This window comes from Marmota flaviventris, chromosome 13 (genome assembly GCF_047511675.1).
Source record: "Marmota flaviventris isolate mMarFla1 chromosome 13, mMarFla1.hap1, whole genome shotgun sequence".
Taxonomy (NCBI): Eukaryota; Metazoa; Chordata; class Mammalia; order Rodentia; family Sciuridae; genus Marmota; species Marmota flaviventris.
Window position 1 is genome coordinate 75,074,512 of NC_092510.1, and position 144,179 is coordinate 75,218,690.

Sequence of the window (144,179 nt, forward strand, 5' to 3'; positions counted from 1 at the left end):
GAATAAAGTCCTCTACCCCTTCAAGAAGGGAGCAGGATTTGGATTTTTAATCATAGGAAGCCTCCTATTACCAAGGGAGGTAGTAGGAAAGACCACCCAGGGTGTGTAGTGAAGAGTTGGCTATAGAGAGACAGGGGAGGGGAGGGGGATGATAGAACCCTTCTGTAAGCTGATTGTGGTTGTGGCTACATGTTTGCTTGTGTTTGTCAAAAACTATAGAAAATACGAGAACATTGTGTGGATAAAATGGGTGAATTTTATTATGTGTAAATTATAATCCAGTTTTATTTTCCAAATAGCCACTAATGTTTCAAATTCATTTAAAGTGTGCCTTTTATCCTAAAATATGTTTAAAAATAAAGGCAGGTATAATAGTATTGTACAACTACAACACTGCAAAAAAAGTCCTTCCGATTTCTTTCAAACTAAAAACAGATTACCATTGTACATGGGTAACAGAGAATATATAAATTAAATTTATTGGTGCAATTACATAGAATTTAAGAAAAAAATTAGTCTGACATACATTAATGATGCAGATAATAGCAAGTGCATATAGTAATATCTTATAAATGGAAGATGAATCTCATAAAGTTTGTAATTGTATTTCCTTTATATGAAGGAAATTGTATTTCCTTTATATGAAGGAAATTGTATTTCCTTTATATGAAGGAAATTGTATTTCCTTTATATAGTTTTCTTTTCTATATATACATATAGAGTTTCTGCCTATAAATTCGTATACACATTGATAGGGTTTTCTGACGTTATATGCAATTAAATCTTTATTTCTGTCCCTCTCCACATATATAATTACAAACAATTCATGTGCAACTAAATTGTAAAACAACAGATTTTACAAGGACAGAGTAGTAATCGTGAAAATATAAGATTTTTTTGATATTAGAAAACTGAAATCAATGATAATACAAGCCTTCAGTGAATTAAAATTTTCACAAATATGGAGCTCTTACAATGTGTACAGAAATTCTCAACTCCAGTGGTACATCAGATTCAGGATGCTGGCTGCTGAAACTTACAAGGCATAAATTGGATCTTCAGGCAGAGGCACTCAGACCTTGAGTTGGAAGTAATGAAAGCTCTAAAACAACTCCTTAATTAATTGACCATGAGATTAAAAAAATGCACAGTGAAATCTGATAAAATGATCCAGGTAGGTCCTAGGCACCACAATTACTTAAAATTCTCCAGAGACTTATATTTCCAAGAAGATGAAATAAAACAATTTTTCCTATTTTTTCTTGCTGATTAAATCTGAATACTCTTAAAATTAAGTAAAATTTTTATAAGAAAATTCTATAAACTAGAAGGTAAAAAGAAGACCAGCTAGAGACAACTAGGAACAACACAGGCTGCATTTCCTGTTTTATTTTTTCCATTATTTATTTTTCTTTTTGTTCATGCTTTAACTTTTGTCCTTTGATTTCTATATTTATTGCTGGAGAAACTAGAAACCCAGAAATACCATTGAATGTGAACAAAAAGCTACAATAAAAGGCTGCTGTCTGGAGCTAAGGGTAAAGATAATGGAGCAACTTAGAAGGACTAAAACTTCAGGCAATAACCACTCTACCACAGAAAAAAATGCTTCTACCCCTGTCCTTGTCTGTAAATGGAAATGGAAACCAAGATTTTCTCCTCAGCAGGCTGTAACTTGCTGCCAGCCCATTTCCTGAACAGTGTAGCTATTATCAAAAAGAAGAAAGATAACAAGTATTGATAAGGATGCAAAGAACAGGTAGCCCTTGTATACTAGTGATGGGAATATAAGTTAATACTTTTATGGAAAACAGAATGGTGAGTCTTTAGAAAACAATAAAGAGAATTATCATGTGATCCAATTGTCTACATGCACATGTTTACTTCGGAACTTCACAATAACCAACATGTGAATGCAAAATTTGAGGTATTTATCACTGGATGAATGGATAAAGAAATGATGAACTAAATACAAAATGGAATACTATGTGGTCTTTAAAAAGAAGGAAACTCTGTCATTTACAAAACATGGATGAATCTGGAGGAAAATATGCTAAGTGAAATAAAGCAGACACCAAAAGACAAATATGTCTTGGTCTTACTTGTGTGGAATCTAAAAATGTTGATTTCATAGGAATAGAGAGTTGAATGCTGTTTAAAACAGGCTAGAGCAGAAGAATAGATAGGAAAAGAGGAGATGTATATCAAAGGGTCCAACTTCTCAGTGAGTCAGTAGGAATCCTTACTCTCTACTGACTTACTGCACAGAAAAGTGACTGTTTTAAAAAGTAATACATTGCATATTTCAAAATTACTAAAAGTAGACAATAAGTGTATTCATTACAAAAATTTACTAAATATTAGTTTGATGAAATCAGTCCAGAATGTAAACATAAAGCATCACAATATGTTCTATAAATATGATATATACAATTACTATTTGTCAGTTAAAAATAAAATAGAAAATAATAAAATAAAAAAGAAGACTTAATAGGAACATGGCACTTTAATTACACCTTGTAGTAATGAAGCCTACCCATCTGTGGTGTCAGGGGAGACCAACGGAAGAGCTGATTTTCTATTTCTCTGTGGTAGTCAAGACTCTATTCCCACAATATATGATGTAGCTGTATTAGTATCAAATGATGTGGACTTCAGAGCAAAGGAAATTATCAGAGATAAAGAGGGACAATGCATAATGACAAAAATATCCATCCACCAAGAAGAGTTGGCAATCCTAAATTCGCCAAATGACAGAGCTGCAAAATATGCAATAAAACTGATAGAATGGAAAGGAAAAAAATACACAAATCCATGATAATTGGAGACTTCAATGCTTCTCTCTTAAATATTGATAAAACAAATAGATAGAGTATTAGCAACAATATATAAGTCAACACCATCAGCTAGCAGGATATAATCAACACTTACTGGGCACACCACCTAACAACAGAACACAGATTCTTTTCAAGTACCCAGTGAAACATATATCAAAATAAACCACAGCCAGGGCCATTGATAAAATAACTATTTGAGCGTTAGAATAATTTTGCATGTGTTCTTGGACTTCAGTGTAATCAAATTAGAAATCAATAATACAACATAACAGAAAAATTCATAAACAATATATTTCTAATGGTTAATGAATCAAAAAGGACACACATTTCAAGGGAAGCTAAAATGTGCACTGAACTAAATAAGAAAAAAATACAAGATTCCATAATCTCTAGAACATTGCTGAAGCAGCAAGGAGAAGGGAAACTTACAACATACATATTTGAAAAGAAGAAAATTATAAAATCTATTATTTAAGTTCCTATCTCAATAACTAAGAGAAGCAATAGTATTGAACACAAAGAAGGTATTAAAAACACAAAACAAAATTAATAAAATTGAAAACAGAAAGGCAATTGGAGAAAAATAAATTTTAAAAAGCTGATTCTTTGTAACGATAAGTAAAATTCACCAATCTCTGGCAAGAATGATGAATGATGAGAGAAAATAGAGAAATTATTAGTATCAACGAGAAATCAGGTTGTATTACAACTGACCCTGCAGAGGTCAAAAGGAAAATAAAGGTATTCTGTAAAAACTTCAACAACTATACATTTGAAAAATTAGGTAAAATAGATCAATTCCTTAAAGTAAACACATTATCTCAAATTACCTAATATGTAAAAGATCATTTAAATACTCTTATAGGTGTTGTAAGGCCGGGAGCACTAGGGAAGAATAGCATTACCTTATATTAGGTAGAGGGAAGTGATTGGGGTGGGGGAGGAAAGATAGTAGAATGAAACAGACATTATTACTGTGTCCACATGACCAATATGATTCTGCAACATGTACTCTCAGAAAAATGAGAAATTATATACCATCTATGTATGATATATCAAAGTGCATAAATTCATTCTATTGTCATGTATAACTAATTAAAACAAATAAAAAAAATTTAAAATAATCTCATAGTTGTCAAGAAAATTGAATTCATAGTTTTAACCACCTCCCCCTTTAAAAAAAAATAGGAGAAATTACCAGGTCCAGATGGTTTCGCTAGAGAATTCTATCAAACTTTTCAAGGATTAACACTAATTCTGCACACATCTGTTCCAGAAAAGAGGAGAGGAAGGAACACTTCCCAAACCTCTTTATGAAGCCAATGTTGTTCAGATGCCAAACTAGACAAAGATAGCATGAGCAAAAATAAATCTAGGAACCCTCTCCCTGATGAATTTCGCTGCAGAACTTCCAAGGTAATTCTGAGAAGCAGTTGTGGTTGAGTACCAGTGAGAGTACCTGGATGAAGCCAGAGGGGGATATGAGCTGTCAATATCATGTGCAGTACTGCTTCTTCCTGTCTATCATTGTTCAAGTCACAATATCTTGGAGGCATAAATAGCAGAGCTAAGGAATTAATTTGTAATAGTTATCCCACTTTCTTAAAATTTTCCACCCAACCAAAGCAAGGAAGAAAAGATAGAAAGCAAGTTGACTGTGAAACTTGAACTTACAGAGTGCTAACCAAAGCTCAGGAAAGTTTGGAAATGTGGCTCTAGGATTGCTGATATTCAGTCAAGGATTTGAAACATCTGATCAATATTAATAATAATGGCAACAACAGTAATGATATTTGCTACATATTTACCATATATTGGACATTTAAAATACATCTTGCAAAAACCCTATGATGAAGGATTGTGATCCTTGATTCATAGATGAGGAAAATGAAGGTCTGCTAAGTATAAACCAGTGCTTCAGGCTACATGGAGAAGGGGACCTGGGGTCTGTGTTGTCTGCACATTATACTGCCTTTAGGATTCTACTAACGCATAAAAATTCTACTAATGCACAAAGGACCAATACATATCAGAATATGTAAAATACATATCAGAATTTGATTGTAAGGTTGGGAGTTGATGAAGGAAGGGAGAAAATGGAACAAGAATGAATGTAACTGAGAGACTTTCTTCTTAGAGCAAGATTTTCAGATCCCTTTCCCTAACCTTTTCTCTCTCATAGGAGAAAAAATAATATTAATAATAATTGTGTGATTTTTGTAAAATATATTTTGAAGTTTATAAGAAAGGGAGAAATGATGAACAAAAAGCCGTCCAGAGGTTGTTGCAATTTCAGGCCTCAATGGTAGTGAAGGCATTTAAAATAAACCTCCATTTATGTGTAACAGGTACCATGCTGAACATTTCACAGATATGATTTAGTTTTGTTATTAAAAGCAACATCTGGAGCTGAATATTCTCATCTTATAAGTAATATTGATAAGTATATCAATCATTCATCAACCATAAGTCAAGAACAGAAACAGATATATGCTAAGAAACACATCATCAGTAATTGGGTTATGCCATTGTAGGTCCTGGCTGGCCAAGTCTGAAATTTATAGGGCAGACCAGCAGGAACAGGAGGCTACAATGCTTAGAAAGAGGCTGAACTTCTGTTCACAGGCAGATTTTCTTCTCTATCAGGGAAACCTCAGCTCTGCTCTTAAGTCCTTCCAACTATATGAAAAAGGCCATGGCAGGTGAGTTAGGACCATCTCTCTTATTTAGTCCAGTGGTTAACACATCTAAATAATACTTAATACATTTATTAGATTTGATTGAATAACTAGGGATAGTCTAGTTGAGAAGACACAACAAAGGACCATCACCAGTCTCTGAGAGGTGTCATAATTTATCTAAGCCTTCATAGTTGGTCTTAAATATTTTGTTAAATCTTCTAGTAGAGCACTGTACACCATGACAGTGTAGGGGAAAATATTTTGAGGCACATACTGACCTGAGGGACTTCAGAGCTATAATACTGTTTTTTATTTTCAAATATTTAGAAGAGAGTGTACAACATTCTTATAGAATGGGACATAACCTCATATGAAAAAAAAATGCATTTTTTTCTGCACTTGCCTGGTCACTTTTATATGAAGTAGGCTAATGACAATGTTTTCCTTAACATTTTTCCCTGGGATGCTGCTCTTTCCATCTTTGGTTTACAAACATAGAACTCAATTGTCAATATTTCAGTCTTAATTCTGTGTACATTCACATTTTGTGTGGAAGTTTAACTAGGACTCTAAACAGTGAACTAAAGTAAAAATAATGAAGCCTAAGCCACCTTTTACTTTTTTCCCCAGGGAACAAGATTTTATTTTACTTATAACCAACTAAACCTATGTTTTTAACCAAGTGTCCTTGTTTTAGGAAAGAGCTTAATGGAGATTCAAAAAGTTTTTATTATGTAATATATTTGGTTCTAAGGCTACATAAGAAAACAAGGTGATGAGTGTCAGGTATTTGTAGAGATGCTATGCTACTTAATCCTGACAATGGGCTAATATTGTAGATATTGTTGTTATTTCTAGAGAGCAAAACTCTCCTCCAGGATCTCAAAACTGGAATGTGTAAAACTGGGATTATAACTCGTATTCATCAAAACCACAGCAAATTTTTACTTAGTGAGGGGATTATTATTAATAATGATAATAATTTTGTCCTCTATGAGTCTGCATTAATTATCTTGTTGTCTATAAGAGTCCAACTTATATATTGCCTCAAACTTAGTTTAGAACCCCATTTCTGGTTGAAGACACAGAATTATAATTGTAAATATTACAAATAAAATTTTTTTATTAAAAACTGTGAACATGAAAATAGTTTGCTATCTTTACATGGCAGTTGAATAATTTAAAAAAATAAAGGTTAGACAGCAGGAAGAAAGTGTTAGTTAGGAATCAAGCTCCAGTAGGCAGCATTTAAAGCCTACATTCTTAATATTTATATGATAGTGCCTAGCCATTAAATTGGAATTATGTTATATGAAATGCTTTGTTTTCTCCTTTCCCAGCAAGTAATAAATTCTTGCATTCTTTTCTGTGTATTTCTGTCATTTACTTGATGATACTTATTAAGCATGTGTCATTTACTTGATGATACTTATTAAGCATGTAAGTTAGTCCTCCAAGAAGCAAACACTAAAGGCAAACTACATTTGTGTCAGGGAAGTGGGATAAGTTTCCAAAGGATCAAAGAAGATACCTGGGGAAGGAACTTAAGACACATGTTTATTGAAAAATGGTCACAGTAATGAAAAAATAACCAACTACACTCTTCTTTGGAAAAGAAAAACATTAGCAAAACAATATCAACAACAAATAAGTGTACATTTGCAAACACATTAAGTGTAGTAAAATATATAACTATGAATATTACAATAACATTTGCTTTAAGCATTGGCGAATATTGATCTCAGGGTAATTTTGTCTGAGGAAATAAAAACTAGATGAAGATGGGAAGATGACTTTTTAAGCTGAAATGAATAACACTGGAAAGATCTATTGCAAAAGGGAGGAATGTTTATGTAAAAATTGACAGAAGTCTATTTTTTCACTAGAGCAAGAGTAAAGTAGAATAGAAAATAAGTGGTTTAGTAAGCTATATTAGGGGTCTTTAGAAATTTTTTTAGAAATCATATTATAAGTATCTCCCCAAATGATTAGCCATTCCTTCACAAGGAAAGCTACAGCCTATTTATTTTCAGTATGTATAATGATGTAACTAACCCATTCAACTGTTGTTGGACAATTAAGTTGTATTTTGCTAACTTATTTAAATGGTGCCTCAGGGAATATCATTGTATTTTTATTGTATCATGAATTAAATCTATAAGATAAATATCCTAAAATAAAATTACTCATCAAAGTATGACATATTTCTGGATTTGTGGCATATTTCATAGTCAAAGCCATGAATGAGGACATTAATATAAAAGAAAAATCTATTTCTGTGTTGCCTTTCAGTCATCTGAAAAATAATTTAAAAAAAAAACATGGTCACCTAGTCCTTATTCTACATGAGTGGGTAGAGTCTTGCCTTTTTAATATTGAGTTGTAGAATCATTGACCATGGATACCTCTACTAACCATGGTCACTGTTTGTCTTGGAACACATTTCAGAGAGTTGCCCATGTGAGAAAATAAGTTTGATATTAAATCAATATTTGAAATTCAAAGCATGTGTTCTTTTGATTTAATTTGTGCTCATTGTTGAAAGCACTATTTCTCTCTCAGTGGCCTTTAGCAGAGGGTTAGGCTGGCTGCACTTCAGGATGAGCTTCTTGGAAGAATGAATGAATTTTTCTTTGAGCAGTTCTCTTTTGAGTGTGTCACATAGCCTACATTATGTGGTAAACCATCTCAAAAACCTTCAATCAATTTAGGAAAGCCCAGCCAGCTATTTTTGAGGATTATAGCAACAGACACTGAACTGGAGATATGTAATGTTTTACAAAAAAATTTACTGTATATATTTAAGGTGTAAATATTTTGATATACATATAAATTAAATGATTACTACAATTAAGCAAATTTATGTATTCACCGCACATATTTTCTTTTTAGTTTGACTTTGTGTGAGAATTTTCCTCATTGGATTAATTTTACATTATTAATAGTTTAATCTATTGGCAATATCTCAATTAGTGTATGTATAATTAACAGGCCCTTCTGAAATATAAGTAATTCATAAAGCATAGAATTTGCTTCCCATTGATCATTCTTTTTTAAAATATTTTTTTAGTTGTAGTTGGACACAATACTTTTATTTTATTTATTTATTTTTATGTAGTGCTGAGGATCGAACTCATTGCCTCACACGAGCTAGGCAAGTGCACTATTGCTGAGCCACAACCCCAGCCCCCCCCCATTGATGATCATTCTTAAAAATAATTTTTCAATACATATCTTCTAATGGTTTGTTTTGGGAGGATTTTAAGTTTAGATATATATTTATAGTCTTGATACATTTTACTAATTTTTGCCAGTTATAAAGACCACTTAAGACATTATCACAAAGTAACATAATAAAAGCATGAATTTCTTCCTTAAGAATGGGAGCATATCTCTTTGGTTAAAAAAGAGAGAGAAAAAATTTATTCATGTAAAGTAGATTCCCACGTATCTTTTTCAAATGAACTTGTTTTATATGAATACATTTTCATTGTAATATAACAAATATAAAAACTGAATTGATCTAATTAAAGTATGTATGTCAAATTGGAATTGAAGTTTATAGAGTATATTGTGGGACATTTTAAGATAATACAAATTTGTATTTTGGACATGCTCTGTCGTTGGTTTTCAACAGTTCACTATTTCTTTACACCTTACTATATGATGTCACTCTGCCCATGTCTTTTCAATTAGTGTCCTCTCTCTCTCTCTCTCTCTCTCTCTCTCTCTCTCTCTCTCTCTCTCTTTATTTCTTTCTGTCTTTACATGACATGGCCTTTAAACAGAAAATGTTTCCATTTCATTTGAATGTTTTCCTATATCTTAAGGTAAAATTCTTCCAATCAACAGACATGTTTAGGTATGAGAGTTACTGGATATTTTTAAGAGCACCTTTCTTATTTCTACAATAAAGACTAACAGGAGTTCATGACACAACATATGCTAGATTCTTAACACTATGTAGGTATTAAAAATGTTAATTACTCTCACCTTTTCACTATTAATTGGACATTTAATAACTATCATATTTCTGTAGTGCTTTCTAGTTTACAACAATTAAACACATCATTCCACTTGATAACAATAACAATCCTGTGATTTTTCAGAACAGAAACAAATTAAAACCCACAATAGCTAATGAGGGAACATTTTGTGACTCAAATTCATGTTGTTTCTCTTCAAACACAGTATTCTTCCTTCTATATGATGTTGCTCCCTATGAATACATCTTAGCTAATTTCAAATTGTGTTTGTCCTGAATTAATTTTAAGTCTCTTTGGAATTCTTTTATATATAAAAACAAGTCACTGATCTCATTCTTAGAATGTTAAAGAGTTACAAGTGATTCTAGGGACCAACCACGTACTTTTCTTCTTTCTTCTAAAAATTGTGTTTAAAGTTAGTATAAATGTAATAACAACAGCTATGATGTTTATATTCTCTAAGAGAACAAACTATTACCACACTTTTCATTGGGATTTTGTGTTAGAATTCTAAAAGGCCCATCAGCTATATGATGTCTGGTTACTTAAAAATGTCATGAATTCAATTCTGTCTGAAATCAATGATACAACTCATCTTATACTGTATCTCCATGTATCATGAAGATGATACCATATTTCATAAAGATTTTGATAACTACTTTTTAAAACATCACATAATCTTCAAAGATGAGGGCTAGAAAAATACCATCCTTCAGGGCTGGGGTGTGACTCAGTGGTAGAGTTCTTGTCTAACACACGTGATGCACTGGGTTCAATCCTCAGTACCACATAAAAACAAATAAATAAAATAAAGGCATTGTTTCCATATGTTGCCCATGTCCCACGGGGGCGACAGTATCAGGGTCACTTGCCTCGCCGTGAATTGGGGTGGCAACGAAAAGACCACACAAACACAAAATACCTTTTTCAGGGGTCAGGGACGGCTCTGCGACCTCAGGAATCAGATCCACACTGGGCAGTTCTGGGGAAAGCAAGAGAGCAAGCACACTGGAAACCTCCCTATTTATTGGGGAGAAGACATTCCATAGAATATTCCACCCAAATAAGGCAAGGGGTAGGATTTTGAAGGATGGAGTCTTGTTTGGTGATGTCTTGTGGTCAGCAGATTGGTTGACATCTTGATAGTCACACCCATCTCAGGTGCTGGGTGGGATTACAGGCAGAGAGGGAGGAAAGGCACCCTTGTGTCACACAGCCCAATCAGTGCAATGCCAGACCTGCCCCCTCATAAGCTCAAATGTGCATAGCTTACACACACAGCCCATGGATGGCTCGCGACATCCATCTTCAACTAAAAAAATATATAATTTTTTAAAGAAAAATATTGTCATTCTACTCCATTTATAACCTATTACAAGGTGGAGCTTTTTTGTTGTTGTTGTTTGGTCTTTGTTCCCTTTTCTTTTTCATCTGGATGGAAATGTACTGTACTTTGATACTTCATCAAAGGAGATTCTCTCCAAATTTCCCCACTAGTTATAAAATTGTTTTACTCTGGCTTTTCTTGAAGAATAATATCTTAATACTGTTGTCAAAGAAGTCCTTCTTGAAATAAGGAAGACCCTCTTTTCCCTCCCTTCAGAAATTTTGCTGTGAAATTGTTGCCCTGGTTCTCCATGAGTAGGTCTGGTGGGTTTCCTCCCACACTATCTCACTGCCCATTTTGTTTATCCTAAGTGGACATGAATATGAAACTATAGTTCCAAGTTTATGTCTTATTTTCTTACTTTTAAAACATTCATTACAGTCTTATTTTCATATTAGAAAACAGTATCAACTGCATTTGAAAATGCTTATGTAGTATTGTGAAATTTTTAATGCTTACAGTATCAATCAATTTCTGAAGATGTTACTTTTAGCACCTGATATTTTTACCATTAAAATCTAGTGAAGCATGCAGATGTCCTCCTGCACATGATTTGTTTAAAAACAGTGCAATTAACCATACACAACTATTACAATTACCTACGAGTTGGAATATTTATGTTTAAACTAATTATTCTCTTGGAGACTATCTAGAAACATTGACTAGGACATGCCTCGTAGGGAATTGTTTATGGTATCAAAATAGTTCAATTGCAAACATATAAACAATATTTTGTCTAAATGGTGTGTAAAGGATTAATTTAGAAAATTTATTCAAGGTAATCCCTATGAAGCAATTACTAGATTTCTTAAGGAAACTAGATTTCTCTGTGCTTGGATATTGCTGATTTATTTTATAATTTTGTTGTTACATTATATCAAACCTAGTAGTTATACCATGAGGAGCATAGTAATAGTGTAATGTACTTCATGTTTGGGATCAAAAATTATTTTCCTTTCTTAACTCTTTCCACTTTCCTCTTATGATTTTGTGAAATCTCACTGCCCATTCCTGTTTCTATCCCACATGGATGATTTTCTTGTTACTTGTTTTGTAGACTTCCCATTTACCAGAATGGTTGGAGAGCTATACAGGATTGATGTATTCTGGCTGAAGTACAAAACGCATGGAGCAAGATCCTTTAGTATACAGCTGACTAATATTTTAATTAAGGGATTTTTAGCATCTTTAATACATATTGAAAGAACTAAGGCAGAAAGAGCCTGAAAATTTGAAAACAAACTGAAGGGGAGAAAGTTGTGAGGAAGGTATAATGAGCCTGAAGAATATTTTTGCTAGACTGAAAAGGAAAACTGGAAGGATTAGAAAGAGGATAAAATTATTTTCATTAACAATTTATAAAAAAATGGAATGTTTCTGGAAGATAACAAAGTACTTGCTGATGAGGGCAAGAATGATTGAAATCAAATAAGGTGATCATTTATTGGAAGAATATAAATCTTGAATTTATTTCATATTGGGTAGACTATGTAGACAATTATGGAAGTCACCGGAAAAATTGTAAGAGAGGTGGAGAGGAAAATCATAAGAAGGTGCCGTCACCAATAAAAAGTGGTGGGTGGTGGTGAGGAGAGTGTCCCAGAACTCAGGAGAGCAATGATGAAGCAGCTGGACTGGTGTTTAGCTTTGTTATATGACATTGATAGAAAAGGGGGAATGTTTATTAAGATTATACTGGTTTGGAGTGGGATAAGAGAACTCTGCGGATCCTAAAATCCTGACTTTTATTTCTATATCTACCAGGAATGTCCACAATGAGGGGCTTTGGTTATAGAGTATATATGTTTATGAAATTGATTCAGAGCCAAGATTATTTTAATAATAATTAAAATTATTATTTAAAAAAATAATTTATAAAATTCTTGAACAACAAGTTAAGCACCTTACCAGCAGTGTCGGAAGGTAGAAGGCATGTGACTGCATTCCTGGGTGTATATTCAATCCCACAGGCCCATCATGGGGTAGTCAAGGTACTTGGTATTTCTCAGTCTGTAAAATAGAAAAGGTGCAGAATCCTGCAGAGGGGAAGCCATGATTTAGTTAATCATGTAGTGTACCATGGAAATTTTGTTCCAGTAGTGTACCATGGAAATTTTGAAGATGTAGTGGTTGTGGAGGTGACAATGAAAAGTTTTGTAAAAGGATGGAAAGTTTTTCTTTCTTTCTTTTTCTTTTTCTTTTTTTTTTTTTTTTTTTTTGGTAGTGCTGGGGATTAGAACCCAGGGCCTTGTGCATGCCAGGAAAGCACTCTACCATCTGAGCTATATCTCTCACCCTGGATGGAAAGGTTTTCTAAGAGGAGAAGAAAAAGAGTAGTAACAGGGTATATCACAGGGAGAAGAGAAGTAAAGACAAAAACACATTTTTATAATTATAGAAGATGTCTAGGTAATCAGGGAGTATAGAATTGTCTGATTTCAAATATTATTTATCTGAAGAGTAATATTTTAAATGATATTACATACTGATTATTTAGGCTAGAATATTCATTTCTGTGGCTGACCCTTTCCTTTTTGGAAAATATGGCATTCATCCTACTCTATAGGAGAATGCAATTTCTTTCAATAGGAGAGCTGCATTATAAGATAGTATGCTTTTATAACAAATTCTGTTGAAAGTATTATTAACACCAGGAATGATAAGAAAAACAAAGCAACCATCATTGTGTGGGATAATCACCAGATACCTGTTTTGTTACATGCAAAGTGATTCTTTGAGATAATAAAAAATAATTTATAAAATTCTTTTGAGATAATGTCCATGATAGGAAAATTATTCAAAATTGACACCAAGAAAATTTATATGACATATCAAAGCCACACACTCAATAAAACTATGATTTTTATGTGTTGTTCTCCCACCTTTCCTAAAATTTCATTTTCTGGGCCATTTTACTGACTCATAAGCAACAGAAACTTATTTCTCATTGTTCTGGAGGCTGAGGGGTACATGATTGAAACAGACATAGTATCTGGTGAAGTCCACTGTCTTACATCTTCTCACTCTTATCTCATGTGTCAGGAGTGCAGTGGGATGAACCTCATGGGCCTTTTTAATAAGGTATTGATATTATGCATGAGGTTTCTTCCCCCATCATCTATTCACCTTCCCAAGACACCACCACTATGTAATATTATTTAGGGGTGAGAATTTTAACATCCAAATTTTGTGAGGAGCATAAACATTGGGATCCTAACATTCAGTTTGTACTTCTAACTGCCTCTTTGCCTGACCACTGGGTGTACCTGATCTAAGTCATACAAGGTGAAGGAGAAACAATTAGGCAACATAATAGTCACATTGAATAGGGGGAAATTACTTAGCTGCTTTCCCCCACAGAGCTGGCCTGACCAACCTAAACTTGGTATCACTTCTTTTTTTTCCCACATATTATTTCAACTTTTTCAGTGGTGGAAATTAATTGTAACTGAACAAATCACACATATTGTTTTCACGGTCCTTGTGAAAATTAATACTCACAGGAATATGAGCTGATGAAACTATTCTGAGGTTAAGGAATCTAGACAAAACCAAGGAAGATTAACCAAAGTTTATTAGAGCTATGGAAAAATATATTTGACAATTGTATTGTCCTCTTCTATAAACTTCTATTTTACAAAAAATAAGTTTGTGACTTCAGTTATGGGTAAATAATGAAAAATTTTAATGACTTATATTGGAATTTACAAACTGTGTTATGTTAGTAAGCTTTTTGATGCTGGGACTGAAATACCTGGCAAAAACAATTTAGAAGGGGAAAAGTTTATTTTGGGCTGATGGTTTCAAAGTCTCAGTCCATGGCCAACCTACTTCATTGCTCTGGGACAGAAGTGAGGCAGAACATCATGGTGGAAGGATGCAGGTGGCAGAAGAAAGTTGCCCAGCTCATTATAGCCAGAAAGCAGAGAAAGGAGTCAGGGACTCCCCAAAGGCATGCCCCCAGGGACCTATATCCTCTAGCCATACCTTATCTGCCTGCACTTAGGACCCAGTGATCATTATTAATCCAATGAATGGAATAACCTACTGACCTGATTACAGCTCTCAAGTTCCAATCTTTTCACTTCTGGACATTATTGCATTGTCTATCACATGAGCTTTTGGAAGGATAGTCCTAGGTCGAAACCATAATTAAAACTTTCTTTGATTAAAAGAGATAATTAATGATAAGTGGTATTATTGATCCTTTATCTATCTCTGAAAGGAGAGGTAGCGATTTTACTTCCTTGTTTTCCAAGCTTATACAACTGTCAATATTTCATAAATTTAAAAAAGGACATTTCTGAGTTTATTCACATCATATTGAGTATGTTCATGTCAAATTTCCTATCACTTTAATCGATAGCTGTGTTTTCAGTTTTGAAAACACAAGTAGCTTAGGTAAGTTGACAAGTATTTTATATGTTTAATACCTCTTTTCAAATGTCATTTGTTATTGATCATTAGAATTATCTACTTCATACATACTTGTATACTGATTCAAATGAAATTTAAAAGTAAAAGCAAAGAGCCCCAAACTCAAATCATAAAGGAAAGACAAGGAGAAAATTCTGTTAAATAAAATAGCTTTGTAAATGGGGCATTCATATTCATTATTCCTAGAAGGAACTATTTCATGAATGACAGAACAGTAAGTAAAAATTGGCTAGGACAAAATGTCATGAAAGAGCTGCTTGGTATTGTCAGAAGCTGTTATTTTTATTGATGACCTGCCAGCTGTCTGCAACGTCAATGAGCTTGATTACATTTACATTGGTATAATGAATTACTGCCCTTAAACCTTGGTCTTTCTCACATAAGTTAAAAAGTGTTGATAAAAATTTTGTGACATGGATGTAACATTATAGCTACAAATATAAAGTCAACAGAGCACCAGAAACATATTAAATAATCTGAAAAAAAATCAGAAGAAGTGAAATCATTATAGGATATTTTGAGGGCATGAATCCTTGATTGCATTATTAATTGTATAAGGTGGAAAATACATGCTCAAATGTTTGACGCTTCTTAACACAATTTTTTTTCCCCAAAATTAGAGCTGCAGATATCAATTCAGTTCAAGTTTTATTGGAATTTTTCAGAGAATATTGTGAATCAAAATGGACTGCCAAGCAAAAACAAAATTGCTTAAAGGTCTTAGGGATTAAAAAAGTGGCATAAAGGCCATAAAGTAGTAATGAAAATAGATAAAATAACTATATTGTTTTAGCTATAGAATATTACATTTATTGGGGAAAGGAAAATCATCTGTTTTAAGAAAATTTTGTAAATGTGTGCAAAATTCCATTTTAACACATTTAAGCACTTAAAAACTGATGTTGACATGGTAATAGACAACCACTTAGCAAGTTAACATTGATCTATGCTGCAAAAGAGTTATTTTCTTTTTCTCTTAAAAATACTGAGTATGCCAGCATTCTATTTCTCTTCTGAAAACAATGAAACTGCAGTTGTTGATAGGTTTATGTAGGGATGAGAGTCAAAGTGATGAGAAGGGAAGAGAAATGATTCATAAGGAAACATTGTGTTATTTAATTATAAGATTAATTAAATTATTTAATTAATTTATCAATTAATAAGTATATATTTTTAGTTTATTAAAATTATTTTTAATTATTTTATTTAATTAGTCAATAAGTTGTCTATGTTCTTATGGTTTAGATCTGGAATGTCTCCTCAAAGGCTCATGTGTTGAAGGCTTTATCTCAGTGCAACAATATTCAGAGTTTGGACTTTTGGGAAAGGATCAGATCATGAAACCTCTGATCCCATCAGTGAATTAATCCATTGATGGGATCATAAATGAATGGATTATTGAGGAGGTGATCAAAACTGTAGGAAGTGAGGCCTCCTTGAAGGAAGTAGGTCACTGGGAACATGATTTGAAAGGGTGTACATTGTCCCTGCCCTCACCCCCATCTCTGCTTCCTGGAAGGCATATGTTGAACAGCTTTGCTCTGCTGTACCCTCCACACCCCATGATGATCTGCCTCAGCACAAGCTCCCAGCAATGGGGCCAAGAAATGATGGACTGACACTTCTAAAACTGTGAGCTGAAATAACTCTCTTCACCTTTAAATTGATTTTCTAAGATATTTTGTCACAGAAGCACAAATCTGACGAATGTATATATATTTGGGAAGTATAATTTGATTTTTTAAACTTTACTATTTTTAACTTGAAATTTTAAGTGATATGCAAAACCAAAAAAAATTTTAATGGAGTAAGAAGGGGTGTTTTTATATATGTTTATATTGTGAAATTCTTATTTCATTGACTTGTCTCCCTTATACTCTTTGATCATAAAATAGTTGTCTTCCCCTGACAGACACTCTTTGTCTTAGTCTACAAAGATAGAGTAAGATGTGAAGGGAGAAAGGGAAAGGGAAAGGAGAAAGGGAAGGCCAAAGATCATTTATGTAAATTGATGTAATTGATAACAAACCAGGGTTCACTGTTGGATGTATATAGAAGCCAATACTATGACACCAAGTTTTTGTAGAAAGAAAGCATTTTTATTGAAATCTGAAATAAGAAGATGATAGCAGGCACACTCAAATCTGTCTCCCCAGTAGATGGGTAGTAAAGGGATTTAAGAAGCCTAGGGAAAAAGGAGACAGGGCTGACTGGTTTTAACTGGGAGTTTTGGAATATTCTATACCTGGTAACTGGTTCACATAGGATTTGTGGATAATTCTAATCTGTCCTGCAACTGTTAACCATATCTGTCATTTCTAGTTTGTTATGTGGCTAGTCAGCCCTTAATGGGTGAGCAGGGAAAGGACAATGAAAGGTGACTGAAAACTGTAAGGAAACTTTATCTGACATATAAGAACCTACAAGATGGGAAACTGGTGTGTCAAAATCTCCTCCAGGCACAATTATGTTCCCTTAAGAAAAGTTATTATTTCAATATCATGTTACACCCTGCCAGGTAGCTTGGATCCCCACTTAACACTGAAACTATCACAACCCCCAATCACTCTGGCAACTAAAACATCAAGACCGTCACAAGATAACTTGTTGAGGGCTATTTAAAGTGCAATAAACTGATTAAAGGGGCAAGAAATTGAAGCAAAAACAGGAGACTCAATTTCCTTAAAATCTCTAACTCTGTGAGCAACACACCATCTCTTTGAGGTGGTGCATGCAGTTACTATGCTATCCATTAAAAGGTAGACCTGGGAAGGACTCTGTGGAAACTACCCTTGAAACCCCAGTATAACTGGAGGGCAGGAAGGGCCATCCATCTCCTCTCTGAGAGGACCCACTCACTCCAGTGGGAGTGTTACTGTTTTGCTTTTCCTCTCCATTCTAATAAACTCATGCCTTTTTCTCTGAGCAACATGTCTGAAATCTTTCTCATATGATCACAAGAATTGGGGTGGACAGGGGGCCTCCATGGCTGCCTCAGCTTTGTGATAGGTCTTGGCCTATAAAAGTCTATGTCCAAGAGGCCCTGTATCCTTCCTCAGATCCTGTTCATTGGAGTTGTTTGCTTCTGCTGGACTCTCAAGGTTGTTTTAGGTCAGGTCCTAGGGTCCTGTGCCTGTCTCCTGGAAAACATCTTGAACAGGAAGCTGAACTTTGATGGTTCAACCACACATATCATTTTGGATAGTTTATAGTCTCTACTTATTCATGTTGTGTCATAAATGATGATGATGATGATGATGATGATGATGATGATAATAATAATAATGAAAACCTACATGGATTTTATAAGAACTCAAGTGATAACATGCACAATTTTGCAGTTAGTACTATGTAAGCATAATAAATTAAGAAATGAGAAGTGTTGTACATGGTTGAATCTTTTCTTAAATTATTTTTCTCTCCCTGAGAAATTAACAATGTGGTTATATATATATATATATATATATATATATATATATATATATATATATATATATATATATATATAATTTCCCTTATTAATTATATTGAAAAAAACAGTGAAAATGAATTTTTCTTCAAAAGGTAGGTGGTGTTTTAAAAATTCTCTTGTGAAACATATGAGACATCATATGTGGATTATATTATCAGCTGTATAAAATTGATCCTTCTAAAAAACAGCTATTTCTTAGTAACCATTTTATTTTTTCCCTATGATTCCCTCATTAGTGTGAGGTCATTAGTTCATAAATGCTCCAATTTACTAAATTGCTTTAAGCTAAAGTACAAAGCCAAAGTCAGAAGTTGAGCTATTCACTTCCATCTCAGAACTAAATTTGTCTTTAGTTTGATTGTAATTCTCAGAGAAAGAATATTAGCAAAAGCAGATTCAATTAAATGCAAGTTTAAATATTGATTAAACCAGCAGTTTCTGTCCTTATATAAGCCATTTTTTTAACTTACACAGCATGGTGCATGGAGTCAAAATAGTAGTTATAGAGAACAATTTCAGAAACTTCTGAAGATTCAAGTATTCATTCCTCAGATGTCTGTTCTTAACTTCTCCAGTTGAAACTTTGTGATATGATAAAAATAATGAAACTATATTTTGAAACATTGTGATAAACTATACCATTTGCTTTTAAATTCTTGGGGGTGTCATGTAATTATTTCCTACTGTCATATAAAGAAGAAAAAAGATGGAAACCTTAAATTCTAAATGACATATAAAGTCCAAATGGGAGTGTCAGGATACATTCATTTTTATATAGATACATTCATTATCTATATAAAAATCATGTTGTGTCATAAATAATGATGATGATGATGACCACATTTTAAAAAGTGAACTACATAAGACATGTGAAAATATCCTGAACTAACCACAAACCTGACTGAATATTAATCAAAAGCAAAAAACACAAAATTAAAATAGAAGCATTACTGTAATATAGAAAAATGTTTGGAAACTATGAATAGTAGCCCGAATCTAGCTTACCATTTATTTTTTATGGCCCCAGAGTTAAGAATTCCTTTATTTTATTTTTAAATGTATGGAAATATTTTCAAAAATATTTCATGAACTATGAAAATTCTATTAAATTCAAATTTTACTGCCCATATTTAAAATTTATTGGAACTCATGTAGGCTCATTCATTTATAAAACATTATGATCACTTTAATGCTAAAACTGCAGAGTTTGGTTGATGTTACAAAGGCTTTATGACTTGAAATGCTTTGACTATTTATTATCTGTCCCCTTAATTAAAAGTATGCTAACTTTTGTTGGAGTAGATATGTATGTGGACTTTAGAATGTCTCAATTTAAATTCCCAAACACATTTTAACATTATAAAAATCACAAAACCAGTCTGTCCTTTTGTTTTTCTTGTTTGTTTTGTTTTTCTTCTTAAGACAAAGAAAACACAACACTTTCTGGGGGTGAAATCTATCAATCTATCTATCTATCTATTAATTATAGATTGTCTGAAGCAGATGCCAGTTTTGTGTCTTTGCCTGAGAACCATGCAGAAATGCAAAAGACCCCTGAAGAATTGTTGCACAGCAATATCTACCCTTCCTTTCTACAGCATCTTGCAGTTTTCTCATTAGTATATCACTCCTTTACCCACTTTAATTATACTGACTAACAGAGGCTGAAACTGAATACACTCACAATGTCTCATACAGTGTTTAATTAGGACTACTGGCAACAAAATTCCAAGCAACAGGATAAGGTCAACCTGTAGTAATGACCTTATCCTTACTTGCTGTGATCCTCCACCCCATTCCTGAATTCATCCAATTGAACAAATCTTCCTCCATCATCATAAATAATTAGAGTATATTGTAGGAGAGAAAGATCTGCTTGCTTCTATCTTTGCTTTTATTTTGGCTCTTTGTCTGGATCTAGAAAACTGGTTTACACAAGAACAGATTAATAACAAAAAAAACAGTTGTTCAATTAATTTTACATGTATATAAAATCTTCACAAGATAATGTAATTCTAACAAATGAACAAAGCATCATGTTTTATAGTTTTTGGACAAATGAGCAATACATTGTGAAGGATAACAGGAAAAATGAATATCTGGTCATTACTACCATGGTAGTAAATTTTAGGGCTTTTCCTGAGAGATATATCAGTAGGTATGTGTATGTAGAACCTAGTGGAGAATAAGGATTACTTCGTAGTTTGTTTATTCATGTTTATTGTAGCCCCAGTTACCAGGTTCTGGTGATCAAGACTCTTTTCCAGCCTGAGTGGATGAAGGACATCCTTTCTCAAAGTTAAGGAAAGACAGACCAATTGGTTCTTTCTGATGTCACGGTTCAGTGAGTGACTTTAGCTTTAAATAATCAGTATCCAAATATGCTATATCTTGAAATAACCCCTGTAATACCATATAATGTCAAAGGGCTTTCTCTTGAAGATTCTGCTCTGACCTTTCTTCTTGTCTTGAGGCACTAATCCGAGCACATAGCCAGGCATCTTCAGAAATTGCACAGCCTATGCTTCCACTCACACAAAGGAAATCAAGGGATAGTCTCTTTTCCAGACTAAATCTGGCCAGTGAGTTAAGGTTAACCTTGAATGACTTTCAGACCTATATAATATCTTGGAATATTTCAGCTCAAGTCAAGAACAAATTTAATACCAGCTTTCCTAGTTAGATGGCTTCCATTATAAGTGGAACTGCCTACACAGTTTACATAAATAAATCAATAATCCCACTGAAACACTCCAAGCACTGCTTCATTTGAGGAAGTGTTCTCTGATTATCAATGACTACAGATCTACTATTGGTACTTATCAAACATTTGAAAGTCTCTTGTGACCATACTAAAGGTACAATCATTATATTTTTCAATGCTTTGTTCTCCACAGCATCTTGCAGTTTTCTCATTAGTATATGTGAGTGTATATAGTGTGTATATATAGTACATATAGTGTGTGTATATAATAATCCTGGAAAGAAAGCATTCTTTTGACTTACCAGGACCCATAAATGAGGCCTAAGTAAGTTGGAACATCACAGATTGGCAGTGATTCCAACATGGCTTTTTTATTGAGTGGTGGGTTTAAAGTGTGCTTCAGTACAGTTTGAATTCTTGAATCTATTTTTTGTTTCACTGAAGAGCAATCAATCCAAACTCCCTATTTTTATACTCTGCCAGTTGGGCAGCACTTGTCCCTCCCACTAAAATTTACTACAGATGTTGAGAAGTATTTAGAGTAAAAGATTCAGGAAGTAGGACCAAGTCTTGCAGTTGCAAAAAGACTCTTTAATATGACAAAGGGGAGTGACCCTAAATTCATAAGCAGAATTTTCTGGTGGAGGATGGCAGACATGGCAGTCAGTGAGTGAAATGAGTTTTCAATAATTTTGGAAAGCCCCATTATCATGTTTTCTTTCACAAGGAAGTCTCCAGGGGCTATTCTACAAGGTAAAGAAAATGGATATTTTGTTACTTTTATATTCCAGAATCTGAGGATTCCTTTCCTTAAGTTCTGGTGATATTACTCTTTCTCCACTAACCAATGTATTATGTCTCAGCCCATAAGCTGTATCTTCACCTTTTTTTTTTCTTTTTTTGACATTTAGCAATAATTGGGATGGAAATCAGTGATTCTCTACCACTGAACTATATCCCTAGGCCCCCTTTTTTTTGAATTTTTTATTTTGAGATGGGGTCTTGTTAAATTATCCAGGCTGGTTTCCAACTTAAAGCACTCCAATCTCAGCCTCCCAAGTAGCTGGGATTATAGGCCTGGCTAAATTTACTCTTTTTCAACCAATCCTACTTGCACTCAATTCTTTCATCCAGATGAATCAGGTGAAAGTGAGACAAGGTACAGAAGAGACTCACTAGATTTCCCCCCCTCCACTTGGCTCACATTCACTTCTGGAAGGTGACTCAGAGGAACAGCCTACACATCCAAGTGGTCATGATCTTCAATATGAGAAACATGCTTCCCTGCCCATACACAATAAATGGACTAAGAGATGTGAAATACTGAGAAAGAGAGGCCTTTTACTAATAGGTTTTGCAAATTCAGGTGTCTGGTGAGTAGGCACACCCAGAATAGTTATAATCAGTCTTTTTTTTTTTTTTTTTAATTTCCTAGTGCCAAAGGTCTCTCGCCAGATTACTCATTGGCTAGATACTATCCTGTGTACAGTGTACGTTATTCAGAATGCCACCCAAGTTCTACTGTCTCCTATTGGGTTATTTAAAGAAATATACCTTTAGTTGTCCCCACCTCTCTTTGTTCTCTTGTGGCAGGAAGCCCTTCTTGGGGTGAATGCATTTTGGCATGCATGCAGTTTATCTTTGTTGGTCAGAACAACCCTTTCCCCCTTACCTCAAGGGGCTATAAATTGTCACACTCTGGTGTTAACTGCTTGAAACTTTTCACTCTGCTCTCCTCTAGAGCTGCTTTACTTACATCCCAAGTAATTTTACATTTAATGCTAAATATTATAGTCTGAAAATGGACCACTGGACTTTATTTCTCTCATTCAAGATCTAGAGCCATGTTGATCAAGCAAAGGAATCCAAGTGACTGGTAAAGACTTACATTTCAATACTTGAACCCTTTTTTTAATCTCTGCTGCTACCTAGAGAATGTTCTAACCAGACAAGTTTGGGATTGTTATTATGGGTAAGAAAAAAGTAATGCTCAGGACTATGTCCTGGATGGAATTCTAAATTTAAAAAATTTATCTAAAGAAAATTCACCCCTTTTATCCTGGTCATTATCCAAGAAATGACCTAGTAAAAATAATCCTGCCTTGGATGCCCATATTCAGTAACTGAACTCCCTTGCTAAGGTATACTAACCAGAAGGAGAAGAATAATTTTTTGAGAAAATTTTGTGGTCTTCATTCCAATGCTAAGCAATACCAGATGTTGTTAATAAGGAATGGGGAAGGTCCATTGAATAGCTTAACTACTACTCCATTGTTGGCTTTTTCTCACCACCATCAGCATGCAAATGGTCTGGAAAGCCAAACAAAAGGCATAGAGAAGTTTCAAGCACCACAGGGTATGGTTATAATCAGCTGATCAAGCTGGAGTGTGCCACATCTTAACCTGAAAAAGTGTACGCAGTTCTATCAAAGGAAAAATTACAATGGACAAATTTAAAGAGGAAAGAATACTTTATTAAATACTACTGCAATATTAGTGGTAGGAAAGATGTTGTTAATCAACATTACTGAAAGGAAGGACAGGAGAATGTTTGAAACCCAGAATGGAGGGCTATCTAGGCCATTTGTCTTTTCCAGTTGACCTTGCCTGAATGAAATGCAAACTCTGTATGATAGGAAGTAGTTTTACAAGATCAGTGAGATGTCTGCCACAGTCAGGTTCCTAACTTCCCCAAAATATTGGTTTTATTAATGTTTACATTTCAAAGTACCCACTCCCACATTTTTGAGAGGATGTCCCTGGCTTGTAAAACTGGCAAAAGATTTTTACAAAACAATTTTATCTCAAGGGTCATAGAAAAAACTTATGAGTATCTAAGTAAATGATCTACAATAAGGACAGGGAGGGATTTATGTGATTTAAAGCACTGGATTCAATAAGAGTCTGGATGAGAGGGATGGCAAGATAGGAAGAAACCCAGCATAAAGTTTAGTGAAGCCTTGGCTAGTAGAGAGGCCCAGCAATACTTCAGAATGGATTTGGTGCTGTCAATATCCCAGGAGGAATCAGGAGCAATGGCTGAGGCCTTGTGTCCCCTCTAAAGTGGTATTGTTTACCTTCTGACAGGAATCCCCAGTCTGATGATGCAGTGGTATTCTCTTCAGAAGAAGCAGAATTCTGTTCTTTGTGTCTAGTCTATAATGGTGGATAATTTTCTGTTATGATGAATTTATGCTGCAAGATTGGCTATTTGAGTGATATAGGTTCATCAGCAACTTGAGGCTGAGCCTCATCAGGGAGCAAAGTCTTACTGTGGACATCTGATGAGTAGTGAAGATCCTTTGCATCAACACCTTGATTTCTTTTAAATATTTGTGGCTTCAAAAGGATTATTTTATTCTGCCAATGGAAAAGTGGTAGACCAAATAGCTAAGCCATTGCCAATAATCTAAGAAGAAGTAAAAATACACAAAAAAGTTTCATTAAGGTGACTATTGGATTGTGTTATAAGAAAAACCTTGAGTTATTCCCACTGAGCAGGACAAGTATGCCCATTCTCAGTTCAGAACAACTTGCATTAGATTGAATTGCAGAAGCCTAGTAATGCCTTTGGGTTTCAGCTTAGTGAAATATCAGCAAAACCGTCCGGGCATTTAGAGAAACCTCTGTGAATTGAGAGCCTGCTGAGCCACTGTTTCAGTGGTTGGAACAGAGTAATGCTAGTCCCAGAGTGAAAGTTGCTCTTTTCTTTTGTCTTTCTTTTCTTTTTTTCCTTTTCATGTCTTCTTTTTTTTCCTTTTCGTGTGTGTGTGTGTGTGTGTGTGTGTGTGTGTGTGTGTTTTAAATTGCAAAGCCAAGGTCTTGCTAGGGCCAGAATGGTTGCATTCTAATTTATAACTTAAGAATTGAATCTTTTAAATGATTTAATTCAGGTTGGCCCACATCATGGAATATAAGATTAGAGTCACAGGTATTCATGGATCAGGTGTACAGATTCATCTACAGCTTAGTAGCAAGCAAATAGCTGTGTTCAGAAATGGGTTTAGCTGATAGTTGTGTCTGAGAAGCAAATAGTCTAAAACTCTAAGGATCCACTGTGGGTGGATCTTCATTTTATCAAATCATCCACAAGACAGGTAGTTCAAGGGAATCCTTGGTGTTGTAGGGCCCCAAATCTAGTGTTGGAGTAAGCCTATTCTTAGAGCCAAAGCAACTATGGAGGTCCTGGGTCACCAGTTCTTTGTGATCATGCCAGAAGGATTTCAGACTACTCTCTCAGACTCTCAGGCAAGAATTTATGAGCATTGATAGAAAAAGGGGTAAAGGGAATACTACCAAGGGAGAAAGGGAGAGATTGGGTCCTCTCAGAGAGGAGAGGCATGGCATGCTTCTTCCGCCCTCCTCTCTTATTGGGATTACAGGGAAGTTTCAGGTAGTCCCACCTAGGGCTGCGTCTTGATTTTTGACTGACAATAGAATTGCGTCAGACTTTCAAGTCCATGCTGTGCATGATCTTACCTCATGAAGGAGAGATTTTACTATTATAATAATTTGCTAAAGATAGGGCAACTCTGGGTTGCCTTGACCTGAGCTGATTGGTTCTAATTGGTACTTGTTCTTACAAATCTAATGATTGGGGGATTTTGCTTCTAATTATTCTGTCTCCTTGAGTCCTGCGATCTGGTTGGTGTAAAGGTCACAAAAGTACTCCCCATTCCCCAAACTCCCCCACCCCACCCCAGTTAAAGTAACTTGTGTTTGTCTTATCAGCAGGGAGGAGCCTTTGGGGCTTGCATTTCTCTGCAGATAAAGGTTATTTGATGAGGAATGTAACATATCCTATTGACTTATGCCAAGAAGGGCCAGAGTAGCCTCAGACAATTTGTTGTTCCAAAGAAAGCATGTAGGAGTTAGCATAGTAGGTCCAGTTCACAGAACCCTCCCCCAAATACATGTTCTACTACTCATGTTTGTCTGCCACCTATTAGTAGAGTGTGCCAAAGCTGACTAGGCAGCCTCTATGACAGCCTGTTAGCTTGTGCTGGGTAGAAAGAATGCTGGATAGAAGTCTAGCTGGTAAAAAGAACCGAGTGTCCACGTGAGAACTTGACATCTCCAGGACCAAAAGAATCTAATAAAATGCTGGATCTACTTTTAATGGTTATGACTGAAAGGATATGACTGAAAGGATAGCAGTTTTCCCTTGACTATAGGAAATACAAATAGTGTTATGGATCAGACTACATGCTTCCATGAAATTATTTTTGGCTTTTTGTTGGGATTTATCACTCATTCCTGCTGTCAGATATTTGGTAATTCTTTTCCATGATTTGAGATTCACACTTCTGCCTTGTCAGTCAAAAAGATACTATCCTCCTGATGAAAGTTCCTTGGAAAAGGAAAAAAAGAAAAGAAAGACAAAAGAGACACGTATACTAAATTTTTGCCTATCCACTGATCACATCTTGGGGGAGTGTGTTATACTTACATTTCTCTACATTTAATTCTCTTATGAGAATCTCCTCCTTGTGGCATGGGGAAATATGGGCACAAGGCACATTAATTCTTTGGATGCATTTAGATGAGGAGGAATAACTCTAAGGATCTCCACCCATATAACTATTTTAGCTTGTCTTTTCCACTGAAAACTACTCAAAACACATGATTGAAATTGAGAACTTCAGTTTCCTGTGGTAAGGATAGTAACCGAGATGCTTATATAACAGAGCCACAAAAATCTGAGTCCTCGCCCTCCCTGAAGTCACCTAGCATACTTGTATAGGTGTCATGATCCTTGGTCCTTCCCAGGACAGGGAGACCACTTCCTCATCCCTAATCATCTTTTTGAGCTGACATCAAGAAAGAGGGTGAGGGAAACATTGGTGGGGGAAGGCAGGCTGGAAAGAGAGGGGGACTCTGCACCTGCAATGCACCTTTACTTTTAGTTACAGTAACTACTCACTTACCAATCACACTTCTAAGTTTTTTGGTCTACGTGAAGCTTTCTATTGCATAGCAAAGTCCTCATTGCTGACCTCACTTATTTTAGATTAGAGAACTCTTTGGCCCACCAGTCATAATTGCATCATCTTTGACTCTAGCAATACTGCCTGCTGCCACATTGTCATACCAACAGCCCTTTTTCTACCTGCCCAGAGGAAAGTGAAGCAGCAACCGCATCAACATTTTGGCAGTTTGCCTCAATCAGCCTCTCACTGCTTAGTCTGGAGAGGCAGGTAAAACAGTGAGAGACCCTAACTCCCGTTTCTCCCAACCCAGCCTACCACTGAGTGAGTATATACCAGATGTCAGAGATGCCAGGGAGCCTCTATGTAAACATGAAGCCTTGCTTTTTCTCTTCCAGAAAGCCACATTTTTATTCATACCTTATCATCATTGCTATAACTCTAAGATTTGTGAAGCATCTGAAATTTTACCCTATTCACAAACTGAGGGGTTTTCCTTCCACCATTTCATGAATGCTGAAAGAAAACACAAGACTACAGGATAAGAGATAAAGGATTCACAATAGTGATACAAATGAGCCTGAATGGATGCTTATACGTTTAATGGGTTGTGTTGCATAAGAGAAACTCTGATCTGTGGGGACCTGAATATATTATACAGAACAGTAAACAGGGGTCAGCTTTTTTGATGCTGTGACTAAAAGACCTGTCAGGAACAATTTTAGAGGAGGCAAAGTTTTTCTGAGGCTCACATTTCAGAGGTCTCAGTCCATGGATAGCTGGCTCTATTCTTTGGGACTCAAGGTAAGGCTGAACATCATGGCAGAAGGGTATCCTGGAGTGAAGTAGGTCACATGATTACCAGGAAGCAGAGAGACTCCACTAAAGAAATACGACATATATAACCTCAAAACATGCCCCCAATAATCTACCTCTTTTCAGCCACATCCTATGTGCTTCCTGTTAGTACTCAGTGAATCCCTATAAGGGGATTGTGTTAAAGCTCTCATAACCCAATCATCTCACCTTTACGCCTTCTTCATTGTCTCACAAATGAGCTTTTGGGGGACACCTCAAATACAAACCATAATACCTTTACTCAGGAAGAATACACTATTTCCATCTTCCAAGGATGTTCATGACACAGATGTCCTTGAAAAAACAATCTGGAATAAAGGGCAGTTAGTACCTCTGCTTACAGGATGCAGAAATGCAGGAAGCTTATAGGATGGAGAAATGCAGGAAATCTGTAGAGAATTGTTTACCCCAAATATTATAATTTTTACAATGAAAATTATATGGGATTTCAAATTAACATTAAAAATAGGAGATATAAATTTTAATGATTGGCTTCCTTTGAGTCCTTATTTATAGGTTATAAAATACGTGAAAACTTGTCCATTAGACAACTGAGGATTCACCTTTATTTCTTATTATAGCTATTATTTTTATAATCTCAAAAATACACTAAACAATGTTTTAATTTTAATATTCAATTAAATTTTAATGTTTTATTCAAATTATAATTCTGAGTGTTACCATTTAGTATACATTAACACATATTTATTATACATTTACCCATATTTATTATAAATCAATGTAACTTTATTTTCTTTTCTAGATTGGATGATGTTGTGTAATTTACCACATGAGTTCCATAAATATGCTCTGATGACTTTGCATTTCTTAATCTCCGTTTTTTTTTTTTTTTTTTAGGTAACTATTGTTTTTGTCTGAGTCTTTAGCTAGCTCTGATGAGTTTTTTTCTGCTTTCATTAATTTACAGGTTGAGGGTGGTGTGACGACAGCTTAAAAAGGAATAGCTATCTATATTTGAGACTTTGTTATTATCAAGGTGTCTACACTGTCTATAATTGCTTCATGAAAGCCCAGGGAATAGTAACAACGTGCAATAATGTCAATTGTGCTGGCCTCTGATTATTTTGCAAACATGCTGATATCAGTACTGCCTTAGGAAAGCAGGCACTTTCATAATTTTCCAGGCATGGAATGGATTCTTAGTGTTAGTGTAACTTGGTAAAATGCTGTGCTGTTGCAATCTGGATAGCCAAGGTGAGAGCTCCACTTGATAATTATGAAATAGAGCGCAGCACAGAACAAAGCTAGCTGGACTTCTTGAGGAACCATCCACAAAGCATTTTGAATGGGACAGAAGCCTTTTCTGTGATACGTGTCAGTGCTTTCCCAGTGAGAATTTATCATGTTAAAAGATACCTACAAGTTACATGAAAGCTGTTTCTTTCAGATAAGGTGTAAGGGTATGAAATGTGCTTTATTTGTAAAGTTGACCCAAATGCTTTTACAAGTTAACCTTATTCTCTTTGCCATTTTAGTAACTCCATCAATGCCTGGATTATAGGCACATAGACAATTAAAGTCATGAGATTCTGTTAGAAGGAAATAAGACAGTAGCTATTTAATAAAATGTGAATCCTATTATCAGGGGTACATGGAAGAACCTTGTGAACCCTAGTAGCTTAACTAGACAGCAACAGCACTATCAGTTAATATGCTAGTCACAATATATTACAAAAGCAATTTTGTATTGATTTATAATGTTTTCTGTGGTTGATGCTTAAAGATATTCTTTGAAAGATAAGGATAGATGCCAGAAATTGAAGTTGGACTGAAGATGTAGTTGAAGGAGCCAAATAATCAGAAAGATTAGAAAAGAAGATGAGCATCATGCAGACATGAAAACCATTAAGTGCCATTCCCAAAAGGATAGCTTTGGTTAATATCCCTTAGAAGAATAAGAAACTTAATGAGTTTTAGGGAAAACCTGAATGAAGGAAAACCAAATGCGTAATATGGGCTACTGTGAATCAATAGGATCTAATTTTGTTCATCCTGACATAGATCAGAATTACTTTTTTTCTTTTGTACCAGAGATTGAACCCACACAGGGGCACTTAACCACTGAGCCATATCCCTAGTCCTTTTTATTTATTTATTTATTTATTTTTTTGAGACAGGGTCTTGCTAAGTTGCTTAGGGCCTTGCTAAATTGCTGAGACTCATCCCAAACTTGTGATCCTCCTGCCTCAGCCTCCTGAGCCACCAAGATTGCAGGTAGCCACCATTGCACCTGGCTACTGTAATTGCTTTTAATATTTCATTATTAAAGAAAAATACATGGCATGTTCCCTTACACATTTATAGTAAATTATTTTGGACTAAGATTTTTTTTCTTGTAAATTTCATAATGAATTTTTTTGGCCTGGTCTGAAACTATCAAGACTCTTTAATCTAGAAAGACAGATTAAGCAAAATCAAAGAAATCATGAAAAACATTGATTGTTGAAGGCGGATTCACCAAAAGGCTATTTATTATTTTAAGATAGTAGAGATTTATATTTTAGCCAATGTTTTTCCTGTACATGAGTATCATAACTCACTTGACCTCTTTTGTCATGTTGTTTTAAGAACATTTTCTTTACTGAAACTGACAAACACAGCATTTTCTTCAGTTTTTAGTTATATCCTTTAATAAGTGTTCTTTTTCAAATGTAATAGTTTCTTGAATTGCAAATATTCAGTTTTGTCAAATTTAATTCATATAATGTTATCTTAGGGCCCATGGATTGATACCCATTGTTTTTAATTATTGTTACTATTGAAAACAATAATAGCCGTTCATCAAATGTGTTTGCTATGTTAAGTTACTGTTTTAGGAATCTTCTTAGTATTAATTAATTTAATCCTCACTAACATTCTCTTATGTGAGTACTGTTACAATCCTGTCTTAGTCTATTTGGACTGCTATAACAAAATACCAAAATTGAGTTGCTTATAAACAATAGAAATTTATTTTAGTTTTGGAGCCTGAAAAGTCTGAGATCAAGGTATTGACAGATTTATTATGTGAATAGGACCCATTTGCGGGTTCATGGATAGTCTTCTAGTTGTGTCCTCATGTGGTAGAAGGAGCAAGGTAGCTAGCTCTCTGGGGGCTTTTTCAAGGGTGATAATCCAGTCTCCAATACTCCACTCTCATGACCTAGTCACCTCCCAAAGGTACCCCTTCCTGACTTTATCGCCTTGGTTTTAATGTATAAATTCCAGAAGGGATAGAGACAGTCAGATCATAATACATCATTAATAGGAGCAGAAAGTCAAAGTAAAAATTTAAAGTCACATGCTTAGCAAGTGGTAGCAGAAATACTTAAGTCTAGCAATCTGGCTCCAAAGCCTGGTGTCTTCCCTACTATGCTCCTGAGCAAGTGCTAATCATTAGTGCAATTTTATAGATGAGGAAAAGAGCAAAAAATGGTTAACTTGATGACTATACATCTTTTAAATTGTGGCACTCTAAGTTTCAGTATAACTTCATAAAGTATGCACTCTGGATCACATATACACCCCCACACACACACACACAAAAAAAAAACACACAAAACATATTGAAAGCATTCTTTTTTAAGATATACAAGACTTTTCTCTCATTAGCAAAGAATCTCTATTCTGTTTCAAGTGCATATTGGAGAAGCAGGAAGACAAACTCTCTTACCAAAATCAGCACAGACAGCTCTACATTTTTGTTCTCAAAAACTCTTCAGAATAGGTCAGATTATTGAACAATATTTCATCTTTCTTCACTTTTGATGTACTGACTTTAATTAATTAATTAAAATATTTCAATGAGAAATTAGTCTGAATTAGAGGTTGCTAATATTCTAGCTCCAGAATTCTGTATTTTAAAGTAAATTAAAATGCATTTTCTTTGTCTAATTTCAAAATAGCTTTTTAGTAGCCTTTGAGAGTGTTTTTTTCTGATGTCACAAAAAGAGGATTACATATCATTGTACTGGGATAAGATTCCACAAACATATGCCTTAGGTAAGCACAGTTAAGTTTCCAAATGAATGCAGGTTTCCATGGAAACAGCCTTAAGGTGTATATACTCTATACTTTAAACATACATCAAGCCTATTCCCCATTTCTATGTTGACATCTGCTGGGGCAGAGTCACAAGATTTGTTCAAGGTCACTCCTTCTTAGCAATGGGGAATGGGATTTGAAACTCTGGTCCCTAGTTCTCCAGCCTGCTGTTCTGCTTGCTGAGTTGCCCTGTCTTCCAGCTGTTCATCTGTTAGTGTGCCCTCCAAGAACAGTTAGTAGTTCCCCACGGTTCTTATACAGAACAATTAAAGAAAAATTATTTATGAAAGAGAGTGAATTCTCATTCCCAGGAGAATATTGTGTTGATGCCAATTCCTTAGGTCATAGAAGACTGTCTCAACTACAAAGCCTTCTGGTAGTGTTTGCTATTGAATAGAACTGTACATAGAATAGCCATCATTGCCAGATTCAGACCACAAGGTTTGGCTTGAATTTAAATCTGCAATTTAGTGCTGCATGCCCTTAAAGAAATCTCTTGTTCCCTGAGCTCCAGCCTCCCTTATCTATAAAACATAGTGAGAATGATCTGACATTATGCATGTATATTATAAAACTACAATTGATTCCGAAATATATTTTTGTTAAATTACTGTATTTTATATTGTTAACAATGATGAAGTCATTGATTATGTGTTCTTTAGTGTGATTACTTGATATAGTGGCTGATAGCTTTTTAGGCAATCAGTTTGCTTTTAGTGGCAAGAAAAAAAATAATTCAAAGTGGCTTAAAATTTCATAAATTTATATTATAAAATAAGACTTCAAGAAGGAAGGAAGCTCTATAGATGGTTAATTTCATTCCTGAATGAAGTTGTCAAAATCTTGGGTTCTTCATACTTTTCCCTATGCCATCTCTTTGTGTATATCTTTCCTATGGATGCAAGTTTGCTTTAGCAGTAACACTGTCACATTCACACCTGGTGCTATCCTTTTTATCTATTATAGTTTTGAGGAAACCTAAATGTCTTACATTGATTTTTTCTCTCATCAATTTAGTTATAAGCATGTGCCTAAAATAATAATTGACAAAGGAAAGAACAACTATGACAGAAATATCTATTGGCTGACTTCATCCATATATCCTCATTCCCCTCAAGGGTACGAGCAGTTTGGTGGACAACATGAAGAAGAGGGAAAATACCTGAACCAATCAGCGTTCTTTTCTGAAGATGAATTGGGAGAGTCCAATATTGGAATATAATAGAGAAGTTTTATTAAAGTTAAAAACAAGACAACAAAACTTCAGATGCAATTGATTAAAATAGGACGTGAACTTATGGCATTTGTCCCAGAGAATTGAAGACTATTTATAGTTATTCATAAAACATTTTGAATAGCCTAAAACTAGAAACTACCTAGCCAGGCCTATTTTAACAGGAAAATGGTAAAGCAAAATGTGGTACCTCCACACTTTAGACAGTATTCACTGATAAAATGAAGGAGCTATTGGTATATGCAACAACTAAATGAGTCTCCATGTAACTATACTGATTGCAAAAAAAATCCAAAAAGTTATATACTGTATAATTTTATTTGTGTAACATTCTTTACTGGCAAAATACTAAAACTGGAGAACAGTTTGGTGGTTGTTTGCTTTGAAGGGACTATAGATAGGGGAATTTATCTCAGGAATGTCACAAAACCCAGTAGGAGATATTATAAGATATTGATGTGGTAGCTAATGAGAAGGAATTTATTAGACCTATAGTACTTTAAAATCTAAAACTGAGATCAATGATCTGTGAGATTAAAGAAAAATCAATCAATTTAAGAAATTTTAGGAAGAAACATATCAGATATTTAGCCATATGTTCTTGCTAACAATAATTGGTGCTGTCTCTATCCATTTCTCTTTAGACAATCTGATGTGGAGAAGAGTGAAATCTTACCACACAGTAAAATTGAGACTAATTACTAGGGCATATTGTTTGTATTTGTATTAAATCTCCTAACAATAAAAGGTTGACAGAATGCTTCAGGAATACCCAACCAAGAAATTGCAAATTACCACCATTAAGAATTCAAGTATGTAGGAATCAAATCATGGAATAATCCCTGATAGGAAAAAAAGACATGTCCTCCTTCCTCCTTCTCTTCCTTTCCTCCTCCCTTCCTTCCTGGCCCTCTTCTTTGACTTAACTTTATGTCTTTGACTTAACTTTATGTTTGTAACTAGACATTCATGTCTCAAAGTTTATCTCAGCATCTATCTATTTATTGATCCACCTTTTTGTTTCATTAATATTTATTTGTGGTTGATTTATTTCCTACTTTTTCTGGATGAGTACCTTCATGGAAAAAAGACAACAGAAATTATCATCCATGTGTATATGTTTGTTTATCAAATGTGAAAAAGCTGGCAGTCACAAACAAAGAGAATACTGAGACTGAGGAGCCTTGCTAGTAATAGTGAGTGAGAAAATGTTTACCACCATTTTTCTTTTTTTGAACCAGGGATTGAATTCAGGAGGGCTTAACCACTGATCAACATCTCCAGCTCTTTTTAATTTTTATTTTGACAGAGGGTCTTGCTAAATGACTTAGGGTCTCAATAAGTTGCAGAGGCTGGCTTTGAACTTGCAATGCCCCGCCCCAGTCTCCTGATTTGCTAGGATTAATGTTTATCTTTTTTAAAGCATAGTTGCACCATAACAATGAATATCAAAAACTAAATGTGTCTAAATATTATTTGTTCACTTCTAACTTGAAATAAAAATTAGGTATCATTTTTTTACTCCATGGAAAGCCAAAAGAAGACAATATGCCTATGTATTTCTATTGTCAAATGTCTATATACAAATTGTTTATCAGTTCCAAAATCCATTTGATGGAGTCTTTAGGATTTTTCTATTTATAGGATAATATTACTGTCTACATATATGTGTTTTATTTCTTTCTCTTGCCTGATACCTCTGGCTAGAATTTCTACTAGAAATTCTACCATATTGAATGACAGTAGTGAGAGTGGACACCAGTTTCTTATTCTCAACTGTAGAGGAAAGGCTCTCAGTTTTTCCCCATTCAGTTATGTTGGCTGTTTTCATCATACAAAGCTCTGATGTTTAGATATGATCTGTACCTAATTTATTCAGAAAATTTATCTTTAAGGAATGTTGAACTTTTTCAAAGGCATTTGTTGTATTACTGAGATGATACTGTGTATTCAGAATTGCTTTGACTATTGAGAGTCCTTTATGATTCCACATGGATTTTACTTCTTCAGTTCCATGAAGAATGTCATAGGTATTTTCATGGTGACTGCATTGAATCTACAAATCAGTTCGGGGAGTATGATCATTTTAACAATATTATTTCTCCCAATCCATGAATTAGAAGGTAGAAGAACTTTCTACTTTTCTACCTTCTATTGTCTTCTTTAATTTCTTCTGTGTTCTGTAAATTTCGTTACAAAGGTCTTTCACATCCTTAGTTTTGTTACTAGTTATCTTTTGTGTGTGTGTGTGTGTGTGTGGTGTTGTGAATAAGATTGCTTTCCTGCTTTTTCTCAGTGAGTTCATTATTCTTATATAAGAAAGGCTATGATTTTATTGTTTTCTGTCCTGTTACTTTGCACTTATTGATTTGCATATATTGAATCATTTTTACATCCCTGAAATGAAACAACTTGCTCATGGTGCATGATATTTTTCATACACTGCTAAATTCCATTTGCGAATATTTTGTTGAGGATTTTTGCATCGATTTTTTTTTTTACTATCTTTCTTATCTTTTATTTATTTTTTTAAGTAACTATGACTTTATTTTACATAGCACATAGATAAAACCAGGTTAATTACAGCTTCAATATAATTTAGTGGATTTTTTTTAAAATTTTTTATTGTTGGTTGTTCAAAACATTACAAATTTCTTGATATATCATATTTCACACTTTGATTCAAGTGGGTTATGGACTCCCATTTTTACCCCATATACAGATTGCAGAATTACATCAGTTACACATCCATTGGTGCATCCATGTTTGAAAGGAATGTTGAGGAATATTGATCTGTAGTTTTCTTTTTGTCATTGTTGTTGTTTCTTTGGCAGGTTTTTGTATTAGGGTAATACTGGCTTTATGGAATGTTTGGAAGGGAAGTTCCTTCCCTTTCTATTTCATGGAATAGTTTGAGTAGCATGGTGTTGATTCTGTAAAAGTCTGGTAAAATTCAGTAGTAAGTTCTTTTAGTCCAGGTGTATTTTTTTTTGTGGGGGGACTTTAATAACATTACTTGTTTTTTTAGGTGTTTTATATCTTCTTGATTTAGTTTTAGAAGATCATTTGATATAGAGTTTTTCAAAATATTCTTGAATGATCCTTTGAACTCCAGTGGTATGTGTTGTAATGTCTCTTCTTTCATTTCTTCTGGTTAATTTAGCTGAAGAAATAAAGAGGGACAAGATAAAAAATATAAGAAAGAAGAAAAATATCAAATAAAATTAAAAGTAAAATAAAAACAATAATGAAAAATTAAGAATAGATGGAGAAAAATGAGTCAAAAATTCCTCCTAGCAGAGGTGGTGGGAAATTCACGAGTACTTGAAACTACACATACCTGGTATTGCTTCAAGACACAGAGGGTTGGTTCACCAAATGCTGATTCCAGAGGTCATTTCTCTTCACTCTCTTCCCTTTGTAGCCTGTCTCCCAAGCAGCATAAAACTCAGTGGGTGGGTGGCAGGACTGTCTCATGTGGCTATTGCACACTTGCTGAATCATTGTCTGCAGTGTCAGTGAGGACCCTCAGATATGATTATGCTGGATTTTCTGATCCCCAGAGCAATATAATCTGAGACTATAGGACCCTTCTCAGGATGGCTCCTGGCTATAGTACTCTGAGAATTTGCTGAGAGATGCAGTGACTTTCTTCTCTAAATAGTTCTTTGTGGAAATTCAGATCACTTATTTGTTTGTTTGTCTGCTGGATGCATCCTTTTGGGCAAACTCTTTCTCTTACCTTTACCCACTCAGAGGGGAAAGTTCTCTTTCCTTTGATGTGCTGGGCACCAGGTACTGGGGAATTCCTCTGCTCTTGTTTTGTTATTCTCCCTAGTCTCTGAACTTTATCATATTTCATTTTCTCTGCTGTCAATATCCACAGCCACTCACATACACAGGCAGTTACACACCTGTTGCTTTGGTCCTGTTCCATATGATAAGTGCTTCATCTTGCAAACTTCTTATTTTATATTTTCTAATGAATATACAATTCTTAGACACTATGTAATATTCTAAATTTACTGTATATTTAAAATGCCTTCTTTATCATACTGTCATTCAAATGCATTTTTTTCATATATATATTTCCCAGCTTCTTGCTCTCTGAACACCTGTCCATCACAGACATCAGACCTCTGAGACCACTTCTAGATTCTTGCTTCTCAGAATTTATGTGAAATGAGAAATATCTATTTATTTAAGATGTTGGACTTGTGGGCGAATCGCTATGCAGTGGTAGACATAAATACACCTCCCACTTGTTTCTATAAATGTAGCACAACCCTAAAATAAAAATGTAATAGACTTTTTAAAATGACTAAGCTCAATTAATTATGTAAATGGAAAATAATCTAATATTATACAAATATATTAAAATCAAAATACAACATTGCCAAATAGAATAAACAAAGGGCCTTCATGATTACAGTTTACTAATGTTAATAATGTAGTTGTTTTAAGAAAAGATTTTCTTGACCCAAATCAAAAGGTACATTGCTAAATATGATGAACATGTGATTTCAGAGAGTTTTAGTATAACTTGGAGAAACTATAATAAAATGTTATGTTTATTTTGAAGCAACATTTGTATCATATTTTCTCATAATTTAATGGAGGCATTTCCACAAGAGTGAAGAAAAAGCAAAGAGCATCTTTATCATTATCATTTAAAAAAAGTATCCCAGACATTCTGTTTAATGTAATGAAAATAAAATGTTATTTTAAAATGTATTTAATAAACCTCATATGAAAAATATTACTAGGTGCTGCATAGTCTTATAAGTACATTACAAATCTTAATCAAGCTTAATTCTCATTACACACTTATGAAATAGGTACTTTTAGAAACTAGAAATACAATTTTACAAATAAAAAACTTGGAGATAATTCTTCAACATCAAAGAGATAACAGGTGGTGTAGCCTTCCTCCAGAGTATGTGTTTTCAATTATTATGACATAATCAATAATGGAAGTAAATTTAAAATAATTGAGCATAAGAGATTTTTTTAAATGAGAAAGATAATTTAGGAAAGAATGGACACAGGTCAGGAGAGCAATTGAAGAAAAATCTTACAATGCAGCACTGTAACAAGCCTAAAGAGTAATCAGTTTGGATTGAAGCAAAGAATGAAAGGCTATCCCAGAGAGGTCATTTAGAATGAACTGATTGTACACAGCAGATGCTGTGGATGAGAAGATAAGTATAACACATAAGTTATTACAAAACCATGCAATTATTTAACTTAGAAAAACAAAATATTAGAAATATTAGGAAATTTTAAAAATTCTACAAAAAAATTGATGATAACATGTAGGCAATCTACACAGTATCATGGCTTTAAGGTGGTAAAATCATGACCCTGATGTTAAAACTTTCTGCTTCTGGTTTACCAGAGGTAGTTAACATATCACAATGTGGTAATTAACTTACCTCAATGCTTAGACAGTATAGATGATCTATCTATGCCTAGGTAAAATGAAATAGACAAGGCTTATTGATTTTAATGGTCGCATGAAAGACATAATTATGTTTGTAAAATGAAAGATTAAAGAACATGTGTACAGGCCAACATCTTTGATAAATTTGTAACAGTAAGAATATAGCTGGCAGAAAATAGGAGATAAAAAAGGGAGTGGACATAGAGCAAAGCATAGAATTCCTTATATTTTCATTTTCCCTGGAGGGGAGTTGAGATATCAAATAAAGATAATGGAAAAATAAACAGAGGAAGAAAGGTTATTATTTAAAGGAACAAAGGTCAACAATAAGGAAGAAAAAAATAATAGTATAACTATCAATTTTTAAGAAAAGGAAAGAGGGTCAATCACAGTGGTACACACCTATAAGCCCAGCAATTTGGGAGGCTGAATCAGGAAGAGAGAAAATTCAAAGCTAAGAGCATCACAAGTTCAGTCAGCCTCAGTAATTTAGTGAGGCCTTAAGCTTCTTCTTGAGACTCTGTCTCAAAAGTAAAATTGGGCTGGGGATGTGGCTTAATGGTTGAACGCCCCTGGGTGCAATTCATGATTCAATCAATCAATAAAAGAAAAAAAAAAGAGGAAGAAAAGAATAATATGTGGCTTAAACTGTTACCCAGCATGGTGGGACTGGTAGTCATTTCCTAAAGTTGATAAGTAAAGAAATAGAGGAGTTACTGGTTTACATAGAGCGAGAGTGGTACAATCAGAATCAAATATATGAAAATATTAACAAGTGACCCTTCAGGGGGAATGTTTTTGATTCTTAGTTTCTATAGAATTATTTGACTTATTACTATTTGTGTGAATTAATTTGATAAAAATTAAATTGTAGTATAAATAAAAATACCATAAATAAAACTAGCATGCACATAATAAATTAGAATATAATATCTACCTCATGAGAAAAAGCATTAATATTTTTAACATGTAAAAAAATTGTATTAACCAATAAGAAACATATGAAAGGTCTACTTACGTAATTGTGAAAAATAAAATACAAATTACATGTGAACGTGAAAATGTTCAAACTCACAAATAAACAAACATGGGAATTCTAAATAATAGTATTTTACCCTAATAAAACATCAAAATGAAAAGTTAAAAATAAGTTTTTCAGGTAATGGGGATAAATTAATACCCTTATTTTAAATTAAGAATTTAAATTGGTAAAAATCTTTTGGAAATCAATATGGAATATGAATCAAAAAGTTTAGATTGTGCATGCCCATAGATAGAGCTATCGAATATCTTTGGGTTGGTACTAATGATAAAATTCCATACCTGAAAAAGGCCTACCTACAAGAATTTTTAGTTAATTTCATGAATTTGGAAATTCTGAATATCATGCAGTGAGAAACTTAATAAATAAATTAAGTTCATCCACAAAGTGAGAGTTAACCGTTAAGAAGTATATTATGAAAAACATTTATGCATCTAGAATTATAATTGCAACACCAGGCTCTAAAATGATATGTACTTTATAATCATCCCATTTATTTTTTTTCTAAAATGTAGACAGAATAAATTACAAAGTATAAAATTTAATTTTAGAGTAAAAGTTAAATTACAAAGTTAAAAATAACTTTATCTGGAAGTTGTCAATGTGTTTTTCCCCCTTCCAAACTGTAAATGAACAAAAGAACAGATATATCTAGCCAAAATTGAGAAATACCAAATGAAATTTTCTGAATAAGTTGATTTAAGAATCTCTTTTTAATAATGATGATGAAAAAAAACACTCAAAGAAATTTCAGATAAAGTAATTTTGGGGATGCTGATATTTCCCTCAGTTATAAAATGAGAATGAATTTACCTTTCTCAGAAAATGGGGAAATACATATTTTCACACATAAGGGAAATGTATATCAATCATGAAGCACATCTTAGCCTTTTTTTTTCAAGAAATTATTTGGGAAATTTGAAACTTAAAGACAAATATGTTTATTCTTCCTTCAATAAGATTATAACCCCGGTTGTATTAGATTAAAATGTATAGAAACGAATACATACAGGATAAAGCATTAGATGCTGGAAAAATAAAGCACACCATTCTTGTTTGTTGGGAGAAAACATATCTTTTGTTTTTCCGTTCCTTTGAGTTTAATCTGTAATAAGAATTGAGCCTACATCAGGCAAGATTCTGAAGTAAAATATGTAACCACCTACGTGGCTTTAGCAGTTTTGGGTATAGAACTCTCCTTTAGCTCTTTTATGTATGGAAGCATGTTAAACTACAATTTCCACTCACCACAATTTTGAAAGACCACTGTCATTTGGCAGATAATATGTCCATGAAATGATTGAATCTAGTAATTATTGAGTATGATTCTGAGAGGTAATTATGTGCTATATTTTTTAAAAGATTTGCAAAATTTTGATTAAAGCTTAAATTCTACTCTCACTAGGGGTATGTTGTTTACTTTGCAAGTGAAAGGAAATAATTTGTTGTGGGTGAAAGGAAAAAAAAAGTCAACTCTATTAAATGGGGAACAATTAGTAGAGGACACATTACTCCATGTTTACAGGAAGATCTTTGCTTCCCAATTATTTGCAAAGCAATTAGACCAGATCACATCTTAATATTCTTTTAGTGTCAGGAACACAAAATAATATGAATGAGGGGGGTCAGATACTGCCATTTGTCTCATATGCTTGCTAGAAATCAGGAGGCTTTGGACTTGCTATTAATAATTCAGAGCATTAAATTTGAACAAATTTGGTATTTCTAATTGCTTTTCTTGGCTGAGCCAGTTTTTTCTATTTATTTGACAGATATTTGAGCTGAACTTGATTAAGTTTCTTATTTGGTGAACTCATTCTCTTTATCTGGAGTTGCTGCTGTTGTTGCCAATATTTGTTTTAAATCCATTTTCCATGCCCAGAAAGCCTACATGACTCTCAGTGATTTTTTTCAATATCCTTTGTCACTTACAGATTAGAAATATCATTTCTTCCATTTTCAAAGCCATTATTTACACTGAAATGGAAACCCATAGGCGCCTTCTAAGAAGGCATAGAACTTTCCATTTTACCTATTTAATAGAAAACTTTAAATTCTACTTTATGAAGGCAAACAGAGACTATCTAAATTTGTAAGAAAAGTTATCAGCTATACCAGAAAACCTTAGTAATTCATATAGCACCCTCTGATGGAATAATGTTTTGTGTTTGGTCGAGATAGATTATAAAGTGTAAAAGCAAATTATCCTAAACATAAATAGTTTAACGCAACACCTGTATTTTGTATGAAATCTACATATTTGGGGATGAGGCTGAGTGGGAGTACAGTAGTCAGATTATAAGAAAAGAACTATAGTTAAGTTTCAATTTCAGATAAACCATGGATATACTTTTACTACAGATGTGCCCTACATATTACAGGAACTTTCTCATACTATAACATTACTTTGTTTATCCCAAACTCAAATATAACTTGGCGTTCTGTATTTTTGCTAAATGTGGTCACAGAGGGGTAGAAGTGGATAGAGGCTCCTTTTTGACTTAACATTGCCAGGGTCAAAGCAGAAAAACTATGAGCCAAGCATTGGTGAACTGGTGATAGTCATGAGGAATTCAATGCACATTTGATTGACCAAACAAGTCACATGGTCACATTTAATTTTAAGAAGGCAGTGCTATACAATCCTACTCTGTCTACAGGCCTAGCAACTAAAGAGTAGGATTGATGGTGTACTAATTTACTCTTCTTTCCCCATCTCAGCATGGAGTTCCTCTTCCTGGGACTAGAAATTTTTGAAGGAACTTTAAAATATGGACTTTAAGATTTGTTAGTTTCAATAAAAGAAGAGAGGGAGCAGGGAAATGAAGAGGAAAGATACTGGGAAATGAGATTGATCAAATTCTGTCATGTGCATATGTGAATATGGCATAATGATTCCCACTCTTATGGATAATTATAATGTTTCCATAAAAAAGTCAATAAGCACCAAATTTAATAAAAATCTGTTAGTTTAAATCTAGGATTTCATTGAATTTTAGCCTGAATATTTTGGCCTTTTTGTTTTTAAACTTTTGCTCCATGCTGAGATGGGGAAAGAAGAGTAAATTAGTACAGGATCAATCATACTCTTTAGTTGCTAGGCCTGTAGACAGAGAAGGATTGTACAGCACTGCCTTCTTTGTATTCTCAAAAGTGAGAACTGTTTTACAGGAAGAGGAATTTTTCAGTATCTTTTTGTTACATAGTATTTCTAGTTTTCAAGAAAAAAAGAACACACATAAAAGACCCTTTGATCATTCATATATAAAGAGGAAATCACAATTAGAATTAAAATTTTGAGAAATTTATTTTTAAGAAATAAAAGACATTATATTTAAGATTTTTTCAACCAAAAATGTTGCTAACTAAAGTTCTTATTCATATTAAATTTATTAGCTAATAATTATTGATTTACATAATGAATTTTGATTTGTTGATATTTTGTCTTGAAACCTGTGAATTATTTGATTTTCCCCTTGAGTTTTCCAGCTCATTCTCTCTCTCTCTCTCTCTCTCTCTCTCTCTCTCTCTCTCTCTCATTATCTCTCTCTCTCACTACTTTCTTTCTTTCTTAATTTTCTCTGTGCCATGGGTAAGGTGATGCACCAGTTTTCTATAAAAAAAATCATAGACATTTTATCAGTGACCTACATACTTGTTGAATTGTTATTGTCTATAAAAGGGAGTCATACTAATTTTTCAGCATGTTCCTACTTATGTTAGACCAGTGCCCAGAGAACAGTGTATATAATACATGGATGTAACCAAGAAAGAGGATCATAGGGTACTTCAATAATTCATTCTCTCCTGAGAGAGAAACATTAGGTACTGGAAAAAATATATATACACATATATATACATGTGTATATATATGCAAGTATATATGTGTGTGTATAATTATTCATTTTTTGTCTCAAAAATCACAATAGATGTAACTGAAAAGGTTACATTGAAAAAAACATGATATTTGGATTGTAATATTCTTAAACAGCATGATATATCTCAACAAACATTTATTCTCACTGATTTGCTCTAAACTATATTCAGCCTTGCCACATGTCCCTTCTATAGTGCTTTCATTTCAATACCAAGGCCTTGGTCCCTCAGTTACTGGATTTTAATGTGTAGGATAGCTAACACTCTTGGCTTGAGGGATATGTTAGTCTGGGTTGTCCAGAGAAACTAACCAATAGAATATGAAAGACTTATAAGAAATTGGCTCATATGGTAGTATAGGATGAGAGAACCTAACATCCACATCAGCAACTTGAAGATGCAGAAGAGCCAAAGATATAGCTACAGTCAATTAGGACAGCAGTGGTCTGAGTTTGAGTTTGAATCTGAAGGCAGGAGAAGACTGATGTCTCAACTGGAAGACACCCAGGGAGAGAAAATGCATTCTTCCTTATTCAGATATCTTGTTCTATTTAGTTCTTCCATATATTCTTTGAAGCCCATCAATACTGGGAAGGGCCATCCCGTTTACTCAGTCACTTAAAATACTACACTCATCCAGAAATAGCCTTACAGTCATGAAGAGAGTAATGTTAAATCAAATATCTAGGTACCCCACAGCAAGTCAAGTTGACATGTAAAATTAACCAATAGGGATGGGAGTCACAAAGTATTGAAGGAAAGGTATTTTTAGAACTTGAGACCTATAGAACTGAGTCATAAATCATATATACATATATATGTGTATATATACACATATATATGTGTGTATGTATGTATTTTTTGATTGTTGAGAATACCATCCTCTTTCTTATTGACTATTTCTAAGAGCAAATGGGAGAAACAGCCCTATCTTTCTTATGATTGTGCAAAGGCAGACTGGATTTTCTTTTTTGTTGGTGCTAAGTTTTCAGCTAATAGCTCAATAACTGTGATACTATCTTTTCCCTAATAATGCTATGTTGTCTTGGGGGTTTTGAATGTGCACTCTAAATGTACACTTAAGGGACAGAGAGGTATGAGGGTTAAGAGCATAGATTCTGAAACCAAACACCAGAGATGTGTGGATTAATTAGAGTGAGTTAATTAATGTTGAATGAACAAAACAGTGTTTATTTTGGGTTATCAAACCGTAATATACTGTTATCTATTAGTATGTTAAGTATTAACTATTAAAATAAATGAGCAATGAACATTTTTACATATCTATCTTTAAACTTTGCTAGAATTCCCTTAAAACAAATTCCCAGAGATAGGTTAAAGATAGGTACCTTTTAAATATTAAGAGAGAGAGAGAGAGAGAGAGAGCCAATTTCTTTCTAGATTTTTTTTTCCTTCATCTAAACAGAGCTTAATCACTCAAAGTCTAGTTTGATTAAAGTCGAGTTATGAATGGTGGAAAAGTCTTGGCTGATTTAATGTGAATATTTTCTGGTGTGAATTGATTTATAAAACTCCCTGGATTTGCTATCTGAGTAAGTTTGAAAATGCTCAGGGCTAGCTTGTCCAAACCATTTTTTAATGAAAGATGTTTCTCCTATTTCTCTGAAAGTTTTGAGTGGATTGAGGTAGTGAGAAAAGTCTCATTCCCTTTTCCTCCTCCTTTTTTGTAACTCTTGAGAAATAGAATGAAAAATTTAGGGCAAATTTGCATAAATTACAAAACACTTGCATAAAATGCTGTTTTTTCTCAAGGAAATGAACATATAAAGTTGAAATGCTAAAATAAAATATGCAAAACCTCTATTACTTAGAGATTGGAAGTCTGATCAGGGAAAAGACACTGAAGCCCACTTTGTTCTCTTCCCACTCCAGGAATGTAAAAGAATCATCTAACCTTTTTTTTTTTAAACTTGAAGTAAAAAGTAGGCATTTATTTGTTTGTTTGTTTATTTTTAATTCCTGAGGTATATGTGCTATTCTCTGCACTGAAGGGAATGCCTCTTGTTCTTTGGGCTCCCATCTAAAATACATTTTGTGTGTGACCAGGAGGCTGGGCAGCAATCCAATAAGCAGTTACATTTCATAAAGGAATATTTAGATTCCTTCATGAGAGCATGCATTTCACAGTCTAGAAAGTCAACAGTAATGGAAAGATTCTGCTCCTGACTACATCATAAGTCAATCCCCAATCATCATGTGGAAGACCAGAAAGGCATCAGAAACCAATGACTGGTCACCACCATTGTCAAAACAATGATTCAGTGTCCTAACAGTATTCTGACAATGATATTTTGGCACTCTAAGGAGGGTTGATGCACCCTAGGGAACATATGGTAAAGTTGAACTTTGGATCTTAAGTCTTCTGAGGGTTGGGAAGAAAAGCACTAGAGAAAGCAGCTTCCATCTGATTAACAGTGAGAAGTAAACTGTTGTGGTGGGCAATGCCACAGTTTGCTTAATCAGAAACAAAGAGATATAGTTAGTGATCTCTTTCAGCTGAGTATTCAGGTATTCAATGCATATAGGTATTTAGGGTGGAAAGGTTACTTTTAATAGGACTAGGATAATTTTTTATGGTATAATTTTGAAACACAAGAATATGTGTCATGTTGCTCACCTAAAGAAATTTAATATGTCAAGTTTTCTTTAGAATTTTGAATCAGGCCACAGACACAGTATTTATTTTCCATTTCTGGTGGGCATTGGGCATTCTAATAGTTCCTATTTTTGTGTATTTCAACTGAACCTGAGGTATATACTGTATATTAAAAAAATATATAAAATGAAAAAAATTCAGAGAATAATCCTTAATATCACAACCTTAGAAACACATATGTGCCTGTCTCCAAAATTACCAACATCTCTAGATGTGTTAGATCATTCTTTATTTTATTGTATTTTAATTTTTCACTCCATAATTTTAGAAGGCTTCAGAAGAATAATAGTGACTTCAGAGGATTACCTGGCAGAACACATACCCACCCAAATTCTATTGGCAGAGATGGTTTCCTTTAAATGTAACTAACAGGTAATATATGTAGTTTTCCAGTAGAGAACTCAGGGTGGGAACTCAGACCTATTGCTAAAGGCACTAAACCTCCCTAAGACTGAATAATATATTGTGCTGATTTAGATCGGCTGCTTCTTCTATTTCAGTCCTTGATTCCTTAGCAAGATGCAGCATAATCTATCATTTACTAAACAATTCTCGGGCATAGGTTTGCACACTTTCATAAGCATAGACAAAACTAACAAGTTCTTAATAAGTCTTTAGCATCTAAATTAGCCTATGAATGCCCTCCCCCTTGCTAGGGTTTATGGAGTTAAGAGTGAAAATTAAAGTATGATTTTACTGTTAAGCAGGAATTTGTTAAAGGAAGTACACTAAAATTTGATTAAAACTGTCCAGAAAGGGTTTGTGATGTTGGTACAGGACTTGACAAAGCTGATTCCAGGGTTTCCTCTGCCATGATGACTGAGGTACTTATATGGATTGTTTTTCAGGGGTGGGTCTGTTCCCCTGAGGCATTCTATATAAGCATACTACAGGGAAGTCACCAGATGATAGCAGAAAGGTTTTGTGTTGGTGGTACCCACTGATGTCCACCTAGAACATCCAGTTCTCTTCCAGACCAATATTAGGAATGCAGCTTTCTGACTTGACCAAGATATTCTCAGCTAGACTAAATTTCAGATAGGCTTTTTTCTTTCTGCCCCTATGCTCCTGGCCTCTTTTTCCCAAAGACTTTAAAAAACTCTACTTTAAAAAACTTGTTACAGTTAATTATCTCTTTCCCCCTTTGTCATGTAAGTCTTTCAAAACCTTCTTGCAGTTTGACAAACTATGAATGTCTTTTTAAGATTCTCATGCCAATTTCCTAGTTTCTATGGAAGGTTAAGAGCCCACTGCAAAGATTGCTAATTTAGGTGCCCTGTTGCAAGTTGTAAAATTATCTCCTGACCTGAGAAGCAAGAAAAGTTTACTTTTCCTTTTTTAGGTAAATTCAGTTAGCATACAGATGGCCTATGTTCCCTACTCTTAAAAAAAATATTCTCCAGTGCTTGGTTTCAATGAAGATGAGCACAGACTGAGTTCTGGATCTTTCCCCTATTGCATTAGTCTTACATAAAGTTCTCTTTGCCTGTTTAACTTGTCCAGTGCAACTTGTGCTCTGACAGACCCCCTGACGTTAGTAAGGTCTTGTGAATGTTCAATGCAAATGAACAGAGTTGATATGAATTTCTTCTGGGCAAAAATTTCCCAGGAGATCTTTCATTCTTTGCCTCTGGAGATCAACATCATTCTAGTTGATGACAATCTCATCATCTTGGGTTGCACAATGAGGATGATGTACAACAGAATCACGAGGGGACCAGAAAGGGCATAAGATTTAATCAAGGCTTAAAATTTTACATTCAACCATGACAATTTAGGGAGTGTGATAGTTCACTGTGTACCCTAGCATATTCTAATTAACATAGGTTTGAATAACCCTTGAAATGGAAAACTGAAAACAGAAAATTGAGCCCTATGGATCCCATATTGATTGTAGAGTAATTGGCCAGTAAGTGTTTTAAAGTCCTTTGAGAAGGTTGATTAGAAAGCAAGAAAGAAAACCAGATATATATTTAGAGACATGTTCAAGCTATTTATCAATCCCAAAGGACTCAAAAATTAAATGGGGTGGCCTTCAGTGAGAGGAAATAGCCTCAGTCCATTACTCTTCAGTATAATGCTATTTTACTTTTCCCGAGCTTTCAGAAAGGTCTTGTCAAATGTGTCATTATATTAAGTCTCCTAGAAGTCATTTGAGGAAAAGTCCTGTGTTTTTGACAAGTGATGTCATGATGGTAGCATGATATTCTTATCACTGTGGGAATAAAAGGGAGTGGTCTGGGCAGTGGTCTATGGACAAAGCAGGATGACCTACAGTTAGATAAGACTAAGTTGAAAACCATTATGCAGACTTATATATTAGTTTAAATGAAACAAGAAACTCCTCTTCTTTACTCGCCTTGAAAACTTGTAATTGTTAATTGGTTCTCTTCCCCTTTGACATGTAAATCTTTTAAAATGCATAGGGATGAAAATTTTGTAAAGGGAGCTGAATTCTGTTATGCTATAGGAGAAAGGAAGACCATAGATTTGAAGTTTAAATGATAATGAGACTTTACTACATTTGTGATAATGTGTTCTGGTTGTAAGTTTGGTTACTGACATAATTGATATTGATTCCCTCCCCCTCTGTGCTGAATTAAGAAAAATATCTATTTTGACCAACATTATCCAGATTAGCTTTTGCTACTTTCACAAATTTATAGCCTCTCTCTTTTTATGCTTATGTTGATAAGGCCTAACAAAGTTTGATTTTATTCAAGTCTTTATACTTCAGTAAAAAGGTGATGGCTAAAACATCTACCATTTTGTACTGCAAAACCTCTCTTCCCTCATACGACTCTATCATTCTTTGACATGTAACTCTGATAAGACTGCCTGCTCTCTCAGTTTCCTAATTTCCCTACTTCTAACAGGTCCCAGGTTTCTTCCTTTTCCTTGAGGTGTTCTCCACTACTGAAGGTTCTCCCCATTGCAAGAACCTGAATAAAAATATCTTGTTAATTGTTTGTTTTTACTTGCCTTTGACAGTCTTTTTACTTGCAAAATACAAATTATTTTTTAAAATGCTCAATCTCCCCAAAGTGATATTGATTCTTAACCATATCTAAAATTTATTCTGTCTAGTTGAACCTGAGTATGGGAATTTTCCCACTGGGAGTCAGATTCTCAAGAAACATGTTTAAATTCTACGTATTTTTAAATAATCATCAGTCATTTGAAAAAAATGTTAATGATGTGTTTACATAGTTGAACAGAAGAGAGCTGAATGTGCTCTATAATTCAAAATGTACACACATTTACACAGATAGATGTATGCAATGTGTAAATTACACATACATACATAACACAAAGATAAAGTAAATATAGAATGGTATATACTTAAATGAAAATAGTAATGAGTCCTTAATTTATATTTCCACAAGTTTCCTAACTTTATGCAAATGAGAGAAGGAATAAATTATATGAAAATGTATTTGAAAATGAGTTATCTGTACTATCATATTATGGGTCCATGTAAATTATTGTACTTTCTTGTTCTCTCTCTCTCTCTCTCTCTCTCTCTCTCTCTATATATATATATATATATATATATATATATATATATATATATATTATATTATTTCTATGCCTAATTGTTCAGTCATAGATAAAACTTGAAAAAAATTGATTCAAACTGTAATATTTCTGAGAATGACTAAACTAGGAAACAATTTCGATGAAATTGTGTGGCAAAATATATAATTTGAAGACACCAGATAATTATAAAGATTTGGAGTAAAACTGCATTATTTAAATAATTGATGAATCTAGACACCGTGAAATCTTTCACATCAATATCTACTTAACATTCACCATAATTCTAGTTTTTTTTTTGTTTGTTTTTACAAATAATGATACTGAGGCTTTGAACAAAAACTAATATTTGTTGTTGGAATTCTCATCAGAACTATTTGATTAATGAGTCTATACTCCTACTATATCATGCTTCTCATATTATATACTGTGGAGATGATCAAAATAATTATGTTAATAAAAGTTACCAGATTATCCATAGTTCTATATTAAAAATTGATAAAACAGGATCTTTCATTTCTCCCTTTATTACCCTTCTAAGATTTACAATTGAATACTAGAAAAATGTTTCTGATTATATGAAGCATTATATCTTAGATGCTTCTCTGAGGCTTCTTTGTTCTAATTGTTCTCAAGTAGATTAAGTGGTTTAATAATGTTGAACTAGTCTAAAGGGGATTCACTTTGAGCAATATGTATAGTGCTTAAATAACAAATGTTTTAACTAGATGCCACATAATTGTATAACAATTAGCATAGAGGATATGTTGTAATGTACAACATTGGTTCATGTTGAACTTTATATTAAAAACATAGTGAACAACAGAAAACAATCAATTTTATTTTTTCATCTACTCTTCATTTCATTAGGGCAAAGAGTAGTTTTAAACAACTACAGAGTCAATATCTGTTTACTGACACTAATTTTTTATAGAATAAATAAAACATACATACATAACATAAAATCTTTATTATATATGTGTAAATCTTTCTATTTTAGAGAATATTTGGGGTAAAGTTGGTTAAATCATCTGAAAGCATTATTTTTCATTTTGATAATTAATTTTAAAAATTAGAGGTTGACTAAAATTAATTTTGAAATAACTTGATAATCGTTAAGAGATAACTTTGAAAATGAAAACTACATCAGAAATATTGGTGAAGGCGCCATGTTCTTTTTCAGGTTGGTTATGTTCAGAATGATGCTCCTAGATTTAATCAGTTAAGCGTTAGTACCATGTATAATGTATAAATGGAGTCAGTGAGGTGTGGACTGGTAAAAGCTCCATAGCAGTAATGTATGCACCATGCAATGTATATTAGGCTATCATTTCCTTTGACTGAATGTCTTTTCTTCAATTCCTAAAATGCAATTTCCTGGCCTTTCACATTTAAGACAAAATTGTCAGCACTTGAAAAGTAGGCAGAAGAAAATTCTGTTATTTGTCTGTGGCCAGATGAATTAGCCTAGCTGAGGATCATTTCTGGGTGCTAACTAGGTGATGGCTCATCTTCATTTGTCATTCTCTGACTATGTTGTGACCTATTCAAAGGCATCATGTAAACGTTATTTACTGCTTTGCTATAGATCACTCATGGGCCTAAGAGCTACATCAGGGGTTGTAAAACATGCCTGTGTCAGTGCCATCTGCTAATGGCATCATTTAACCCTAGCTTAACATTTGCACACCCCATCAATTGAGGGGAATGATTAAATAAATTCATTCAGATACAAAGAGATTACAAGTTCCTGGGCCAACAGCTCTCATTAATAAATAACCTCCTACCATTCCCCTCAGAATAAGTGAAGGAAAGTGAAGGCCAGGGACAGAAGTTACTTTGAAGGACATGTTTTTACATCATACAACTGGAACTATGGCTTGTTGGGGGATCTATTAATGTGGACTTGGATGAAAGGGCAAAAGAGAGGTTAGGACAGTATAACATGCTGCAAGGGAAAGTCCTCATGCTGCTTGCTGACTTGAAGGCAGGAACTGTTGGTTATTTTTCTAAAGAGAATTTTGTTATTGACTGCTTTTCTCTTCTTTGGTGCTTTAGAATGGTAAGCATTATTTGCATATCAAAGAGAAGAAGAAAATGTCTAGGAACTTTGTTTTTTTCCTGTCCAACCTACCTATTGCTCTTAACTGGGTGGAAAGTTGGGCTAGGGTGCCCTCTAATGTCTTTTCCACTTGTTACTAAATTGCCATCTATCTTTTAACTCAAAGGTATGAAAAGGCTGCCTTCTGCATTGAAAAGATTTCCAACAAAATAATAAAGACTAAGCTGCAATTGCCACTTATTTATTTCTCCTTTCTAAAAAGAAAATTTTCGCATTTTCTATGGGGATAGCAAGCACTGGATAGAAGGAACACAGAAATAAAGATAGGGAAATCATATTGTCTTCTTGAATTTATAGGTGATGTCACTGTGCAGAGATAATGTGCATGTAGCTTTTGCATCTTGGTGCAGTGCTAAGTGAATTTCTACTGGTAATTAATGAGAAACTGAGCCAGGCTTGCAGGGTTGAATTTAAGATTTTTCTTTGTCATATGGCTTTTCAGAGAAAAACAAACAAAAACAAAAACAAAACAAAACAAAAAATCAGTGCCTCTATAGTCCTCTGATCTAAAATAAAAATCTATGGAAATTCAAGCTAGGCAATTTCATATTCCAACTCATTTCCTTTCCTATTTTCTAAATTGATTTGAATTAAATTTCTCTTTCTTTATTGTTTTAGCCTTACTGATATTCTCTGCCTAGCATTCCAGTGTTGTTCCACCATAACTTTATATATTTAGGATGATCCAGGAACTAGACAAAAGATTTGAGAGGCTCAGATTTAAGAATGATAATTGTCATGTCTCCTATAAAAAACACCCAGTTTCTTGAGGCATCAACTGAAGATCAAGAGAAAAAAAATCACATGCAACATGAGGTAATCATATGGTTAAACCCTTTCATTTTTCTAGATGAGTGGTCTTAAGAGGAATGGAATGGGCAATGGGAGGTACCTCCATCTTGCAGAACTTTTAGCTCCAAGTAGCCTAATATACACTTAATATTCTTTGCAGGGGTAAAAAAAAGATATTTTTTTTTAGAACCATAGAGACAGTGTTTGAGTTCTAACTTGTCAGAATTATGTGAGATACAGGTTGTGAAACTCACTGTATACTGTATGTATTCATAAATTATAGGCTCTATTGCCATTTTTATTTCTTTTGATGTGGACATCTTCCACATTGTTTGCTCCCACATTATAGATCAGTAGATTGAATAACAGTGTGATTGCTCAAGCACGTGTATGCATTTGAGTTTTTCCAATTCCCACAATCTTGACACTACCAACTAGGAGTTCATTAACCCAAATACATTAAATGACTACATATCTTGTCATATGATATCAGTAGATTTATGAGGAAATACAACTCATAAATAACTTCTCTTTGAAATGCCCACTTTCATCATTCACGTCCATGAACAGATGGACAGAAATTTGATTTTGCTACCTGTCTAAGGTTTTTCTTTATAGCTTATGTTCCCACTATCTGATGAAGGAAAGGTCATTCAATACAAAGTACTGTATTCTAAAATCAACACTGAGATGCAGTCTGAACTCTTAATCTGGAAGTTGGCGTATCATCCATATAACAGCTATGGGTTCCAGCAGTATTTTCTGCATCACTAACATACATGTTTTTAAAGTTTTATTTTTTGTTTTCCTCCAACCAAAACCAAAGTCATACCCTAGAAAATCTTCATTTTTATAGGCTTTACTGAGATATTGTTGATATATAAAAAAGAAAATAATTTCTTCTTGTTCTCTTCCATTAATTAAAAACTAGATGGACAAAACCAAAAAACAAAACAAAAAAAAAAAAGCAAAACAAAAACCCTCTGCTATCATTATTAGAAGTTGATAGCAAGCTCTGTTTCCTAGAGTCATTAACAAAAATGTAAAGCATGATATATTACCCACATTTATTATGAATTCATTACCTTCATGTGAATGTTATAATGGACTGGAAGCTACTTTTTATTTTTATCTTTGTTCTACGATCATTTGTTTTTTCTTGTGCCACAGACACAAAAGAATGACTCATCTTAGTTTCTTAAACTTGGACACAAAGAAAATACACAAGTAATGTATCTTTGGCATTCTAACTCACCATTCCTTCATGTCATCCTATATCACTGTCCTTCTTAACACAAATAGGTATTGTATTACACACTGGTTTTCATTGTCATATTATTTTTTCCTGAAGACTTAAAACTTTGATGAACTTAGTAACTTATATTCACAGATCCTTATTTCCATGAGAAAAACTCATCCTTTTGTAACCTTAGCCATTGCTTTATTTTTTTATTCATTCAATATTTATTGTATCTGTTGTAATCTGAATCATGTTTAACTTCCTGCAGCAAATTCAATGTGTTTGGTAAATTAGGTCCTTAGGGGAATGTACAATAGTTTGCAAAATAAAGTTGACTAATGTGACCTTCTTTGAGCCTCCTAGGTCTCTGATTTTCAGCCTTATCAGACACAGTAACCCCTCTTTTAATATTTCACTTCTTGAAATGAAATCCATGCATAATATATATAGCTCACTTGCCTTATAAGAAGTCAATATAACTCCTTACCTTTAATGCTGAAAAGAAAGAGGATAAAATGAAGTTGTAATAAAATAATTTGTATTTCAACATGTGTATACCAAGTGTTCCTATTCTAGAAAATTCTGTGAAGCAATTAGATGTTCACATATAAGCAGGTCCACTAGGAATACACAATTACAAATGAAGGTTAATATTGGTGTGTTGTATTAAACTGGCAAGAGTAATGCCCAAGTAGTTAATTCCTAAGTACACAGATATACTTCCCATCAATAATATGATTTCTAAAAAGATGAACAACTCTTGAAAAGACCCTAAAGAGCATTGTCATGAATAATACAATAGACGTTTTGTTTAGCATTTGCTTTATTTGGAAAGCTCAGTAGATCAAAATTGTGCTACTGTGTTTATGGTGATTGAAAGGCTAGAGAATATTAAAAAAATATAAATTCTTCTGATCAGCCACCTCTAAGTCTCTAAAAACAAAAATGTATTCAACAGCCTTGCTGAAGTTCTAATGGTTCTGAGAGATGATCTTAAATAGAACCCATTCTGGAACTTTTAAACTGAATAATATTCACCAAAATATTATATTTCCTTTTTAAATACAGAAAACAGAATATTAAAAAAGAGATTTCAAGTGGTTGATTAACAAACATATTTGCTATATTCAAAATGAAAATTCAATATATATCATCACTTAAAATATTCAATCATATAATGTGTACTTTTTGGGTATCTATTTTAGACTGATGTGAAGTGCTTTTAGACAGCTGAGTCCTATAAATACATTTTTGGACCAAAAGTAGATATATCACAAGGGATACAAAATTAGTGGTTTCCTGGGAAGATAATGCAAATTTGCTTATTTTTCTGTTGATAACAGAATCTATTAAACATTGTATAGTATAGGTAATACCTTCAAGTCTTTCCTTTTAGCACCACAAGTTAGTTTCATTATTTTAATTTACCTACTTGTTGGTATTAAAATGCATTTAAATGACAAAGTCATAATTTATGAGGCAATGGCCATAGGCACATACAGTTACAAAGCCACAGCATTTATGCCAAATGATTTGATAATGGAATGTAGCCTGAAAAGCTCCTATTAAATTCCTCTACCCATTCTCCTAATAGACTCAATGCTATTATATGTAAAGGAACCTCTTGTAATATAAATCCAAGGAAACATTTTTTAAATGTACATTTAAAAAAATATTCAGCTTGCCAAGTTGCATTGGTTCTTTGTGTTATAAATAGAGATTTCTTTCAATGTACATTTGATAAACATTTTCAAGATTATTCATAATGAAATTGACAATCTTTTGTGAAATGGAGGTCAGCAGCTTTGCTGAACTTTACAGTCAAACTCCTCAAGAAAAAAGTGAACTACATAAATTAGGACTGCATATTTAATTACGGATTTATAATTACTAAAATTAATGATGATTAAAATAACATTTCTTATGCCACGTATGCTAGTACAGTCTTAGATTCCAGGAGGCCACATCTTGAAAGTCAATGTCATTCCTTTGATAGTCCAGTCAGATTGCCATTCTCATTAGGCCCACCATGGAGACTGCTCTTCAATACTTCACAACTGTTCATCAGGCTGCTGGCATTTACAAGCAACTCTGAGTCACAGGACCCAGATTTACCCATCTACTGTAGTTGACATACCAGCCTGGTTTTCTCATAGCCCTATCCAAGAAGATTTGTTTCCACAAATGACTTTAGTATGCCCTCTCCTCAGCCATATGACCCCAAAGCATTCATTTGGTGATAGAAGCTATGAGAACTCATTCTGGATGAGGACTTTTCTCTAAAGAGTTTGTTCATTAAACCTTCAAGCAATAAACATTGAAAAATAATTCAGGAGTTTGAATCCAGAAAGCACTTAAGGTTTTGAAGAGAAGTGTAAAATATGAGCAGTATTTGTAGAAATTGATAGGAGGAGAATAAATTGAAAGGAGAAGAATAAATGCACATGAAAATACAGGACATGTGCACATGAAATAACACAGCTAGCTGGCTGCTATATTTTGGAGGAGACTCAATTTGTAGAAATTGATAGGAGAAGAAAGTTGTGACAGGTCAAATTCCATAATTAGTTAATTGAAAATAGAAAGATGAACATCTGAGTCATGGAACCAAAAAGTGACAGAAAAATTTAGAGAAAAGCAATAAAGAAATCACCAATTTGGCAACAGTTTGTTAGAATATATTGTATTACACCAGACTACTTTGTCAACACTAAAAATGCCCAAAACCCCAAATAGTTTTGGTAGAATGAGCAGGCATTTTTTATACAAAGTAAAAATCTGCCTTAGAGGTTTTATTTTCTTTTGTTTTTGTTTTTACCACCTCCAAATAAAAGGTATTTGTAATCAGTTAAAGGTTTTAAAAACCTACCTCTAAGTCAATACATTGTTGACATTTTTGAGAGACGTCTGGCATTGTGCAGTATAATATGGGAGTCAATTTACCTTCATAAGTAAGAGAATGAAGTTGTCACCATTGTTTTGTATACTTCACATACTTATTAAGAAGGGTGTAGAAAGGAACTGAATAGCCTGGGTAATATGTAATGGGGTAATAGAGAGGGAAACTTTACCTTGAATCTATCAATAAATACTTACTACAATCATTCATTTGTTTCTAACTCTGCTAAATTGTGTGTAAGAAGTATACATGTAACCTAGCAAGGGAGTTTAAAAGGTTCAGAAGGAAGTGAGCAAGAGTTATCATACCTAGCAAAGTAGATGAAAATACAGGACATGTGCACATGAAATAACATTGCTAGCGGGCTGCTATATTTTGGAGGAGACTCAAGTATTATGTGTTTATACTAAACTTCTCAAGTTCCTGTTAAACCTGAAAGTCTATAGATCCCTTCTGCCAAGACTAATATTTGTATTTTAATACACCAACGAAGTGTTGAATTTTCTTTGGTCTAAATAGTGACTTGTATCTAAAGATGGGTGAATGCAACTGAAAGTATCCATTTGTTTCCCTTTTGCATCATGATGTTGGCCTAATTAGGATCTTGATCTAGTGGTAAGTGAGAAACCTTTACTCAATGGATTATAACTGGACTTAGATTAGTTTTGGTTAGTATTTGTCTCATAAGGCATAGGTAGCTTCTTCATAAACTCAATTGATGGTGCTGTTGGGGCAGTGGATTTAAGTACCGTATTGATCTTTGCACTAATGTACTCCAAAAAGGGAAACTTATGTGTGTTCAATAATGGACAGGAAAGCAAACTCCTACTCATCTATCATTTCCTGGCGAACAAGGTGATGCAGGTATTCTCATTGGAGTAGAGAAAAAGGAGTAGAGAAACATAGCAAATTCATAGCAAAGGGAACTAAAAAGAATTAAAGACATAACACTGATTTTTCTCACTAAGAATTACATATCTGTTATCAAATTTTCAGACAAAAACATAGAATAAAAATATTAATATACTTAAATAAATTAATTGACTTTTCTTAGCACGCTATAGCAAATGACCAAAATTTGAATTATTCACACAAGTTTACCAGGTTATACATGAATTTCTAGTTTTTTAACTAAAATTAATAGATAAAGCCTTAAAATCACCACGTTATTATCTACACATATGTGTGTTGCTTTCATACAATAACAGATATGTCATCATATCCATTGATTTTTTTTTAAATTAAATACTTGCTATTTTATTACCCCTTTGAATCTCTTCATTCTCTCCTTTGTCACCCTCTGGCATCAAAGAATAAATCAGAGTGAGAAAAATTATGAAGTATTCGCTTACACAATCCTGGAGTGAAGGCTGAGAAGGCCCACAATGTCCTCTGCAAGCTGGGGAACCAGGAAAGTCTGTGATGTAGTTCAAAGCCTCAGAACACTTATGATGCAGATTCCAGTAAGGGGCTGAAGTCCTGAGAACAAAGTTCAAAAAGGGAGAGAGAAAGTTGATGTCCCAGCTCAGGCAGTCAGGACAGAGAGGGTAAATTCTTTCTTTCTCCATCTTTTTTGTTATGTTCAGACCCTCAATAACTTGGATTATGCCTCCTTACATATTGGGAAAAGTAATGCAATTTACTCAGTCTGTGATTGCAAAAGCTAACATCTTCCAGAAACATCTTTACAGACACATCCATACATAATGCTTGACCAGACATTTCAGCATCCCATTATCTAGTCAAACTGACACAAAAATTTGTGGACACAATTAATTAGTTGGGGGTAAATGTTGGTTTAGTACTGGGTGGTAGATCAAAAATTATTGAGTACCTCATCCGTGGCAGATAAAGTCCTTTGTGATTTATGTATTTATTATTTAAAGTTCATCACAACAATTATCTCATTTAATATTCACATTTTTCAGGTTGAAATGAGAAATTGTATATATAAGCAACATGATCTAATGACACAGTTAATAAGTGTTATTAGGTTTGGGATTGGGTTTGGGATTGAAACTCAGGCCTAGGTAACATTTTCCTTTATACCATACTGCTTTTTGGAGGAGAAGAAAGCCACTGCAACAAAGTCCCAAAGATTAATCTTTCTATGAGTAGAATATGAATCTCCAACCAAAGAAACTGATTGCTAAGGTACTCAAAGTTAACAGTATAACAGGACAGTATCTTCAACTGAATCAAAATCTACTTAATAACACTAAGATCAGATGTATAATAAAATAAGATTTCTTAAATAGCACCATACATTTTCTTAAAAATAATAACAAAGTGAGAAAAAATGAATATTAAATTAGATCCCTGTAAAGCAGCTACTTAAGTAAAACAGTAAATTTGGATGAGATTGATAAACAATAGTTAATTCTAAGCAAGCTTGAATGCAAATATTGGAATACTTTTGTCTATGGTTCCTTCTTCCCTGAATATTCCATCTCAATTATCTACTGCTTTGCAAGCCTCTAATTCTTTCCTCTATCACATGATATTAATAATGTAGATACTTTCTAATTGAATTCCAGCATCCCAAATCCCAGTGACATATAGACTGGAACATTCCCTAAGAGGAAAACTATCAAATTGAAGGTCAGCAAATGTTGCTACTTTTTCCCCCATTGAAACACCTGTGGCTTCTAATTGTTTTCACTTCTCTCTTATGTATTTAAATATTTCATAAAGATTGTATAATTTATTTATCAGAAGGTTAGTCTAAGGTAATGTGGTCTGCCAATATGTGAACAAGGTCTTCCTTGCATATAGTATTTTGCAACAGTTGTCATCAAAATCATAACAAATATGCCACTTTTATCACCGTAAGATCATAGTTTACATTAAGGTTCATTCTTGGTATTTTATATTCCATGGGCTTGGACAAATGTGTGATCTACCATCACAGATTCATTCAGAGTAGTTTCACTCCCCTAAAACTCCTACATGCTCCACCTGTTCATTTGTCCCTCAAGCTAACCCCCAGAAACCATTTTTTTTTTTATCTCCAGAGTCAACCTATATCCTATACAGTATGTAGTCTTTACAGATTGGCTCCTTTCACTTATGAATATACACTAGTCCTTTGTGATTTATGTATTTTATTTAAGGTCCATCACAACCATTATCTCACTTAATATTAAGTTTCCTCCATTTCATTCAGCAGTAAATAATATTCCATTGTCCAGGTATTTCAGTTTATTATCCATTCATTTACAGAAAGAAATATTGGTTACTTCCTAGTTTTGGCAATTATGAATAAAGGTGCTATAAATATGTGTGCACATTTTTGTGTGGGCAGTGCCTTTTGGAAAATACTGAGAAGCACATTGTTGAATTGTACAGAAAGAATGTGTTTAGTTTTGTAAAAACTGACAAACTAACTTCCAGTGTAACTGTAGCATTTCACATTCCTACCACCAATGGATCAAAGTTCCTGTTTTTCCACACCCTAGCCAGCATTGGTGCTATCAGTCTTGTAGATTTTGCCTACTCTAATAGGTATATAATACTATCTCATTGTTTTAGTGTATAGTTCTAGGTGTACATTTTTCATGTTTGATATTGAATTTACTTTATGCCGTGTACAGGAACAAAACATCATTTTGCCAGAGACAGTAAATAAATGCCTGGCATTTGGCATTATAGGAATGCAAGGAATTGATAACAAAAACTACCTTTTGAACATCCTGTGTTGACTTTCATTGTTATCCAGCAAAATGCCAATTTGTCCTTGTCCGTGGTTGTATAGTGAACTTCACCTCTCTCATATGAAGGCTATGTTAATTTTCAAAACTTTACATGATTATAATTGAAAACATTAAGAAAACTTTCATCATAATTGAAAATAGCTGCATGACATTTTGGGGAAAAAAACTTAAGCAACGAGGAATAGAACTTTATTCAATCGAAAGACTGAATACATCTTGTAAAAGTACAAACTTTTGTACAGATTTCATCAAAAGTATGGTTTCCAACCTCACAGAAGAGAAATTCCAGTGAAATATATTGCACAGTGGGATTTACCCTCTAGTCATCATTCTCTCAATGATTCAATAATCATTCATGGGGCACATGCTGTGAAAAGCACCGTGCTAAATGGTGGGAATAGATAATTAAAAAGCTGTGGTTCTTGCCCTCAAAGATCTCACAGTCTAGTAGACCATGCAAGCTACATGCAGCATAGTATGGAGAAGGCTATCGTAGACTTCTTCACATATAGATTGCACATAAAGCAAATTTTCAGACGTTACCTAATAAATCAGAGGCTTTGAGGCTGGAGTCCTCCTTAGTTATTTCTTGCAGAAATACTGATAATGAAGGTACATTAAAATATGTAATTACAAGTACGCATTTTCAATAAAAGGGAAAGTGAACTCAAATTATATATATAAGAAAAATTAGAGATTTCAAATCATCTATTTAAAGCTTTATTTTATTGTGAGCTCTGTATGTTGCTTAAAATAAAAAGCCACACTTACTGTAATGTTTTTCTTGTTTCTATTGAATTCAAAACATTATCTATTCCAACTTTTTTCTCTGAGGATGAACATTAGAAAATAGCATTGTTCTATAAGGTGTGGTAGACTGAATATGCTTATTTCTACAAATAGATAAGCTGCTTTGTTTTACAAGCTTGGCAGTACACAAACACATCTGCAGAAAAAAGAAATTTTCCATGAAAATAAAACTGAAGTGATATCTGCTTTCAGATATGTGAATACATGAATTATTCTCTGGAATAACCTAAAATTTATATTGTTAAAAGTTTTTTCCCAGGTTATTCTTCTTACTTATTTACTGTAGTTTTGAAACAACATTAGCTTTTCTCTTTATATGACAATATGAAGTTTGATGAAATCAACATTGTTTATAGTTTAATGAAGAACACATAGAAAAATGATGTAATTTATTAGAAAATCAGCTAAACAAGTTTTATGGGATTATTTTATTCTTTGATTATAAACACAATACATATTCCTTGTATATAAGTACATAAATGAACATAAAATAAAGGGAATAATATTTGTATCATCCAAGCACTTAAAAATAATGAATTTATATCATTTTTTCCAGTATGGCTTTTAATTAAATTTAAAAAGAAAGTATTATATTTTTAAATCAGCAAGTATTAGAATAATTAGCAACAAATATGAAGAGACTTGAATAAACTTAACAATCATAAACTACAGGTAGTATTGTGGTTCTCAAAAAACATTTTTGGAAAGGCATATAGAAATAGTAGTAAGTAAACAAATATTCATACCAATTATTTTCCTCTAAGAATTTAACATAAGGAAAGAGGTTGAATTGTTTTCCTACATTAACTTTGGAGAAATAAAACTGTGTCAATAGATATGAATATTTGTACATCACTATGACTAGTTAATAACTGTATATTGTATATAACAAATCTGCTAAGAAAGTGGATTGTGTTATCACTCTCCTCAAATAATAAGTATGCGAAGTGATATGTATATGTTAAATACCTTTATTTAGCTGTTTCAAAATGTATTTATATATTACAACATCATGTTGTACAACATAAATATATACAATTTTTACTTATCATTTGAAATAAATATATTTTAAAATATAGGAAAATAATTCAATTTAGGAAAAAAGTTACTTTCATGGATATTCATTTTAGAATTAAATATAAGAAACACAACTTGATAATTCCAGTATTAGTGAATATAATATGCTATGGATACAGAGAAGTGAAATCATGAAGGTGGTATCAAAGCACTTTTATAAAGTTCTAAATATAAAAAGTGAAAACTATAAAATTAAAATTTCATAATTTTCAGCTCTAAAATCCTTGTATGCATATGTAAGCCCTTTGAAGATAATGTTTCTAAATTAAAATTTTTAGCTATAAGTCATATTAGAACTCTTCTGTTCTTTGGTAATAGTATTAGATGTAGTAAGGATAGTGGCTATTCACCAGCGCGATCCCACTACTGATCAGCACAGGAGTTTTGACCTGCTCCGTTTCCGACCAGGGCTGGTTCACCCCTCCTTAGATGTAGTAAGGATAGTAGCACCAATAATATATTTGTAGGAGATATATCAATCATTAATGTTCTTTGTATTAAATGTTCTTTCTTTTGAATCAGCTCATAAGAAAGTTTAGGTGAGAAAAGTTGATATCATAGACTAGTTTTTGTACTGTTTGCATAGTCAATGGAAAAATATCCTTTGCCCTTTATTGATGAATGCACCTTCCCAGATCCTTATTAATTGCTCTAACACCTACATCAAGGCCATGGGAGCTCACTATGGAAGATTCTGAGATAAGGGTACTGCCTTCAATTGCATCCCCAGTCAATGGTGGCTTCTCTTCTAAGAGTTATATTTTGAAATTTTTTTTAAATGAGTTCTTTCTAGATACACATGACAGTAGAGTATATTTTGAAGTATTATACATACATAGAATATGTATAAGTTGTTCCAATTAGAATCCCATTATTATGATTGTATATGATATGGAGTTACATTGGTTGTGTATTCACATACAAGGATAGGAAAGAAATGTCCAATTCACTCTACTGTCTTTTCTATTCCCATTCCTCTTCCCTTCTCTTTGTTGTACTTTGTCTAATACAATGAACTTCTAATCTTCCCTTCCTTTGTTATGTGATAGCACTCACATTTCAGAGAGAACAGTCTGGCTTTGGTATTTTGGGACTGGCTTATTTCATTAGTATGATATTCTCCAGTTCCATCAATTTATAGGCAAATGCCATAATTTCATTCTTATTCAAGGCTGAGTAATATTCCATTGTGTATATATACCACATTTTCTTTATCCATTCTTCTGTTTTGGGGTACTTACTTTGGTTCCATAGCTTGGTTATTGTGAACTGACCTTCTATAAACATTAAAGTGGTTGTGTCACTGTAGTATGCTGATTTTAACCCCTTTGGGTATACACCAAGAAGTGGGTTAACTGGATTAGAGTCATACCAACATCAGTACAGTTATCTCATACTAGACAAGGGTGCCATAAATATATATTGGATAAAAGATAGCCTCTTCAAAAAGTAGGGATGGGAAAGCTGGAAATCCATATGCAGTAGAATTAAATTGAAATTCTCTCTCCCACTGTACAAAACTCAACTCCAAGTGGATCAAGGACCTAGGAATTAGACTAGATACTCCGTGCCTACTAGAAGGAAAAGTAGACCCAACTCTTCATTATGTCAACTTAGGAACCAACTTCCTTAATAAGACTCCTAAAGCACAAGAAGTAAAATCAAGGATCAATAAATGGGATGGTATCAAACTCAAATGCTTCTTCACTGTAAAAGAAACAACTAAGAATGTGAACAGAGAACCTATAGAATAGGAGAAAATCTTTACCACTAGCACCTCAGACAGAGCATTAATCTCCAAAATATATAAAGAACTCAAAAAACTTAACATCAAAAAAATTTTTACTCCATGTTATTTATGAAAAAGGCACAAATAGCTATTTTTTTGCAAATGCATAGGTATAGGCTTGTCTATGAACACATGACAGAATTATTCACATAATAGCTTAAAATCAAAACAATTCAAATATTGATCAACAAGCGAATAGGCAAACAGTTGTAATGGATCTACATCTAGGCCCATTATATTAAAAATACAATCTCAAAAACAAAGAAAAACATCTTGAAAGAAGGTAGAGAAATAAAACAGCTAACTATAGAGAAACACAGACAAGTATTAAATGGGACTTCCCTTTTGAACTGAATGAGCAAGAACAAGCAAGAACAGAGGGTTGAAACAAGGAGAGAGAGAGAAAAAAAACCCCTAGATTTTATTTATTTACTAGACAAATATAGAATTGTAGTTGGAAACTTCCATATTCTTCTATCAGTAGTTTTCAGATGCAGACATAAACCCCAGAAGGCTTAAACTACCCTTTTGATCAACTTGTTCTAATAGACAGTTAGACTTCATCCAAGCCAGGCACAGTGGTGCAGGCCTACAATCCCAGTGGGTCAGGAGGCTGAGGTAGGAGGATCAAAAGTTCAAAGCTAACCTCAGCAACTTAGTGAGGCCCTGAGCAACTTAGCAAGACCCTGTCTCATCATTAAAAATAGAAAGTCAAAAAAGGGTGTGGATATTGTTCAATGGATAAGTGCCCCTGTGCTAAGAGCCATAGCTAAGTAGTATGATGCATGGCATTTTTGGTTGAAAGGTGACGCCAGCAAGCCATTGAGATGATATGATTATGTTAAGATCTGCATTCTTCAATTTCCCTTTTCCATGCAAGGGGATAGTAGAGGATAGGAAAGGTAGCAGAATACAACAGTTACTAATATAGCATTATGTAAAAATGTGGATGTGTAACCGATGTGATTCTGCAATCTGTATTTGGGGTAAAAATGGGAGTTCATAACCCACTTGAATCTAATGTATGAAATATGATATGTCAAGAGCTTTGTAATGTTTTGAACAATCAATCAAAAAAAATTAAAAAAAAAAAAGATCTGCATTCTTATGGATATTAGACCCCTGCTGTCCACCTTGGCCTGCTAAGGGACTCCTGGAGAGTTCCCATTGGTTGGGGAAGTGCGGTAGGAGGGAATTCTTCCGGAGGAGGGACTTCCTGTTGGGGTCCAGGAGAATGCCGCGTGTGTCGGTGGGCAGTTTTTTCCCCCGGGAGCATTCGGGACATTGGCGGCAGTTTCAAAAATAAAGTTTGTTCCTGCTTGAGTGGCTCGTGATTTTGTGCCCAGCCAGACTGCCGCACCCCTGGGTTCAATCCCTGGTAGGAAAAAAAAAAAGAAAAAAAAGACTTCATTCAATAATATCAAAATAGATATTCTCAAGTACATTGGAATATTTGTAAAGATAAGTCTTAAACAGATCTCATTGTGATCCCAATGATATACCTTATATATATTGACAAAATGATTCTCCAGTTTATATGAAAAGGTAAAAGAAAAGCCAGCAAAATATTAATAGATAAAGATGAATGATTGACCCTTCCCAACTTCAATTCTTAGTATAAATCTACAGTAATTTTGCCAGCATGGTATTGGTGAGAGAACAGAAAAATAGTTTAATGAGTCAGAATGAAGAGTCCAGAAATACATTCCACATAAATACAAGTAGTTTATCTTTGACAAAAGATTATTAATTTAGAAAGCATGTGGAAAGGAAAAGAAAGAATACTGCAAAGACCATTGATGAAGTCTGCCAATCTGAGAATCTTATTGAGTTCCCTTTTCAGTGTCCTCCGGGAAGATATGATATGTATATCTGGAACTGAAGCATTTACTATCACTGAAGCAATAATAACAAACCCAGCATAAATCACACATTTTGAGATTTAAAAAGTGTTTCACTTAAGCTAGTGATGATATATACCATTTCTAAAAATCCAATAGGGAATATAGAGTAGGCTGTATGTTATAGAAAAACCCATGACAACAGTCTTATTAGCTTGTCCCAAATGCAGGGTTGCATTTGGGACAAGCTAATAAGACTGTTCCAGGAGCAGAGCCACCTTCTGACACATCCTGTGCACATTCTTTCACACCTCATTGTGAAATCACACCTTCCTTTTAAAATTTTTCTTACTGAAAATATACTTGAGTTTCTTGACCCCAGAATCATTTACCTAAATTTAGTGAAGAATATCTCAAAATATATATATATAATGAACAAGTTGTAGACCACTGGCATATATATATATATATATATATATATATATATATATATATATATATATATATATATATAGAACAAGTTGTAGACCACTGGCACAGTGCTGGCTATTTTTACGTTTGCTCTGGATTCAATTATATCAAAGAAATGGAATATAAAAATATTCTTATGATGCTGCAAGAAATTGGTTTATATAGCACTGGTTAAAGCTGAGCATTGATACAGTACTTTCTGGTCTAATGTAGTAAAAGGCAGCCAGCACACATTTCTAAGCTTCCTTGACCTGACCTATGAAAGTATCAACATGAAAGGACTACAATGACCATCAAGTGTACAACTTAATTCCATGAGGAAAGAGACAGTGAGTAGCCAGTTATGTACACTCTCTTGTGTCTTTAAATATTCTTCACACTAACTTCTTTGTTTATTTGATAGTGAACCCATGAGAAAGCAGCTTTGAAATTAGTCCAAATTCTCATGTTTACTAGTTTTTTTTTAAATGCTTGGTCATTTGGTATTGCTCAGTCAATTTTAAGTCAAGTCAGAAATCACTAGTATTTTGTCCAACTCCAATTTCAGAGCTTCAATTCGACTAAATAGATGTTCAGGTGAGATTGATTATGAATTGAAACTGCACTATTTGCATGTTGTCTGCAGTGAACTTAGGTACAAATGGGAAGGGGAAGAAACCGTTTTTCCTTTGTGTTCATGACAGTAGGGAATGTCAATAACTAAATTGAAAACACTATTTGACCTCAAATTCTAGTTTGTGGAAATCTGATAATGAATATTTGTTGAAAACAGAAATTGAGCTGTTTGTCCAGATTCAAGATAAATATAAATTCTGGAATCTAAAGTGAAAATATTAACATTGTTTTAACTTTTTCTGAACAAAAACAGTAGCAAAAAAGGGATCCATATAGATCTTGGAAAGATCAATGTGATAAGTGCATGATGTGATCCCCTTTATGTCTAAGTGGCATGCACTGAACATTATTTTCTGTCTGTGTCTCTTAGAGGCTTAGGATATTCCTGCTCTGAATACTGATTTCTGATAAGTTGGAAATCTGGGACCTGTCAGTGCCTAATGCTCACAAAGTTTGAAAGTGTGCTCAGACATATATTCTGTTAATCATCTTAATTGAACCCATAAAAAAGAGAGAATAGATAAAACTCATCACCCTTGCTTTCTTGGCTCTAAAATAATAAAAAGTTCCCAAATCAGCTGCCATTATTGGAAAACCCATGTTTATATAAAGAAAATTGAAGCTTTTATATTAAGCAATAACTCATGTGCTTACTATTGGTTAAAAGTCATAGTTGTATAAAATTTTGATAAATATTAACACCATATTTTCTTCCAAAGAAGGCGAGTGATGTTGAATGATTTGCTCGAGTATTGAAGAATGGGAGTATTTTACTGCACCTGGATACAAATGGCAGATCTGGAAATTAGATGGGTAATCACAGGGGCAGGAGAGGTAAATTTGTTGCAATATTTCTTTTATTACATTTTTACCATTTTCCCAATCCTCTTGCTAGTCTCAGTCTATAATGCTTAATCACATCCTTTTGACAGATGGTTTGATTTTGTTGTTGCTGCTATTGTTTATGATAGTGATCCTCACAACTATTAAAAAGGAATTAACTGAATGTATGAATTTTAAACAGACACTCATTTATTCAATAGTTCATTAGTCTTAACCACGTACCAGGCAGAGAGCTTTGCAAAAGGATACTTTATTAATGAAAGTAGGCACTTTCTTCAATGTATTTCTTCATAAATATATCAATACTTTTTGTTGTTTTTTTATAGAAAAATTTTAATTCTTAGAAGCTATGGGAGGAAATGAGGAAAGGGATTCATTTGTTCTTCCATCTGCAGAGGCAATAAATGGCATAATTCTAATCTTCGCTCTTCCAGTAACAGGCAATGCAAATGTTGGGCAAATTACACAATCAATCTTTGTCTCACTTTTCTCATACACATCACTGGTATAAAACATAGAAATGGGATGGATATGTAGCTCAGCAGTAAAGTGCTTGCCTAATATGCATGAGGCCTGGGTTCAATACCCAGCACTGCAATAAAAACAAAAGTGATGTCTACACTTTCTGTAAGGATTAAATTAGTTCATGCATATGAAGTGCATAGGTATGTATTGGGCATTTGGTTGTACCTGCAAATATACTTAGATGTTAATGTACATTATTTTACTTCATCTACAACATATGTGGAGCATTGTTATCCTCATTTAAAATTGGACAAGATATTTGAAATTTAATCAGTGAGCAAATATTCAAACCATGGTTGTGTGATTTCAAAGTTCAGATTAAGGTAAGGATATGCCCCACTGAATGTTAGTGAAATGTTAGTAAAAAAGAGTCATTCTTTTGCTGAGGATAATAGGAAAGTAAATTATTGTGCAGTATGATTTGAACCATAATAAAGCTATAAGCACAAGATATTTGGGGAGTACAGAACATGTAAGGATTAAGCATTCATTAGGATTTGGATGGTCCTTGACTTCAGGGAGTGTATTTGAGCAGAGAATACAAAATAATGTCAAATGAAGCATTAAATATAAGTAAATTATAATAAAGAATAAATAACTTAGGATCTCTGCATCAAGTATTCAGAGTTAATATTTTTATATGATAAAGAGAAAAACTAATCTAATTAGTAGAGCAGTTGAGTTAATGCCACTTGAAAAATGCTGCAGAAAAGCCAAATCCTTTTCCTAAGTGTTGCACTTTCATATTCTAATGTCACCTGGCCTCACTCTGACCGGTCATGCACATCCCTTTGACCAGCACTGCTCTCAACTTATGTCATCTCATACTTGAATTATTTTATCAACTTCCAAATTCTGCCTGTTGCAATTATTTCTCCCTTTTCAATTCACTGCAGCTGGGTTGATCTTTCTAAAATGTGAATAGGTTTATATTAGCTAATTAGTTAAGAATATGGTTTTCCCCTTGTCTTCAGAATGAATCTCAATGCAATGCCAAGACTTTCAAAATTTATGAACCTTTTTCATTCCCTACCTGTTCAAATTCACCTTTTCTCATTGCTGACATACACTCTTTGTCTCACCAATAACAAACTGAATTCAATTCCTGAAAAGTTTAACTTTTTGTCATTGCTTAGGATAGGGTAGGGCTTACAGTATCTGATAAATGACTACTGTTAACAGAAGAAATGGAGACACTAAGAAAAAAGGAATAAGCCTTTAGGGTGAGCAATCTCAATCCATTGCAGAGCTCCAGAAGAACTCTGCCTCCTCTTCCATCTATCCCATGGAAGAGACAGTAAGGTATTCCCATCAAGACTGTGTACTGAAATCAATAGCTAGGGGGGACTTACACTTACTTTTTAAAGTAGAGCATTATTTCTCCTTAACATAAAAAACTTCTATCCAAGTGGAGGTTATTTTAAGGGCCTATCTTCTCATCTCTTTTATTGCAAATGATGAGAGGAAAAAGTAGGTTGCTATGAACCAAGAAAATGACTGACCTCAAATGACTACGGAGAGCACAAATTTATGAAACAAATCTTGAGTTTTAAAAAAGGGGTATATTTCTGAAGCCACCATATCTCAAACAGTGCAACCTCCTATAAATATTAGATAGATTGGATTTTCTTTTCTCTCACACTTTCTTTCTGTTTATTGACTTTATCTGTATTTTTTTCTAGAATATGATATAATATAGTAGTATACTACAGCAGTATCTAAATCAGATTAGCTGGATTATAATGCTACCCTATCATGTGCTGACAATATATTCTCTAGAAATTAGCAACTGAGTCCGAATTTACTCTCCTATTAAATGTGGACAAAAACTTTCATTCTTTATGATTTCCTGAAATACAATTATTTATCATAATGAGTAAGATATTTATCTACCCTTTGCAGTTGTATAAAAGCTGGTGCATAACACACCAGGATTTCTTGCTTATGAGGTTATGTCTGTGGCCTTGCCCTCCAAGAGAATGTTCTGCACTGGAATAAAAATAATCTACATGGTAGTGACCAACGTAAGTGCCTCAGGTATTGTGTTAGACTTTCATCATGGTGACCAAAAACCCTGACAAGAACAGATTAGTACAGAAAATATTTATTTTGGCTCATTGTTTCAGAAGTTTCACTCCATGCTTAGCTGGTGCCACAGCAGAAACATCATGCCAGAAGGGTATAGCAGAGGATGGCTGTTGAGCTTCTAGCAGCAGGAAAACAGAGAGACACAGGGAGGAGGAGTGGAGTAGAAAAACCTGTCTAGGGCATGCCTCCAGTGATCCACTTCCTCCAACTATGTCTCACCTCCTAATTGTTGAGATCCACAGCCAAGTCGGGATGGCATGGCATTTTGCCAGAAGGAGTGGTTGAGAGGTGACGCCAGAGAGCCATTAAGATGATGATAATTAATTTATAATTGCTGTGACTGGATGATGCTGGATTGAAACAGGCTGTGTATTGAGTTGTATATGGACCCTGCTGTCCAGCAATAGGGCGGCTCCAGGGGCGCCTCCAGCGCCTGCTACTTTGAGTTCCCATTGAGTTCGCACGGAGCCCGGTGGAGGGGAGAGAGTTCCCCAAAAGCGCACATGTGGGTGAGAGTTCGGGCAATAAAGTAGTTCCTGTTTTTGAACCTGCAAGTGCCTCATGGTGGCTTGGTTATTTTGTGCCCAGCCAGACTGCGGCATTTGGTGGCCTGTGAGGGGAACGCCTGAAGCTTGGGGGGTAAGTGAAATTGCTCGCCCCTGAGGGAGGGAGAGAGAATGGGTGACCATTTCAAAAAACAATGTGTTCTTGTTTTGATTTGTTTTGTTTTTGTTTCAAGCTGCCTGTCCCTAGAACTTTCTCAGGCAAACTGGGGAAAATGGTTGGCTCAGGGTTTGAAGTTGTTCAGCTCTGAGAAAGAGATAGAGATAAACCATGGATACACATATCAAGAAAATAGAAAAACTGATACAACAAATTTTTGTTCCGTTTTTGTTTCATTCTGTTTTGGTTTTGTTTTGTGTTATCTTGTTGGGTTGAGTTATCCTTGTAGCAGAAATATGGAGTCAGAAATTAGCAAAAAACAAACCAAAAGAATGTTAAGTAAATAGTTAGAGGAAGGAGGCACCCCAGTAAAACCAAGAACAATCAGGGCATACGTTGATACAATACAAAAATGTAGCCCATGGCTTTTTAAGGAGGAGTTGTTGAATATATCACAATGGAACCATAATGGTGAAGACTTAAGGAAGAGGGAAAAGAAAAACCCAGGAACTTTGCCAGTTGGCATATTGCCATGGTGGATGCTGATATGATTTTGTTTGCCTAGTCCAAAGCTTTCAGTTCAGATTATGGGTGGAAGACATATTAGATCAGGAAAAAGAGGAGGCCTCTTGAGATACTCAGAAAGGGGAAGAAAGTTTAGAGCAGAAAAAGCCATCAGGGGAAAAGTTACAACAGGAGGCTGCTACTAACACCTTTCTATCACCAGAGGGCGTAAGTGTCCAACCAACAGCTCCACCTATGGAGACAACATATGGCCCCCAACCCCTGAAGTTCATAGATGGGATCCTGAGACAGGACCTCAAAGATTAGCATGCTCTGTATTTGAGCAGGCAGGAGGGCAGCAAATTCACTATGCTCTAGATTTCAAAACAGTGAAGCAGCTAAAAGAGGCTGTAACAACCTATGGCCCTCAAGCACCCTTCACTGTAAGCATGATCGAATCCATTACCAACTTGGACATGATGCCAGCAGATTGGGCTAGCATGTGCAAAGCTGTGCTAAATGGAGGACAATACCTGTTATGGAAGATTGGCAATCAGGAATTTTGCACGGAGACGGCTAGGTGAAATGCAGCAGCCGGTTATCCTCAGAGAAATCTAGATATGTTGTTAGGAAAGGGACCTTATGAGAGCCAGCAGCAATAAATTGCATATGATCCTGCCATATACTCACAAATTGCTGTAGATGCGGTTAGGGCATGGAAGACTTTACAAGGACATGGAGATTTACAAGGTCAATTATCTAAGTTAATACAAGGAGCTAATGAACTTTACGCTGAATTTGTAGATAGGTTTATTCAAACAGCTACCAGAGTTTTGAGGGATACAGAACAAGCAATGCCATTAATTAAATAGCTAGCCTATGAACAAGCAAATCGATGGTGCAAGGAGGCCATTAGACCATGGAGACATGAAGATTTAAACACATATATTAAATTATGTAGAGACATTAATGAACAGGGGCAAGTCTTGGCAGCTGCAGTACAACAGGCTTTAGATGCCAGGCCAAAAACATGCTACAATTGTGAACAAACAGGACATTTTAAAAGGAGTTGCCCATAGGAGGAGGGTTTAACAAAACTAGGTATCAAAGGGGTAGACTACCGGGTATTTGCACACAGTGCCATAGAGGGAGACATTGGGCTAATGAATGTCATTCTCAAACCACCATAGAGGGTACTCTGTTATCAAAAAACGGACAAGGACCAGGTGTTTACCTACGATGTCGTGGAGAAAATCATCGGGCTCCATTGCCAAAAAACGGACAGGGGGACCAATGCTCTGGGGCCCACGACCACAAATATACGGGGCACTGGAAGAACCCAGCAACACCACCAGGGTAGTGCCCAGGACACATTATCCATTAGATCCCTCATTAGACAAACCAGAGGGAGCGCAGGATTGGACATCTGCGCCTCCGCCAGAGCAGTACTAACTCCAGAGATGGGAGTTCAAATCATTCTCACAGGGGTAAAAGGGCCTCTTCCCCAAGGAACATCAGGCTTATTATTGGGATGCAGTTCTTCTACTCTAAAAGGACTTATGATAAGTCCTGAGGTAATTGATCCCAATTATGAAGGTGAAATAAAAATTATAGCCAATTCTCCAAGGGGTATATCAGTAATTTCACCAGGAGATAGAATAGCACAGTTATTAATAATACCCAGCCTACATGATAAATTTTCCAGCCGTACTATAGAAAGAGGTTCCAGGGGATTAGGCTCCACAGGTGTAGATTGGGCTATGCTTTCTTTAAATTTAGATTCTTGCCCAATGCTAAAACTAAATATTCAAGGACATGAATTTAATGGACTACTGGATACAGGTGCAGACCTTAGCATCATCTCCTGTCAAGAATGGCCAAAACATTGGCTGTTAAAACAAGCCACTCAAATGCTTCGAGGCCTAGGAGTGGCAACTAATCCCCATAGAAGTTCTATGATACTAGATTGGAAGGATCCTGAAGGATGTGAAGGAACTATACAGCCATATGTATTGGATCATCTTCCTATAAATTTATGGGGACGAGATGTCCTAGATCAATTAGGTTTGACGTTAACAAATAACATCAATCCTAATGCGCCCACCATTATGGCTAGACAAGGTTTTAGGAAAGGAAAAAGATTAGGAAAACAAGAACAAGGTATAGCAGCACCAATTCAAATAGATCAAGGAACAGACAGACATGGATTGGATTTTCAGGAGGGGTCACTGAGACAATAAAAATTACTTGGAAATCAGAAAGACCAGTATGGGTTCCTCAATGGCCCCTGACTAAAGAAAAGATAAAAGCAGCCCATGATCTGGTCAAACAACAATTAGCGGAGGGTCATATACAACCTTCCATATCTCCCCATAATACTCCCATTTTTGTCATCAAAAAGAAATCTGGTAAATGGAGATTATTGCAAGATTTAAGAGACATTAATAATGAGATGGTTATTATGGGACCTGCTCAATTGGGGATTCCTCAATTGTCTGCTTTGCCAAAAACCTGGTATGTTTTAGTTATAGATATTAAAGATTGTTTTTTTCTATTCAAATTCATCCTGAGGATAGTCCACGTTTTGCATTAACTATTCCTGCACTAAATCATGAAGGTCCCAATCAGAGATATGAATGGATAGTACTCCCTCAAGGGATGGCTAACAGCCCAACTATGTGTCAAATTTATGTTAACAAAGCAATCCAGCCACATAGAAATCAAAATCCTGAACTACAAATATTTCACTATATGGATGATATATTGTTAGCACACAAAGATAAAAACATATTGCTAGAATGTTATGCCACACTTACAAACTTATTAAAAAATTATAATCTAGATATAGCAATAGATAAAGTACAATTAAATTTTCCAATTAATTATTTAGGAGTTCTATTATCCTCAACCATGGTCCGTCCACCAAAAATTCAAATACGAGTAGATCTACTCAAATCACTTAACGACTTTCAAAAGTTATTAGGAGACATAAATTAGATAAGGCCTTATCTAGGCATACCAACAGGAGAGTTGGGACCTTTATTTGATATCCTAAAAGGTCCATCAGATCCAAATTCACCCCACATGTTAACGCCTGAAGCAAGAAAGACATTAAAAATCATTGAAACATTTATGGAAAATATGCATTTGGATACAATTGATGTAAGTTTGCCTTTATTATTTATTGTACTACCAACAAAAAATATTCCTACAGGAGTATTTTGGCAAGAAGGTCCATTATTGTGGATACATTTATCTTATTCTCCTAACACTATTCTTACTAGGTATCCTGAGGCTGTAGGATAATTAATACTCAAAGGAATAAAAGCAGCAAAGGGAGTGTTTGGAATTTCTCCCAATGAAATTATTACTCCATATACTATGGATCAAATTGATGAGTTAGCTAATGAGTTAAATACATGGGCAGTAATCATGTGTAAATCTAATGTTTCATTTGATAACCACTTACCATCTAATCCTTTATTGTCTTTTTGTTCTTCGCATCCTGCAGTTTTTCCAAAAATGACAAGAAAAACACCTATCATGAATGCTCCAAATATATTCACTGATGGGTCAAATAATGGTACAGCAGCAGTAGTTATCCCTGATCAAACTTTTAAATTTTTAGTACCCAGATAATCAGCTCAAAAGGTAGAGCTTAATGCAGTATTACAAGCTTTTGTGATGTTTAAAGATTCTGTATTTAATTTATTTTCTGATAGTCAGTATATAGTTAATGCTGTAGTATCCCTTGAAGATTCTGGTAGGATTTCCCCTTCCTCTACTGTTTTCTCTTTGTTTTCCACTATACAAAGTCTAATCTGGGACAGAAAAGATCCATTCTTTATAGGACATATCAGGGCACATACCAGATTGCCTGGAGCCCTTAGTTTGGGCAATGATTTAGCAGATAAAACTACACATGACATACATATTTTCTCTACACTAGAAGAAGCTACAAATTTTCATAAATCCTTCCATGTCAATGCAAATACTTTAAAAAAGCATTGTAAAATAACTAAGGAACAAGCTAGACAAATAATAAAACAATGTCAAAATTATGTGACCTTTTTACCACAAGTTAATCTTGGAGTCAATCCTAGAGGACTGATACCTAACCGTATTTGTCAGATGGACATAACACACTTGCCAGAATTTGGAAAATTAAAATATTTGCATGTTACAGTTGATACTTCTTCTGGATTTTTGATGGGCTCCCTTCATGCTGGAGAAAAAACTAAAGATATTATAGCTCATTGCTTACAAAATTTTGCCACTGTGGGTGTTCCAAAACAGTTAAAAACAGATAATGGCCCTGGTTATACTTCTACCTCTTTTAAGCAATTTTGCTCATCATTTGGCATTACTCATATAACAGGAATCCCATACAATCCACAGGGACAAGGCATAGTTGAAAGAGCTCATCAAACTATTAAAATGTACTTATTAAAGCAAAAGAGGGAATTGGGAAGGGGTATATATATCCCCCAAAGATAAACTTAAAATAACCCTTTTTACTCTAAACTTTTTAAATTTGGATTCATCAGGGCTTAGTGCTGCGGAAAGGCATATGTGTCCAAAAAATGTACATAAGTCCAAGGTACTTTGGAAGGATATTCTAACAGGACAATGGAAAGGTCCTGACCCAGTGATTGTCAGGAGTTGGGGGTCTGTTTGTGTGTTTTCACAGAGAGAACAGTAGCCGATTTGGATTCCAGAGAGATTAACTAAAGCGATTTCTACAGACCAAAAAGAAGATGATTCGGCTCAAATCCATAACAGCTGATATCCAGAGCTCCAGCTTGGCTATTCTTACATCTATGACAGTGGTTCTCCCACACCTGGAGGCTAATGAAACCAGGATGCTTTTTTTAAATATCTATTTTATTATTGCCCTTTCCCACATCATGAAATACTATTTTATTTTTTTGAGCTCATACAGATCTAGGTTAATGTTTTTATGATCAGTTCTATTTTTTGACTGTGAAGTTTTTAAACATTGCAATGTGAAAAGCTATAAGGCCTTTACTATTATGTTATGTGTTGTATGTATTGTATTATGTGTGCATACTTGTGTTTTGTGTTGTATGTCTGTATGTGCGTATGTCCATATATCATATATGACGAGCGCTCATGAAAAAATGGGTCCAAATATTTTTTTTTTATTATTCATGTGATTTAAATGGTTTAATTTAAATTGGGTAAACAGCTGTTGAGGATTGTTTTAAAGTGTGAACAAGAAATGAGGTTAACAGATCTGTTTGTTTACTTTCACCTTTGCTTTTCATTATATCTAATTTTATTCAGGATACTAAATTGTTTAGAAAATTGCTTTCTTTTAGTGCCTGCTGGAATGTTACATAATTTTTTTTAGCCATCATTGCCAGAATTCCTATCTTCATCCCAGTTCTGGTGAAGACAAAGATAAAACCAAACTACAGCTTCTGCGATAGCTATCACAACAAACTGTATAAACTGATACATCAATGAGTAATGTAACTCAACAAGTGATGCTCAATCAAGGAGTCAATTTACTTTGGGAGGTAATGGACATATTAATATATTCCTTTTTTTTGAACTGCTTGCAGAACTTGCCTGGACTATGTATCACTTGTATGCATTGTTAACTATCTGTTAGTGCAGCGACTTGTAGTAGTGCCGGGGTATCTTTGCTGATGGTGTCATCGGTGGTACAATTTTTCCAAAAGGAGCCGTCAATTGGCTTGGTGTCGTGGCATTTTTGTATCCTCCTCCCTTCTTGTTGTGATGGTCATTCAGCTAAAATTTGGGGGCCAACAGTTGAGGCAAAGAACTTCACCCCCCCACTGGTGCAAAGGCCTATCCACAAGTATGGCTGTATGCTGGACTGGTAGTCAATGATGGGTAAGATCCAATTGCAATGGTACCAACCTAAGACAGGAGGCTGACGCCTTGAGGTCAGCTCATCCAATGATGGGTAAGGACCATTTGTATTATTGGACAGCCTAAGACAGGCACGATCCCTAAGCCACATGCTTGTTGTTTAATTAAACAGAAGCGGGGAGATGTTGAGAGCCACATCCGAGTCGGGATGGCATGGCATTTTGCCAGAAGGAGTGGTTGAGAGGTGACGCCAGAGAGCCATTAAGATGATGATAATTAAGTTATAATTGCTGTGACTGGATGATGCTGGATTGAAACAGGCTATGTATTGAGTTGTATATGGACCCTGCTGTCAGGCAATAAGGCGGCTCCGCGAATAGGGCGGCTCCTGCTGCCTTGGGCGCCTGCTACTTTTGGTTCCTGTTGAGTTCTCCTGGGGTTCCCCTTGAGTTCTCGCGGAGCCCGGTGGAGTGGAGAGAGTTCCCGGGAAGCGTGCGTGGAGTGCGGGTGAGATTTGGGCAATAAAGTAGTTCCTGTTTGAACCCACAAGTGCCTCGTGGCGGCTCGGTTATTTTGTGCCCAGCCAGACTGCGGCACCTAATAGACCACTCATCTAACATTGATGATGAGGCCAGAGCCCTCTTGATCCATTCATTGCCAGAAGTCCCATCTCTACATGTGATACTTTGGGGTATGTTCTAGGCCAAAACCATAATAGATGTATATATAAATAAAGACATTGGACACCCATGGAAAACAAGCAGGCTCAGGACAGTCCCACCAAGGCCTAAGGAGCCCTCACTGGGTCCTACCTACATATTTGAACACAGTGCCTAACGCCATTGCCTGAACACCCCCCTCCCCCCATACACACACTCGATCTGACACTCCATCACTGAAAGCAGCCTCCTCCATCTTGGGACACTGTAGTGGCCATCTTTAATTGTGGCGACTTACAGCTTGGAACACCAGCTGGACAGGAGAGATATTGGAACCTTGCAGGGGCACAATAAGCCTGAAGCGTAAAAAGCAGTAATGCTGCAGATCCTCTGGGCTAGAAGAAAACACACAAGAATAGCACAGAAAAAGAAGAGGTGGGGATGTGCCCCAAAGGAATCACAATACTACATTATTAGAATCCATGACTAGCACAACAGAAGAAATGACAGATAAGGAGTTCAGGATGTACATATTAAAATGTTCTGTGAATTAAAAGATGATATAACAGAACAAATTCAGGCAGCAAAAGATGATTTCAATAAAGTACTACATAAGCAAATACAGGATACAAAAGATTACTTTAATAAGGAGATGGAGGTTCTGGAAAAAAAAAACAGAACTCCTTCAAATGAAAGAAACAATAAACCCAATTAAAAGCTCAACTGAAAGCATCACCAACAGATTAGACCACTTGGAAGACAGGACTTCAAACAATGAAGACAAAATATATAATCTTGAAAAGAATGTACATCAGATGGTGAAGATGGTAAGAAACCATGAGCAGAACATTCAAGAAATATGGGATAACATAAAAAGACCAAATTTAAGAGATATTGGGATAAAGGAAGGCATAGAGTTCCAAACCAAAGGAATAAGCAATCTATTCAATGAAATAATATCAGAAAATTTTCCAAACATGAAGAATGAATTAAAAAACCAAATACAAGAGGCTTAAAGGATGCCAAATGTACAAAATCACAACAGAGCTACACAGAGGTACATTACAATGAAAATGCCTAGAATACAGAATAAGTAGAGAATCTTAAATGCCATGAGAGAAAAGAATCAGATTACATATAGGGGGAAAACAATTAGGATATCTGCAGATTTTTTGACCTAGACCCTGAAAGTTAGAGGATCCTGGAACAGCATATATCAAGCTCTGAAAGAAAATAGATGTCAACCAAAAACCTTATATCCACCAAAAATAAGCTTTATATTTGATGATGAAATAAAAACCTTCCATGGTAAACAAAATAATTTACAGCTAGAAAGTCAACACTACAGAACATCCTCAGCAAAATATTCCACAAGGAGGAAATGAAAAACAACAATAAAAATCAGCAGAGGGAGCTATTACACTAAAGGGAAGACTAGTCAAAGGAGAAGCCAAGTCAGTTTAATACCAAAAACATAAACAAGAATGCCTGGAAATACAAATCATGTCTCAATAATAACCCTGAATGTTAATGGCCTAACTTCACCAATAAAAAAGACATAGAATGGCAGATTAGATTTTTTTCAAAAAAGAACCAACAATATGCTTCCTCCAAGAGACTCATATCATAGGAAAAGACATCCACAGACTGGAGAGGAAAGGTTGGGGAAAAACATACCACTCACATGGACTGTGGAAGCAAGCAGGGGTTTCCATTTTCATATCAAATAAAGGAGATTCAAGCCAAAGTTAAAAGTGATAAAGGGATAAAGTCAAAAAGGGATAAAGAAGGATATTTTATACTGCTCAAGGGAACCATACATCAACAAGACATAACAATTATAAATATATATGCCCCAAACAATGGAGCATCTACCTTCATCAAACAAACTCTTCTCAAGATCAAGAGTCAAATAGACCACAACACAAAATTATTGGGTGATGTTAACACACCTCTTTCACCACTGGATAGATAGATATTCCAAACAAAAGCTGAACAAAGAAACTACAGAACTCAATAATACAATCAATAGCTTTGACTTAACTGACATATATAGAATATTTTTATTTCATCCTTCAATGAGTGAATATACTCTCTTTTCAGCAGCACATGGGTCTGCCTCGAAAATAGACCATATATTATGCCACAAAGCAACTCTTAGCAAATATACAAAAAGTAGAGATACTATCCTGCATTCTATAAGATCATAATGGAATGAAAATAGAAATCAATGATAAAGTAAGAAATAAAAGCTGCTCCAACACCTGGAGACCAAATAATATGCTACTGAATGAACAGTGGGTTGCAAAAGACATCAAGGAGGAGATTAAAACATTTTTAGAGGTGAATGAGAACACAGATAAAACATCAAAATCTCTGGGACACTATGAAGGCAATACTAAGAGGAAAGGTCATTGCATGGAGTTCATTCCTTAAAAGAAGAAAAATAAACCAATAAATGACCTAATATTACATCTCAAAGCCCTAGAAATAGAAGAGAAATCAACACCAAAAGCAGTAGAAGACAGGAAATAATAAAATCAGAGCTGAAATCAATGAAATTGAAACAAACAAAAATCAATTGAAAAAATTGATAAAACAAAGGTTAGTTTTTGAAAAGATAAATAAAGTTGATAAAACTTTAGCCATTCTAATGAAGAGAAGGAGAGAAAAAACTGAAAATACTAACATCTGTGATGAAAAAGGAAATATAATGACAGACACTACAGGAATAGAGAAGATAATTAGAAATTATTTTGAAAATTTGTACTCCAATGAAGTAGTAAATACCAAATGCATTGACAAATTTCTAAGGTCACATGATTTTCCCAAACTGAACCAGGATGCTATACAAGATTTAAACAGAACAATTTCAAGCAATGAAATAGAAGTCACCATCATAATCTTACCAACCAAGAAAAGTCCAGGACGAGATGGATACACAGCTGAATTCTACAAGACCTTTAAAGAAGAACTAATATCAATGTTCCCCCAATTATTTCATGAAATAGAAAAAGAAGGAACACTTTCAAACTCATTCTGAGGCCAATATCATCCTGATTCCAAAACCAGGCAAAGACACATCAAGAAAGAAAACTTCAGACCAATATCTCCAATGAACATAGATGTAAAAATTCTCAATAAAATTCTGGCAAATCAAATAAAAAACCTATCAAAAAGAGTACACCATGATTAAGTGGGGTTCATCCAAGGAATACAAGGTTGATTTAACATACAGAAATCAATAAATATAATTCATCACATCAATAGACTTAAAGAATGATATGATCATCTCAATAGATGATGCAGAAAAAGCATTCAACAAAATACAGCACCTCCTCATGTTCAAAACACTAGAAAAACTAGAGATAACAAGTATTTATCTCAACATTGTAAAAGCTATCTATGCTAAGCACCAGGCCAACATTATTCTAAATGGAGAAAAATTGAAAGCATTCCATCTAAAAACTGGAACAAGACAGGGATGGCTTCTTTCACCACTTCTATTTAACATAGTTCTTGAAACACTAGCCAGAGCAATTAGACAGATGAAAGAAATTAAAAATATGCAGATAGGAAAAGAAGAACTCAAATTATCATTATTTGCCAATGATATGATTTTATACTTGGAAGACCCAAAAAATTCCACCAGAAAACTTCTAGAACTAGTGAATTAATTTGGCAAGGTAGCAGGATATAAAATCAACACCCATAAATCAAATGCATTTCTGTATATCAGTGACAAATCCTCTGAAATACAAACAAGGAAAACTATCCCATTGATAATAGCCTCCAAAAGAAAATAAAAATAAAATACTTGGGAATCAACTTTATGAAAGAGGTGAAAGACCTCTACAACAAAAAATACAGAATGCTAAAGAATGAAATTAAAGAAGACCTTAGAAGATGGAAGGATCTTCCTTGTTCTTGAATAGGCAGAATTAATATTGTCAAAATGACCATACTTCCAAAAGCACTATACAGATTTAATGCAATTTCAATCAAAATCCCAATGACATTCCTCATAGAAATAGAAAACACAGTCATGAAATTCATCTGGAAAAATAAGAGATCCAGAATAGCTAAATCAATCCTCAGCAAGAAGAGTGAAGCAGGTTGCATCACTATATCAGACCTTAAACTATACTACAGAGCTATAGTAACAAAAGCAGCATAGTATTGGCACCAAAATAGACTTGTAGACCAATGGTACAGAATAGAGGATACAGAGACAAACCCAAATAATTACAGTTTCCTCATAGTAGAAAAAGGAGCCAAAAACATATATTGGAGAAAAGATAGCCTCTTCAACAAGTTGTGCTTGGAGAACTGGAAATCCATATGCAGCAAAATGAAATCGAACTCCTATCTCTCACCATGCACAAAACTCAAAGTGGATTAAGGATCTAGGAATTAAACCAGACACCCTGCACCTAATAGAAGAAAAAATATGCCCAAGTCTCCATTATGTCAGATTAGGCCCCGACTTCCTTAATAAGACTCGTGTAGCGCAAAAATTAAAATCAAGAATCAATAAGTGAGAAGGATTCAAACTCAAAAGCTTCTTCTAAGAAAAAGAAACAATAATTTTTGAAGTGAATAGAAAGCCTACAGAATGGGAACAAATTTTTACCACACGTACATCAGATAGAGCACTAATCTGTAGGATAAAGAACTCAAAAATCTTAACACCAAAAAGACAAATAACCCAAAGACACTTCTCAGAAGATGATATATAATCAATCAACAAATAAGTGAAAAAAATATTCAACATCTCTAGCAATTAGAAAATGCAAATAAAAACTACTCTAAGATTTCATCTCGCTTCCCTCAGAATGGGAGTTATTAAGAATACAAACGATAGTAAGCATTAGCAAAGATGTGGGGAAAAGGGCACACTCTTACATTGCTGGTGGGACTGCAAATTGGTGCAACCAGTCTGGAAAGCAGGATGGAGATTCTTTGGAAAATTGGGAATGGAACCACCATTTGACCCAGCTATCCCTCTCCTTGGCCTATACCCAAAGGACTTAAAAAGAGCATTCTATAGGGACACAGCCACATCAATGTTTATAGCAGCACCATTCACAATATCGAAATTGTGGCTTCAACCTAGACACCCTTCAGTAGGTGAATGGATAAAGAAAACATAGTATATATACACAATAGAATATTACCCATCATTAAAAATAGAATAAAATCATGGCATTTTCAGGTAAATTGATGGAGTTGGAGAATAGCATGCTAAGTGAAGTTAGCCAATCCCCCCCCAAAAAATGGTGAATGTTTTCTCTGATGTAGGATGCTGATTCATAATCAGGATGGGTAGGGAGCATGGGAGGAACAGATGAACTTTAGACAGTGCAAAGGGGAGGGAGGGGGGAAGGGAGATACGGTAATAGGAAAGACGAGTGAGTTGGACATTGTGACTCAAAGTACATGTATGAAAACACAAATGGTGTGAGTCTATTTGTGTTCACAAAGAGACAGGAAAAAATGTTCTCTATTTGTGTAATATGAATTAAATTGCATTCTGTTGTCATATATAACTAATGAGAATAAATAAAATTTTAAAAATTTAAAAATAAAAATAAATAAATAAATACATTATTGGTCCCACAAAGGGTAATATAGTCTTAGTCTGGAAAAATCATGATTGGTACATTTACAATGAATGATAGAATTCCTCAATGATAGAATATAAAGAAGAACAGCATGCAGAGCCCAAAAATGAAGTAACTAAGTACCTGTGTGAATCACTTAAGGATGGAGAGGGATACATTCTGAGAATTGCAGCTTCAGGTAGTGTTACCATTGTGTGAGTGTAACATTCTGTGCATCCTTCCATAAACAAAGATGGCTCCAGTGTCACTAGGTTATATAATCTTGTGAAGCCTCTGTTTCAGCATTCCATCATTGAGCAAACATTTCTAGTATGTTCTAAAACACATGATTACATATTATTCATATCACACAAAGACACAAACATTAGAAATGTCAAGATATACTCTCAAAACAATGATCAAATTTGAACCAAGAAAAAAAGCAGGGACTCTTCAAGGCTTACTTAGAGCTTTTCCTATTTTCTAACTTATTTCTCTAAGATAAATGTGATTAATATTACTTGTGTCATTTTTTAAAGCATCTAACATATTGTGCTTGGCCTACAATTATGAATAATGGTAATAGTCCTTCTTTTACTTTTTCAGAGTTACAGGGCATTTGATCTTTTTGGTTAAAAATTTGAAAAATTTCAGAAAGAAATACACCTAATGACATAAATATATCGGCACCTGCTGGATATCTCCTATTTGCCTCTCAAGATTCGCTCTTTAAGTTTCTACTTCCTGCCCTGTGCCCTGAGAGGCTCAAACTGATGGACTACATCAGGTTTTCCTTGTCCTTGCTTTTCATGATGGATTCAGCCTCTGGGCACGAAGTGGGTGTGCTCAGAGATTTAATTTAATACATTGATTACCCTAGCATCTTCCCTTTGGATCTTCTATAGTATGAAGAAAGATTTTGTCTTTTGTCAGATGACTCTCCTTGCAGCCATTTTTGTCTTTACAATGTAATAATGTATCTTGTTTTAATTTGCCAAATACCTAGTATCCTTAGCTTCATCTCTTCAGAACCAGAGGTATTAATGAAATCCTGCTGTTGGTGACTTTTGGGTACAAAAGTATCCAACATGATTTCTTTGTGATCAGATCTTTGTAAATAGAACTTTATCAAATCTTCCAGAAATTATACTCTACTGTGTCCTCTGGGTATTATGGGAACATAAATAAAATATGTGTACACATAGAAAAATAAGATTTCATGTGTATTGAGAGGAAAATTAGAATGAGAGCCATATAAAAGAAGGACAAGATTTTTTAAAATGAGATGTTTGTAGATATCTCCTTAGTTTCCTGAAATTCCTTACATAGTTCAAGTTTCATTAGTATATAATTGTATAGAAATATTACTATAAAGAATTTATAATAAATTGTACTTAATATATAATCCGAATGCTTTTTTGAATCAAATGTTATTTATATTTTGTTTTGGGGATATAGTTCTGAAATGCATCATGTCTCATTCTGTTTTCTTAAAGAAATTTGCTTTCCCTAAGGGAAGGTTTTAATCTTGAGTTTGGAATAATAGAAGAAAAAATCAGACATGGTTTTCAAATGTAACTAGGCCATCAACTGTGCAGCACTCCTACTACCCATAAGATAAGAGATTATAATTGATGCACTTCTAGAATAACTGAAGGTAAGGAACATTATTGGAAATGAATTCTGTGCACTCAGACTGTTTTAGTCTATGGATTTTATGCAAGTTTTTTCTTTAAATATCTCTATGTGCTTAAAAATAGACACAGTGATTAATCTTAAGAATAATAATCCAGGAAAAATATTAGTCATTGAAATAAAGTGTTTTCCCCACTTTTTAGTGGTTCTAGAGATCATCCTTACACTCTCAAGAGTTGTAACACAAGTAGCACAATTCATTTTCGAAAAGTACTTAACTATCCTCTTTTCTCCTGTCTTGATGAACAAGGATCAAAGCATCTCCAAAGCAATTAAAGTCCAAAACCTACTGTCAACAGATTTAAATTCCACTCTATAAAAAGAGGGAATCCTCAACAAATTTTATTTCTAATGTTTTTAATACTTTATTTTTCTTCATCAAGGTAAAAGTATCTTGTTCCATTTAAAAACATTTATTAGTGCATTATAGTTATACATATAGTGGAATTGACTTTGACATATTCATAAATGCACATAACAGTATACTCTCATAGCACTGATGTGTAAGATATTTAAATGGATTCCATACATGCTGGCTATATCTTACTGTATGCTGGTAGCTAGGTGTCTGCAAACTGCTCATACAGAAAAACAGCAGTTTCTTCACTTTTATCTTGACCAATGATTGGAGTGAATTCATATTTGTAGCTCCATTTGTCTTTACCAATTTTATCTCCTTTATTATGTCTTAAATCATTCTAGAAAAAAAATAAAAATTTAAATAAATATGATAAAATATACTTGTCCTACTGAAGGAGGAGAAGGAAAAAGAGAAGGAAGATAAAAACCTTCATATCATCAAATAAAATATAGTAGAAATGTGGAGACCTTTTTTTTGAAGATATGTAATTTATTCTTGAACATAGAAAAGCAAACTCACTTAAGTAATGTTTCCAATCTATTTTCCCTAATTTTACTTCATGTAGATCCTTTTTCATTTACAGTTAATCCATTTATGTTTTCTCTTGACTCTATAAATATCCCAGCATCAGAAATCATTCTCTTGATGAAAAACAATTTATAAAGCAGTATTTCAGGATAATTCAGAAATATATCCCAAATTTCTTTATCTAGTATTAAGTGAGATTGTTTTGTTTTTCTTAAATCAAACCTATGTTTCATCTGTATTATTTGTAATTCCTGCTCATAGAAGGAATTAAATATGCCATTTGACACAATTTTAGCAGGTGTTGTATGGACATAGGCTTGTTGTTACATTTGAGGTGTATGGGAAATTAGAAATAATGACCTTTTTTCAGACTTCAAAACATTCATGTTAGTATCAACCCCTATTTCCCAGCCACCATACATGTATATTATTCATCTCCAAGTTGGGATAATATGGACAAAAATATGAAGACTGATTAAAAAATTGATATAAAAATCCACAGCACTACTTAAGTTGAAAGATGATAATTTTTGGAATGAGTGTGTGGTGGTCTTGTTGAAACTACAGAGTGGAGATTCCTTTCTCCTTTGCTCTTACAAGTAAAAAGTACCTGAGTTTCTTCAAGTAAATAATTCTTCATATTTTGATTGGGTCAATTTGTATATATTCATTTATTTTTTATTTGTGATAGATAGTTATATGTTGCTTAATGGTGGGGATAAGGTCTGAGAATTGTGTTCTTAGATGATTTTGTCATTGTGTGGATAGCATAGAGTTCATTTACACGAGCTAGGATGACTATGATGTCACCAGGCAGTATAATGGTACATGATCACCCCTGTGTCTGTGGCTTATGGAGTGGTGAATGAATTTGCATTATTATCAATCCCTTAATGGTGTTTTTGTTTTAAGTTAGAAATGTTGAAGACTACATTTCAAAGATGCCAAGTATAAGATTAGTAAGTTTTGATAAAACACTGTATAATCAACACCCCATCGAGATTTGCAGCATAGTCATCACCTGTACCAGTTCTTAGGCTCTCTTCCAGTAAATCCTCATGAGGCTGTAAACAACCATTATCCTAATTTCTATTATCATAGATGAATTTTGTCTGCCTTTGAGCATTGAATAAGGGGAATAATAAAATGTGTAACTGTTTGTGTATAGCTTGTTTCACATAACGTATTTATGAGAAACAGCCATGTTCTTATATCAGTAGTTCATTCCTTGTAGGTTGCTCAGAAGTATATCACTATATGAATATGGCTAAATTTGTTTAATCATGCACCTAAAGATAGAGTTTTTGTGCTTTTTTTTTTTTTTACTAAGAATAAAGCTTCTGTTAACAGTCTTGTATAATGTGTTTGTATGCTTTCATTTTTCTTTTGGTAAATACCTAGGGTTAGCATCAGTAAATTATAGAGTAGGTTTTTATTTAATATTGTAATGGATTTTCAAGATTATTTTCCAAGTTTGTATCATTGGACATTCCCAGTAGTAATGTATGAGAGTTCTAATTGCTCCTCATCCTGATTAATATTTGGTATTGCCTTTTTAAATTTAGCTATACTCAACAGTGTGTATTACTATTTTGATGTGGTTTTAATTAGCATTTCCTTATTGGCTAAAGACACTTGGCAACTATTCCTGAGCTTAATAGTCATCCATGTATCTTCTTTATGAAATATCTATATGATTAACATGTCTGTTTTATTGAATTATTATTATTATTAATTTCTAGGATTTCAACATAAAGAATAAAGAATTTAGGTATCAGAATGTTCTGTGTAGCTCAGAAAGTACTGAACCTGTTGCAACGTAAGAAGGGTTCTAGTGTAGGTGGAAGCCTCTTTGATGATGTGTAAAGAGGAAACTACTACACTGCTTTAGGACAGTTGGACATGCTAACATTGAAAATCTTATTTATTTATTTATTTGTTTGTTTATTTATTTATTTATTTATTTGGTACTGGGGATTGAACTCAGAGGCACTCAACAACTTAGCCACATCCCCAGCCCTATTTTGGTATTTTATTTAGAGACAGAGTTTCACTGAGTTTCTTAGCACCTTGCCATTGCTGAGGCTGGTTTTGAACTCACAATCCTTCTGTCTCAGCCTCCCGGGCCACTGGGATTACAAGTGTGTGCCACTATGCCTGGCAAAAATCTTATTTATTTGAATAATTGTAGGCTCTTCCAAATCATAGATTTAGAAAGATATGCTCTTAATCTTATTGTTCTGATACATAAGAAATTCTAAAGCATTCTTTTTAAATTAAAAAGCCCCATTCTTATTTAAAAGTATAAATGTTTTGAGTGAACTTGTTTTATTTGGAAGTGTAGAACCTAAATTTGAGGATTTTCTATATAATATACAACCTACCATAGATGTGATATTAAGAAAACTATTTAATTTAAAGTAGACAACTAAAATATAATTCCCAGAAAGATTTTAACACATTTAGGAAATACAGTCATCCCCTTGGTCTCTGTAGGGGATTGATTTCAGAATCTTTGGATGGTCAAAGTCCCTTTTATAAAAGGCATAATATTTATATACCCACACCCTCTTGTGTACTTTAATCCATTTCTATATTAATTATAAATAGTCTTTGGAGAACATGATGTGGTTCATTAATGTAAAATAAAATTTAAAATAATTGCATGCATATATAATGAGATAAATATCTATTGCCAAATAAAAACAAAAACAAATAAACATTAAATATCTAAGTCAAAGAAAGATTCCATTAAAAACTGCATATAAGCCTCTCCACAATAAATAATAACAAAATTGTGTCCTATCAGATTCTAAGACATATTGTTGAAACTGTGTTTAAAGAAAATAAATAGTCCTAATTAGTTATATTATTAAAAAAGATGGATGAAAAATAAATTATTAAGAATTGACTAAATAATTTTAAAAATAAACTGAAGTAATATTTACAGTTGCAGTTTCAACACATGCAGAACTTGGAAGACATCAATCATGATCTTTAAAAAGAAAAGAACAGAATAAAATGAAAAAGATGACTTTTCTTATATCTTTTAGATAACTGAATACACATGGCAAATAACCAGTCCAAAAAAACTTAAGAGATGAGTGACCATGAGATTCACAGGCAAAAATCTGCTTCCCTCTAATGGAAGCCACCAGTGACAGACAGAAACTGCTAGGAATACCTAAATGGGAATTAGTAAAATGCCAGAAGCTGAGTATGGACTAGCTCCAGAATTTAAAACTCCTGGCACCTGGATCTTATTGGGGTCCCCAAACCCCATGAGGGTTTTATCTCCAGGACTTTCACCAGGTTCTGAAGATCAAAGAAAAATTCACTCCTACTAAGGCAGAGGCAGAAGAGGAATAATAATACCGAATACACCCAGATTCTTCTCCAGTTTTCTGCAAGAAAGACCTGCATCCAGGGAAACTACTTTACAGTGCTCTACCCAACATGGGGGAAGGACAATTAGAGAACTTGATCTTCCTTTAGTTTTCATGACTTCATTTAAGGAGAAATAGAAAAGACCAAAATATGTTTATATAGGTCACAGCCAAGGGTGTTAAACCAACTAAAGAAACCCTGGAATTCAATCATAAGGTTTTAAATGCCTGGCTATATTATCAATAGGGATTCAAATACTGACAGTGGGTTATAATGGATAAAGAAGAAGACATATACACTATTTTTGTAAAACCCAGAGATCCTAAGAAGGTCTGCTTTCAAGGTATACCTTACCAGAGTCTACTGACTGGTATTTTAGTAAAAATAACATCTAGGATAAGATAAAACACCCAACTACAAACTCCTCTAATGTTGCAGGTAAGAAAAATAAAGGCTTAGGAAAACCTCATAACAGGGGATTATATGTAAAATGCATAATTAACATCAGGAAAAGCAGAAAAAAGAGACTACAATGAAAAAGAAAAAAAAAACAAGTGTAAAGAATATAAAACAGTTAAAATATGACAGACATTAATTCAATAATATCAATAAACATGGTAATATGAATTTTCTAAAAATACCAGTTAATATACAAGACTGTTAAAGTCAACAAGAAACACAATATTAAAATAAAGGCCAAGATTAAAGAAAATTGTTAGTAAAAACATACCATACTAAATCTAATCAAGAAGGTTGGAATAGCTATATTAATTTCAGGCAAAACAGATCTAGAACATGAAAAGTTTGTTAGTGGTATTGTGACACGTTGCACATAGATAAATAAGTCAGTTTTTCAAGAAGATATAAAAATCCTTGATATGCATATTCTTAACAACACAGGTGGTTCAATAGTATAATTCCATAATTTGATAGAAGGACAAATGTTCTGGTGTTCTATGGCACTACAGTGTGACTATAATTAAAAATAATGTAAACTATATATAAAAATAGTTAAAAGAGAGGACTTTGAATAAACTTGCCATAAAGAAATAATAAAACTTTAAGGTAATGGATATCCTAATTACCCTGAGTTGTCCAATATATAGGAATTATATGTGTGTGTGTGTGTGTCTCTGTGTGTGTATAGATAGATAGATAGATGACTCAAAACATCACATTATTCCACAAAAACATGTACAAATTTTATGTCAATCAAAAGTCAAAATTTATATAAAGACATAAGCAAAAATAAAGTTAAAGGGAAAAACGTCTGAAAGTGTATAAATAAAATTTAAAGTATAAAAGTAATATTATTAAATAGATTCTAGATAACTTTCAAGAGAAGTGTGGCAGATGGGGAAAGTAATGAAACAAACAATGTTTGGCTAGACTACTCAAACAAAAAAAAATGAAAATAATAAAATATAACTATGCAAATCTTCAATTAAATTGAGTAAAACCCACAGGTGTACAGATGAACGCAAACACTTTCAGGAAGAAGTTGGTGAAATTAAGAAAAACATTTGTTTTTATAAATATCTTTTCTGGAAAATAGAGCAGATATAAAATAACCAAAAATGTAAACAAAAAATGCACTGGAAAAAAATTTAGTTTCTTAATATCTACACAAATAAAATGAAAAAAAAAGATTCAGTGGCACATGACTTTACAGATAAACATGTTTAAATCTTCAAAAACAGACAATTGAAATATAATTTTACCATTTAAGAAAACAAAATATTTCAGACCATTTTTACAAAATGAAAATTAACCTCAAAGCTTAAAAAGATACTCAAAAAATAAAAAGCTGTAAAAATTAACACACACTTCTGAAAATATTCATGTGAAGATAACAGTAATACAAAACTGTCATAGAACTACATTCTATATGGTTCAAAATAAACATATTTTGAATATAAATTTTAATGTTATAGGTTATATGAATGGGTCATCTGATAAAACAGAATTACATTTGATGCCCAAAATATTCTGATAAACTTCAGAATCTATTCTTGATTGCAAAAGTTCATATTGAGCAAGTTCTTATGGTATACCTTTAACATTCCTAATAAAGAATATGTGTTCAAAATAAAAAATAACTTTGTCCATACCATATGAAGATCTCTTCTAAAGTTCAGATTCAATTAAAACCAGAATGGGGGTTACCAGAGGCTTAGGTAGTTGGGAGGAAGGGTGTTTGGGAAGATGTTATACAGACATAAAATTTAAGTTAGAAGAAATAAGCTCAAAAGATCTATTGTACAACCCAATCATTCTATTTAACAATATACCGTGTTCCTGAAAAATACTGAGAATGAATATACAGGGTCCTCACTATAAAAATAATAGCTATGTGACAGATACAATTTTGTCTGACACTTTCAATATAAGTAAATAAATTCAAAATAAGATGATGAAGAATTCTATAATCACTGTAATATTTTAATACTGCCTTTTCCAAATGCATTGATGATTGCTTCTGTATAGTAGCTGGTGGTGCTACTGGCAGTAAAATTCTAAGGAAGATTAATTGGAAAGAGAGAAAACGAGAGACTTGATGTAGCCAGTTATGTTGGTAGTGGTACCAAACCTCCAACAAAGAGCTATCTGATTGTCAACTTGGTAGCCTGAATTTTTTCAGGACTAGAATTGGGTTAACTTATTTAAGAATTCATCATCTACCAGGTAGAGAAACTTTCTTTGGAAACATACAATGATACTTTCTGGCAAGGCTCAGTTGCTCCATCTGTGAATAAGGAAACTATGCCAAAACAGCAAGCTCTGAGCAGTCAGAGAATTGGAGTATCTCCTTGCAGTCTGCTCCTGTAACTTCTTCCAGACATCCTTTGAGGATGAATGATGCTACCTGGCAGATGCCTGGAATCTGGGAAAAGTCCTCCACATTGAAGTTGAGTCATGCTAACACCTATCCTGGCAAGGAGTTGAGTTTTCTTGCTAAACATTCACTGGGAGAAGCTAGCTAGTTCTCACACATTTCTCCCCTCTATATCCATGAGTAAACTTCAGTAGAAATGAAGCAGAAGGCATCCTTTGAAGCCACATAACAACAGAATATTATATGAAGTATTTTTTTTCTGCTTGTTTGTTATCCTCTGGCTCACTGAAGAAAGTTAAATTTGGCAAAAAAAAGACAAATATGAATTAGCAAGCTAGTTTGTTAAGGTCTGTAAACAAGTCAGGATGGCGCCTGGAAAATGTTAGAGTCTGTAAACAAGTCTGGATGGCGCCTGGCATTTTGCCAGAGAAATGTTAGGGTCTGTAAACAAGTCTGGATGGCGCCTGGCATTTTGCCAGAGGGAGTGGTTTGTGAAGTAATGCCAGCGAGCCATTAAGTGTGGAGATTCCTTATTGGTTGACTGCTGTATGGAGTTTATGTTAATTAGATAAGCTGTGTGGAATGTATAAATACCTCCGTTGTCCTACAATAAACGGCTCCCTCTCCTGCTGTATCAATCTACACAAGTTGCTTGTCACCCCCTGGTTATTTTGCTGCAGCTGGACTGCGGCACTAGTTTGTTCATTGTTTATTAAGAAAATATAGAAGAGATTCATTTAAAAAGCTATAAGTAAATAGAAAGATGAGTTGAGTAGAGGGAAGTTAAACATTATCACTATGGACTGAATTAGAGCAAATCACATTCCATAATTTTATAATAATGACAAAATTAATATTATGTATAACTAAAAAGAACTAACAAAAACTATAAGAAAAGAAGAAATTTTAAGGGATAAGGGCAGAGTTTATAATTAATGCAATATTAATAATTTAGTTAAGATCTATGATTTCACAGATGACATCTTATATGAAGACCAATAAGAGTCCCAGCAGACACACACTTCAGGCCTGACTCAGCACCAGGCTGATCTCAGCTGCCTCAGATTCCTGGCTCATGGACCAAACCTGTAGGCTTGCAGCAATACCAGGCTGGTAGTAGCATCTGATCCCAGGTTTATCTTGACCCTCTTGTAACCAGGCACCAAGCATCTTGTTGCTAGGGCAGCCCAATGATCTAGGTCAGTCCCTATGAACAAGGCTTAAGTGGATCCAGAATTTAGGTTCATCCCAATCTATTGATACCATGAACTCAGGAAACAGGCTCACTCATCAGCTGACCCTAGTACCGGACTTTCTGAGTACTCTAGCAGTAAGCCCACCTGCAGAGCATTCCAGGAAGCCTGTGCAGAATCTTTGGGTGGGTATCCATGTATAAAACAAGTATTAACAAAATTGAAGGGAAGATCAAACAGCAGTATATTGCAACAGAGTTCTCCAATATCCCACTTGCAGTAATGGAGTGGTCATCCAAACAAAATTAATAAGAAATGGTGAACTTGAGCAACACTATACACGAATGAATCAAATAGATACATACAGAACATTTCATTCAACAGCAGAGGAGCTACACATTCTTTCAAGGGCGAAATCAACAGTCTTTAGGAGAATCATGTTGTGCAGCAAAGGAAACAATCGACAGAGTAAAGAGGCAACTCACAGCATGAGAGAAACTATTTACAAACCATATATTTGGTAAAAGGTTAATTTCTAAAATATATAAAGAACTCCCACTACTTAATGGCAAAAAAATCCAATGTCTGGATTAAAAAATAAGCAAAGGACCAGAATAGACATTTTATCAAAGAAAATATATAAATGGCCAACAAGTGTGTAAAAATGTGATCTTCACTAATCTCTGAAGAAATGCAAATCAGAACAATAATGAAATATCATCTCCTTTCTATGAGGATAGCTATTTTTAAAAAAAGAAAAATAAAAAGAGTGAGTCAGTGTGGACAAGATTTATTAGATTTTGCAAACCTTGTATACTGTTGGGAATGTATGTGGTACAGTAGCTATGAAAACAGTATGGAGCTTCCCCCCAAAATTAATATTGGTATTATCATAACATCAGTAATTGCATTTCTCAGTAAATATTCAAAATAATTGAAATCAGAATCTCAAATGGATAGCTGTACATCTCTGCTATTTGCAATATTATTCACAAAAAAAGATTAAAACATCCCAGATGTCCATTGGCGAAGAAGATCAGGCTGATCTCAAAACTTAAGGATCCTCTTGTCTCAGTCACTTGAATAGCTAAGATTATAGGCTTGCACCACTGAGTCTTACTTGAAGCATTTAGCCTTGTTAAAATATTTATAATACCCCAAACAATCTGAAGATTTATTACAATTTCATTTATAACTTAATGGTATTTCTTGCAGAAATAGAAAAAGAAAATTATGAACTTTGGAATCACAAAGAATCCTGAATAGCCCCAACAATATTGGGAAAGGAAAACAAAGACAGAGGCCTCACTTGTTAGTTTCAAAACATATTATACATCTACACTAATCAAAGCAGTATGATGTTGGCATAAATAGTCTTGTATTTCAGTGGAATAGAAACAAAGCCTCTAAAACATGGTGAAATGATCCTCAACAAGGTGCCAAGAATATATGATAGGGAAAGAATAGTTTCTTCAATAAAGGTGTTGGAAAAATTTGATAAAAGAGTGAAATTGGACCTATGCCACATATGAAAATTAACTCAGCATGGATTAAAATCCTACATATAAGACTTGAAACCATAAATTTCCAAGAAGGAAATATTCAAAGAAATACTTCTTTACATTGGATTTGGAAAATATTTCTTATAGATGTCCCCAAAAATGTAGAGCACAAAGCAAATAGTTTAGTAGGACTGAATCAACCTTAATATCTAATCATCAGGCACATTTCAATGAAAAACACAATGAGATACCATCTTACATCTGTTAGGATGGCTACTGTAAGAGTGAAAACAAAAACAAAAAATAACAATTGCTCATGTGGATATGAAGAACTTCAAACTCTGATGTACAGTTAGTCGGAACTTAAAATGGTATTGCTTCATGGAAAATAGTAAAAAAATTCTCCAAAAAATGAAAAAGAGAATTGCCATAGAGCCTACAAATCCAACTTTGAGACATGCATTAAAAAGAACTGGAAATGGGATCTTGAAAACATCCAAGTGCATTATTCTCAATTAATAGCCAAAAGATGGAAAACCCTGTGTGTGTGTGTGTGTGTGTATGTGCGTGTGCATGTTTGAAATAAAATATTATTCAGCCTTAACAAAAAAAGAAAATCCTGTCATATTCTATAACATGGAGAACATAATGCTAAATAAAATATGCTGGTCACAAAAAGACAGATATTACACTTATTGAACTAACTAAATTAGTGAAACAATTAGAAGCTAAAAGTAGGTAATGGATGTGATGGAGTCATGCAGGGAGAGAAGGGTAGCTTTTTTCAATAAGCATAAAATCCTAGTTTTTAAAGATCAAAAAAAAAAAGAAAAGAAAAAAATAAGGTAACTGGGGATGTAGCTCAGTGGTTCAATCTCCAGAAGGCGGGAAGGAAGTGGGGAAGGAAGGAAGGAAGGAAGGAAGGAAGGAAGGAAGGAAGGAAGGAAGGAAGGAAGGGAGGGAGGGAGGGAGGGAGGGAGGGGGGGAAAACTCAGAAAAGACACAGTGAGAATGGCTCCTCTCATCTCCACAATATCTGTAACACTTCATAGGGTTTCAGACTGGAACAAAGTAGCACTACTCATACCATCGTTTAAAACTGTGAGTTATAAAATAAAGAATCAGAATAATTGGATATGACAGCTTAAATGTAATGTAATTTCAAAAGGGAATCATTCCTTAGGGTCCTTAATTTTAATAACATTCTAACTAATCAATTGTAACCATCCAATAGCTGTTTAAATTAGCAGTTGCTATTTTTCACAAATACCTTCCATCTCATAGTCACTGTATCATTCTAAAAAATATACTAAGATTATGACTACACCAGTACATGAGCACACTGACTATAGGTCTTTGAAGAACATAAATAAAAAAAGTGACTTACTGAAAATAATATATTTTGACCAATTCTATTATGATATGTAGAAATAAAATATATAATGTTAATATTTTTATTTGTATAGGGGAGTAGATAAAATGGGTTTTAATTAATGCCTACCTGCTTGAGAAACCATTTTATTCCTGTCTTTTGATGGCATTTAACAATAAAAACTACTCTGTTCAGCTTAAATTTTTATTAAACAGGTTCTTGATTAGAGTTATTCAAGCAATGTGAATAAATTTAACATTAAGATACACTTAGGAATCCACCTCTTTCTAAATATTTATGAAATAAATTGTTTCTAAAACTTAACAGGAATTTTATTTTTAAACAAAAATCCAAATTATGACAAGATAGGTGAATATTCTAAATTTACTTATGAAATCAGGATACTTGAATTAAGATTTTGGACTAAATATAGCTCTTGAAAACTCACACTTGAATTTGTAAAAAAAATAAATTTGAAAAACAGATTTTGTTGATGATAATCTGTGTGTACAACAACATGATTATCAAGGCTTACAATGTCAAATTTGTTCTATTACTTGGCAATAGGAGCAGGTTCTGCAAACTTTGTACAAGGGCAATTTAGATATTTGAGCCAATGAACTATTAAAAATTAAAGCAGCATTCACAGACTTTTAAAAATATAGTTATTCAGTCACCCAAGAGATGAGCCTATAGCTGAGAGCCTGTCTGATATGCCATGGTTATTAATGGTTCTAATAAAAGTGAAGCTAACCAGCTCTTCTGCAAAGAGGTTGATGAGGAATGCAACTAAGCATGATCTTTCCTTTGATAAAGAGAAGGATTTACATATTTTACTTCTTTTCTGATTTCTGTGTGGAGAAGTCGCAATTGATTTTATTTTCTGCTGGCAAATGACTCATATTGTATCATAGAGATATGGCAGCACATAAAAAAGGGAAGATTTGCTTCCAAAATATTTACTTTTTTAATAAGATAACTGTAGTTCAAAGGATATATATCTTTGAAATAATATCAGTCCAAACCAGCCAAATGCACACACAAACACACAAACACACACACACACAAACACAAATGAACTGAAGATGTGACATGATCTATCTCTAGAAAAATATGAATTCAAATTATTCAGAAAGAATTAGCATTATTTTTTCTCTGTGGAGTTTCCTCTTTCCTTTAGGACAAAAAATATTTGTGGCTTTTATTCAATTAGCCAATATATCATAAAAAGAAATTTATTCTTCAGATTTTGAAAATCTGCTATACCCAATAATGTTTTATGGAATTAACTGTAGAAATTTAGGTCATTTACTTAGCACTTGTGAGCCTTCATTTCTCTCTTAGAGGACTGAGGATAGCATAAATGAGACTGGACACCTAGAACAACCCACTGAGAGGTGTATGGATTACTGCCAGTGGTGGAAACTGTAGGCAGACAAAGCATGGTTAAAGGAAGCCATTCACTGTGTTGTGTCCTTGGGGACTACATCTTTTCCATGGCCCTTTCCTCTGTCTCTGCTTACTGGCTGTCATGAATTGAGTAGCTTTCTTCTGCCACACCTTTCCACAATGATGTCTTTGCCTTCAAAACAGCTGATCACCTCTGAAACTAGGAATCACAATGAAAGCTTTCTCCTTTTACTTGTTTATTTCAGGTATTTTCATCATTGCACTGAAAACACTGACTAATACACCAATTTCTGTATTTATTGTAGCTATGGACATGTTTTTTGAGGCTGTTCTTTAAATTGTGAGACTGAACTAAACATGTCTTTCTGTTATAGATTATATAGATTATAGTGAAATAAAAGGACTTCTGGGCATGAGAGGAAGCAGAAATAAATACACAATGAACAACCTACACAATACTAACTATACACCATCCATAAATATATGTGGCTACAGTGTAAATATTTTCTAGAGAAGGAAGGTGCATTTGAGCAGCCATATCAAGATAGCCTCAGACCTACAGCAACACTTACACCTAAGTGGTAATTTTCAGTTTAATTCCTCTATTGACAATAATTTCTGAACATAAAACTAGAACCAAAATCAATTATTTCTGAGGGGAAAAAGTCTATCAACTCAGACTTTAAACACATCTTTTGTAAGTAACCATGTATAAATTATGAATCTATGAAGAAATATGACTTTAGGTTTATGTTACACAAAAGTTAGAAGGAAAATATGTGTTTTTTCCTGATTTTAATAATTTACACAAACTTCTAGTTCTCAGAAATCCATACACTTTTTGGACATAAATAAACAAGCCATTTGTAACAATTACCTGTAGTCTATGGAAAAATTGTAAGGCATATTCTTTTCTTTCAGTTAGTTTAAATGTAGACCAATAATAGGGTTGATGACATGAAGCTAAATGATAATTTTATTCAGTAACAATGGCATTCATTGGGAGTTTTCACTGGATAGGAATTCTTTTTGTGTGTGTTTATTTTGAGTATTTTGGCATTTTAAAAATACATGGAATATAACTTATTCTAATTAGGATCCTATTCCGGTGGTTCAACCTGATGTGGAGTTACACTGGTCGTGTATTCATCTATGAAGATTGGAAAGTTATGTTGATTCATTCTACTGTCTTTGCTGTTCTCATCCCCCTCCCTTTCCTTGATTACCCTTTGTGTAATCCACTGAATTTCTATTCTTCCCCTCTCCATCCCTGGATAGGGATTCTTCTGTCTGAGTGTACTTCCACTTTCATAAAATATAGCACATATTTACAACTCAGTAGTTTTTCAGTCTGCTTCTTGCATGGATATCTGAAGTACTATAGGCCTGTTTATATGTCAAATCATCTTGGCATGTTTTGGTAAATGATTTGAGAATTCTTTTAAACACTTTGTTTTCTTCCTTTTGAATCACATGGTTCCTCCTTTACATCAATTTTTGTCTTTTTTATCACAAGTAGAAAAACATGTCAGTTGTAAACTTAGTGTATTTTTCCAGAATATAATTTTTCCAGATCTGAAATTAGTAAGTTACCATGTTATTATCACGTTATTGCAGGCAGAAATTTTATTAAGGGGTCTGCCATGAGTGCATTTTGTTCCAAACTCCAATTACATAATATGCATAATTTCTAACAGTGTAATTCACTTATATTTATTTCTTATTTATGCAACATTATTTTAGATTAAGAGTTGGAGCAAGCAATTCTTCTCTTCCAGTCAGAGTCACTCAGTTGTAAGTGGACTGCATCTGCTCTACTTTGACAGTGAGGAATGATTTCACACACGTGACGGATTCTTTGGTAGAATTGTTGGAAGCCTGTTTTCAGTTGATCTCCTTTACTACTTAGTGTTGCCCAGGGTTAATCAATGTAATTTCTAGAATATGGTAGCAAAACTTATTGATTGGAAATTCAGGCCTCAAAGGAATCAATATAGAAATAGCCTGTCTTATGAAGGGCAAGTCTTATTTTTACCATAAAGTTTTGGTTAGAACAGTTATACGCCAGCCCCAATCTAAGAGCAGAAGACATGGTATTAGCTTCAATGTGTTAGATATCAAAAAGAATTTGGGTCGTCTTTTGTCTTCCACTTGTCTTAATGATGGAACAGATAGGGAGATTTGAAATAAAGAAAAAAATATAAAGAGCAAGGTAATGCAAATTCTAAATATGAAGGGTACAATAATTAAGATTAACTATCTTATTAGTTAAGCTTAAAACATGTTATAAATAGTGGAAGAAATATCCAGTGGAAGGAGGACTGCTCAAAAATTCATTCAATCTAAAATAACAGGAAAGGAGAAGAGAAAAAAAATGAACAGAGCCATAGTTACTTTGGGAAAATATTGAATTTTCTAAAATACCTGTAACTAGAATTATAGGAATAGAAGAGGAAGGTAAGTAGACAGAAAAAAAATATTAAAGTATGTTATGTTTAACTATTTCCTAAATAAAATGAACAAACATTGACTTAATGGTTTAAGGCACTCAGTAAATCCTAAGCAAGATTATATATATACACACATACATGCCACAGTCAGCCACATCACAGGCAAACTGCTGAAAATGAAAAATAAAGGGAAACACTTGAAAATCATTATCTATTTTTGTTTTGATTTCCTGTGCTTTGAGGTTCTGCTTAGAAATTCTTGCTCATAGTAATATCCTGAAGCATTTTTCTGTTCTTTTCTTCCATTAGTTTCATAGTTTAAGGATTTAACATTGAAATTTTTAATCCATTTGAGCTGATGTATGTTTAATTGTAAGTGATAGGGTTCAAGCTTCATTCTTCTGCATGAAGGGGTATCCCATTTGCCTAGGCTATTATTGAACGTACTTTTCCCCTCAATATATGTTCTTAGCACCTTTGTTGAAAATCATTTGGCGATAGCTGCATGGGTTTACTTCTCGTCTATCCATTCTCTTCCATTGGTTTATTTTTATGTTTTTATGCCAACATCCTGCTGTTTGGGTTACTGTAGCTTTGTAGCATGTTTTGAAGTCAAATTGTATAAAGTTTTCTTCTTTGTTCTTTGTGCTCAGGCTTTGACTAGTCAGGGTTTTTGTGGTTCCATAGAAGTTGTAGATATATTTTTTTTTCCTGTGAGGAAAGTCATTAGTATTTTGATGAGAATTACATTGAATTTATATACCACTTTGGGTAGTGTAGACATTTTAACAATTTTTATTCTTTCAGTCTATGAACATTGAATGTGTTATCTTCAATTTCTTTCAATATTTTATAATTTTCATCATAGAGATCTGTCACACTTTGCTCAAACTTTTTCCTAGGTATTTTATTCTTTGTAACTATTATAAAAGGGATTTCTTCCTTGATTTCTATTTCAGGGAATTTGCTATTGGCATACAGCAATGCTACTGATTTTGCCTTTGAATTTTATTTTCAGGAAACTTGCTGAGTTCATTGGTTTTATTAGTTATATTTGGTGGAGTTTTGGGGGGTTTCTGACAGATAAGATTATCTCATCTGCAAACAATGAAAATGTAACTTTTTTCTGAATCAGATATCCTTTGTTTCTTACTCTTGCTTAATTGCTCTCTTTGGAACTTCCAAAACTGTTGAATAAAACAGTGGATATCTATATCTTGTTTCAGATTTTAAGCTTTATTACTTTCAGTGTAATGTTAGGTACCTAGAACTTGTCAAGTGACTGTAGCTTTTTTTTTTTTTTTTTCAATCCAAAATGCTATGCTTGTTGTCAGGGAAGTGAGTGAAGAAGGCTTTCACCATCCTGCCTGCATGTTTGCCTGTTTAAGCTCTGGGCCACTGCTTGGATTGTTTCTTCTGTTTCTCCCTTTTCTTTATCATATAAGAAATCTCAAAGTTCAATTGATTCTTAAGACTTAAAATACGCCCCAAATCTAAAATATGTACATGTATACGTACATACTACTTTTGAAAAAAAATATTTGAAAAATTTTTCTTCTTTATCACATGAAGAGATTTTGTCAGTAAATTGGGAAAAATAGGGCAATTATTCTTTGCTTTGAATTTTAATTATGTGGTTACATTTGGCAAATAAGGAATTGAAGAATTAATAGTCTTCATTCTGTTTACTTTATCCATCTTTAATTATTAAAAACACAAAACAACAAAAAACTGACTAGAAATGAACCCAGTAAATTTTTCCTTTAATCATTTATCAAATTATGTTAATTTGAAAGACATATGCTTCAATTGCTATGATATTGTATAAAACACAAAGTAGTAGTAACTTCCAAACACCAGTACCAGGGCCAGAGCAAAAACAATTCAAAATATAATACTTTCCCAAGATATAAATATATTTTGTTTTTTCTGCGAATAGATAAAACACCTTCAGGAAGACGGCAGAATAGAGAGTTCACGTCCCTGGCTTCTCCAGGGCATGAAATCAAGAAAGGTAGACAGGGAGCTTCTCAGCAAGGTGGGTGAATGAATAAAAATTATAGGGAACTTTACTGGAATTTAATACTGGTCACTAAAAACAGATCGGGGACTCAGGAGATAGAATGTAATCAAATAAGGAAATTCCCTGTGCCACAACCATGGCAGAGACTGGAAACACGAGCCAGAGCAGTGCCTCCATGAATCCAGTAAAGCCATAAGGGAATTAAAGGAACCCGCATTTTTGGGAGGACTGAGGTATGTCTGGGTACAGAGAATTTAGAAATCAAAGACACTTCCTGACTAAATGGTAAGGGGTGCTGCACAATATTTTTGTACAGGAGATAAACAACACCTCTCCCAGTGGAGGTGTGTGAGAGACAGAAGAAGGAACAATTTTGTAGCCATGGCAAGGGGCCAACAGCCAAGGGAACCCATTTCTGGTAGACCCAAGTCTGTCCAAATAAACAAGACTGGGAAACCCATGCTGTGTGACAGAGTTTGTGTCTAAGAGACCTGGAGAAAAATCAAGAGTGGATAGAGGATTATTAAGAAGAATACTGGTTGTGGAAATCCACCTAACTACCTCTTACCCCTCTAATATAGTTGCTTATAGGACTGGCTGAGAGAGAAGCACCTGACTGGCAATTCAAAAGGGCAGGGGCAGCAGAAATTGAGTTTTGAAACTCAATCTGAGACCAGGAACTGTGGAGTCTGCAGATGATGTAGTGGGCTAAGAATTGGCACCCACTCCATATGAGTGGAACCCGAAAAAGATTCCTGGGGTAGAGTTTTCCAGCATGGACCAGAAATTGCTGGGCCCTAGAGGTGTGCTAATTTTAAATCTCCAGATTCAGCAAAGAGCCTGGAGCATACCTAAGCCTAAACCCCAGCCACCTGCAGGAGTTCTGCCTCCAGGATTAACCCACTCCAGACCCAAAACCATGGAGAAGGGAGGCTGAAAATCTTTGATCTCCAACAGAAACAATTCTTCAACTTTTCATTGACATTTTTTTTCCTTTCTTACAATTCTACTGTTTTTGAAACAGACTATTTTTCTATATGCTAAACCCAAGGCCACCATCATTCTAAATGGATAAAAACTGAAAGTATTCCCTCTAAAAACTGGAACAAAACAAGAATGCCCTCTTTTTCATGATTTTTACTCAGCATCATCCTTGAAACTCTAGCCAGAGCAACTGTACAGAAGAAAGAAATTAAAGGCATATGAATAGGAAAAGAAGAATTAAAATTATTCCCACTTGCTAATGACATAATTCTATATTTAGAAGACCCCCCCAAAAAAAAACTCCACCAGAAAAATTCTAGAGCTCATAAATGAATTCAGCAAAATAGCAAGCTCTAAAATTAACACCCATAAATCAAATGCATTCTTATGCATCAGTGATGAAATACTGAAAGAGAAATTTGGAAAAGTACACCATTCACAATAGCCTCAAAAAAAATACTTGAGAATCTATGTAACAAAAGAGGTGAAAGATCTCTACAATGAAAACTACAGAACACTAAAAAAGAAATTGAAGAAGACTTTAGAAGATGGAAAGATCTCCCATGCTCTTGGATAGGAAGGATAAACATTGTGAAAATGGCCATACTACCAAAAGCACTATACGGATTTAATGCAATTTCTATTAAAATCCCAACGATGTTCTTCATGGAATAGAAAAAACAGTCATGAAATTCATTTGAGAAAGCTTCTTCACAGCAAAGGAAATAACCAATATGAAGAGAGAGCCTACAGAATGGGAGAAAATCTTTGCCTGAACCTCAGATTGAATTTCTAGAATATACAAATAACGTTTAACACCAAAAAATAAATTAAAAAACACCCAATTAATAAATGGGCAAAGAACTGAATAGGTACTTCACAGAAGAGTAAATATGATTGGTAAGCAAATATATAAAATATGTTCAACATCTCTAGCAGTTAGATAAATGCAAATTAAGACTACACTGAGATTTCATCTCACTGCAGTCAGAATGACAATTATCAAGAATACAAGTAACAATAAATGTTGGTGAGGATGTGGGGAAATAAGTACAGTTACACATAGCTGGTGGGACTGCAAATTGGTGCAACAACTATGGAAAGCAATGTGGAGATTCCTCAGAAAATTTGGAATGGAACCATCATATGACCCAGGTATCTCACTCCTCTGTTTATACCCAAAAGACTTAAAATCAGCATACTAGAGTGACACAGCCACATCAATATATATAGTAGCTAAATTCAAAATAGCTAAACTATAGAACCAGCCTAGGTGCCCTTCAACAGATAAATGAATAAGGAAAATGTGGTATATGTACACAATGGAGTACTACTCAGCCACAAAGAGAAATGGAATTACGGCATTTGCACTGGGGTTGGAACTGGAGAATATCATGCTATGTGAAATAAACCAATCCCCAAAACCAAAGGCCAAATGTTCTCTCTGATATGCGGATGCTAACTCAAAATAAGGATGAGGGCTAGACAAGAATAGAAATACTTTTGATTAGAAAAAGTGGAATGAAAGGAAGTGAGAGATAATGTGAATAGGAAAGATAATAGAATGAATCAGACTACTTTCCTATGTGCATATATTAATACACGACCAATGTTATTCCATATCATGTACAACCAGAAGAATGGGTAGTTATTCCCCTATATGACAATATGTTAAATACATTTTATTGTTATGCATACAACTAACTAGTAGTTATTAGTAGGGCTGGGATTGTGGCTCAGTGGTAGAGCACTTGCCTAGCATGTGTGAGACACTGGGTTCGATTCTCAGCACCACATATAAATAAATTACTAAACAAAATAAAGGTTCATTGACAATTTTTTATAAATTTTAAAAATGAAACTTGAAAAACAAAAAGAATTAGACTCATATGCCTTACTATTTATAATGATCTGGTATAAAACGGTGTTGAGAGTGAGGGTTGTACCTAGGAGTGGGAAAGTGGAATGCCCCACCTGGAGCAAATTCTTCATCACTAGGCACATCCCTGTTGAGACATTGACTAAAAGGAAAACTGCCTTCAGAGCAGCACAGCAGGAATACTATGCAATGCTCTGAGCACTCCTCAAAGGTATTCTATCTTTTATTTGCAATAAATTACACTGTAGTCTTGCTTCTATTTTTATGATGTCTATCTTCCAAATTTATGTGTATAGGTTATACAAGTCTCATGTTAAAAGCACATTGTTTTCAGATATTCAAACAATAAAAATTTATACCAATTTATATAACATAAAATGTATAGTATATTTAAATCAAGTCTGATTTCTCTATATACAAATGACAGTTTTAAAACCTCTTGTATTATATACTTCATATAAATACAAACAAATTTTACACAATTTGTGTGTATGTAATGTTTAGTTTTTTCTTTGTTTTCTATTTTTTTTGTTTAATCTCTTTATGTTTTTCTTCCCTTAGCATTATGCTTTATTAATATCCAATTATTTTTTAGAGACATAATGTTAATGAGTAGCTACATAACATACCACTCTGAATTTCTGTAATTGAATTATTGTATTCATGGACACTTGGGTATTTTAAAATGTCTGTGTTGTTATTTATATACTCACAAAAAAAAATCATTGTATGCTTAGTCCTCAGTGTTCTGTGTGGCAAAGAATAATAAGCATATATCTCTTAATATAAATTATTCTTATCTCCTAGAGGAAAATCATTTTTTAAAAAAAACAATGAGGTCAGTTGTAGAATTCTCTCTTACTGAACATGTTATCTGACTCCCAAAATCCATTTTGTAAGGGGATTTTATTCTTTATTCTAGCATTGACCAAACACTTAAATTATTTAAAATCTATGAACCTTAGCTCTTAAGATGGTCTTTAAAATTGGACTACAATGCAGCAACTTAAATGGGGCCGAAAATACATGTAACTATAAGTGTGTAATTTATCTACAATGATTTTTTGCTTTAGGATACTTGGGCCATGATGTTGAATTCACTATTACACACAAAACATTTAAAAAAATAAATGTTCCCTCTTCCCTTTGGTGTTGCAAAAAATGATTTGTCTTTCTTGAGAATTTACAGTGAGGCAGGACAGAATACATGCTTATCTTTTCACAACACTCCCCATATTCTACATCACTATTTATACTCGTAATAAACTATGACTGTTAGGATTTCTTATTGACCAGAGTTCCTACATAAACCCTACATTCATTAGAAGAAAAGGAATCTGTTCCACCCTTGAACTTAAAGGAATAGCTTTTTTCGAGCTTAAGCAAACATGGTCAACTGTTTATTCAGTACATAGTTTTATTTAATTTATTAGTTTTTTATGTAGAAATTTTTCTTGTTACACTAATATGAGACCTTTGTACTTTCTTATTTTATTCCCATTCTGAGGTTTTGGTGTAAAAACATGAGAGTTATACTTCTTTTATATAGTAAGTTGGCAAGGTATACAGCATAAGTTTTGTCTTTTAGATCATATCAAATATCATATCATTTTGAAATTTATATAAAGTGATACATATAAGTCTATTTTTGCTGCTACCATGAAGCTCAGTATATTATTAAAAGTAGAAATTTATGTCTCACCGTTCTGAAGGATGGAGAATGCAAGATTAGGGCGTGAGGAGATTCAGTGTCTAGGTGTCTAGGGAGGGCTGCTCTTCTAATACCCTCTTTTCTAGTACCTAGATCATATCCAATCTCAATAAATTTTGGTCAGGGTAGAATTACTTAGAAATAAAAACTCACTAACTACAAAATAAAATAAAGATGGTGTTTAATATAACTTATTCATATTTGTTTTTAAAATATACCATTATTATTCTATTGTTCTTTTAATAAATATTTTAATCAGTGTATTATAGTTATATGTAATAGTGGGTTTCATTTTGACACATTCATGTGTACATGGAATGTAGTTTGTACATGGAACATTTCAATTTTCATCACTTCTACTTTCCCTCCCCTCCTCCTTCATCCTGCTCTTCTTCTTCTACTCTACTGGACTTTCTTCTGTTTATTTGTTATTATTCTTTTTAATTGATACATAATAGATATTCAGAAAAGTGGGATTTAGTGTGACATATTCATAATGCACAGTGCATAATTCAATCAATTTCATTCCACAGTCCCTCCCCTTTTCCATCCCTCCTTCTTCCCCCTCATTCCCCTTCCTCTTTTCCACTAATCTCCTTCCTGTTTTTATGGGAGCCACCCCTCATTTTTAAAAATCCTTTATTTTGCTCTAGTTTCCACCTATGAGAGAAAACATTTGATCCTTGACTTTCTAAGCTTGATGTGTTTTACTTATTGTGATGTTCTCCCTTTCCATCTACTTACAAAAAAATGCCATAATTGCATTCTTATGGATAAATAAAACCCCATAATGAATATATACCACATTTTTTAACCTGTTCCTTTATTTATTGGTACCTGGGCTGGTTCCATAATCTGGCTATTTTGAGTTGTGTTACTATCAACATAGATGTGCCTGTATCACTATACTATGGTGATTCTTTCTTTTGGATAAGTACAAAGGAGTGGGACAGCTGGGTCATCTTGGCGGTTCCATTTCTTGTCTTTTGAGGAATCCCCATCCTGCTTTTCCAAGTGGTTGTACTAATATGAAGTCTTATCAACAATATAGAAGTGTACCTTTTCCTGACATCATTGCCAGCATTTATTATTTGTTATCTTCTTGATGATTGCCTTTTTAACTGGAGTGAGTTGAATCTCAGTATAGTTTAACTTGTATTGCTCTGATTGCTCGGGATGTTGAGCATTTTTTTTTTCATTTATATGTTGGCTAATCATGTTACTTCATTTAAGAAATTATTGATTAGCTCTTTTGCCCACTTATTGATTAGGTTATTTAGTTTTTTGATGCTATGGTTTTTGAGTTCTTTATATATTTTGGATATTAATCCCCAGTTGGAGGAGTAGCTGTCAAAGATTTTCTCCCATTCTATAGGCGCTCTCTCACACTCTTAATTGTTTCCTTTGCTCTGTAGAAGATTTTAAATTTGATGCTATCCCGTTTATTGATTTTTTAGGGGTTTGTTAAGGAAGTCAGTGCCTGTGCTAATATGTTGGAATGTTGACTCTATGTTTTTCTTTAGCTGTTGCAAAAGTTTTGGGCTAATTCAAAGGTCTTTTACTAACTTTGAGTTAGCTTTTGTGAAGGGTAAAAGACAGGATATAATTTTATTCTTTTACCTCTCAACTTCCAGTTTTTCCAGCATTATTTGTTAAATAGGCAATCTTATCTCCAACATGTTTTTGGCATGTTGGTAGCTACTTCTGATTGTTTTCAGTCTTCATTTATAAGGTGGCCAATTTCCATCCTTTCACTTTCAACCTATGGCTCTTTGTCTATAATGTTAGTCCCTTGAAAACAACATAGGTTTCAGTCCTTTTTTAAAAAAATCCATTCTGCCTGCCAGCCTGCCTATGTCTTTTCATTATAGAGTGAGACCATTTACATTCATTATTATTATAGAGATGTTTAATAATTCCATTTATTTTGAATTATTTATAACATTTAATTTGGTCCTATTTCTCATTTCCTTATATTTGGTTAGCTAGTCTTCAAATGAGAATTGATCATCTCTAACATTTGGTTTTGCTTTCTTCTCTGTGTGGTATTTCCTTAAATGTTTTCTTTAGTGCCAGCTTAACCGTCATGAATTATTTTAGTTTGTGCTTGTGTTGGAAGATTTTTATTTCTGCCTCAGTATGAAGGAGAGCTTTGCTGGATTTAGCAATGTTGGTTGACAGTTGTTTTCTTTCAGGGCTTGGAACACATCATTCCAAATCCTTCTGTATTTTAAAGCCTGTGCTGAGAAATCAAAATTAATTCCTCTTGGCTTACCTCCAAATATGACCTGATATTTTTCTCTTGGGACTTTAAAAATGTTGTACTTGTTCTGTACATTGTGTATTTTAATTATAATGTGTCATGGAGTGGTTCTTTTTCATTTTGTCTATTTGGGATTCTGAATGCTTCTTGGATCTTAATGACCATCTCATTTTTAAGGTTTGAAAAGTTTTTCTGTTATTTTCCTGAAGGGATTTTTCATACCAGTAGCCTGGATTTCACAACTCTCTTCAATTTTAATGATTCTTAAATTTGGAATTTTAATGTCCCAACGTTCTTCTGTACTTTGATCATCATCACTTATTTTCTTTTCCTTAAATATTGTATGAATATTCAAGGCCAGTTACTTTGTCTTCCAGTTCTGAGATTCTATCTTTAGCATGGTTTACTCTGTTACAGAAACTTTCAATTAAATATTTTATTTGATTTATCATGTCTTTCACTTCCAAGGATTGTGTTTGGTTATTCTTATATAGCTCTTTCTCCCTATTGAATTTCTCATTCAAATGCTGTACTGACTTCCTTAATTCATTCAGTTGTTTTCCAGTCTTTTCTTAGAATTTAATAATCATTATAATCATTCTTTTGAATTCTTTGACTGCTACTTCATCATCAACTTTAATATCTTTGGAGTTATTTTTTGGTGAATTATGAACTTTACAAGGTGTCATGTTACCTTGTTTTTTTTAAAAAAATATTTCTTTTCTTACAGTGTTGGGGTTTTATGGATTGGTTTAAATGGATTTCTCTTCCACTCTTCTGTGTGGGCCTTTTTTAAAGGCAAAGCTTTCTTTTGGCAAAGTGCTATAGAATTATTTAGATGAAGACTCTTATAGGTTTGAGATTCACAGGCTTTCTATTAATTCTTTTTTTTTTTACTGTAGGTGTATAGGAGTAGATGTTGATGTGTGGAAACTAAGGCATGCCCTCCCCCGACCTGCCAAGCCATTCTTACTTGGGGCTTAGTCATTTCTTTGGATTTGTTTTGGTCTATTCTATTCTTTGAATTAAAGTATTGCTGAAATTTCAATGTGGTTAATTTGTGTGTAGACCAAGGTTCACTGCTTCTCTCTCTCTCTCTCTCTCTTTTTTTTTTTTTTAAGAGATAACTGGGTTTATTTCAGAATCGAAAACACTACCACGTACATTTTAGTGTCCCCATAGACTCCTAGCACCTAACAAAAAAAAAAAAGGCGGCAACAAACAATTACAACAAGTGAATCCAACAATATAGAGTATTAAAATAAATACCCAGTGCCTACTATGATATCAATTACACTAATTACCATGGAAACAGAAATGGGCAAGTTCAGAAATTGCCAGCAGCAAAAACAATAAATAGTCACTAACTAGATATTTAATTTCTGCAACAACATGATTGTTAGGTGCAGGAGTTATATAAACCAAATAGTGCTATAAGATGGTAAAATATACTCATTAAGAGAAAAGAAGCTGGGCAGAGTGGTACACGCCTATAATTCCAGCAGCTCAGGAGGATAAGGCAGGAAGATCGCAAGATGAAAGCCAGGTTTGGCAACTTAGTGAGGCCCTAAGCATTTTAACCAGACCCTGTCTCAAAAAATAAAATAAAATATGTTGTGGATGTGACCAAATTGTTAAACACCCTGGGTTCAATCTCCAGTATTAGAGAGAGAGAGAGAGAGAGAGAGAGAGAGAGAAAATATTATAGAAAGGTAAAAGAAAATATAGAATGTTGAAACTGAAAACAGAGAATGCAGAAAAGGGATAGCCAGCAATGGCTGTAATGAAGCAGGAGAATAAGAGGAAAAAATAAAGGGAGAAAGAAATAAAAGATAATTTAGCTGTTGTTGGGAGAAGAAAGGAGAAAAAGCAAAGAAACAAAAACAAAGCAAAACAACAACAAAAAAAAAACAACCCACAAAACCTAACCCTCAAAAGACAGGAACAAGTTAAAAGTATTGATACATGCAATAATATGGCTAAAACTGAAAAGAATGTTGAATGAAAGAAGCCAAAACACATAAGAATACATTACTCAGGATTCTATTTATTTGATATTTTTACAACTAATATTTGAATTAAAAATTTAGGAAATCATTTGCTTCTTAGGGACATAGAGGTTTAGGATTTTTTTTCTTCTTTTTTGTACAGGGGGTTGAACCCAGGAGCATTTAATAACCACTGAGCCACATCCCTGGCCCCCCTCCTTTTTACATTTTATTTAGAGACAGGGTCTCACTGAGTTGCATAGGGCCTAACTAAGTTGTTGAGCATGGCTTTGAACTCACCATCCTCCTGCCTTAGCCTCCCCAGCCGCTGAGATTACAGGAATGAGCCACCACACTACCTGAGGCTTAGAACTTTTTTTTATATGAACATGATATGGTTTGGATATGATGATAAGATTATGAGAGGTGTCAATTCAGAAATGGATTAATCAATTTGATGGATTAATAATTTGTATGAACTACTGTGTGACTAGAGGAAGAAGGTCACTAGGGCATGGCCTTGGTTTCTATTCTTGTTCCTGGCTCCTTATGCTTTCTCTCTACTCCCTGGCTGCCGTTAGCTGAAGAGCTTTCCTCTGTCCTGTCCTTTCAGAGATACTGTGCCTCGCCTCTGACCCAGAACAATGGATTCAGTTGATCATAGAGAACTTGAAACCTTGAGCCCAAAATAATCTTTTCCTCCTCTAAGTTATTTTTGTCAGGTTTTTGTTCATGGCAATGAAAAGGTCACTAACACATAATACAAAGAACCTTTCTCCAGTAACAAAACCATCATTTTTTCATTTATGGTGGTGATTAAAATGGATTGACTAAATACTTTAGATGTATATCGTTTAGAGGGTTTAATATATATAAACTTTACAACTCAAAATGACCATGCTGCACTAATTCTTACAGTATCTGTACTTTTTTTATTTTGAGAAACCTGACATAAAAAATTATATAGGATAATCTTAAAGTTATATCCAGAAAGGAATGTTCTTCTAAAAATGTTCTTTATTTTTTTTCTAAGCATTACATTTATAGGCAATGCTAATTTTGGAGAAGTTGATATATTTATGATTTATGATAAGTTTTATATAATAGTATGTTTACAATATACTATTTTCACATAATACATATTTTGATGTACTTTATTTACAAATATTGAAATATATTAAATTTTTTAAAAATTACTTTTATTCTCCCATCTAAACTTGCAGATCTACCTCTTTGATCTAAGAATTCTAAATGAGACTAGAGTTAATATTCTATGTCACTGGGTCACTTGATAAAATATAACTACTGTTTGTTTTTTCATTCTTACCACTTGAAAGCATAGCAGTTATTATTATGTTGTTGAATACATACTTATAAATGCTCAGGACCATGTTGTGAATTAATTCTATCATTTCATGATTCTTGACTTTTAGAAAAGTCTCCTGTAATATACTAATAAACTTTATAGAATCTTTATTCCTTCTTTTTTCCTGTTTTGTAAGTACCTCTCTGACTTAGGACAGTTTCTGGGGACCATTACACATATTTTAGGATAAGAAAGATTTATTAAGCACATGCCAGGTGGTAAGCATCAAATAAATCACAAAGAATACCACTGTGTTTTCTTCATTTCTCCTAAGCTTTTAAGTCATTAGTCCTCAAATTACTGACATCTTCTGATATTCTATGCAAGAATGACCTTTTCTTCCCTTCTGTGCACACTTCATCAGTCCAATGACAGTTTCCATAAATATGCCTAGAAGTGTTCGGAAAAGCAAGCATAATATGTATAAGTGTAGCTTTCTCCGTGTGTATAGCGCTCTGTTTTGTACATTGACACTTCACAAATGAACTAATGTTATACATTGATTGACAGGTCAAAGCCTCTCTGGAAAAGAATGCTCTAAATTTCATGGCTTTTTTGCTTTCATTTCTGATATAAGCAGTGAAACCACTTAACAAAAATTTTAGCTCTGATCAGAAATCATAATTAAATACTTTGTTTAAAGTCTCTTTGCTCATGATTCAGTGAGTTTTTAGAGAAAAAACATTTAAAGCATTCTATGTAAGCTAATCTCTCTGGATCCTCTGATCTATCAAAACTTATTTGTAAGTAATTATGAAACTTTAGAAACTCAGTCAAGACAGGTCATTGGATAAAAGTTTTCTATTTGTTTTCAGTAATTGCAGCTTTACTCCTGAGAATACGAACTTTCAGCTGTCATATGTATGTGATTAATTGGATCCCTTTCCAGCCATTAAGGAAGCCCCACTATGTTTCTATGTTTTCTGGCAAAAATAGAAAAGTTAGCTTAACACAACATCTTGGCAAAGAGTGCTGGCATACAACAGGAAAACACATGCAAATTGGCAAGAAAAATACCTTGTGTATGAAATCATTTCCAAAAACAGCAGGTGCAAAGCCAAATTCACCTTACCAGTTCCTGTAATATGCACAAACTTATGTATGAAAATTTAAATCCTTGTCAGACTTAATATTATTTTGGATGTAGGCTTAGGTTCTCGTGTTTTCGCTTTCTAGGAGAGGAAAAACTCTTATAGAATTGGGATAAAAATTATTTTGATCTCAGCATACATACATATATATTTATCAGAATATATTTATCAGACTATGTATATATGTGTGTGTCTAAATATACATTTACAACACTTTATACTAATTATTTTTTCATTCTAGGCATAATGTTTAATTTTATGTTTCAACTTGACTGTACCACATGGTGCCCAGATATTTAATCAACATCACTCTACTCATGTCTAATGAGGATGTTTGGGGATAAAATTAACATTTCAATCTGAGTAACATAACATTTCAGACTGATAAAAGTGGATTGTCCTCACTAGTGTGGGTGGCCCTTATGCAATCAATTGAAGTCTTAAATAGATCAAAAGAGGCTGACCCTCTCTTAAGTAAGAGGAAACTTCTTCTGTTGGATTGGTAGAGCTGATATATCAGTCCTTTCCTGGCTTCAGACTGAATCATGACTCTTCTTGGGTTGGAAAGTTGGTAGTTCATAAACTGGAACTTACATCACCAGTTATCCTGGTTCTCAGGCCTTTTGGTTTAGTCTAGAACTACATCATTGACTTCTATGTTTTCATCTGTATATCTGCAGATCTTAAGACTTCTCAGCTTCCATAATCACACTAACCAATATCTTATAATAATCTATTTATATATACACACATACATGTATGTGTGTGTGTGTGTATATATATATATATATATATATATATATATATATATATATATATATTCACCCTGTTTGTTCTGTTTTTCTGAATAACCTTAATAGAAATTTTATATATAATATAATACACACACACACACACACACACACATAATTGCCTTTTATGAAAACACACACTTTTCATCTTTTCTCCAAATTCCATATGAAACTGAGAATGAGTTGATGCCTATTTTGATTCTACACTCTGGAAAACAGAATATTATTGCTTATAACTACTGTTTGTTTTTCATTCCTACCACTTGAAAGCATAGCAGTTATTATTATGTTGTTGAATTCATATTTATAAATGCTTTGTTTGCTTGTTCATTTCCTGATGAGATACAAGTTTTTCTATTATTTTTATGAGTCATAAGACTATCATTACACTTCAATGAGGGTAACTTTGGACAAGCAATTTTCCACAATATGTTTTCTCTGGTTCTTATCATGTTCATTATATTTTCCTAGAAAAAAAATATTACTTGATTTTCAGTAGGAGCACATCTGGGAGCTGTTTGTCATAACAGTAATATGGTTTGTGTGAGTGGTGCGTGTTTGTTACATTTTAGAAATAAATAATGATGTTTTTACAGATTCATCAACATGGCCTTGAAGTACTTTGTTACATTCATATTTATTTTGTTCTTTTTCTTACTTTTTAGACAAGTTAAGTCATGGGAAATAATGTAGTATACAGTGGCTCAGGAGGCTGAGGCAGGAGGATCACAAATTCATAAGTAGTCTTAATAACATAGTTCAAATTTTTTTTTTTAAAAAGGGAGCTAGGGATACAGCTCTGTGTTTAAGTACCCCTGGGTTCAATCCCCAGTTCCCAAAACAAAATTATATAATAATAATAATGTGGTAGATGGATTTTCCTATCATTCCAGTCTTAGTATTTACCATCAATCTCAAGATCATAAGCATTAATATGCTTCTCATCATCTATAATTCAATTGTTAAACAAGTATAATTGATTCTGCCTCTTGGATATTGTTCATATCTTCTTCGTAAGTATTACCTCAATTCAGACTTTAATATTTCATAGAAATTACATTCAGGTCTCAAGTAGTCTCTTTTCCTCTTTTTGTACGTACTTTTAAAATGCTAGAATACATTTTCCAAAATTAAATCATGTGTATACCTTATTTGAAACAGTCCTCCATCGGCCATACAATTAAATTCAACCCACCCATATTACATAAAAACCTCTGTGTTCTTACAACTTTCTATGTTTCTATGTTTAAAAAATTACCTATTAAGTTAATGCCTTCACCTTACTACTACATACATCCAAAAAAAAAAAGCTTAAAGACAATACCAAATGGAAATATCATTGCTGAGAAAGTTAATTGTTTTTAATTGGAATTCATTGGTTTGTTTAATTGAAAGAAGTTCTACTATCTAAAAAGAAATGGAATAAAGAGTAAAGGAAGGAAGGAAGGAAAAGAAAGGGAAGGGAAAAGAAGGGAAGGGAAGTGAAAGGAAAGGAAGTGAAAAGAAGGAAGGAAGAAAATTAGGTCTTTAATGATCCCCATTAATTTCTAGTGAGTGTTTAGAATCTTTTTGGGGGGTCATGTATACAGAGTCTTTCATAGCCTCAATATGCATTTGTATTCCTATAATTTCATCAAGTAATGTATAATCTGAGTACTTTTATGTGTTTTCTTTTTACATGAAGCTTCCAATATTAGGCCATAAATTCCTTAATAGAATAACTTTCTCTTTAAATTCTCAGAGAATATTCATGGAATGCCTCCCGTCCTTTGGTTGAGTTTAGTAGGCCTTTCTCATTCTAAAACATCAGTCTATAGTTTCTGACCATGGATAACTTACTCCTGTATGAAGGGAAAATAAAAGTCTTTAGTTCAAAAGTACTGGCAAACTGTATTCCATTACCTTATCAAAATACCTGAGGCGTGGTAATTTCTTAAGCAAAACTATTTGTTTATCTAACAGTTTTGGAGACTAATAATTCAGTGTGGCACTAGTTATGGCTTTCTAAATGCACCACATCCTAGCAGATGATATCATGGTAGGAGCACATTAGGGAGGAGTCATTATATGGTGAGACAGGAAAATGTAATGTAAAAAAGAAATGGAATAAAGAATAAAGGAAGGAAGCAGTACAGAAGGAAAAAAAGAAGGAAGGAAAGGAAAGGGAACTACACTTTTTGTTTCATAACTACCATCCCCAAATAACTAACTCAGGATCCTGTGAAAACTACCTTAATCTCTTCTGAGGTAAGTATCCCCAGTAACCTAACCAACTCTAATCAGAACCCATTTCTTAAAGGTCCCACCACCTCTCAACAACACCAAATCGGTGACCAAGCTTTCAGCTTATGAACCTTTGGGGCACAAACCGCATCTAAATCATAACACAAGCAACAATACAAAATTTCTAGAGACATTATCTTCAAATAGTGCAATTTTAATACTAAAAATTATGAAAGATAATAAAATGATTATTGTTTTAGGATATTATTATTATTATTATTATTATTATTATTATTATTATTATCATCATTATTATTATGGTGGTGCTAAAGATGAAACCCAGGGCCTTGCACAAGCTACGCAAGCAGTCTACCACTAAGTTACCTTAAAGAACTAAATTTTGATTCCTTTGTTTTACAGTATTAGGTAACCAGTATACTAATCAGTATAACTGATAGTCAGGTAAATGACAATGGCTTCTTTGGACAATCATTTAGCAGTATTTATTAAAGTTGATCGCATGTGACCTATCACTTAGTACTTCTATTCCTGAAAGTATGCCTAAAAGAAATGTGTCTACCTTTATTAAAGCATGCATTAAAATAGTAAAAAACTGGAAACAATTCAAATGTATAACAATGGAAGTGTGTTATATTCATAAAATATACTGTCAAGTGGCAATGAAAATGGAAAATCTGTAACCCCAAGCATCAACATGAATGAATGACGAAGGAAACAAGATAGAAGGCGGCCAAATATGCCATACTGTATGATTCCATTCAAAACAAACAAACGACAAAAAAATGAGAAGGAAATCCAAAAAACATGGAAAAGTAATACATTAAAATAAGTTTATGGGAGGAAGAAGATGGCGGCGAGGGGAGTGCATTGGCCCCGTGTGCCGCGTCACTGTGTGGGAGAATGACGAGTCAGGACGGATAAAGGCTATCTTGGTAGGAATTTCCAGCAATAGTGGGGTGCTCCGGAACCTGGAGGAAGGATTTCCATCGCACGAGGATCGGCTACGGGGACTCAAACGCGAGAGATTTGTCGCACGGAGGGTAACACTGCTTATTCAGCAAATCGTCCCGCGGCTAGAGTCTGCAGTGCGCGCTGGGAAACGAGGAGATAGCGACGCAGGGATACAGCGCTGCAGTTTCTGCCAGCCGTGCAAGCACCGTACTCAGTGCTGAATTCTGGGTTCGAGACGGGGGAAGGAAGCGGTCCATTTCGGTTCTCCACACCGGTCAGACCACAGAGGAGGCCAGCGGCCACCATCTTGGAGAGCTGACGTCACCATCCCTGTTTTCGACTGACCGCAGCTCATTTAGCCATAGAACAGGTAATTTCAGGGTGCCATTCGCCTGCGGCGTGCAGACGGATTACTCAGACTCAGTGCTAAATAACCCGTGGAAACTGCTTCTTGGAGCCTGCTCTTATCAGAGCATACACCGAGCACGGAGCGGCCGAGTTCCGGCTCCCGGAACTGCTCTGGCCCAGGGCTAAGGTGCCCGCGGAAACTGCTTCTCGGTCCGGGTCCTGCTGAGTACTGTGGAGGTAAATACCAACCGAGCCTTCGTGGGCAGTGGCAACAGGACTGAGACGGGGCCTGTGAGGGCCGGTCAGGACTCACCTGTTGCTTTGGTTACCCGGCAAAGGGAACAAAATGCTGCCATTCGCATAGGATACCAACATGGCAGAGATCTGATGTCATCAGAAAGCGGCGAAGGAGAGAACTTCATCAATACCAGCGACAGAAACAGTTGGTCTCCTGGTAGGGAGGGTGAGTCACAGACACCCGAGTCTCTCTCACTTTGTCGTCGAGCCAGAGGGGAGGAGCCGGGCCGCCGCCCGCGCCCGGAGTAGGTCCAGCGGCTCGCTGGCGTGGTGGTCGCGTGACCCCAATTGGAGAGGGGGCAGAGCGGAGCCGCCACCCGCACCTGCAAGGTAAGCAGACCTGCAACAGACTGGCGGGTCAGGCCCAGCGGCCTGCCAGCGTGGTACACACGTCACCCCAACTGGAGTAGGGGCAGAGCAGAGCCTTCGCCCGCGCCCGGATCAGGCCCCGCCGGTGTGGTGGTCACGTGACCCCAATTGGAGTGGGGGCAGAGCGAAACCGCCACCCGTGCCCGCAGGGTGGGCAGACCTGCGACTAACCTGCAGATCAGGCCCAGCAGTCCACGGGCGTGGTAGGAGGGGCAGGGCAGAGCCGCCGCCCGCGCCTGCAAGGTAGGCAGACCTGCGACAGACCGGCGGATCAGGCCCAGCGGCCTGCCGGCGTGGTACACACTTCACCCCAATTGGAGTAGGGGCAGAGCCGAGTTGCCGCCCGTGCCAGGAACAGGCCCAGCGACCTGCCAGCATGGTAGTCACGACACCCCAATTGGAGTAGGGGCAGAGCAGAGCCGCCACCCGTGCCCGAAAGGTGGGCAGACCTGCGACCGACCAGCGGGACAGGCCCCGTGGCCTGCTGGTGCGACAGACACATCACCACATTTGGAGTAGGGGCAGAGCAGAGCCGCCGCCCGTGCCCGCAAGGTAGGCAGACCTGCGACCGACTGGTGGAACAGGCCCAGCGGCCAGCTGGGATGGTAGGCACGTCACCCCAATTGGAATAGGAGAAGAGCAGAGGCTTCGCCCGCACCCGGAACAGGCCCAGCAGTCCGCGGGTGTGGTAGACAAGTCACACCAATTGGAGGGGGGGCAGAGCAGAGCCGCCGCCCGCGCCTGCAGGGTAGGCAGACCTGCAACCGACCGGCGGATCAGGCCTGGTGGCCTGCCGGCGTGGTACACTTGTCACCCCAATTGGAGTAGGGGCAGAGCAGAGCCGCTGCCCGCACCTGAAACAGGCCCAGTGACCTGCCGGCGTGGTAGTCACAACACCCCAATTGGAGTAAGAGCAGAGCAGAGCCGCCGCCCTTGCCTGCAAGGTAGGCAGACCTGTGACCGACCGGCAAAACAGGCCCAGGGGTCCGCGGGCGTGGTAGACACCTCACATCAATTGGAGGAGGGGCAGAACAGAGCCGCCGCCCACACCTGCAAGGTAGGCAGACCGCCGCCCGACCCTGCAAGGGAGACTTTTCAACTATACAAGAGCAATATAAATATATAGGGGGAAAAACATTTCAAAAACACAACAGTTTCACCAAGCAGAAAGAAACGCAAGCAGTATGAAAAGACAAGGAAAGAAAGGACCACAAGCAATGCAGGTCAACTCAACTTTAGAAGAGGTAACAGCTGCAGCAGATGGAATGTCAGATAAAGAATTCAGGATATACATGCTTCAGATGATCTGGAGTATCAAGGAAGACATTAGACAGCAAAATCAGACAATGAAAGATCACTTCGACAATGAATTACACAAACAAATCCAGGAAGCAAAGGATCAACTATACAGGGAGATAGAGGTTATAAAAAACAAACAAACAGAAATCCTAGAAATGCAGGAAGCAATAAACCAACTTAAAAACTCAATTGAGAATACTACCAGCAGAGTAGAACACTTAGAAGATAGAACATCAGACAATGAAGACAAAGTATTTCAACTGGAAAAGAACATAGACAGCTCAGCAAGACTGTTAAGAAACCATGAGCAGAACATCCAAGAAATATGGGATAACATTAAGAGACAAAACTTAAGAGTCATTGGGATACAGGAAGATATAGAACTCCAAACCAAAGGAATGAGCAATCTATTCAATGAAATAATATGAGAAAACTTCCCAGACTTGAAGAATGAGACAGAATCCCAAATCCTAGAAGCTCACAGGACGCCAAATGTGCAAAATCATAAGAGATCCACAACTAGACACATTATAATGAAGATGCCCAACATACAGAATAAGGAGAGAATTTTAAAAGCTACAAGAGAAAGGAAGCAGATTACATTTAGGGGTAAGCCAATCAGGATAACAGCTGATCTTTCAACACAGACTCTGAAAGCTAGAAGATCCTGGAATAACATATTTCAAACACTGAAAGAAAATGGGTTCCTACCAAGAATTGTGTATCCAGCGAAATTAAGCTTCAGGATGGAAGATGAAATTAAAACCTTCCATGATAAACAAAAGTTAAAAGAATTTGCAGCTAGAAAACCATCTCTTCAAAACATCCCCGGCAAAACATTACAGGAAGAGGAAATGGAAAATAACAATGAAAACCAACTGTGGGAGGTAGGACAGTAAAGGGGGGGAAAATAATCAAAGAGGAAAACAAACCATGTTTAGTAACAGAAATAAACAAATATGGCTGGAAGAACAACCCATATCTCAATAATAACCCTAAATGTTAATGGCTTAAACTCACCAATTAAGAGACACAGGCTAGTAGAATGGATCACAAAACAAGACCCAACAATATGCTGCCTACAGGAGACGCATTTGATAGGAGAAGACATACATAGGCTGAAGGTGAAAGGTTGGGAAAAATCATATCACTCATTTGGACTTCGGAAACAAGCAGGAGTGTCCATACTCATATCAAATAAAATAGATTTCAAGCCAAAGTTAATCAAAAGGGATAAAGAGGGACACTACATACTGCTTAACAGAACCATACACCAACAAGACATAACAATCATAAATATATATGCCCCAAACAATGGTGCAGCTATGTTCATCAAACAAACTCTTCTCAAGTTCAAGAGTCTAATAGACCCCTATACAATAATCATGGGAGACTTCAACACACCTCTCTCACCACTGGACAGATCTTCCAAACAAAATTTGAATAAGGAAACTATAGAACTCAATAACACAATTAATAACCTAGACTTAATTGACATATATAGAATATACCACCCAACATCAAGCAGTTACACTTTTTTCTCAGCAGCACATGGATCCTTCTCAAAAATAGATCATATATTATGTCACAGGGCAACTCTTAGACAATATAAAGGAGTAGAGATAATACCATGCATCTTATCTGATCATAATGGAATGAAACTGAAAATCAACGATAAAAGAAGGAAGGAAAAAGCATACATCACTTGGAGAATGAAAAATAGGTTACTGAATTATCAATGGGTTATAGAAGACATCAAGGAGGAAATTAAAAAATTCTTAGAGATAAATGAAAACACAGACACAACATATAGGAATCTATGGGACACATTGAAAGCAGTTCTAAGAGGAAAATTCATTGCTTGGAGTTCATTCCTTAAAAAAAGAAAAAACCAACAAATAAATGATCTCATACTTCATCTCAAAATCCTAGAAAAAGGAGAGCAAAACAACAGCAAAAGAAGTAGAAGGCAAGAAATAATGAAAATCAGAGCTGAAATTAATGAAATCGAAACAAAAGAAACAATTGAAAAAATTGACAAAACTAAAAGTTGGTTCTTTGAAAAAATAAACAAAATCGACAGTCCCTTAGCCATGCTAGGGAAGAGAAGAAGAAAGAGAACTCAAATTACTAGCATACGGGATGAAAAAGGCAATATCACAACAGACACTTCAGAAATACAGAAGATAATCAAAAATTATTTTGAATCCTTATACTCCAATAAATTAGAAGATAGTGAAGGCATAGATAAATTTCTTAAGTCATATGATCTGCCCAGATTGAGTCAGGAGGATATAGACAACCTAAACAGACCAATATCAATTGAGGAAATAGAAGAAACCATCAAAAGACTACCAACTAAGAAAAGCCCAGGACCAGATGGGTATACAGCAGAGTTTTACAAAACCTTTAAAGAGGAACTAGTACCAATACTTTTCAAGCTACTTCAGGAAATAGAAAAAGAGGGAGAACTTCCAAATTCATTCTACGAGGCCAACATCACCCTGATACCTAAACCAGACAAAGACACTTCAAAGAAAGAAAACTACAGACCAATATCTCTAATGAACCTAGATGCAAAAATCCTCAATAAAATTCTGGCGAATTGGATACAAAAACATATCAAAAAAATTGTGCACCATGATCAAGTAGGATTCATCCCTGGGATGCAAGGATGGTTCAATATACGGAAATCAATAAATGTTATTCACCACATCAATAGACTTAAAAATAAGAACAGTATGATCATCTCGATAGATGCGAAAAAAGCATTTGACAAAGTACAGCATCCCTTTATGTTCAAAACTCTAGAAAAACTAGGGATAACAGGAACATACCTCAATATTGTAAAAGCAATATATGCTAAGCCTCAGGCTAGCATCATTCAGAATGGAGAAAAATTGAAGGCATTCCCTCTAAAATCTGGAACAAGACAGGGATGCCCTCTTTCTCAACTTCTGTTCAACATAGTTCTCGAAACACTGGCCAGAGCAATTAGACAGAAGAAAGAAATTAAAGGCATAAAAATAGGAAAAGAAGAACTTAAATTATCACTATTTGCAGATGACATGATTCTATACCTAGCAGACCCAAAAGGGTCTACAAAGAAACTATTAGAGCTAATAAATGAATTCAGCAAAGTGGCAGGATATAAAATCAACACGCATAAATCAAAGGCATTCCTGTATATCAGCGACAAATCCTCTGAAATTGAAATGAGGACAATCACTCCATTCACAATATCTTCAAAAAAAAATAAAATACTTGGGAATCAACCTAACAAAAGAGGTGAAAGACTTATACAATTAAAACTACAGAACCTTAAAGAGAGAAATAGAAGAAGATCTTAGAAGATGGAAAAATATACCCTGTTCATCGATAGGCAGAACTAACATCATCAAAATGGCGATATTACCAAAAGTTCTCTATAGGTTTAATGCAATGCCAATCAAAATCCCAACAGCATTTCTTGTAGAAATAGAGCAAGCAATCATGAAATTCATATGGAAAAATAAAAGACCCAGAATAGCAAAAACAATGCTAAGCAGGAAGTGTGAATCAGGCGGTATAGCGATACCAGACTTCAAACTATACTACAGAGCAATAGTAACAAAAACAGCATGGTACTGGTACCAAAACAGGCGGGTGGACCAATGGTACAGAATAGAGGACACAGAAACCAATCCACAAAACTACAACTATCTTATATTTGATAAAGGGGCTAAAGCATGCAATGGAGGAAGGATAGCATCTTCAACAAATGGTGCTGGGAAAACTGGAAATCCATATGCAACAAAATGAAACTGAATCCCTTTCTCTCGCCATGCACAAAAGTTAATTCAAAATGGATCAAGGAGCTTGATATCAAATCAGAGACACGCCGTCTGATAGAAGAAAAAGTTGGCTATGATCTACATACTGTGGGGTCGGGCTCCAAATTCCTCAATAGGACACCCATAGCACAAAAGTTAATAACTAGAATCAACAAATGGGACTTACTCAAACTAAAAAGTTTTTTCTCAGCAAAAGAAACAATAAGAGAGGTAAATAGGGAGCCTACATCCTGGGAACGAATCTTTACTCCTCACACTTCAGATACAGCCCTAATATCCAGAGTATACAAAGAACTCAAAAAATTAGACAATAAGATAACAAACAACCCAATCAACAAATGGGCCAAGGACCTGAACAGACACTTCTCAGAGGAGGACATACAGTCAATCAACAAGTACATGAAAAAATGCTCACCATCTCTAGCAGTCAGAGAAATGCAAATCAAAACCACCCTAAGATACCATCTCACTCCAGTAAGTTTGGCAGCCTTTAGGAAGTCAAACAACAACAAGTGCTGGCGAGGATGTGGGGAAAAGGGTACACTTGTACATTGCTGGTGGGACTGCAAATTGGTGCAGCCAATTTGGAAAGCAGTATGGAGATTTCTTGGAAAGCTGGGAATGGAGCCACCATTTGACCCAGCTATTCCCCTTCTCAGTCTATTCCCTAAAGACCTAAAAAGAGCATGCTACAGGGACACTGCTACATCGATGTTCATAGCAGCACAATTCACAATAGCAAGACTGTGGAACCAACCTAGATGCCCTTCAATGGATGAATGGATTAAAAAAATGTGGCATTTATACACAATGGAGTATTACTCTGCATTAAAAAATGACAAAATCATAGAATTTGCAGGGAAATGGATGGCATTAGAGCAGATTATGCTAAGTGAAGCTAGCCAATCCCTAAAAAACAAATGCCAAATGTCTTCTTTGATATAAGGAGAGTAACTAAGAACAGAGTAGGGACGAAGAGCAGGAGAAGAAGATTAACATTAAACAGGGATGAGAGGTGGGAGGGAAAGGGAGAGAGAAGGGAAATTGCATGGAAATGGAAGGAGACCCTCAGGGTTATACAAAAGTACATACAAGAGGAAGTAAGGGGAAAGGGAAAAATAATACAAGGGGGAGAAATGAATGACAGTAGAGGGGGTAGAGAGAGAAGAGGGGAGGGGATGGGAGGGGAGGGGGGATAGTAGAGGATAGGAAAGGCAGCAGAACACAACAGACACTAGTATGGCAATATGTAAATCAATGGATGTGTAACTGATGTGATTCTGCAATCTGTATATGGGGTAAAAATGGGAGTTCATAACCCACTTGAATCAAAGTGTGAAATATGATATATCAAGAAATATGTAATGTTTTGAACAACCAACAATAAAAAATTTAAAAAAAAAGCAAAAAAAAAATAATAAGTTTATGGAGGACGTAGAACATAGAAATTGGGCATGGGCCAGAAAACACCTGGTAATATTCTGTTTTCATATAGGCATGTTAATTGTATAAAAATATGTGAGGATGGGCACTAATGATATGTGCACTTTCTATGTGTATATTATGGTCTTCTAAAAGGCTTAGAACATGAGAGTATTCCTGATTTTCACTTAAAAAGATTCTAGTGCATAATTGCTTCTGTGTTTCCATAATTAAATGATCCCTGATAAGGAATACCTTGAGATGAGGAAAATTGGAAAACACTGGAAATATGATGTGTCCCAAATTAAAAAGTAATATTTAAAAAAAACAATGTATGAAGCAAGTAGGGTAATACAGACTGGATTATCAAGAATAAAAGCAACAATAAATATTTGCAAGGATGTGGGGGAAAATGTACACTCATACATTGCTGGTGGGACTGCAAATTGGTACAACTACTATGGAAAGTAGTATGGTGATTCCTCAGAAAACTTGGAATGGATCCACCATTTGACCTATCTATCCCACTCCTTGGTTTATACCCAAAGGACTTAAAATCAGCATGCTAAGTGACACAGCCACATAAATGTTTACAGTAGCTCAATTCACATTAGTTAAACTATGGAACCAACCTAGGTGCCCTTCAATAGATGAGTAGATAAATAAAATGTGGCATATATACACAATGGAATATTACTCATCCTTAAAGAATAATGAAATTATGGCATTTGCTGGTAAATTGAGGAAGTTGGAGACTATCATAGTAAAAGAAATAAGGCAATCCCCCCAAAACAAAGGCCTGATATTTTCTCTGATATGTGGACACTAATTCACAATAAGTGGGGAGGGGTTAGTGAAGAATAGAGGTACTTTGGATTAGGCAGAGGGGAGTGAAGGGGGGTTGTGGGGGTAGGAAAGATAGTAAAATGAATCAGACATTAATATCCTACATGCATATATGACTACATGATTGGTATGATCCTACATCATGTACAACCTAAAGAATGAGAAGTTATACTCCACTTCTGAATGATGTGTCAAAATGCATTCTACTCTCATGTATATCTAATTAGAAGACATTTTAAAATTTCAAAAAGTTCGCACAAAACTAAAAGGTTGAAGCAAAGATAAATGAGATACAATGTAATTAACTCCTTATCTAATAGGATCACAGGGAAAAGATCAGATCAGACAGAATGGAGACAATACTGAAAGACAGAATTTAACACAATTCAGAAAATTAATTGAATAGAAAGAAATTATCAACTATGGAAAATATTTAATAAAAGTGTACCTTTACTGTAAGAATTTTACAAACAATAAAATTCTCTTGTAAATAATACTGATTTCTTCCAGGACTATAGATCTGTACTTCCAAATATCAAAAGCAAAAGGACCTGTGGGAAAAAGACTAGAACTTGAGAATTTTATGTCAAAATTGTCATTCTTGTGCTAATGAAGAAAGTATTCTCAAGTACTCAGAAATATGAAAATTGTACTTCCACAGTTGTCTTATTGAAAAAGAATTACTTTAAAAAATGCTATTTCCAACCAAAACATAAGTCAATTTGAAGAAATACTGACTAGATAAACATTGCCATGTATAAAAAATGAGCAATGAAATTACTTAGAGGCATTTACATTATAATAATTAATGTACTTATGAAATGATGCAATTAAAAAATTAGACTAATAATTGGGTAGTTTTAGAAATTTTATCAGTTGGAAAAATTGAGCAAATTATACAACAAATTGAAAAAAAGGAACCAAAATGCTAGATTTACTGACAATATATTAGGCTATAGTCCATGTACAACAAATATTACTTTTATTTAATATGTTTTAAAAAGCAGGTTCAAATATGTCTTACAGTTATTTATGATTATACCCTAATAAAAAACAATATAATTTTAAAATCAACATGCAGAAAAAATATCACACATATAACATAGAATTAAGGGATTAATAGAATCAATGTATATAAACATAATAACCATAAATAGGAAACCAGGAATTTCAGGTACCAAAATAATAATAAAAGTAAGAAATAGTTTTTGAACATTGATTTTTTTTCTTGTAATATATCCTTTCTTACAATACCCTTGATAAAACTCAATTATGTAGGTGAAAGCACACCCACTTTGCAAACATGAATACCTACCAACCCTTAGAGCTTTATGTACAAAAATAAGATTGAAACAGATATAAGTAATCACAAAGAGCAAAGACACAGTTGCTGTACCTTAGTGCTTTGAAGAACAAAATGATCATGGCATATTAACAGTAGATTTGGCAAATACTTACCACATAGATGCCAGCAGGTACAGGCATACAAAATATCATAAGGTCTAAGTTACTATTATGCAAAATTGGAATAAATAGAAAATCAACACAAGGTTAATTTTGTACCGATAGAACATACTGCTCACTTTTCTGAGATAATACTATTAAATATCATTTGGAGGCAGCATATTAGTAGTTAGTCATGCTAAAAATGTGGACGCCAAAGAGAAGTTGACTAAAAGATGTTTTTATGGAATGAATCACTTTTGCAGTAAAACCCTAGAGAATTAGCTGCAATAAATCTATTTATAGAAAAACAAAATATTGAATGAATAATACACACACACACACAGACACACAAATCCATGGTTGTTTTAGCATTTTCCGGTATGCTGTTTTCCTTCCTATTCTAATGCCCACTGGAAGACTATTGCTTGCAAACATATAAATGGAGGAAATAAAGTGATCAAAGATGATTCCAATTTTGTTTATCTTTTAATTCTGGTATGCCTTTCTTTGATGCCCAAATACTCACATTTCTTGCACCCCCCATAAAGGCAGCCTCCCCACCCTCACAGGTATAGGCCTTTCCATCTTCCTTTTAGTGAATTCACTCTGCATTGCCTGAGGAAATGATAATGACCTTACTTGAGATAACTGCTAAGTAAAGCATTGCAGATTCCGCCCCCAAAACTCTTTTTGTTTCTAAACCTATAACTAAATTCAAGTCCCAGCAGGCTCCCAAGTGTGAGGTGTGCAAAGATTACCAAGGAGAAAGTGCCTTCTAAAAGAACTACTTGAATTTTCTAATTCTAATTTCTGGTGTGGTAGGAGCCAAGTTGTTGCACTCAAGGAAGATGGGTGTTGATACCCTAATGGGCAGAGCCAAAGCAGCAATCAGAAAAGTCTGACTTGTGCAAACCTATAGTGGTGGCTAGCTAATCGTGTTGTTCCTAAAACTGAAATAGATAGGAAGTCTATTAAATTCTACTTGGTCTGTATTTGCAGAAAAGTTCCAGGTTAAGTGAACAAAATTCTAAATCAAAACACTCATAGTCACTCAATCAATTCCGAGACTTGGACCAATTAACAGATCCAGAATGTCTTTAATGATGAGAAAGCTATAAGGAGCCTTGTGTCCCACCAAAGACTCACAATGTTAATTTTTTTTCCCATTTTCCCCCAAAGGGTCATATAACTTTCACCATGGTGGTTGTGCATTGGGGAAAATGAAGTAATCAGTTCTTTAGGGGAACTACTGACCCTGGCTCTGAACTGACACTGATTTCAGGAGACTTAAAAAAGCCACTGTGACCCTCCAGTCATCATATGGGCTCATAGAGGTCAGATCAATGAAGTTTTATCTCACATCTGCATCACAATGGGCCCCTGCACCCATCCTGTGGTTATTTCTACCATTCCAGAATGCATAATTAAATACATATGCTTTGCAGCTGGTAGAATCCTGATGTTAGGTACTTGATCTGTGGTCTGAAGACTATTAGGGTGGCAAAGGCCAAGTAGAAGTCATTAGAACTTCCTCTGCCTAGGGAGATAATAAATCAAAAACAATACTACATTTCTAAAGGACTTGCATAAATTATGCCATCATCAAAGGCTTGAAAGCCGGGAATGGTGATTCTCACTATATTCCCATTCAAGTCGCCTATCTGTTCTGTGCAGATGACAGATAAATCTTGAATAATGAGAGTGGATTATCTTAAGCTAAATCAAATGGGGACTCTAATTGTATCTGCTATACCAGATGTGGTTTCATTGCTTGAGCAAATTAGCACACTCCCAAATACTTGGTATAGTTCCATTTATCTGACAAATGCTTTTTTTCCCCTCTATTTTTGCTCATAAGACCTACCAAAAGCAGTGTGCTTTCATTTGGCCAGGCTGGGATTATACCTTCACTATCCTAGCCTAGGGTAGGCAGTTCTGTGTCACAATTGAGTATGCAGGTTTTCTGATCACATTGCATTGCCTTTACACAAGATATCACACTATACCTTTACAATGATGGCTTTAAGCTGTGCAGACTTAGCGAGCAAGAAATAGTAACTATTCTAAACTTCTGGTAAGACATTTGTACATCAAATGGTTAAATATGAATCCAATTAAAATTTAGGGACATTCTATCTTAGTAAAATTTGTGGGGGTCCAGTGGTGTTGAAGAAGTCAAGATATACACTTTAAGGTAGAGGATAAATTACTGCATCCCCTCTATAACCAAGAAAGTGGCAAAATACTTATTTGGCCTATTTGGAATTTAGAAGAAACATATTCCTCATTTGAGTGTGTTATCCTAGCCCATTTAAGTGACCCAAAATGCTAGTAGGTTTGAGTGGGGCCTGGAATAAAAGAAGACTCTGCCACAGGTCCAGACTTCTGTGCAAGCAGGTTTTCCACTTGGGTCATTGATTGAGCACATCCAACACCAGTGGATTCTCATACATTTCACTTATCCAGTGGCATTTGAAATATCAGAGATAGAGAGGGAAGCTATTTGGAAATTTTGTCAAGCTCACATAGGTGAATTACAGCATAGGTCTTTATGATTTTGGAGAAAGGTCCTATCATCATTCACAGCTATTCTCTTTTTTGAGAGATAGCTCTTGCCTCCTACTGACCTTTATTAGGCACTGAATACTTGAACATGGACCATGAGTTACCATGCAACATGATCTGTCCATCTTGAACTGGATGTTATTGGACCTACTATGCTATAAATTTGGATGTGCACAGCAATACCTTATAATCAGATGCAAGGTTCAGGTACATGCTTATACCTGAACAGGCCCTGAAGACACGAAATTACACAAAAAAAACTTGGCTCATAAGCCCATGATCCCAATTCCTGGTATACTACCTTCTCTTTCCCAGTTGGCACCTAGAGTCTTGTGGGAAAATCCCCTATTTTACTGATATTTTGATTTTAGTATGCTTCCACTGCTGTCAGAATAATCACATTACTTTGTGATTGCATTATCCCTCTGCCATCCCTTTAGTTTATTTCCCAAACAGAGCTTCTGCTGGTAGCTAAAGATAGTATTTAAAATAATATTAAAGTTATTTTGGGTACTGTTCTTTTTCCAGTTTCTGCACATGATAATGTAATAGGGAATACTCATTTTGTTTATTTTTATGTCCCTATTATATAGGCAAGGTGACACATGGCTGGTACAGTCAAATAGATCCGAAAAGCAATAGGGAGATATTTAAGGAAGAAAGGATAAACATAATCAGCAGAATATTCAATTTATTAAAAAATCAATCCCCCTTGTATTTTAATTTCCTCAGACACTAAAATGTCCTTATTTATTTATTTATTTATTTATTTATTTGTGCTGCGGATTGAACCTAGGGGTGCTTAACCACTGAGCTACATTCTGAGTCCTTTTTTATCTTTTAATTTGAGATAGGGTTGCGCTAAATTGCTGAGGCTGGCTTTGAATTTGTGACCTTCCTGCCTCAGCCTCCCGAGCTGCTGGGATTATAGGCATGCACCATGGCACCCAAATTAGTGTGTCCTAACTTTTAAATAAAATTTTGATAAATGAAAATATTTCTTTTTGACATACAGAATAGTAGAAAGTAAAAAAATACTTTTTTTGTGAATAAAATATTTTTCTGGAATCTATTCAACCTGAAAAAAAAAAAAAGTCTTCTTTTTCTGTTTTGTAGGGCAGTGTTTAATTGTAATATAAAATATTTACCACAGTCTCTAAGAATCAGAACTGGAGAATCACATTCCATTTTTCAGTCTGTACATAATAAGCATTTTTTATTTATTTTGCTTTCTTGCTTAGTATAAAATAGTAACACTGCCTGTCTGTACATTCACATATTGTGTGACTAAATCAAGTGGCATCATATGACTAAGTGCATTTTCAGCACTGCTAAAAACTTTCAGGGCTCTTTAGGATCACTTCATATGCATTTTACTACTTAGCCTTTAGAACCTTTTCTCTCTTCTTTAAATATAGGAAACAGGCCAAGATAGATAAGGCGATCTATAAAATGGCAAATCTGTAATTCAAATCCAGCTACTCTAACTATTATCTCACTGTTTGCCATCACATACTGACACTTTCCAGAAGCCCAAGTCACTGGTTCTAGTTGAATGAAATGGTACAATTTTGAAAGTTTCAGTTCCATGTGCAAAGAGTTAAACGAGGTTGCTTGAATCCAATTTAAAAAATTACTGAAAAGACTGTTTTCAGTCTCAGGGGAAGGTCCAGAGAATTCTGGTCAACAAACTTTCTCTGATTTGGATTAACATTTGAAGTACTAGAAAAGATACATTTGTATATATTTACACTCCCCAAGTTGGAAATCAGTATTTAATCCACAGAAAATAGCAATGTACTAAATTATACAAAAGTCCAAAGTTTTATACTTAGATAGCCAAAGAAGGTTCAGAAGAGAGAGAGGGTCAGTAAAAAGCTGCTTTTATTACACTCTACCAAATAGCCAGAGTTCCCATTGATATGAAGAATCAAATAATTCATTTATTTATCAAATTTAGTGGTCATTTTTATCTGCCAGACTGTATCCCAGGCACTGGAGATTCCATTGTATAAAGAGACAAATATATTTGCATAGTAAAACAACATTACATAGTTAGATGACTTTTCTATTCAAGAAAACTTGTTTATCTCAGAAAAGTCTCAACCAGGAATGTTTCAATAAAAGGATGTTCATTTTAAAATAAATTATTTACATAGTATAAAAAGTTAATTTCTTAAAAATATAAATACCTAGGTAAAATTAAATAGTTGTTATTTCAATTCTAAGCATATTTTGAACAATTTTTTTTGTTGAGGGGAATGATTACTTGTTCTTTAACCTCATTTTTTTGTCCATTTATCAATAAAAAAGCATTATGGCTAGTGATAAAGAAACCATCCATACCATCTGTCACATTGCATGTAAATCCCAGCCTTGTCACAGAGTTACTATATGACGTTGACCTGATTAGTTAACTCAAATACAGCTTAGTTATTTATTCATAAAATGAATCTAATACAACAGTTATTCCATTAGATTGTTGTGAAGATTTAATGAGATATTACATTTAAAATATGTGGGTCAAACTAAAACCAAAAATGCCACTATCATCATGATCTCAGTGTGAACACTGAGCTGCACATACACCTCAGTCTAGTGGAAAAGAGAATGGAGCTTGCTCTGTATCAGAAGCAAAAGGCGTATATGTTCACTAGTGCTTCACCTCAAGCATGTATAACTCATCCTATCAGGGTAGTAACTCTGTTTGGCCCATGACACAGTTCTAAAGTTGACCAAGGGAAGTGTGTACAAATCATAGCACCTTTCCAGAAGTCCTAAGATCTGATGCACTGTAAGACAGACAGCTCCTTAATTATACTGGCATCTCTGACACAGTGTTGAATTTCTTACCTCAAGGGTGCTATCCCAAGAGTGTAGCATGATGCTGAACAGTAAAGAATAGAAAAACCAGTCTCAAACTCATCTTACATAAGGCTTATTCCTGGTAGTGGACAAGTCCACATCAATTATGAATGGATATAGAATGAGTGCCTGAGAGGTTGGGGGAGAAGACAAGGAGAACATGTTGATACAAAAAGCACAATGAGGAATTTCTTGATAACTTCACGCTTATCTCTAAAATACATTATTTTTATTATGGAATTGGAAAGTCTAGCAGAAATGAGGAGCAGAGAAATCCCTTAGAGGACAAAGGACAACTATCTTTTTTTTCCCCCCCTTTGGACTAGAGATTGCACTCTGAGGTGCTTAACCACCAAGCCACATCCCCAGCCGTATTTTGTATTATATTTAGAGACAGGGTCTCACTGAGTTTCTTAGAGCCTTGCCATTATTGAGACTAGGTTTGAACTCGCAATCCTCCTGCCTCAGCTTTGGGAGCTGGTGGGATTACAGGCATGTGGCACCGTGCTTGGCACAACTAGTCATTTTTAAAGAGGAGTATAAATTAGAAGATAAAGTTTATTTTCAGGAATGCTATTGGCCAAATCACTCCTAGGAAAATATCTGCATATCAATGTTATACGAACATTTTATTTCTATTGAAAAATAGCTTTCAAGCTCACAAATGTCTTTTAAATAAAATTGTGATACACACACAACCCTGTTATAGATTGAGACTGGCGTATGTGCTGTCAGAGAGTTTTAAATAGTGAGTCTAGCTTGCTCACACAGTGAAGATGTCTTTTATGTTCTTTTAATTAGAGTACAGGTTTCTCCTTTGATACTTAATATTATAGATAATACTTGTACTTGAAAAGCTGTAATGAATTTCTCATGACAGTTAAAAGCATGGGATCTTGGGAGTAGTTGCTCTTAGCAAGAAAGCCAAAATTGGGTGTCTGTAAATAGATTAACATAATTTTATGTTTTCTTCATGGTATTATTACTTACCAGCAATAAAATCTTGTTAGTGATTCACAGTGTATGAAAATTTTAAAAAGATTTTATGATTCTCTATAACACAGTCACATTTATGGTTTATTTACTTTTGTATAAGTACTTGCCAAGTATGCTTCATCTACACATTTTAATTATCGATGAAATATTATTTTGTCCTTAAAACAAATGACTTGTATTATTTTTGCTTAGACACATTCTTGCAAAACTTGATAAGATTAAACTTTCTGACTATCCCTCAAATTTTATGTAATGATATCACATTGTTGATTCAATTAACGTTTTTATTACTAGTGATATGTAAGTTTTTGCTTATTTTTTAATGGCGATTTGCTTTTGTTTATATAGAAACACTTTCATTATCAATCTGGTGGTGGTACACTTTGTTATTTTCCTGTTAATTTGTAGAAATGCTGTAAAAGAGTAAAATGGAAAAAAAATGTGAAAAGATCATTTGTGTTCCCATAAATCAAAAAGAAAATTTGTTACTCACATTGAAAATTAAAAGACTTAAGAAATATTACTAAGGAAATAATGGTAAAATGAGTTCAACTTCTCTCTAACTTGTATAGTCTGAGTATAGTTTGCTCTTTTTTCTTATTGTAATATAGCAAATATAATCATCATATGATTGATGTCATGCCTAAAACTCTAAGACTAGAAATGGGAAAACAATGCAATGAAAACAGATTTTTGGAAAACAGGGTGGCCTGCATCAGTCGTATGCAATTAAATCTGTCCTATAGTCAAAGTACAATAAACCCCCGGAGTGCAGCCCTGATTATCTGTAAGTTAGTGATGCATGAGATGGAAGAGTCAAGATGGTAATATGAATTGTAACCCTTTGATAAAGCCAGGATCCTTCACAATGAACTTCGAGTAATTTAAAGGGTAGCAGAATTTCACTATGGAAATCTAGTGTAGTGAGCTATACAAGATAACTATTTTACTCAAATTCAAATATTAATATTGTATTAAATTCAAATATTACACACTACATACAAAGGAATTTTTTCTATCTAAAAGCATACTTTGAAATAGCCATGCTGGAGACTGTTTTGTTCAGGGACCTGTGTATTGTCATACAGATGCTTCACAAGGCTGCACAACTGAGAAAGGAGTGAGTGCTGGAGTCCAGCCCAAGTTGTTTGCCAAGCCTTCATCTTGGCACAGGGATGCATGAACTAAACAGGTGCCCTTCTATAATTGCACAAAATTAACACAAGCTTAGCCTGCCCTGATTTAGCTTTTCCCATCTGCAGTACATTATCACCATCACCTTATAGTGCTAATCAAGTATTAAAAGTCAATAGGACAGAGAAAAGATGCCTGTGAAAAATCTAGGTCACCAAAAGCAGTACTCTCAAGAACAGTTTCTCCTCTGAACATGCCATGCCACCCACCCTTCCAGGCGACATTCCCCACTCATTGATGGATAGGTCAAACTTGACATTCCGCTAACACATAAGTCCCGCATAATCAAAACCACATTTCTTACCTATCTACTCTAAGCTGTTCCTTTTCTTGTTCTTTTATTTAAAGGACCACATTTTATATGAAATAGCTTAATAATCCATGAACATTGCTCACTCTTTCACATCTGTTTGCTACCAGATCACAATCATCTCTTAGTGCCTCCTCCCTCTAATTCATTACACCATCTTACTGCAACTTACATATTCCAGAGATAGAGCTCTGGTTTTGGCATTTCAAATACCTTTAATAGCTCTTCTTTTTCATCATAATTACATTCAAACTACTTTCTCTGATTTCAAAGTAATCCATCAACTGCCCCACTTTGCCATTTAAACCTTATTTTCCAGGATGTACCCTACAGTTGCTGTGTTTCCATATATGACACATGTGGAAAATCCCCTAGTGAAAATATTGATTATAAATACACTATTGTAAATTCCCAGTGTCTTTTATGTACCTAGAAAAGGCTTATAGAGATAAAATTCATACATTATACAACTTCCCCATTTAAAGATTATAACTGATAAGTTTGGAGTATATCTGCAGTTAAAACTAACATCATAAATTTTGGAACATTCTTCCACACCAACATGAAACCCTAAACACATTATCAGTAACTCTTCACTTTCTAATCATTATTTGATGAATCAATAATCTATTGAATAATGGATCTGTAAACATTTGAACAAGATGTAAAATTTCTAAATGTTTGAATTATAGAGTCAGTGAATAATACCTGATAAAGCTTGAATATATTGTTCAAACGTATTATAAATAGAAGTAGGTGTTTATATAAATGTTAAAGTGCAGAAAACTTTAAACTAATCATTGGATTAATTACTCTAAATGTTGCACAAGAAAGAAGAATGGTTTAGACCAAATGATTTTAAACTGAGATATATCTTGGACCCTTGTTCTCCTCTTCCAGGACTATTCAGTAAAATGGGGAAAGAGTAGAAATAAAGAATGAAATTGAAAAAAAAATCTATATTAGATATGTTTAGGTATCTTCTTAGCCCTTGAACACTGTTATTTATTTATTTATTTATTTCAAGCATCTCCCTATTCAACACCTAACATTAGATGCCCACAGTCAATATTGCATCCAGGCTGAAGTCCACAATAATTGGACTCATGACAACTAGTGATATACACTTCATGAAAGCCATTGGTTCTTTCTCATAGAATATTGGAACTGGGCATGGAAGACAGTAAGTTTCTACTGACCATCAAATATGTGATCATCAAATATGTGATCTATAAATGTGAGTTCTGGAATGAAAATGTGTTCCTGCTGATGGCTCAAATATACAATCTGTAAATTCAGCTTCCTTAGTGAAAACTGTTATGTTACAAGCAAAGAATAGAGAAGACTTAGCTTTGAAATGGAAGAATGCATAGCAGAAAGTAAACAATAAGAGTGACTGGGTCAGTTATAAGGGTCTACTCATTTCTGGTCTTTGTTGATTCCCAAGAGAACCATCAATATTTTGGTTGCAAGGTTTAATGAGACAACTATGTGTCCTCATATCAAGATAGCTCAAGTTAGTTTTTGGTTTTGATTTTTTTTTAACCAGGGATTGAAAACAGGGTACTTAACCACTGAGCAACAACCCCAGCCCCTTATTTAAAAAAATTATTTTGAGACAGGGTCTCAGCAAAGTTGCTTAGGCTTACTAAAGTGCTGAAGCTGGCTTTGAACTTGTAATCCTCCAGCTTCAGCCTCTTAAGCCGCTGGGATTATAAGCATGTACCACTATACCTGGCTAAACTTAGTTTTTGTTAGTCTTACAGATTGGAGCTCTACATGAGAAACTTCCAAATAAATAATTTTAAGAAAACTGGTCCCTAAGTTCTCCTAAAATTCCATGCTCAAATACATGGTGAGAGAAAGTAACAAGCATCAGTCTCTCTAAAAACATGTCAGAGAAGTCAAAATTGCTTAGGATTCCAACACAAGCTTATTAAAACAGAACATACCATTCAAAAATTTTTGTCTCTCTGCAAAGCCATTCTTGAATCAACAGTTTTAAAAAAGGTTCTATAATTAAGCTTAGATAAGAATGTTCCCTTTCAGAGACCTACTGTTTTTTCACTCTTTACATCTTTTGATTCTGAGTGATTAATAACAGTGTCACTAAGTCCCATGTATGTAGACTGGCAACATTAACTGGAGGATATCTGTGAAACACCCTGAACTAGCACATGCAGTAAATCTTGTGTATTGCTTAGGCAAGAATGAAAATTCTCTGGTTATACCAGAGAGGTACTTTTGCAGAGAGAAGGAAAAACTCAAAGAAAGTCTGAACTTCCCCCTGGGATGTAGCTGAAACCTTCCACTTGTTATTAATGGACATATTTTCTTTTTTTTTTTTTTTTTTTTTTTTTTATTTTTATTTTTAAAGAGAGAGTGAGAGAGATAGAGGTAGAGAGAGAGAGAATTTTTTAATATTTATTTTTTAGTATTTGGCGGACACAACATCTTCGTTTGTACGTGGTGCTGAGGATCGAACCCGGGCCGCACGCATGCCAGGCGAGCGCGCTACCGCTTGAGCCACATCCCAGCCCCGACATATTTTCTTTTAAATACACATTTCTCCATTTAAGCAAATTGCTACTCAGTGGTCAACAGGATATACTCAGAAGTACAGAATTAAAAGATATTATCATAGGAAAGGAAATTAAGACATAATTTAATCCATTACCTTCTTTCACAGATTAATGCAAAGATATTTCCCCAAGGTTACACACAAATTTAGTTACAAAGTTCAGATTTAAATACATTTCTGCTGAATCTTTTAATAGAGGCTTTATTTTTTAATACCTGGTGTAGCTTTTAATTTTAAATAATAACTGTTACTAAATAAATCACTTATTAATTTAATAACCTTATTAATTTACCATATTTCAAGGCAATTATGGGCCAACTCCTATCATAGTTTCTGAGGTTATCATGAAGAATAGATATAGCCACAATCCTCAAGGACACAATAATAGACAGAGAGATAGGAGCTACACACACAAATACCTAATACATAGAGCAATATATAGTGGGATAAGAAGCCTGGTGACAAGATGGATAAATATATGACATGTGTTAGAACTTCAGAAGGAATCTTCATAGAAGTAACATTTAGCTGTTTTCCTATATATTTTGGACTTTATAAATCTGAGAAGGAAAATAATACTTATTATTAATTGGTACCAAGATCTGAGCATCTCCTATGAAACTGGAAAGTCTTAAATATTTTATGCACATTATCTGTTTATCTCTCCATGCATCAGTCTGTGTATGCATGTATATATGTATCTATCATCTATCTTCTTACAATGATATCATAAAGGAAAGTCTGTTATTTTTTCTTGCATATTATAAAGGATAGAACTGAGAGGGAAAGCCCACCAAAAATGGATTTTTTGTAAACATAGCACAGTTAGAAAATGGAAGAAACATACCCAAACCCATGGTTTACTTATTCCAAATTCACTTTTTTGGAAATATTGTACATGAAAATATATCTGTGCATATCAAAAATTACATAATCCAGGGAAACACACACACACACACACACAAGCAAAGAGGTGAAAGATTATTTCTTGAAGAGTTGAAAAGAATATTATAATTTTTAAATGCTTTCTTAAGGTTTTCTAAATTTCCTCCTTTTCTCAGATTCATGTTACATGTGAAAAGCCAATCATTAATACAAAATATATGGGTTAAAATGAAAGTTAATAGAATCACGTAATATTGTAGCCTCTTTATTTGTATACCGATGTTACCATATATGAAATTGAATGCTAATAGCCAGATCCTGAGATGAGCGGATGGTGCCATATCTCAGTCCAGTGTAATAGTTGATACTGTTATCTGCAAGTTTGCACAAAATTTTGTCCCTTGAAATGTAAATTTCTCTCTGGTGTTGTCAATATTTTGTAAAAAAGAAATTATTCAAGTACTTCTCAGATTTTTCTCAAACAAAGGAATTTTAATCCACATTTTAAATATTGACAATTCAAAAACTGGTAAATCTAAGTGCATTTTTTTCTTCGATGAAACAGATCTTCCACACCTCTTATCTGCAGTGTCCATTTTTCATATTTTGGCATGAATCTTATCTAAGCATTTCAACAGTACACTTAGAAGCATGAAAATGTTTCATTATGATTGGCATTTTCATAAAAAATAAATGACTTCTTGAGCTTAAAATAATATGAGTCGTGGGGTGGGGTAGTGGAGTAGGTGCAGTGCTATATAAATAAATTTTATACATGTGAAAGTAAACATCTCATTGGAATTAAAATGTATTTCTCAATTTCATGGCCTTTGATTTCCTGGAATTAAAACTTTCCACATTTTCTGGACTAAGGAGAACATGAAGTGTGCACACAAAGGGTCATTAAGAGCCAAACACAGAAGTCTGAATTGAAGTCAGCCAGCCATTCACCTGAAGATATTAATTAATTCATTCACTGGTTTAACTTACTGAAACTCAGTCCCATAGGTGCCTGATGAAACCCTTGTATGTCAATAAAAAATGTGAACTAATATAATACAATTTACACTATGAATGATAAAATACATTATCTTTAAGAGCATTTTAATTCTCATTTTATATAACTTATTTTTGCTTTGGGGGCATGATGTGCTCTTTTAGTATCAATAAAGTCTCTTTAAATGGGAGAAAAAGTACATTTTAGTTTGCTCCATATTTTGTTTCCTTTTCCTTTATATGAATAATTTTATTACACTTGAATCTCTTTTGCAATATTAGCTTCAATATATATAATTTCCTATTTATATTTTTGCACCAATATAAAATACATTGTTGAAGAAATTTTACCTAATTGAAATTTATCTTGTCAATGAATAACATGTTTTTTCTTTTTCACTAAGCTAATTTTTCAACCTGTAATGTGTCATTGAAATTTAAGTAGCCTATGTGAACTTTTCCCTATGATTTATTTAAATGAAATATTATATAACAGATCTGTGGCAAAGATTAAATAACTAAGTAAAAGGGAGGGAACATTCTTGCTGGTCTTTAAATAGCAGAAAATATTCATATGCTATAATAGCTATGCTTTCCACTAAACTCATAAGATATGAAATGCATTGCCCTTGTGAAAATGATAAACACGGGCTTGTTTATATACTGCCATTCAAATATAATAAGTTATCATGAATGTCAATATTATTATATTGGGAATTTGAATTACACTGGGTTAAATGAAACACAGATATTCAACTTCCTGTTTCCTGCTAATCCATTTCTCTGTCATGCTGTGTATACACTTCTCTGTCACAGACTATAGTTTAGTTGATTAAAATGGATGGGAGACAAAACTGCAAAGTTACATTGCCCTGGATTCAAAAACAGTTATTGCTTGTGTGCTCTGTAGACTAAGCCCCTTTATTTTATCATTTTTTCCCTTTAGTGACTATCTACCTTTCATATTATTGCATTTTTATGACTGCTGACAAAAGTTTTTATGAATCTGACAGAATCACACAACTATGAAGTTTAGAAGTCCTTGCTCTGTCACTCATATTTAAAGGCTTCTGTGATGACTAACATTTAGGTTATTCATAGTGTACCTTTTTCACAAGTAGTAATATTTACTTCTTAATTCTATTAAGTGGTAGTCTCTAGGAAGAATAAATATTAAATTATGGGACTTAAGCCTTATTCTTTATTTCTATTTAGTGGTATCACATTTTGCAACAAAATTAGAGTCTTGAATACAATATGTATTTAAAATTATAAATATATAATAAACATACTTTCTGCTTCTGAATAATTTATTATTAGAGGAGATAAATATGATGTTCATAAAAATTATCTAACAATAAAATGCATATCATGCCTATGCCAGATTTGTGATCCAGAAAGTAGTCTTGGAAAACCCAAATTTCCCAAAAACTAGTAGAAAGAGAAATGTCTTTGTAAGAGGTAAAACTAAATTGCACTATAATATTTGTGAAGAACTAAACTTTTGAGAGAAAATTCATATTTGTGAATCTAATTTCTATTATTTGTTAAATGAAAGTACAGCATATAAATTACCCTAAAAATCCCATTTTTAAAAATACATGAACATGCTCTGCAGGTATTCAGAATAATGAAAATTAAAATGAACAGTAGTAATGAGAGTGGCCACTTCATAGAAAGGACTTAAATTGACTATTCACACTCAAATTCAAGTGAGAATTATTTTCTAGAAAATCATGCTGCATAATTGAGTTTATTTTTATTATGCTTGCTATTTGCTTTCATGTATTTTTCACTGAAGATGTGCCAAGTTTTACATTAAATGACTTTACTTTTACCTAATAGCATTCTTTAACCATGCAATCACCATTTTAATAGTTAATTTTAAAACAGTATGCCTTCCATCTGTAAAATTTCTTATGAACCATCTGAGTAGCTTATTCGTTTACTTGTTTTCCAATTATTTCAGTATAGCTTAAAGGTCTATAAAAGGGATAATATGAAATATTATATAAGACTATCACATACAAGAAAGACGAGTTTTGTGAATAACAAAACTAAGACCCTCAAATGTGTCTTAGTCTTCCACTTATAGTATCAGGATGTCCAAGCTCATTTAATAGTGTAATGGATTTTAGTTGCAAATTGCAACTGCTCAGAATCTTTTACACAGCCTATGTGTGTGAAGGAAATTTATCATATTGCTATCATGCCTCTAAAAAGTAGGAGCCAACATGTGACCCTGATTAAACCAATCAGATGAGCCACCCCAAATCTTATTGTAGACTGAAATTGAGGAAAGAGACCTTGTAGAATCCATGTAGTGGAATAGGTTCTGAAATTGAACAAACATCTAACTTTCAAGGAAGCAGTACTAGTAATGAGAAAACAGGCTCTCTTTCCATATTGACAGCTGTGATATTGATGATAAAAAACAGTATTATCCATTCTACAAAGGGACTCTTACAATCTGGAATTTGCTTCTGTCTACAAATCCCCAAATCTAATGTTTCCTCAATAAATTTTGAGCCTTTTAATATCTTAAAATTAATCCTTTTTATGTTGTGCCAATCAGAATAAGTCTTGGTCCGAAGTTTATACTTATATATTTTGATTGATGTTTCTAGACAAAACAATTAAATTTTAGTTAAAATTTTAGATAAAACAATTAAAAAGTCCAGAAAAGGTGATTATGTAAAATTTGTTTTCAATGAATGTTTGGAGGTATAACCTCATGGTAAGATAATACCTCAAGCAGAGGTGTATCTCTCAACACTTAGAGACCCAAGGAAGCAATCACAGACATGATGAAATTAGTAATAATATTAATAATAATAATAATAATTGAATAGCATTATAAAGTACAGAAATACAACACTGATATTTCTTTTAAGATATTTGTTTTAGATAGTGTGCAACTGAGAAAGGCTCTGCTTATAGTTATAAACTCAAAATTATAATTGATAACATACACATATTGGTGACTAGAAAATAGAATCAGAAAATTCATTTAAACATTTTGTCAGAAATTTCATGTTTTAATTATACAATTTAAAATAAAAGTAGACTTTACTTATCCCATAAGTAGTTGGAAATAACACTTATCTATTTTTCTGCTGTACATAGAATTTATTTTAAAAAGTAAATAAAGGTATTTAAGTAATGCTTGGCGACCTTTTGTCTGTGTTAAAGAAAGAATTTGGTTTGATTGAGCCTGATTATGGCTGAATTCCTAAGTCTGATTATATGACTCATTGCACTTTGTTGTGAGCATAAAGCAAATCTGCAAATGTGATTTCTCTAGCATCAATTTAAAACACTAAAGTTTTATCAGAAAGTAATATGAAAATGATTTTTAGTAGAAATATTTACATTTCATCAAAATATTGTTTAATTGTGAATTTCAATTGCATCAATTTTATGTTCACTAGTCTTCTAGAGACATAAAACAAACATATATAAAAATCATAATAAAAATCATAACCACAAATCAACATAATTTGTCCCTTATGCTTTCATAAGGAAGAATAAAAGTACAGAACATACTTTGTATACAAACCGATATGAAAAATTGTGTTCTATAAGTGTAAGAAGAATTGTAATGCATTCTGCAGTCGTATATTTAAAAAATAAAATATATTAAA